Genomic DNA, 144179 nt, shown 5'->3' on the forward strand with positions numbered 1-144179 from the left:
CCACAGATGTTCGTGCACCTACTGCAATGCTTTAATATTTTTCCTTGTGATTTTTATGCAGCTTGATATATTGATTAAAATGATAACACAGGAGTGGAGAATGAAATGGCCTTTAAAATGTTCACGTTTCTGGACACCAGAATATTATCAACACATCTGAATTTCAAAATGATAGCAAACAATATTAAATTTCTCCTAAAAATTTGCCAACTAAATTATGTTCTCAAGCATCAATTTATCCTTAGTGTATTTTTCTTAGCCGGCAAATTATAAGTATATATATATATATATACTTTAGCAGATAAATTTCTTTCTAGAAAAGAGGCCTGCACCTATAAAGAATTTTTGTTTTTGTATTTTCCTTATTATATATAGCAACAATCTGGCATAATACAGCAGTTTAAAAATCTGATGGCCCAAATATCAGTCATTTGGGGTAAATGTTTATGTAACAACATTTATGAAGCTATATTGATAAAAGGTAATTTATATTGCATTTTCTTATTTTTGTAAAAATTGGAATGAAAAGAGGCATAAAAAAAGAAAAGAGGCATAAAGTCTTAAATGTTTTCTAGTAAGATTTCAATGACTAGAAAGTTAATGGACATTATTTAAATAAGCATAATGCTGAGTAAATGTGTAGATTGCTATATATATATGGATATAATGTATGTAACTACAAACATTGTCAACTACTGTCTTTTTAAAAAAATTGTACATTAGTTTCATTTGGAGAAATGCTAAAAAACAGCAACCCTTGCCATCCACTGCCCCAAGGATTTTAAGTATTATTTGGAGGACCTTTAATATTATACCTATGAGGATGTCCATTTTAACATGCTAAAATATAAAGAAGTAACTTTAAAATGCATATAATTTCTTTTTCTTTTTTTTTTGTAATTAACACTAGGCTGTACTGGATTCATAGTTAACTCTATTGTTTTATGTTAACCATCGTGCAAGACCAGTAGTTATAAAGTGCTCATGATGCAGAATGTGCCTTTAGTAGGTCATTTATTATTTTAAAATGAAAAATGTTCTCTTCTTTATATTACAGTATCACTATGTTAAGGTTCTTATTCAAGAAGAAATAACTTGCGTGTATACCTAGAGAGAAACATGCTGTTTTCTCAAATACCGGTGAGTTTCAGTTCACTGTTCAAACCAGTTCATGTTTTGAAATCCATTTATGACTTACAAATAAAATGGATACAGATTGAAAAATGGTTATAATTAAGTGAAACAGCAACTTTGTGAGAAAATGAAGGAAATTTTGGCATTGGACGTGAATATGGGTCTGTCTTTTTCACACTGGGTTTCTGACAATCTTATTTAAGTAGAGACATAGACCCGAAAATTGAGAAGCCAAAATGAGATACCACACAGTGGACAAATGAACCTCTTTCTGACTTTATAAATATATGATATGCTCAAAAGCAGACTGGAAGCTGCTGCTGTGGCCACTAGGTGAGTCAGCCAAAGAGCCGGAAGCTGTAGCAGGGGAACATTTTCATCGTCCTCCCTGCAGGTTGTGGTGAAGACCACCTCAAGGAAGAGAAGTGGAGTGTTTTCTTCTGAATAACAGGAGGTATTGCTCAATGAATCAAAGTGTCTATACATTTCTGGTTTTCTCTGAAAACACACACACACGCACACACACACACACGCGCACATACTGGCATTCTTTAAAGAATAATACCGTTATGCCACTCTGGTGGGAGTAAAGGAAGAAAACAAGTCATATAAAGATCTGGAGCTTAAAAATTGATTTTGATTGGCTTGAATAATGTAGTTCCATTTTTTCTTTCAGTGTCTGCTTGCCTGTGGGATGCAGAACGTGGTTATCAGGTTCAGTTCCCCTGCAGCACCTTTTCGTTGCAAGCTGGGACAATGCCTTTAAAAATAAATCTTGAAGCTAGTTGAGTAAGCTAAGGAAACCGTACCACAACCGAGCTCTCTGTTGCAAAGCCACAGTTCTTGCTTTTCTACATACCTTTTACTCCCAGGTGATCTTTTTTTTTTTCTCCCAGGTGATCTTAATGCGGCTACTTTTTGTTTCGTATCTTAGAGCTCCTGGTTCTTCACTATGCGGTACTGTGCGCATAGCGTGCTCATGTAAATTTATGAAGACTGGCAAAAGGATGTGTTAGTACTTGTGTTAACATACCTAGGAATATTTCTCAAGTGCAATATAATTAGTAATATAGAGAATACAAAACAGATAGGGCTCAAGTGCCTGTCTGAGAAAAAGACAAATACTAACATGTAACCAGGTCAGGGTATAGGTGTCCATTCCGCTCAATGCATAAACTCAGAGTGTTAGTCCTACTATTTTCTTTCCAGCTAAAGAGTAATTCAGAAAAATCACCAGAGCTGCAATTCTAAATTGTGTAGAGAAATGGAATAAAGTGAAAGGCACCTAGGTGGGAATGTGATTTTTCAGTTGTATCATTGTATCATCTACTTGCCTTAGATGGCAGAAAAATTGAAAACATGTAAACTTGCAACTGTTCTGAGGGCATCCTGGCACAGTGGGATTCAGCACGGTGCTACACAAAGTGTGAGTCTGCAGTACGAGCATCACCTCACGTCCCACCAGCTGGAGCCCCCAAACCAGATTCTTCAACGGGGAGCACAGGTATCTCTATTTTAACAAGCGCACCGATAACTCACATGTACAATGAAGTTTGAGAACCCTACCTCCAAGTGTCACAAGCTGTTTCGGTCTTTCTCAGAAATGTATCCCCCCCCAATATTTATACTTTAAACTTCTATATCAGAAGGTATTTCTTTTTTTTTTTTTTTCAGAAGGTATTTCTTATATAAGAAGTGAGACTGGGGCACCTGAGTGGCTCAGCCGGTTAAGCGTCTGCCTTTGGCTCAGGTCATGATCCCAGGGTCCTGAAATCGAGCCCCGCATCGGGCTCCTTGTTCAGTGGGGAGCTTGCTTCTCCTTCTCCTCTCTGCTCATGTTCTCTCTTGTTCTCTCTGTCTCGCTCTCTCCAATAAAATTAAAAAAAAAAAAAAGAAGTGAGACTGATTAGAAAGGCTTAGAAATTGGGAACCCCTGTCTAAATTAGGTTCATGGACTATTATAATGTGCTCAAGTTGAAGTCTTTAGAAGCGAGTTAATGTACGAACTTTCTTATATGCATAATGTATAAACTTTCCTATATTTTACTAGCATGAAGCACAAATGTGTAGAGTAGTCCTATCTAAATGCAGTAGTTGTTCGGGTGTTCTCTTTTTGATGACTGTCTGTGTAGCCCTAAAGTCTCTGACTGGCCAGCCATAGTTTGTGAAGGTCTTTTACCAGCCTGTTTCTCTTGTGTAGATCACCTCTCACCCTGGATCACAAAGGAGGTAGGAGAGAGGCGGGAACAGTGGAGAAATAAAATAGTCTGAGTGGTGATAGTTGCTTGGCAAAAAGAACAAGTGGCATTTTGGGGAAATACTTTAGCTATTGAGTCAAGATTGAAATGCCCATAAGAGAGTAGGCAACGTAACTTAGCTTTGGTCAATATGTGTATGTTGACCAGAAGTATGGTGAGAATCTGCTTGGAGAGCCCTTAATCACTTTTTTTTTTTTTTTTTTTTGCCTATAAATCTCCTTCTTGATACTGGAGATGACAGTAACTTCTGTACTGCAGTCCAGTGGAGCTGGCAAGCTGTAAAGCATGAGGTACCACCACCTGAAGAGATGATGAGTTTGTCGTTCAGGAATTAAACCGTGAGTGTGTGTTAAGCGTCTGTTCTACACCAGCACAGTGCAAGGTGTCGGGAAGAGACAAGAAGGCCCAAAGGGGTCTGTGGTACCCTCGAGAATCTTTCGCTTTGTTGAAGAGAGGATAGTTGCTTATTCAAAGAACAGGAAAGCCAAAACAAGCAGGGTTCTGTTGATCCTAAATGCAAACTGAGTTCAAGGAAGATGGTGTTCGGTTGCAAGTAACAGAATCCTTGAGAAACTGATGGAAGCCCACAGGAGAATGCTCAGCTGCATAGCCTTTGGGCTGGCCTCAGAAAGGCCTGAGGATCTCAGTGATCACCAAATGTCCTGCTTCTCTACCTTACCTCCAGCAATGTCAGCTTTATCCTAAGCCTAACTTGCTCGCAGCCCCAGGGTGTTTTCCAGAAGCCCTTCTTCCTACATGTCTGTGTGTGGGAAAAGAGTACATCTTTGTCCCAGCACTTTAGCAAAACCTTAGTTTCTGTCTGCCTGCCCCTGCCTGACTAAATAATGTTAATTATTTATTCACGAGAGACACAGAAAGAGACAGAGACACAGGCAGAGGGAGAAGCAGGCTCCATGCGGGGAGCCTGATGTGGGACTCAATCCCAGGACCCTGGGATCACACCCCGAGCCAGATGCTCAACCGCTGAGCCACCCGGGCGTCCCCAGATCCCACTTTTAGAGCTGAGGACGGAGCCCTGCCAGACAAGCCTTGCCAAACAGCATGTGGGACTTAGGATGGAGGGAAAGAAAGATGAGGATGCAGACAACAGATGTCTACTATAACAGGTGACTAAGGCTGGAGTCATCGAGGAATAAATACTTCTTATAAGAGCTGGCCCCGGGCCGGCTCTGGAAAGGCTGGTAAGTGGAGAGAAAGGAGAAAATAGTCCAAGCAGGGGGAAAGGCAAGGCAAGCAGGAGGTTAAGAACAAGCATGGACAATGGGAACAACGAAGCATCCCTGACTGCACCAAGCCTTCGTGTTGGAGAGTGCAGGAATGAAGTTTGGTGTTTGGGGTTAGCTGGTGCAGGAGAGAGCAGTTTAGATTTAATGAGATCAGCAACAGGGAGCTCCAGATTGACTGAGTTGAGCGAGTCACAGGGTAAAAATATTCACTGATGGTATTTTGTTCTTTCTGAAACAAATTTCACATACCACATACCCATTTTTTGGAGCAGTTATGTGTGAGCTGCTGGATATGCAAAGATGAAAAGCACAGATCCCGAGCTCAGAGGAGTTCCCAGCATGATGCTCCGGGTCCGTGTGACACCCTCGCAAAGGACCTCAGCATCATTTTACCCCACCGCCGCATTTAGTAGCCATAGAAAAATACGATCCAATAGGATTTTATCTTTTCTCTTTGAAGATTCCTATTTCCCGAAGCTTCGGAGCTTTAGGAAATCCACATGCAGATTTAAAGGCCTTGCTTGATCTTCTGTTTGGCCACAGGTAAAATGCACCCTCATGAGCTTTGGGTGTGAGGAAGGAAATGAGAGGCCTAAGGGGTGTGTGTGTGTGTGTGTGTGTGTGTGTGATGGGGGGGCGCAGGTTATTTGGGGGAAAAAATCATCAACCCAAAGTGGAAAGAAATGCCCTACCAGGGAAGGTGCAGGGCCGAGAGAGCGGCCCTGGCGTGTCCCAGTGGGCAGGGCGGCCAGGCCGCACGTCCAGCAGGGACAGGTGTCAGGCGGTGCGGTGGCAGTGACGGCCGGTGAGTGATTGCACCATCAGCTTCCTGCCGCGATCCATCATGCGGCCCCAGCCGATGAGGAATCACAGCCTCAGCCAGGTGCTGAGCCCAGCAACATATCATTAAACAAGGTTACCACCGGCAGATTTGTTCCCATGATCAATCTGGTCAATAACCGTTCCACCTCACTGTACCCCCCACCCCTACCCCCCACCTTAAAACATAAACAAGTATTATGAAAGCACTTGCAGAACAATGTATAGCTTTCTGAAGTCTTCATTTCTCCGGTGGCATTCCGCAAGCTTCTTTAAAAACCCTTATAAATCATGAAAAATAACCTTTACTACAGGATATATCCTCAGGCAAGTGCTCTACCCTAATTCCATATTTTATTACCTGATACTGACTGATTTTTTTTTTCTCCAATTGATTACTGAATAGCATTGGGACAATTTCTTTTTTTATTTCCCCTTAAGTCTGCATAGCTCACTAGTTTCTTCCCTTAGGAGGTCCCAAATGAGATAGAAGTAAAACACTTACTGCTTTTAGTGTTCGGCTTTAATTCTCCTGTTTTGCATTTAACCCTTCGCACACCCAGGCAGACAGAGTACTCGGTGGTCCTGCACACTCACCTTCCAGAAAAAGATCTTGACTTTGCTACTGTGTGATTGAGGCTGGTAAATGTTAGAAGTGTTAGAATTTAGGAAATTGAACAGCAATCTCAGGGGAAGAACTTGTTCCATTTTCTGAGCTGCTGAGTTTGAAACAGAAGATCCTAGTACATATGGGAACTTTGAAAAAATGAGAAAAAAATGTCCACAAATATGAGTGGTTATTCCAAAAAAGAAAATTTATGTTCCAAATTTATGTTCCTTTCTGGCTTGTGTCCCTGGGATTCTCTCAGACATTATGGTTGTAAGTTTATACCCATCAAATTAAAAAATATATATATTTTTAAAATATATATATAATATATATGTTTGTGTGATTAGACACATTGGTGATCTCTGCCTTGCTAAAAACTGTGAGAGTCTCATTGTTTAACATACAATTAATTGATAAACTGTGGAGAAAATTACAAATCCGAACTCCATCTAAATTCCAAAATTTTCATTACTGTGAAAATAAAGTGTGTTCTCACTTCCACCTTTGGGCAGGGCCCCCTTGTGTCCGTCCAGGAAAATAGGACAGATTTCCTTCTTAAATCCTTCCAGAAATCTTGAGTAATCACATTAAGTAGAATAACCCATATAGAAACTTCAGTTGCCTAATCTCTTTTTCTTTATGCTTTTATTCAAATCCATTTCCTTCTTTATCTTCTTAGTGGAGATGGATTGCAGGTGGGAGTTTATCTCTTCATAGAACACCATGTAAGTTAAATGGTTTGGTTTATCTGAGGTTAAGCATTCGTGGAGAGAAGATAATTCCTCTAGAAGTTCATGGTACAAAACATCCTGCTGGCTTGAGAAATCTGAGAATTCTTGCCAAGTAAAAATTTCGACATTTACTGAAAGTTGAACTCATTGCTTAGGCTTCAAAAATACATTAATTATTTCTGCTTTTAAAGTATGATACACTTCCTGAATACCAATGGAATTCACTCTTGCCATTATTGTTTAAAAATGTTTATTCTTTTAACCATTTGTGAATATTCTTCAGTGGTTCTTGCCAGTGAAGTCAGTTTTAAGAACACTTAACGTGTACTGATTACCAGTAAGAAACTGATTGCCTACTGGGGTAGATTAAAAGCATGCATTGTTCATTCAGAAGAGGTGTGTTAGTCTATTCTATTCTGTCTAATAGGAGTTCCAAATTCTCCTCAGGAACATCATTTCATATATCAAGGCTGATGGCATGATAAAAGTGTTATAGATTAGTGGTTCTTAATTCATTTATAGGAGAAAAATAGAAGAGATTTGTAGTAGGCCCAGGGCATATCTGCAATTCAACAAATATTTATTGAATGCCCATTGTGTATAAGGCACTGTGTTTCAGTTTTTTCTTATAATAATTCCATGGTTACAGATTACATTGCTATGTTCTGAAGATACTAAATCTGAGTCATGCAGTGGAGACTTAATTTGGTTAAAACCTGGATGACTTATAGTCTAGACACAATATTCATGGCAGCTTGGTAATGGGCTTAGGTGGCTCTTATAGCACAATAATGCAAAAAATTGAAGGAAGCTATTGCTTCCATAATACACTATAATTTGACTTAGGCTCTGTATAGATACAGTCATCAATAACTCAGTAAAAACAATTTCACATCTAAGCATCAGCTCTAACGACAAAAATGCCTAGACTCTTGAAGGGAAGGTGATGGAAACACAAAGCCTTCTTTCCAGTATCCATTTTCTTCCTTTTGCTATTGATTTAACTAATGACTTAAACCCTAATTTAGAGGGGCATAAATGAAAAAATATATATATATATATGAAAATATATTATAGGTGGCTTTAAAGAGTAATTTCACAGCATTTCTTATATTGTTCATAAAATTATTTGCAAGCATTAGTAAATATCCCAATACTGTTTCAATAATAGCATTTCATTTTTAATTTAATAAAATTTTTCTTTTAATCGTACTACGCCGGAGACATCTTTATTTCAGGAGGTTGTAAACATTTCTGCATGTGCATATGCACATATGTGTGCACATGTGTGTGTCATTTTTTGTTTTTTTTTTTAGGTCCTCATTGTAAGCTTCAGTTGTGTGCCTCTTGGAAGTTCGATAATCTTCAAAAACCCTTCAACTCCATCTTACATAAATTTAATTCTCAGTGGAAAAACTGTAGAAGAGTCAATTAAATGCTTTAGAAATTGTCACGGCCTTTGCCACTCATTCCACATTGAATTCTTAATTCTGAAGTTTTTCCGAAGAAATACTACTTAGGGAAGGCAAGATTTTTGTTTTGGTTTGTGTGGTTTTCAGTTTCCTTCAGGGCTAGAAATGAGCCTACTGAGGCATTTCAGGTGAGTAACTCAGTGTTACAAAGGACAGTATTTTCTGTTTTTTTGGTTGATGCTAATAAAGAGGTAAACCTAGTTATTTCTGAAGGACTTTGTCTTGGCTTTTCCATTTTGTCTCTTTCACTTCTGGCCACCATAGCTTGGATTCTCCTTTCTAGTTTCTACCTAGTAAAGCACAATTACAAGTAATCAGCACACAGAGGCCTCGGCCCCTCCCATAGTACTTACTGGAGGCTTCCTAATATGTGTTATGCCAGGAGTAGAGTCCTTCAAATGGTAACAATGTTAAAATTGTTAAAATTATGGGGTCAGATATGATACCTCTACTTCTGCAATATCAGGCAGCTGTGTGGAGTTTTGTTATCATTTCTGGATAGAGCTGTGTGCACCATGACAAAACAAGACTAATTGAGAGTTTCTGTGTGTCCAATCAGCCATGATGCATTAAGAAGGCTAAACAGGAACAGCAGGAACCTGTAAGTTCAGGCTCTTGCAATTCATCTCACTAGAGTAGACAAGTTGCAGGAAATCAGATCTACTAAAACACCAAATAAATACACTTGGTTTTGCCATGTTCTTGATGTTTTACTTTCTTGCTTGCTTCATTCAACAAACACAAGGAGGGTTGTCTGCAGGCTCTGTGATGACAAGGGATTTAAAAACACAGCCCCAGAAGCTCAGGGTCTCAAGTCATAACGTGAGAAGTAGCAAGATCATGCCAAGATTACATGATAAATGCAGCCTCATGGGTACACACAGGGTGCTCTGAGGGTCAGAGGCAGGGAGCTATACTTTTAACACCATATCAGGAAGAAGTTAATACTTTAGGAGACTCCCATCCAGAGAAGGAGGTGAAAGAAGCAGCATGAGAAGAGGCATAGATGTGGAAAAATTCAGCCTCTGTCCACAACCTCAGAGGTGTACATTAAGGCAGGTATAGATTGCCTGCAAAGTGCAGGTTGAGAGATGAGTCTGCATCAATGGGCAGGCCCCACCTCCTAAAGAGATGTGCTGAGAAATCTAGACATACTGCTGAAACAGAGAAGAGTAACTCAGCAGCAGCCTTGAAGAGGATTCCTCTTTTTTCTGTGGAAGACTTCAACTTACGGGATCCCTGGGTGGCGCAGCGGTTTGGCGCCTGCCTTTGGCCCAGGGCGCGATCCTGGAGATCCGGGATCGAATCCCACGTCAGGCTCCCGGTGCATGGAGCCTGCTTCTCCCTCTGCCTGTGTCTCTGCCTCTCTCTCTCTCACTGTGTGCCTATCATGAATAAATAAAAATTAAAAAAAAATTAAAAAAAATAAAGACTTCAACTTAGGATACCAACAATTTTTTTAAAAATGTATTTCTCATAAAATCATAATTGTAAAAGCAATTAGCTCTACTGTCAGTAGAAGACATACAAATCTCTGCTTTAATAAAGGTTTATAATCATTGTGCTCATTAAAGAAGACATCAACCCATTATGTCTGAAAGTCATCAACAGAAATAAAAGCAAAATCGTTATAGAAACAGACAATTATCTAAAGAAGCAAGAAGGTGAGTATCATGTGAAATGAAAAGGGGACCACACATCTAGTGAAATTATACTAAAAGGGAAAATTGAATAAGTCTGCACATATGTCTTCTTCTTTAATGAATATGGCTGTCAAAAGGATTTGAAAGGACATGCCAGAAAATAGGGAGGAGGCCCTAAGTTCTTAAAGAAGGTATTGTAAAGCACTATTCTAGATGGATTGCTTGTGATAGAGAACTAGTATGATCCTCTCAGTTTCTCAGCTTTTCCTTTAATAATCCCAATGAGGGATGGGACTCCTCAAGTTCCCGCTAGAAAAGCAGAAGTAATGTTACTTAGAAACCTACCGTAAGTGGGCTGGGTTGGGCATAGGTACTGTATTCAGTGGTTGCATGATAGACACACACTTGGTGGAAGGCAGCCTCCAAGTCAACAACAGCAAAAGTTACTCTCGTTTTATTACTACAATTAATTGGGGATTTCTTCTAAAGAGGAGATACAAGAATCATAAATGAAAAATCAAAAATTTCTCTAAGGAAAATATTAGGATAAATAAAAATTTAAAGCGATTTGGCCTTATACCTAAAACCCAAAGTAGAAGCACAAACATCATGCAAAAAGTTAAAGCGGAAATTCAAGACCTGACTTCCTGTTTACATTTCAATCTCATAGATTATATATATATACATATATATGTCATAAATTATATATACTCACATATAAACATATAAATATATAAACACACACATATGTATAAAATGATTGAAGTTAACAGTGGATTACTATAAAGAGATTGAATCAGTAATCAAAAACCTCCCAACAAACAAAAGTCCAGGACCATATGGCTTCACTGATGAATTCTATCATTTAATTCTAATTTAATTTAATTCTAACATTTAAAGAATGAATACCAATTTTTTCTCAAACTCTTCCAGATGAGGACATCACAAGAAAAGAGAATGACACGTCAATATCCTTGAAAATTCTTAAAAAAATATTAGCACACTGAATTCAACAATACAGTAAAAGGATCGTACACCATGATTAATTGGGATTTATTCCCGGGATGCAAGGATGGTTCAACATCCACAAATCCGGCAATGTGATGTACCACACTAACAAAGTGAAGGATAAAAATCATATGATTATCTCAGTAGATGCAGAAAAAGCATCTGATAAAATTCAATATCCATATATGATAAAACTTCTCAACAAAATGAGTATAAGGACACATACCTCCCAAATAATATTATTTTAGGTCAATTTCTATGCCTCCATGCATGAACATTTGGAGATATCAGAATGGAATCATTCAAAATATATATGCTTATGTAGTTTGCTAAATTGGGAAAATACAAGTACATTATCACTTGTTCACAGACACTAATGACTCTAGGAAAGATTGATAAGCTCAAAAAACCCAAATGATTAGAATTGATGACAGAACATGAAAAGAACCTTAACATTTTCTCTGCTGAAGTTATAAATTCACTGTTAGGGGTAGGCCACCTTCAAAGCACAACACAAGCACATGTACACATGTATTTAGTTTATCCACTAATTCATTTCAAACCTCTTGAGATACTAGTATATTCCAAGTGTGCCATGTTTATAGAAATTGAATATAGTCATTCCTGTCCTCATAGAGTTTGCATTGGGAAGATGGATACAAATAAACATGGGGGAAAACAGTAATTTCAAGTTGTAGTGAGTGCTATGAAGGAAATGTTATGAGATAAAATAATCTGTGTAGATGGCCTATTTTAGGTTGGAGGATTGGGGAACAAGGGTATATTATCTCCCTCATGTTTACTGAAGATTGTTTTTGAACATAGAATGTATTAAAGTATATCATATAAATAGATTCAAAAATACACATGTGAAATAGGTTTTATTTAATCTATGAGACACAAATCATAATTTGAACTGAAGAAGGATGTCCAAAGAATAGGAACATTAGAATGAGATTTCTTAAGAATGAGGTATGTGTTTTGTGTTTCAGTTCCTAATTTTAACGAAAAAAATTTAACAGAAATTCAATTGTCAGCAATTGAAAACAAAAGGTAAAAACTGTACAAAGCTTCTACTTGATCATGATTTTAATCTCATTTAAGTATTTCTAGTGACATGGAAAATAGTTACATTTTATAATTAAGTTAATAAAATTTAAAGTACAGATGTAGAATAATAGGTTTTTTTCCCATCAGAAAATTAATTTATATTTTTAAATGAACATTTTTGTTTTTTACATTGAGTTAAAGTAGAGAATCTCTCTCTCTCTCTCTCTCTCTCTCACACACACACACACACACACACTCATAATACACATCCCCATGCAAAATAAAATGCAAAGTTGAGTGCTTTGCATTTTATTGCAAAATAAATGAGTGCAGGGTTGAATAAATGTAATGATTTTATCAACGTTGACTTTAGGTCAACAGTTGTGATTTTTTTTTAAGTCCACGTTACTGGATAATTTGCATTAATTATTTCTTTATGTTGAGGCACACTTGAAAAAAAAGGAGATCAAATAATAGCAACAATCGGATGAAATGTCTTCAAAGCTCTTTGAATGTAGTCTATGTGCCTATAGACACTGTGGTAAATGGAATAATGGCTCCCAAAAGCTTCCATGTAATTCCTAATCCCTGAAATTTGTGAATATGTGATCTTACATGGCAAAAGGAACATTGCAGATGCAATTAAAGATTGTGAAATGGGGAGAAGATCCTGGATTATCAGTGCAGGCCCGATGTAACAAGTATACTACTAAGGGAAAGAGAGACAGGAGAGTCCGAGGACAAAACATACAGTTGGAAGGAGAGGTTGGAGTGATGGCATTATGGGATTCAAAGATGAAAGGGGACCACAAGCCAAGGGATATGGGTTTCTAGAAGCTAGAATATGTAAGGTAAGGAAACGTGTTGTTCCTTGCATTCCTTCATTCCCCTGCGCTCCGTCTCTCTAAAGGGAATGCAGACTTATCAATACTTTGATTTTAACCCAGTGAGACTTCAAAGCTCCATATTCATGAGATAAAAAATTTGAGTTGCTTTAGGAAACTGGTGCAGAGATAGAACCTCATAGATCATATGAAATAAAGATAGATAATAGTTAACTAAAATTCTTCTCAAGTCTCAGGGAGCAGATGACTTCATGAAGTTTGTAGACAGCAAAAACATAACTAGATTCCTTCTTTGGTTGTGACAATGGTTTACCACATGTCCTTTTTGAATCAAAAGATAAAGAAAAAATATCTACAATGCTTTAGATTTCAAATCTATGAATTTAACTTGGATAATTTTAACTTGGGACTGCTTCTTGGCAGTGCTGATTTTTCTCAACAATGACATAAGAATTACATTGAGCTAGGGCGGGAGGGGGGGCAGCTGAGCGGTTAACGCTGCCTTCAGCCCAGGGTGTGGTCCTGGAGACTCGGGTTCGGGATCGAGTCCCACCTCAGGCTCCCTGCATGGAATGAAGCCTGCTTCTCCCTCTGCCTGTGTCTGTGCCTCAATCTCTCTCTCTCTCTCTCTCTGTCTGTCTGTCTGTGTGTGTGTGTCTCATGAATAAATACATTAAATCTTAAAAAAAATTACATTGAGCTAAAAGTTCAAAAATTTCTCTTAGATATTTTCTCTTTCTTAAGTCCCATTCCCTTTGTTTAATGTATTTGTAATGAACTTTTAAATAATTTCATAACAAAAGCTCAAAAAGTTAATTAAAATATAAAGTCCTACAGAAAAACGAACTTTCCTTATGTGACAGTTTAATGAATGTTTTGGAAAGTAAATTCACTTGTCTGATCACTACTTAAATTAAAAAATGGAATAACTAGCACCACAGAAGCCCCCCTCAAACTTCTCCCAATCGTTATGCTCTTCAAAGTAAACCACCATCATAAACCTCTTTTATCCTATTTTGCCTTGTATGCACTTCATATAATCATACAATATATATTTTTTCATCTTGTTTCTTCTGCTTAATTTTATGTTTATGAGATTTGCCTTGTTTTACGTATAGCAATCTTTCATTTTTGCTAGTATATATTCTACTCTATAAGTATAATGTAATTAATTTATTTGTACTTTTATTTATTTTATTTATTTATTCATGATAGACACAGAGAGAGAGAGGCAGAGACACAGGCAGAGGGAGAAACAGGCTCCATACAGGGAGCCCGACATGGAACTCAATCCCCAGACCAAGGATCACACCCTGAGCCAAATGCAGACGCTCAACCACTGAGCCACCCAGGCATCCCTCTTTGTACTTTTATTGGTAGACATTTGGGTAGTTTCTTGTTTGGAGCGATTATGGATAGTACTGCTTTGAACTCATTTCTGGTAGGTATACAGCTAAAAGTGGAATCTTCCTTTAGGGATACATGTGTTTAGCTATAGGGGATGATGCTTAACAGTTTTGCTAAGTGATCACACTAATTTAAATTCTCACCAGTATGTTTGAAAGCTTGTTGCTCACATTCTTCTTAATACCTGGTACTGTTTTTTTGTTTGTTTTTAAAATTACTCACTCTGGAATATATAAAGAAGTATCTCATTGGCATTTAATTTGCATTTCTCTGATGATTAATAATGTTAAATATCTTTTTTTACGCTTTTATTGGCCATTGGATATACTAAGAAATGCCTAGTTTAAATCTTTTGTTATTGGAATGTCTATATTTATCTTGATGTGTAAGGATTGATTTGTATTCTGGATTTAAGTTCTTCCATTGTTTGTTTTTTCATTCATTTGTTTAGTGGTATCTTGATGAATATCAGTTCTTAAAATCAAAAAGCCTAATTTTTCAATGTTTTTCCTTTTCAGCTATTGCTTTTGTCTCCTGCTTGAGAAATTTTTGCCTATCCACAGGTCCTGCAAAAGTTTTTCTTTTTTTTTTTTTTCCCCTGCAAAAGTTTTTCTGTATTAAATTCTAGAAGCTTTGTGGGTTTGCTTTTTACATTTAAGGAATTCGTCCGGAGTTGATTTTCATATTTTTTACAAGGTGAAGGGTCAAGATTTTTTCTGTACGGACATCCATCTGACTGTCCTTTCTCTGCTGCACTGAATGTTGCCAGTCCTTCCATATGTAAATGTGTTTTTATATTCGGCTTTATTCTATCTGTCATTTTTCCTGTTCTTATACCAATACCACAGTGTCCCAATTATTGTAGATTTTATAAACCTAAAGGTTGTGTAAGTTCTCCAATTTTGTTTTTGTTTTTTGAGATTATTATGGCTGATATTGATCCTTCGTATTTTTTTTAGAAGTTTTAGAATCTATCTTTCATTTACACAAAAAAATCCGCATTTTTCAAATTTTAGTTGCATTTTCCATACACTAACTTGGGGGAGAACCAGCATTTTTATAATATTGAATCTTTCAAACCATGATCATGGTATATTTCTCCATGTATTTAGATCTTACTTAATTTCTCGCAGAAGTGTTCTGTGGTTTTCTCTGAGATACTGCACATTTTCATTAGATTTATTAGTAGGTGTTTTGTTTTTGTGGTATCATTGTAAATTACATATTTTTAAAATTTCATTTTTCTAAATACTTGCTACACCATGATATGCAATTGATTTTTGATTATAGACGTTTAATCTAATTACCTGCCTAAGTTTATTTAATAATTCTGGTATTTGTATGTTGAATTTTTGAAGTTTTTCTCTATACATGGTCAGTTCATCTACACATTATGACAACTTTATTTGTTCATCATCCTTTTATCATTTATTTTTCTTGACATTACCACCCAGTATAATTTTCTTTCAGCATGAAGAACTTCCTTCAGTATTCTTTGTAAGACAAGTCTGCTAACAGTGAATTCTCTCATTCTTTATTAAGATGAGAATTTCTCTTCTTTACTATTTGAGGGATATCTTTGCTGGATATAGAGTTCTTGGTTGGCAGTGATTTTTCTTACAGCACTGTGTATATATCATTTCACTTACTTCTGGGGCTTCTTCTGAAAAGCAGTTGAGTGTTAATCAAAATGTTTCCCTTTACCTGGAGCATTAGTCTTCCCTTTCTGCTCTAATTTTCTATTTGTATTTGAATCATTATTGGCTATTATTTAATATTTTCATCAAATTTGGGAAGATCTTAGCCCTTTTATTTGTTTATTTGTTTGTTTATTTATTTATTTAGATATGTCATCTCCTTCCTTTTTTGTCTCTCTTTCCACTACTTCTTAGACTTCTACTATATGTATTTTGGTATGCTTGATATTGCTCCAATTTGTCTCTCTTGCTCTGTTCAATTTTCTTCAATCTTTTTTTCTCTGTTCTTTAGATGATATAATTTCTCTGGCTTTGCTTTCAAGTTTACTGTTTATTCTATCATCTCAAGTTGGTGAGGATTTCTTTTCAGTCATTGTAATTTTCAGTGGTATAATTTCCATTTCATTCTTTTTTTAGATTCTATTTCTTTACTGAGATTTCTTTAATGAGATGAATCACTGTCATAATATTCTGCATAAATTTTGTTAAAGTTTGGACATTTTAGATAATATACTGTAGCACTTTTTGATTCTGATATTTTTCCAGGAAGATTTCTGTTGTTGCTGTTTTCTGTTTAGTTTTGGTTAGTTTTTTTTTTTTTTTAAGATTTATTTATTTTAGAGAGAGAGGGGTGGGGCAGAGGGAGAGAGAGAAAGAAAGACAATCTCCAGCAGACCCTGTGCTGAGCACAAAGCCTGAATCAGGACTTGATCTCATGATGCTGGGATCATGACTTGAGCCAAAACCAAGAGTTGAACACTTAACTAACTGTGCTACCCAGGTACCCCAATTTTGATTAGCTTTTTTATAACTTGCCTATACTTGTCTCCTCTGTGGAATCTTTCTCTATATAGTGTGTGGCAGCTTATTTCTCTACTAATTTCTTTTTAAAAATATTTGCTCTTAAGCCTGACATCCTAAAGGTTGGCCTGTGTTTCCATAATATAATGACCAGAAAATCATTCATCAGAGGTTGTATTCAAGTACAACTCTCTGGAAAGTCTTCCCCTTTTGCTGATACATTTATGTGTGGGTTGGGAAGTAAATGCAAAGCTTAAGAAGTTTTTAAGTCTTCTCTAGCTTTTACTTTCTGCCAGGCCCTTGTGGAGCTGCCTGCATGTAGACACAAGCTCACAGTCACCCAGAGAGTTATGGAGGGATTAAGACCTCTCGGATCTTCTCTGCACAAGTATACAGACTCTTATTTAGCCAGAGATGTATGGATAGCATATTAAGCCACACTATGGTTCTCTCATTGCAAGATTTACTGTCAAGTTTATGGCTCATCCACCAGTCTTTTGCTTACCCCAGATCAGAGTTCAACTTCAGTCTAACAAATCTGCAGTGCTTTGTTTTCAATTCAGTTTCACACTTTTACTGACAATACTATGGGATGTGGACTCCCCTCCTTCTGCTCTAGAAAAAGTTACTCTCCGCACTCATTGGCAAAGCAGCTGACTTCACAGACAATATTGTCCTGCTACCATGACAGCACCAATGGAGCTGGGAGCAGCCCCAGGCAAGAATTTCTTATATTCTCACTAATCTTACCTTAAGTTCAGCCTTTTTCATGAATACATGCTTCTAAATTCATTGTTTGCTATTGGTCAATTTCCAGAACCCCAAAATGGTAGTTTGGGGCAAATTTTGTTTGGTTTTATAATTGCATTTGGGGGGAGAGATTTTATTGATTTTTTCACTTTGTCATCACTAGAATTACTGTCCTGAGGGGTGCCTGGGTGGCTCAGTTAGTTAAGTGTCCAACTCTTGTTTTTGGCTCAGGTCTTGATCTCAGGGTCCTAAGTTCAGGTCCCACCTTGGGTTCCATGCTGGGTGTGGAGCCTACTTTAAAAAAAAAAAAAAAGAATTACTGTCCTGTTGTTCCCACTGAGGGAAATTTTAATAAAATTTCTCGATGCAGTAATGTCAATGAATTTTAGAAAAATAATAGTGTGGAAAAAATGATTTCATAGGAGATTCATACAGTTTGATGATATTTCCATGTTTCCAGGAAACATGAAGACAACTGAAGCTTTAGCAATGAATTTGTCTAGAGATAAACATAACTGATGGAAATACAAGCATAAAATTGTAAAGAAATAATTCCCAAGTACTGAAAAACAAAATTAGAAGAATTATATGTGCCAAATTTACATCAGATAATGATAGCCATGGTAGGTGAGGGTGGCATGTAAATATAATGTACAGTTTTTAAATTGGGTAGTAGATTTATGGGTGTTCATGATTTTTTGTTTCATTTCTTAGCTATATTCTGATATATGTTCTTTTATATGTATCAAATATTAGATTAAAAATTTTGGCACAAAACAAAATCTAAACATCATTGCCACCACAACAAAAACGTATTGAATCATTCTTATATATTTCTCTCTAAAATTGTACTCTAGTAAATACTTCACGTTTAGAGCTTTTTATATTTCCATTCTGTAGCAATATCTTATCCTAGTGTTATTTTATTTCTTTCCTGGACTGTCCTTCTCCTTTTCAAATTCTACATCTAGACCTGGAAATTTGGCCTTTTAACAGTCTCCTCTGGCATTTATGCCATAAACATAATAGACAATGATGAACTAGAGATTTCTTTTTCTATCTAAAAACATCATGTTTACTTTACATTCAAATTCACAAGTTATTTGTGGTTCATGGAAAAAAATATTATTTTAAATTACTTACTTCCCAGTAAAATTAATGCCTCTATAGTATGTGCCAAGCTTGTCCAGGTACACCTATAGCCCAGTTAGGGAAACTGTACAACACAGGTTGATTGAGACAACCAGATCTAGCAATAGCATTTTATCAATATTCTAGATTTTAAGATGTATTTACAATCCAGAATGCATCATTCTCTATCAGAAATGTTAGACTGAGGTATTGAGGCTTTTGGCGAGATGGTGGACATTTGTACTAGTGTAATGGCAGAAGAAAACATTTCGAGCAAGCACTTTAATGTCTTACTCCTCAAATGCAAATAATAATTATTAAAAATCAACTTTATTGAGGTATAGTGTGTAGTTTGATTCATTATGACAAAAAGCATCCACACCTATAACTACTACTGTAGTTGAGATACTGAATAACCCCAAGATCATCCTGCTTTTCCTTTGTAATCAGCCTCCTCTTCCAACCCTGGCCCCAGGCAACCATAGTTCTATCTTCTGCCATTATATACTGCATTTTTATTTTCCAGAACCTTATGTAAATAAAGGTATACAGTATGTAGTCTCATTTCAGGCTTCCTTTTTTGAGTATAATATTTTTATATTCATCCATGAGGTTTTATGTATCATTCATGTCCATTATTGCTGAGTAATATTTCTTTGTATGGATGTTCCATAATTCCGTATAGTTTCACCTGTTGATGGACATTTCAGTCATTTCTAGTTTGGGGCTATTAAAGCTTAAGTTCCTTTGAACATGTTTAATGACTACTGATGGCTAATAATACTAATTATCTTTACATGGGATTGTGGGCATTTCACATATCTTCTTCTGTGAAGATTCTTAATTCTTAATCTTCTGTTAATTTTTATAGTATTTAGCTATTATTATTTTTAATAGACTTTATTTTTAAAAACACTTTAGGTTCACAGCAAAGTTGAGAGGAAAGTGCAGAGATTTCCATACACCCCCCCACACACACACATATACACACATTCACAGCCTTCCCATCATTGAGTTAATTTTTTCAGAACTAGGTTTTTGTCTTCCTAGTATTGAGTTAGGAGTTCTACGTAAATTCCAGATACCAGTGACTACTCAGACACAGGTTAATACAAAATCTGGATTTTAGTCTTTTATCAGAATATTTTCTTGCAGTTAGAGGTTTTCTATTTTTTTTAATGGGATGTTTGAACATCAAAATTTCAACTTTGATGAAATCCATTTTATAATTTTTTTCTTTTATAGTTTCTGACTTTTGTGTAGCCTATCCAAAATTTTGGCCTACTTCAAGGTTAAAAAAATGTTTCTGGTACGTGTTCTTTTAGACATTTTATGTTTATGTATATGACACATTTTGAGTTAATTTCAGTGTGTGGTATAAAGAAAAGATTGATGTTGATTTTTTGCAAGTGGATAGGCAGCACCATTTGTTGAAAAGACAAATCATCTTGGTACCTTTGTCATACATCAATTTCCCATATATATGTGGATCTATTTCTGGATTCTACTCTTTTCATTCATTCATACACAAATATCTCATATTTTGATTAATGCAACTTTATAATAAGACTTGAAATCAGGGTGGTGTAAGTCCTCCAACCTTGTTCCTTTATTTTTAAAATTACGTGACTATTCTAGGTTCTCTGCCTCTTTGTCATACATGTTAGATTACTGTGTCAATTTTCCAAAAATCCTATGGAGAATTTGTCTGAGATTGCCTTAGTCTGTAGATTAATTTAGGAAGAATTAATATGCTCACAATGTTGAATCTTCCAATCATAGGAAGCCTTTGAAAAATGAATGATGAACACGGTCTTTGTCAATGAACATAGGAAGTCTTTCCATTTACTTAGGTCTTTTTTTTTTTTTTTTTACTTACCTCAGCAATATTTTGAGAGAATTTTCAATGTGTAAGTGTTGCATATAATTTATTAAATTAATCACTATTTGTTTCAAGGTTTGATGCTATTCCACAATTGATTTTTGTTTATTGATCTTACATTCTGTAACCTTGCTAAATTTACTTATTAGTTCTAGAATCTGTTTTGAGTATTCCTTATGATTTTCTATTTACATGGTCATGTCATCAATGAATAAAAACTATTCTTACTTCTTTTTTCATATTATATGCTTTTTTATCTTTCTCTTGCTTGATTGCACTGGCGAGGACTTCCAGTGCAATGTTAAATAAAAGTGATGGAATTGGACATTGTTGCTTTCCTTCTAATAGAGAAAAGGAATTCAGCTTTTCATCATTTAAATATGATGTTAGCTATAAATTTTTTATAAATGCTGTTTATCAGGTTGAGGAACTTCCTTTTAAATAGCCAGTTTCCTTTTATATTTTTTTATTATAAAAGACTTAAATGTTATCAAATTTGTTTCTGTTTATTGACATAATCATACAGTTTCACACTTATCCATTAACATGGTAAATTACACTGTAGATTTTTAAATCTTAAACAAACCTTACATTCCTGGGATAAATTCAAATTATTCAGGATATATTATTGTATCATTCAGGGTGTGATCAGAGGAAAAGAACTACGGTAAATCACAGATTATGAAATTTATTATAAGAATTTAACTTTATGTAATTTTGAGGGACTAGTTAAACATTTTGTGTATAGTTATTACTTCTATCTTTGGTGCTGGGACTGGCCCAAGTGTTGGAGAACCTGAAGGAAGAGATTCAGTGTGAGCTGGAAGAGTCCTGGGTTTGGCAACTGCCCTAGAAATTGCACGTGTTGGCCAAAGATTCAAACAACCTGAAGGAGGAGATTTGGAGGGACTGGAAAAGCTTTGGGCTCAGCTGCTTCTTCTGGAGCTGCATATTCTGGCCTTGGATTCAAAAAAGTTCAGAGGTGATCCCATGGGAGTTGAAGGGGCTGAGAGAACAGCAACTGCCCCAAGCCAACAAAGTGAGCTAGCAGATCACCAGCAGTGCGTGTACCCTGCAGCAGTGCCCAGTAAGCCCATGTCTGCCCTCCATGAGTCACAGCAGAATTGTGGCAGCTCCACTTTGCTTCCAAATCTCATGCAAAATGTTTCTTTGAGCCAATGCTAATTTAAAGTTATGGAAGGACAAGAATTCTGGAAAAAGTTGTTCCAACTTAGTTAAGTTGAAGCAATGCAATACAAACCAACTACAACTACCTTTTCCATATTGCTTGATTTGATTGAATACTATCTAGTTATGAATTTTTGCATCTGTACTCATGAGGGATTTGGTCTGTAATTTCCTTTTCTTGTGATATCTCTGTCTGCTTTTGGTTTTGGAATAATACTATCTGACAAAATAATTTAGGAAGAATTCCTCCTCTATTTTTCAAAGAGCTTATTTGTTGATGGCTATGTTGCTGCACAAATCCTTCTCCTCCATGACATATCCCCATCATTGTGAGTATTGTTTTTTTGTCCCAAACACCTTCTTTCTGATACTACAAGATGCCTCAGGCTCATTCTGTGATATCTCCAACTCTAATCCATCACCACATGGATCACTGTAGCCTCCTCTTCTTTCTGTTTTATAAAGTTTCACTCCAGTCATGAGAAACCTGACTCCCTCTATTCTCCATTTACTGGCATTCAGTGTCATCATACACATATAGAAGGACCAGAATTGTTAAGATTAATATCTTGTGTACAACTTTATCAACCAGAGTACAGTGCTTACATGCAATTTCTTTTTAGTCTTTCTTTTTTAAGCTTTTATTTATTCATGAGAGATGCAGAGAGAGATGCAGAGAGAGAGGCAGAGACATAGGCAGAGGGAGAAACAGGCTCCCTGTGGGGAGCCCGATGCAGGACTCGATCCCAGGATCCCGGGATCACAACCTGAGCTGAAGACAGACGCTCAACCACTAAGCTACCCAGGCATCCCCTTTTTTAATCTTAAAGACTTTTTTTCTACATTTACTAAGGTCAGCCTTTTTCCTCCCACCCCTTCATTGAGGTTATTTTATACATTTGTAACACAGCTAGATTGTCCTGTCACATTGTGCATTTCATCTTGCTCTTTTCTAAACCTCCTAAGTGATTTTTTAGCAAGTGTATGTGTTATGTTAATATTTCCTCCCTGGGCTAGAAAGTTCAGTGGCTTTTGACAAATGCACAACATCTTGTATCTACAATTGTTACAATATGTCTTAGTGTGGTTTCTTTGTGTTTATCTTGCTTGGGGCCTGTTAAGGTTCTTGAATCATCAAGTTTACAGTTTTTATCACATTTAGAACATTCTAACCATTATTTTCCTACCTAATTTTTCACTTCATCCTTCTTTTCTGGGATTCTAATTACACATATGTTCATCTGTTTTATATGTTTTATAAGTCCCAGAAGTTCTGTTCATTTTTTTTAAACTTCTTTTCTTCTATGCTCCAGTTTGGGTAATTTCTATTGATATGTATAAACATTCATTAATCCTTTTTTCTATAAAATATAATTAACTATTAATCCCACACAAGAAACAGCTCATATAGTATACTTTATGTTTCATTTTTGGAAATTCTATTTGGTTCATTTATATATCCCTTATTTCTCTCCTCATTGCCACAATGTTCTCTTTTAAGTCATTGAGCAGATTCACAGTAGTTGCTTAAAGTTCTTGTCTGTTTGTCCTATCATTTTTGTCATTTTTGAGTCAATTTTCATTGAGCAATTTTTCCTCTGGTTATGGGCAGAATTTTATGGCTTCCTTGTATATAACTTGTAATAACGTCCCTATTGGATGCTGGAGATTTGTGAACTGTATGCGTTAAGTGCTAGATTTTATTGTATCTATTAGTGTAAGTTGGGTTCTGTTCTGTTCTGATTGGAAGTTAAATTAACTGAGGATCAACTAACTATTTCTTGTGGGACCTACCTGGCTCAGTTGGTAGAGCATAGAGCTCTTGATCTCAGGGTTGTAAATTCAAGCCTCACATGGAATGTAGAGATTACTTAACAATAAAATCTTAAAAAAAATAAATTAACTAAAGGTCAGTTTGACTATTACAAAGGCTATGTTTTAGACTTCTTATGGTAGATCAAGAGCAAGATCAGTACACTTCTCCTATGAAGAGCTAGATAGTAAATATTTTAAGCTTTGCATATCTCATCCAATATCTATATATGCTATAACCTCCTTCTCCTCCTCTCTTTTCTTCTTTTTGCAACTTTTTAAACAAACTATGCTTTAGCTGGGGGTCCCTGTGAGAAAAGGTTGTGGACTGGATTTGGCCCTTAGACCATTCTTGTCAATCCCTGATATAGAATGTCCTTTATTCTAGGACTAGTTTAACACCGCTAATGAAATGCAACATCTTTGTGGTCTCCAACGAAGGTGTCCCTCAGCCCTGCATGAGCTGCAGGAACAGCTTATTATACAGCTCTTGAGCTGCTGTTTGCCTGGCCTCATGGACTTTCACCTTACGCATGTGTACTTGGTATTCAGCAACAGATTCACGGGACCCCTAGGAATATTTCTGGAGCTTGTTCTCCACGCAGCTGTCTTCCTCCTCCAGTCATCTCAGTCTTCCAAAACTCAGATAAGTAAACTGAGTTTACTGCCATACTCTCTTTGGGACCTCCTCACTGCCTTGCAAGAATATCCAGACAGGAACTTGGGCAGTGGGGTGGCTTACTTTATTCATTTCCTTTCTCTAATGGAGCTCTGCACTCTCCCAAAACTATTGCTTTACACATTCCTCCTATTCCAGGCCCACACACTTTTCTAATTGTTTTCAGTGAGAGGGTATGTTTGGTTCTAGGTAGTCCAACATGTTATGAAATGGAGCTTCTCCCCACCAAGTGTTCTTATGACATGTCTATTGTTCTTAGAAACTAAGTTTAGAAAGAAACCTAATCATGCTCATTGCTGTTTGAACATCTTTCACATTTTTCCTTTCTTTTACCTGCCTTCTGCATTATACAAGTATAGGATGGTACAACCTCCTCCTTAGGTTACTGCAGCAGCTAGATTGTAAAATCTTTGCATACGATGATTATATTTGTGATCTTGAGTATGCCCTTCTATCTCCTCTCTCAGGTAAGTCTAGACTTTTATTTTTAATATGTATTTTTTGCATATATTAGGATACCAAAATACTAAACACCTGAACTTTGAAAAGAAGAAACCAGGTAAGATACAAAAAAGAAAAAAAATAATGAGCAAGCGAGGGACTGTGAAAACAATATTTCTAATAAAAATGAGATGAAGCATTTGTTGAAACAGACACTATGCTAAGCATGTTATGTACCCCATATCATGTAATCCTCACAGCATTCTTATGGAATAACATATTTTAATCTGGACTTTATAGATGTGGAAATTATGACACTATCACATTCAGTCTTCCCTAAACACCATAAGATTGATAGATCTCAACTTTACAACCTCTGATTTCATCAAACAAGGCACCAGGAGTCCAACCATGATTTTGTGGACAGCGTAGCTGGGTGAGTGACAGCATTAGCTAAATCCTACCTCCATGTGTACTATATACATGACCCCAGTAGCTTATCTTTTCGGTCCTCTAGCTTCCCAAGCCAATGATGAGTCATAATGGAAGTGTTCTCCACTTCTATGTCCATGTCATCAAATTCTTTTTCTCACATAGAAGGGCCGGTTTCAATGACAGGCGTGGCAGCTCTGAGAGGATGTAGGATTATGTAAAACTCTGGCAAAATGTCATGAAAACATTTTGGGAAACCAGCCTAGCTTGCCTAATGACTGATCCTCTTGGGCCTCTTGACCTCCTGGTCTCAATCCTTTTCCAATTGAAAATAAAACAAATTTAGCAAACTCCACCTCACTCCCTGTGGATTATTTATCATGAAATAACTTCCAATTCAGCCTGATTGCCTTTCTTGGAGGGGAGCTGTGTTCTGAAATTAGGAGGCAATGTCAGGACTGAGGTCCTGCACTGTGAATCAAGGAAAAGAAAAGACATTTACATGATGCTTATCTACCCTTCAGCTCACTTAAAGTCACTGCCTTAAATGCACAGCATCTGGGAATATAATAATTCCGTCTACTTTAGCTTTAAAGGTGAATTTTGCAATTTTTGAAAAGGTCCTTAGAATCACATTGCAGAATTAAAGGGTGTATTATAATTATCAATATCAATAGTCATAAAAGTTTATTAAAGGTCATTAAAATGAAAGGGGATGGCTCTAGATCCCATCAATCTGAATTGACTCCCTCCTCTTGTGTTAATTAGAAAACTCAGATAATGGTTCTATGGGGGAGTACAGGGAAAATTTAATTACGAAAGTTTAATGGGCCACTATCTACTTCCTGCCAGATTAAAAACTGATGATTTACACAATTTTAGATACTACCACAGGCTTTTCTAACAAAACATGTTGCAGAGTAATGTAAAAGTTTACTGAAAGCTTTCTATTCATTTTAAAACAATGGCAGCAAAAGCCACATTTGCATGTTCCTTTTCAAAGGCATATAACCTTAGCTATATGGAAGGCATATATTCAGTGTTTACTAACGCTTAAAACCCTAAAATAAGTACCAATCAGAAACTGTAGGGTTTTCCATAAATATTGGTTAAAAATAAAATTGTATCTATTATGCTTTGGGAATTGAAAAAAGGGGTACATATGGGGGGGGGATAGGTTTTAAGCCACCAAGGAAGGAAAGTATTGTTTTGTCCCATGTTTTTCACTGAGGGTTCTCTTCCTTGAGTCTCAGTGACTAACTTACTGTCCCCGGCCCAGGACTGCCTGTTACCAACACAAAGCAATAGTATTATGGAAACATGAAATTTAAAGGATTTGGATGGAGAGAAAGGAAATGATTGCACAGGAGAGGAGATGAGAAAAAAAAAGAAAGAGCAACATCCTGTTCTTACTGTTACTTACTTTTTAAATGGTGTAGCATGTGGTCACTGAGGAGATAGTTTTTCAATCTGGGTTGGAATCCAGGATAACCAGAGTACTCACATGAAAATATAGCTGCACATGAGTCTCATGATGAATTTAGGATTTTTAGTAAGCCCTCTAGATCTGCGTCATTTAGTACAGTAGCCATTAGCCATATGTAGCTTTTGAACACTTGAAATGCTGATAATCCAAATTGAGACTATCAAATTGTCAAGTACACATCAGATTTTAAGACTTAGTGTTCTAAAAAGGTTGTAAAATACGTCAATAATTTTGATGTTGAGTACATGTTGACATGATCCATTTATTGGATTAAACAAGATGTATTATTAAAATTAATCTAACCTGTTTCTTTTTACTTTTAAAAGATGCCTAGTAGGAAATTTAACATTGAATATATGGCTTGTATGATACTTCAATTGGCCAGTGACTCTCTAGATAATTGAAAATGACACTCAGAGGAAGTAATGGTTTCTAGGATGGAGTTCTATGGCTTGGAATATAATGGTAGAGACCATCAAGGTTTACCTTTAAGAAAGGGGAGAGTGAGGGACCCTGGGTGGCTCAGTGGTTGAGTGCCTGCCTTGGCTCAGGTGGTGATCCTGAAGTCCCAGGATTGAGTCCCACATCGAGCTCCCCACAGGGAGCCTGCTTCTCCCTCTGCTTGTGTCTCTGCCTCTCTCTGTGTGTCTCTCATGAATAAATAAATAAAATCTTTAAAAAAAAAGAGAGAGAGAGAGAAAGGGGAGAGTGAGATGAAATTCAGGAATAGAAAAAAAAGGCAGAGAAATATGATATGAAGGGTTAGCCTGGCTTGGAACTAGAGAGGTCTGAACAGTTTTCTGAGAAGATATAGTAGCACACCTTTCACATCTTTAGCTTGTATTAAAGGAGGGGAGAAACAGAAAGACACAGCTTTACCATGTTAAAGGAATGGAAATAAAAGTGAAACAACCAAAATGGAAGGGATTAATATCTTTAATCTCTAAAAAACTATTACAGGATTTCCTGGGTGGCTCAATTGGTTTAGTGTTTCCCTTTGGCTCAGGTCATGATCCCAGATTTTGGGATTAAGCCCCACATCAGGCTCCCTACTCAGTGGAATGTCTGCTTGTCCCTCTCCCTCTGTCCACCCCCCACACTCATGCTCTCTCTCACAAATAAATAAATAAAATCTTTTTAAAAAAGCTGTTACAAATAAATCAAACATTAATTCCAGTTATAAAATGAACAAAAGGATGTAAGCTAGCTAATGACCCACAGAAGCAAAAGTACAACAGCCAGTAAGCATTTTGGAATTTAACTTTATTTGTAATCAAACAAATGCTAAATAAATACAAAAATACCATTATTTGTAATAAAAATCCTAACTAGATGCTTAACAAAAGTTAATGCTTAAATAAACTCTTGTATACTCAATGGACAGAAAGTTATATACTATTTAAAGTTATATTTTCAGGGGCACCTGGGTGGCTCAGTCAGCATTAAGCATCTGCCTTTAGGTCAGGTCAGGATCTCGGTCCTGGGATCGAGTTCTGCTCAGTCTCAACAGGGAATCTGCTTCTCCCTCTCCCTCTGCCCTTCCCCCACTCATGTTCTCCCTCTTGCTCTTTCTCTCTCTAAAGTGAATAAATAAAACTTTTTCAAGTTATATTTTCAAATTATTTTTAACAGAAAAAATGTTGAAAATAAAAAACAGGTTCCTAAATTATATATACTCTGTGATCCAGTTATGTAAATACATATAAATTCTCATTGAAATAAGATGTTATTTATTTATTTATTTATTTATTCATTTATTTATTTATGATTTTGTCTATTCATTCATGAGAGACACAGAGAGAGAGGCAGAGACATAGGTAGAGGGAGAAGCAGGGTCCATCCATGGAGCCAGATGTGGGACCCGATCCCTGGACTCACCCTGAGCCAAAGGCAGACACCCAACCACTGAGTCACCCAGGTGTCCCTAATACCATGGGGAGAGAGACCATGATCTCTCTCAGTTGTGCAATTTACAATGATTTTTATTTATACTTTTCTTTTTAACAAATATCCTACAGTGAATTTCTGTTTATTATACAATTATAATTCTGCTTATTATACAATAATTATTTAAGAAAAATATACAAAAGCTTTTTAATCTAGCTAGTGATTAAAGAAATACAAATTATAGCATCATCAACTTGCCATTTTCCCCTATTAAATTAGCAGTGACTATGCTGTGAATCAATGTGGTGTGCTGGGACAGACCTCTTAGTGGGAATGTGGAGAGTGAGTGTGGCCCAAGAGATATCCATAGAGTATGGTTACTTTCAGGAATTCTTCTGAAGGACAGAACCCAAAATTTGAATTTAGGATTGTTAGCCAAGACTCATTATATGAGTTCACTATATTCAATTAGAGTGCAAGACCAAAAACCACCCAAACTTCCAACAATGGTGGGTTAGTTAAATGGGATTTTGAAAGTGCTTTTAATGGCATGGGAATTTTCATGGCATTCCACTAACAGCAAAAAATTAGAATGCAAAACTATGTATGCTATAGTATCCCCGTATACAAAATACTATGTTTTATATGGAGAAAAGACTGGAAGGAGTCATGGTAAAATGTTAATAGCAGTTATCTCTGAATTGTAATATTATACTTAATTTAAAAATTTTTATTATGGTTAATTTACGTTTTTTAAATCATTTTCTTTGTTTTCCAAATTTAAAAAAGTCAGGAAAAAATCTTCTAAAATAGCTGTAACCCCAAAGAGTTGCCTTTAGCAGTCAATTCTCCGAGCTGCTCCTCAGAGGTTGTACTTAGGAGTCCAGAAACTGAGGAAGTCCATGAGCTGTTCAAGGAGAAGAAAGACTAGTTCCTGGTAGGAGCTGTAATCGGGAACTGCTGCCAAGAGGGGTAATATTTGCTGCTGGGGAAGGAAGCCCCGGCTAGAGCCAGACTCCAGGAGCAGCTGTTGGAAGACTTTCTTATCTTTTCAGAGAAATGCCTGTGGTGGGAGTAATGCAGGAAGGCTTTCAGCAGAGAGATCACCAATCCCTTCTAGAGTGTATCATGCAGATGAAGAGGGTCAGCCTTCTTTTCTCTACTTGTTATTTTAGGGAAAAGTGAAGAATGTAGATTTTTCATTCTAATCCTCTTTGAGAAGAGAAAAAATATTTTTCTTCTGGCAATCTGGTGATACATGAAAGTCACTCTGGGTAGAGTCTTACAGATCATAGGCAATAGACTAGTACCCAGATTCCCAGACTGAATTGTGTTGCCCGTGGAAAGAGGTTAAACAGAGGAAAAAGTTACATATTTCAAATACTTGTTAATTTTAAACATCCTTTATTTTATGAGCACCAGGTAGTTTAGATGATATAGACCAGTGGTCTTCAAAATGTTTTCATCCTGGACTCCATAGCAAAAATGTATACCTAAAAATTTTTACTCAAAAATTATAAAACACTCTAATATACTAACAGTATGTTTATCATAAGACATGTATATGGTGTGTGTGCATATAAAACCTAAAAAAACAGAGTTTTACAAGGGTTAAGATAAAGATGAAATCAATAATATTTAAATATAATTTTATTTATTGATGCTATAAAAGCACAGTATAACATAAACTGTGATTGACTATGCTTCATTAGTTTTAAAATTTGTTGTTCAATACTTTGTAATATAGTATTTGAAGGTGTGGTTTTAAGGTCTTTATTTTAGCACAGAGTTTTAAGGAATGTCATTGCTGGAAAACAGTTACCTTACAAAGAAAGATAGATCCAAATGGAAGAAGTTCATTCTTGGCTCATCTTACTAAATCATGATACTCATTTTTCAATCCCAAACTCCAATTATGCAAAGATATTTATTGTTGGCAGGACTATGGGGAACAGACATGCTCATATATTGCTGGTGGGAGTGTAAATTGGTACAACATTTATGAAGTTAATTTGGCAGTATCTTTCAAAATTGCAAATGCACACACTTTTTGGTCCAGATATTCAACCTCTTAAGAATTTATCTAACAGTTACACTCACACGGTGTTTAAAATGACATACAAAGGAGTTATGCAATGCAGCTTTATTTGCAATAGCAATAGATAGACACAACATAAATATCTATTATTTGGAGACTGATAAATTGATCATGGCATAGCTATAAAAAGAAATACTGGGCAGCCATAAAAAAAAAAAACACTAAAAATTCTATGTGCTTATAGGAACTGTCTCCATGACATAGCCAGTGGAAAAAAAAAATTAAGGTTCAAAATATACATGGGCTGCCACTACTTCTACTGTAGAAGGGGTGGTGGTGGTGCAGTTATGCCAGCTTAATGCGTACACATAGTAGATCTCTGGAAGGGTCCATAACAAGTTGGTACCTCGAATCAGCTCTAAGACAAATACTAGAGGTGAGAATCATGACTGACAGGGTGACTTTTCATACTTGATGTTCTTAAGTGTTTTTGATTTTGTACAATATAAAATGTGCAAGTAAAGTGTTTAATTTTATTTTTTGTTATTAAGTGGACTGATTTTTATAAAAGTAACCACATTGGTAATATCCTGTAGTGTGTAAACTATAGCATATTGTAGCTGGTAAGTGGAGATGGTGGGGCTCCGCTGTCAACTCTTCCGTGTTATAGCTCTTCCCCTCTGTGTCAGGCTACTTCAGGTTTTATATGTCACCTAAGGACCAAAGGTGTAGGCAGTGTCAATCCCTATATTAAAGATCAGTAAAGCTTCATTGCCTTTCTAAAATTTATATATAAGTATAAATAAAACTTGTATTATTATTATTTGCTGCATCTGAGGGATTCTCACAAACACTTTGAAGGCAGGGTTTGGAAACTAATTATAGGTCTACCAGTAGTCATAATACATGGCTAATACCAAAGTCATATCTTATCTCTAAGATAGCCAACCTTTAGCATCAACTAAGAGATAATAATTTTAAAATGTGTCCTATAGATTGGTAATAGCCAACTTTTCCCACAACATAAATTCTCTGGACCAAAAAGCTATACACAGCTTCGGTGGGAGGGAAACATACTTCAGAGTCTTTGTATCCTCCTATTTCTTCAGCACAAACACTAACCATGGGCTACATTCAGGTCACTTTGGACTTTACATTGGAATAACTGCTTTTGATTAATCATTTGAACATCAGAAATATTTTCCTTTAAAATAAAGAGACATTTTTCTAAAGGAGGGTGCCCCAAAGCAAAACAAAGAAACAGAAAAACTCAGTCCGTGTGGTTGTTTTTTCCAGTTAGGTTTGGATGTTCCAAACTGAAGAGTCTTACATTATAAATCCAGGGCTAGTTGTCACTTCTCATTTAGGTAGATGTGGACAATTTTCCACAGCAGCTCTCTGGCCTGAAGCCGTCTATCTGGCTTCTAGACACCGCTGTGTCAACAGCATGTCCTTGAACACTTCAGGTGCAGATCGAGTTAGTGGTTCATACCAGAGACAAGATTCTAGAAACTGAGATACAAGCAAGAGGAGCCATGCGATGACAGTAGCTATTAGAGCATCTTGGCAGAGTCTTACTTTATAAGAAGGTCAATGAGTCCAAGGACCCAGATGGAGTTATAGTCTGAGCACTTAGTAGAAAAGCAAGGAGATTTTCTGAAGCACTTGAACATCTTCTAGGAAGAGGAAAGAATACAAATAATAGCAAGGGAATAAAAAGTAAAGAAAAATTGTAAGGTATGCATTACAAGACAGATGCTCTACTTTCCATCTTTTTATCTGCAGACTTTAAACTGAAAACCAGACCATTTGATCAATGCTTAGTCATCTTCCAAGAGGCATCTAGAATATAGCCTCCTGACTGTAGCTTTTCTCAAACTTACCAATCTTCACTCCAGTTCCTAGGAATACAGAATTAATGGTTCCCTTTCTGCTTCAATTACACCTTGGGGGCAAAGTCTACTCTTACTCCTCCCTCTTATGTTCTGAGAACTTGTGTTCTAGAACCTGTGTTCTTTGTCCACATGTCTGGCTCACCTAACTGAATGAGCTTCCCAGACAATGACTGAGATTTAACTACATTTGATTGTTTACTACCTAGTGTTGTTCCTCTTTTGAGTTTTTCATAAAAGTTGATTTTAGATTGAATGAATAAATACAATTCCATTTTTCTGATGTATACATACAAATTTTCCTCTAAAATACTTTTTTACATTACTTTGATTTCTCTCTCATTTAAGCAATATTTTCATGTTAGTCTATAGCCAGCATTTTGTAATGATTGCTGCTGTAAACATTCCTTTATGCATCCATAAAACTGTGGATATATTTTTGGACTATAGTTAAGAAAATGGATGACATGTAATCTTCAACAACAAGAAAAGAAGGGATTCTGCTTTTAGAGCAAATTTCTCTAGTCTATTGAATAATTTTTATCAAGAAAATTTTCCCCAAGAGGCACATACTGAAATATTTACAGATGAAATAATGTCTGAGATTTGCTTCAGAAGAACAAAAGGGTAGGGCAGGGGTGTAAGTGAATCATGAGTTGATAATCATTGTAGAGTAATGGGTACATAGGAGTTCATTATATTATTATTTTCATTTTTGTATGTTTGAAATTTTCCACAATAAAAACTAAAAGAAAAAAAAAACAAAAAAAGAAGAAAAATTTCCCATAGCTCTAGAATTTGTAATAAGCAAAAGTTATGGTAACCAAGGGCAACCAGGAGAAAAATTAAGTTGGCAGATAATTTTCTTTATAGTTTCCCAATTTCCCTTTACCTGATGTTATCAACTCTCTTCAGACTGTATCCTTCTGATTCCTTTTGTTTTTATAAATGCCTATCTTGTCTTCTACATCCATAAAATTTTTGCATTTGTTTTTGTTCTTTTTGGTCTGCAAATCATTTGAAAAAAATATGTCTAGATATGATCTCATCAAGGGTTTAAAGTTAAGCTTATTTTCATTTGAATAGAAAAATCTTTACAGGAATGCCTAAGGGAATGATTTTTGAATATCTCTATTGAATGAATGAGATAGTGTTGTGTTGTTCAAAAAAAAGACTGGGAATCAGGAGACCTGGGTTTCTGTCTATCACTGATCTACCCTTTATTTCATAGATTCTAAAAGATACATTTGGTCAAATTTTAATATCTGTGAAATCAGGATGCCTCTGAGACTCTGTGCCATATATAGTTTAGTTGATAGTGTTTCTTCTTTATCAGAGATGCATAAGATAATGATGTGTCTTACAATGCATGGCATTTTAGGGCCGCTTGAACATGGTAAATATGATCCATGGCCATTCATACATGCACACATTCATTCATTCTGCTATTTAATAAATGCTTATTCAGAACATACTATGATCCACTGTATTTGGCCTTGGGAACTCAGAAATATTCCTGTGTTAAGGTTTCTAGTCACTTAAAGAGTGAATTTGTGCATTTGTTTTCTCACCAGTGAAATGTAAAAGTTGAAATAGATGAATTCTAACCTTGGGGTTAACATTCTTTGCTACATGAAATTACATGAAAATTTCTTGAATTACATGAAAGTTTTTGCAGCTTCTTTTTCTGAGGAGTTTGTGGTGGTGGTGGTGGTGGTGGTGGTAGTTACTGGTCACTATACTGGATAGTAGGGAAGGGCACTAACACCATGTATTATATAACTGTAATAGTGGCTTTGCATACATTTATTAATTTAATTTGTATACTTCTATTGGATAAGTATTATCTTCATTTTTCAGGTTAGGATATAGATGCTATGAAATATGAACTTATTCAAATTTGCACAGCTAGTGAATTTTAGGGTTACGGTTTCAATCTAGGTCTATATCACTTCAAAATTCACTCACTTTGACCAAATTCAGCCAATCAAGAGGCTGCCATGACCTATTCCTGGTTTACAAGTTTTAGTTGAGTCCCTTTCAAGGCTATGTTCAATATGAAGTATCCTTTCTAGGTCATTTTAATAATGTCATAAGACTTGATCCTGTTTCCACATATAAAACTGTATAATGTTTTACAATTTTAATGTTTAAAATACATTTTAAGACAACTATGAAAGTCTCAGGTTCATATAATGGTGAAGTAGCTTTAACAATAATAATCCCATCACTGAAAGTTAACACACAACAGTTCTAAATAATCAATAAAACAAAGAAGAAGTCACAAGAGAAATTAAATATCTTACTGAGCAAAAATAAAACCACAACATATCAAACTTTAGGTAACATCTTAAGAAATGCTTAGCAGAAATTTATTACTTTAAAAAGCTTATATTAGATCTTGGAAAAGTTACAAAATGAGTTATCTAAGCTGCCACCTGAAGAAGCTAAGAAAAGTTCAATTTAAGCCCAAAGTAAGTAGAAGAAATAAAATAATAAAGATAAGAATGAAGATCAATAAAATTGAAGACAAGGAGAAAATCAACAGTAAGAAGTTGTTTTTTTAAAAAGATTAATAAACCTCTAGCCAGAGTTTTTAAGGAAACAGAAAAGATAGAGAATATGAATTACCATTACTGGGAATGAAAGAAGGGATACCACTTTCTTTCTTTCTTTTTTTTTTCTTTTTTGTATATTCTTTTTAAATATGTTGCATATGTATGTAATATATATGGTATAATATATTAACATATATGATATGTTATACAATTGTATACATGTACTATACATATTTACATATATAATATATATGTTACAAACTCAACAATATATTGTTATCATTATTTTCCCATATAATTTCTCTCTTTTATATACTAGGAGAATAAAGGTGATTGCAAGGATACGTGTATAAGTTAAGTGAAGAAAAAAGTAAATATGTAATTATCCTGTTCTGTGTCATTACGTACATAATTATCCTTATCAGCATTCTTTATTGTTGTTTGTTTTTCATGTGGATTTGAATTACTGCTTAATGTCACTTCTTTTCAGCCTGAAGAACTTCCTTCAATATTTCTTTTATGGCACCCATCCTATCAATGGATTCTTTCAGTTTTTATTTTCTGGGAATGTCTTTATTTTACCCTTTGAAAGGTAGTTTTGCTAGACATAGTATTCTAGGTTGACAGGTTATTCGTTCCTTTCAACACTTTTAGTATGTTTTCTCACTCTCTTTTGGCTTTCTGGTGAGAAGTCAGCTGTTAATCTTAGTGCAGTTTCTTTGTATATGATAAGTCACTTTTCCCTTGCTGCTTTTAAGATTGTCTCTTTGTCTTTGTCTTTCAACATGTTGGCTACGAGGTAGCCACATATGGATTGTTTTTTTGTTTTGTTTTTGTTCTTTAGTTTATCTTACTTAGAGCTTGATTAGTTTCTTGAACATATAGATTAGTTTTTTCATCAAATTTGGGAAGTTCTCAACCATTTTTTAGATGTTAAGTGCCATTTTTGTCTCTCTTCTGGTACTTTTATTATGTACATGTTTCTACAGTTAATGATATACCACAATTCCTATTGAGTATTCATTTCTCTCTACTCTTTTTTGTTTCTGTTTCAGGTTATATAATCCATCACTATTGATCTATAAGCTTCTTGATCCTTTTTTTTATACCAACTCTAATCTACTGTTGAGGCCCCCCCCCCCCAGTGATTTTTTTATGTAGGTTATGGTATTTTTTAGCTCCATAGTCCACTTGATTTTCAGTAAACTTTATTTTTGAACAGTTTAAGATTTACAGAAAAATTTCAGACAGCATGAGTTTCCTCTATTAGTAACATATAACATTTGTAAGGTACATTTGTTACAATCATTAAACCAATGTTGTTATGAATCATACTTTCCTGTTTCTTTGCATTTTCTTTTTTTTTTTTTTTTTTTTTTTTGGTTGAAACTGAACATTTTATGTAATATATTGTAGCAATTCTAGATACTGATTTTATCCTCTGGGAGCTGATTATTCTTTGTTTGACTCGGTTTTTTTTTTTTTTTTTTTTTTTTTGATGATTGGACTACTGTCATTACGTCTATTTTCCCTACAGTGTCCAGTTCTTATAATGTCCTTATTCAGATTTTTTCCCTTTGTTTTATTTTTTAGTATTGTAGGGATCACCTCAGGTCAGCATAAGTCATTATTAGTCAAAGTTTATTCTTATATCTCCTTAACCAGTAATATTTTTGCCTTTGACCATTGGATGTCTAGCAGACTGCTTTCACAATTCAGGAAGTTCATGACTGTGCTCTGCATTCATCCAGAAACTAATAGCTCTGAGGTGCTGTCTCTAGTCACTCCTGAGAGAGTATAGCCTTGGGCATGCATACAATCTTCCAGGCTGCCAGGGATGGGTGTGATTTATTTTTAAGCCTAACTTTCTAATGTTCCTGGGTTGGAGTAACTTATTGTTCAGCCAGTGGTTGGTCAGAGATTGTACAGAAGTCTCTTGAGCCTGTAAGGCTTCTGCCCTTTGCTAATGAGTTTGTATGTGGCTTGGGGAATGCTTTCAGGCCTGTCCCATGTCCTTCTCTCATTGGTCCTATATGAATGCAGCCTAGAACATGCACGTAGGCTTCCAGAGCACAGAGTTGACTGTGATCCCAGGAGGGCTATATTTTTGCTATTTCTCTTCTAAATTTCTAGCTGCACTGTGATTTGCTTGTTTCACTGAGCTACCAGAATCCTCTTAATTGGTCTCCACCAAGATCTCCATTGACTTTCCCTTAAGGCATGGAATTCTCTACATTCTATTTTAAATAAAATCAGTCTCCTTAGGAGGAGCTCTGGAGCTTCCCAGTCTACCTCTCCTGGGATAAGGAACATGGGGTAGGGAACAATCTGGCCCCAATTGCTGACTGGCATACTGAAGCTAGCATGGAGAATCTGTTCTAAAAGGTAGGTGAAGAAAGGGAGCCCAGGGCTCTGGACTATGTCCATTGAAAATAGAGCTTTTGCAATACATAGTTACAGGGTGGGTGCGGAGATTGAGAAACATTGTACTCAGCTCCTCTCAGGGCTAAACCAAAGCCATATAGACTAAAATCTAAGGAAAGCTTCCAAAATAGAGCTGGGTGACAGCTCATAACTCAAATGCACTAGACCCTTATTTTTACTGAGCTATAGCAGATTTTTTTGAATAATGTTTCTCTGTTTACTGTATGCTTTTAGGTCAATTTCCAGAACTTTGAATATTTAAAAAATATAATTTTTACAGACTAAATTGTTTTACTAAAGAAAAGATTGACAAAGCTCCTCACAGAGTCATTCTAGAAGTACTATCTCTACATCTGTTAATTTTTTTATTGGAGTATTATAAATAACTTTATGCCAATAATTTAGTCAACTTGGATAAAATGGATAAATTCCCTGAAAATCACAAACTATGAAAAAAATACAAGAAGAAACAATAGCAGTCCTTTAGGTATATTTATATCTATAAATATGTATCTATATAGATATATTTCCTTTAGATAGTATGGTTATTATAATATCTAAAATATTATTTAAATATTATAATTGACTTAATATGTTACAGCTTACAACAGATATTTGAGTCCCTTTTGATAAATATTGGGGTGGGGGGAAAGAACAATAGTATTGTTCATTTAGTTGAATGTTTCATTCAGTTCTTAGGAGAGCAATTTTGCTATAGGTTAATTAGTTGAGAAGATTTTTAAAAATACAGAATACTACTTATAAAATCATTTAAAGAGTTAGTCAATCTTTTATATTTAGAAATACAACAATAACTTGCATTAAAAAGATATCAGAGACATGTTTTATAAATAATAAATAATTTCACAGCCAAAGCAAAAATTTATTATTTTATCATATTTTTTTCAAATAAATTTGAAGAATGGTTCCAAAAGGGTTATTATATTTTCCCTGTTTCACCACTTACCCTTGAGACCTCTACCTCTACCTTGAGACCTCTATGCTTGAGACCTCTACCTCAAGGCCACTACTTTAAGACATGCCTAATCCATAAATTAGTTGTGGGTTATAAGTTTACTGCTTTTTTTTTTGTTATTATAAGGCTTTTGGAGGACTCAGTAGATCATGTAGAGGGATAAGTGAGAAGGATCATATTTTAAAAATAATTGGTTATACATGTACAGTTTATTCTAAATTGCTTATTTTATAGACTATTTCTACTCATAAGAAATGAAGTAGAGAATTGCTACAATTTTCCATACAAAATGTGCCTAAAAGTTCCAAATACTCCTGTCTAAATGATCTCAATGATGATACTAAAGTGGTATTGAACCTGGGTATCTGTAAATTGCCTCAGTTCCCTAAGACACTTTGAGTGAGGAGACACCACCTGAGAAGAATTAACTGAGGAGGGTATCCTATAGGTACCTAGCAGCTGCTCTTTCCAAGACTGGGAAACTGCATCATTAAGGATGATAAATGACAAAGTTGAAGGACAAGAGGTGAAATTGGCAGGTTATCCTGGAATATGGTAATGAAATGTTGTAATAATACTTGGATTGGCTTCAGTAATTCTGTGTGCAGAAATTTCTGATGCATCTGGTGTCAAATTATTGAGTTCCATCTCCAAGAAGGAGTGATATTGAAAATTTACCTGGCTTTTATTGGCAGTGACAGAGACTTAAGAAGAGTCAGTAAATAAGCTTATGAAAATGTCCCTATTGTTGTACCGCACCATTATTTGGGATCTTTTGTAAGCCTTTAATAAAGCTTTCGTTTCTTCTTTCTTTCTTTCTTTTTTTTTTTACAAGCAAACTTCTGTCAAAGACTCCTCATACTGTAGTAATTGCATTTTTCATCCATTATTCCAGTCTACTGAGCTCTGTTGAAAGCCTGCTTTTATGATCCAATAGATAACTCCTTATTTCATCTTTATGTAATCTCAAAATAAAATCAGTATGTCATTAGGCACATTGCAACCCAGTTCCTCATCTATAAAATGGGGATAATAATAATATCTAACCCAAAGTTTCTTCTAAGTATTGAATGAGTTAATGCACAAAAAGTTTATAGTAAACTCTCAATATTTAAAATATTATTATTGCTATTGTTATTCAATAAATTGATTTAAGATAATGAGGAACTCAAAACCAAGACCAAGCTCCATATGCCACTCCACATGCTACTACAAACTCCTTTCCAGGGATCAATGATCTAATAATCAAAAGTATTTGAATTTGCTTGTTTTGCCAGTGACAAATCATTTGGTGGGACTAGAACTTGGTCCAACTTATTCTCACAAGAATAAAATAATGAGTTCTAGTCACATATGTTGCTCAAATACAGGTGCACCATCATTCTCTCCTAATATACATAAATAATCCCAGTTGAAACTTGAAATAACTTTTCATCATATATGACTTTTCCTCTGTGAATATGTCATATTAGAGATAATCACTGTCTTTCATAGATGTTTCAAAATTTTTCATGAAGTCTTTCTTTCTTTTCTTTCTCTTTTTTCTTTCTTTCTTTCATTTTTTAAGAGTACTTTTATGAGCCTGCGAATGTCCTATATATTAGAGATAAAGAAATGAGTATAAATTATTACTTTGGATTTCTTATAGTCTAAAGAAATATAGATAATCATCATAATTTTATCAGAAAATTATGACAGGGACCACGAAAATTCAGAGCTATGTTCATGTGAGGTTTCCTTAAGGATCTGACACTTGAGCTAGTTTTGAAGACATGTGAATCACGGTGAAAGGGGAGGATCTGTTAAGAAGAGGTAGGGGTGTGTGTAAAAGGGCAGAAGTGTGTGAGAGAGGCAACTGTTTTGACAGGGGAAATAGCCAGTGTGACTTACAGCATGGTAGGAAATGATGCTGGAGAGGTGGGCAAGATCAATTGATTCATTAGAAAACAATATCATATTATACCTGATTTAGTGCTAGATTACTTGTTAAAAATGGCTTTTAAAATTTAATTAAATTAATTTATTTTGCGGCTCCCCAGGTGGCTAAGCAGTTTAGCACTGCCTTTGGCCCAGGGCCTGATCCTGGAGACCCGGGATCAAGTCCCACATCAGGCTCCCTGCATGGAGCCTGCTTCTTCCTCTGCCTGTGTCTCTGCCTCTCTCTGTGTGTGTGTGTGTGTTTCTCATGAATGCATAAATGAAATCTAAAAAAAAATAATAATAATTTATTTTTTTTATATATATAGAGAGTGTGTGAGTGGGTGAAGGGCAGGGAGGAGCAGAGGGGTAGGGAGAGGGAGGAGGAATGAATCTCAAGCAGACTCTGCATTGAGTGGGAACCCAATGGGGGCTCAATCCCACAACCCTGAGATAATGACCTGAGCTGAAATCAGGAATTGGGTGCTTAACTGACTCAGCCACCAGGGCATCCTCTGATGTCAAAAAAGATAAAGGCAAGAGATGGCTCAGAGCCGGGGACATTTAAACCTCTGACTGGGATTTGACTGGACTTCAAGACCTATGACTCAACCCGCTGAGTATGCCTTCCCTCTGGAAAAAGGTCATGAGGAGATCACGATGCTCCAACATCAGTTGCAGGCTGTGAAGCTCGTGGCAGCCCCAAGGACTGGAAAGCTCTCATCCAACCCGTCTGTGGGCAATGGGCCAATAGTTTTTCCTGTCTGTTTGGGAAGCCCTTAAAGAAGGCAGTCTTGTGTCTAGGCAGTCTTGAAAGTCTAGTTCAATCTTTTCTCTGCAAAGGCAAAAACTAGATGTGGGTTTCATTTCAACTAATGCCTTCCTGGCATGTGTGAGTTCTTTTGTTCTTCACACAATGGAAAAAAGGAAAAATTTATGAGAAGAATAACTGACCTAAGAATGGTTATCCAATTTCAACCCATTCTTGGTTCATGCCTCACTTCTGGCTCATAAAATTTTCTGTTTGAAACTCATGGTTTTTTTTTTTTTTTTTTTTTCAAGCTATCAGAATTACAAATATACTATTCCAATGATGTACACAGAAATTTTAATTCAATAAATTTCCTAGGGCCTAGCCATTATAGGATGTGAGGTTTCTTTTTTTAGAGCCTAAGACTTCAATGAGTGCTAATATATAAAGGGTCAAATAGTGTCACCAACCACTCTGACCAATTTTTGCTGACTTAATCCCAAACTGATTCGTCTAAAGAACCCCAGGAAGTGTCTTCCTTCTTAACATTGTTGTTGTCACGAAATCTTAATGGTCCTTTCAAATGAAAATGTACCTTGCAGGCCTAGTAACTGACCTATTTGATTCCAACATAGATCATAATAATTTGACAGTGTCACTTATTTTAGAGTCTGATTGCCTCCTTTGCCTCCGGGTGCTAGAGCAAAAGGGATTTGTGACTGAAAGGGTTAAGTGGATTTTATTATAATGTGCTCCTATTTCATTTCCCTCCTTTCAGCTCCTTCACAAAATGTTAATCTAATTGTGATACTATCACTTTGATGACAATATGACAAGACAGACAAATTTGATTTTATTCTCCACAGAGCAAAGCATATGCTGCTTGGGAGGCTTTGACAGAGAGAAGGACATAAAACAAATGGAGTTCATGAATATACAATTTTTATTGCACACAGTAGTGACATCCAAACTTCAGAGACTAGGTGGGTGAGACTGAGGCTTTACTATTGAGATTAATGGGTACGTAAAAAGGTGCCAACAGAGAGTACTACAGTTTATGTTAAAAATGTCGATGTGGATAAGAATAATTTTCTTCTCAAGATGAATGATACACTTAATGGCTGTGAGACATTTGTGCCCAGTAGCAGTCCCTCCAAAGTAATTTTTTGTTGTTATTGTAAATTATATAATCTTAACTGCAATTATAGTCCTGTTTAGGTAAAGGTCAAGTTAGTGCTGTGGATGGTTATAAAGCAAAAAGGAAATTGGCATATGGATTCCCTTGTTGATAGCTTATGAATGATTTCAAGTAAGATGATTTTTTTTTTTTTTTGGTAACTCTATTTCTCGTTTAATGTAATATAGCAAGTAGAGACAGCACACATTAACAAAACACAAATTAGATTTCTCTAAGTCAACATGTATCTTCTAAAGGAGTAGGGCTGTTGGAGAAAGGACAGTTTGAAGGTTAAAGACACCCTCCAAACAGGGGAGACTCAGTTTCAAGAAAATCAGAAGAACGAGAAGTATTGAAAAATTCTCACTGTGGGATTTAAATCTCAATTTTTTTTCAACTTGGCTTGCTGAAACACAAAATCCAACATGGTTTCTGGTCTTATCTTATAAAACCTTACTCTGATAATAAGTGAGATTCAACCTACCTTATCTTAAACCCAGATAAAAATGATTGTCTGAATACCCTGGTTGCTCAGCAGTACTTTGTATATCTTCATATACATAAGTTCAAGTGATTCAGTACAGGTCATATTTGAATCTCAAAGTTTAGCCTCTATTGTATAAAGAATAATAAATATCTAGATCATAATGTGAAATGCAAAAGCAATTTTTCAAATTTTAAAGACTTTGATTTTTTAATTTAATTTTATTTTTTGCAATTTATCTTTTTATTTAAATTCAATTAAGTAACATATAGTGTATTATTAGTTTCAGAGGTAGAGGTCAGTGATTCATCAGTCTTATATAACACCCAGTGCTCCTTACATAACGTGACCTCCTAACGTCCATCACCCAGTTACCTCATCCTCCCACCCCCTTCCCCTCCAGCAACCCTATTTATTTCCTATGATTAAGGATTTTAAAAAAATAGAATACATTTTCTAAAACTAAAGAGCAGAAAAATATACTTGGAATTAGCTGAAGTAATATGACTCGAGATGTACAGAACTTTTATTGAGTTATAATCTCTTTCCATTTGAGCTTCCATATGCTTCTGGTCAACAGGAAATTTTTTTGCAGAATGTAATGTTAATGGAAAGGGCTAGACTAACCTTGATGTTTAAGGTCTTTTAAGATCATCTAATATAACCATAGTTTCTTCCTTTTAATAGACATATCCTTCTGGCCAGCCTTGCATCTTTTTGGGAAAATGCCTCTCCTTGAATCAAGTAGGGCTGACTCTGCTACCAGGCTCTGAAACCAGGTTTATGACTTGGGAATGCCGTATCCATACTCTCTTGGAATCTGTTACTGCAGAACGCAGGAATGAAATGCTCTTTTTTCCCCTAACGGTTGGCTTTAGTGTGGTTAGTGAAGCTCTTGGCCACCACATGAGGAAACCTGCCTGAGAGTGACTCCAACACAGAAGACAGCAAATCTGAGAAGAATGTGTGAGGTTGCATATATCCCAGACTCAGCCACAGTTGCACAGTTGCATGACCCTGAACTTCACAGCAACACGAGCAATCACATTTCTTTCTTGGTTAAGCAAGATGGAGCTCTGTTTTCTGTCCTTTATAATGAAAACATCCTCAGAAATTCCTTAAAGACTATTTTTGCCAACTCTCCTATAATGTAACTAATGTCTAAATGGAAGAAAAAGAAACTATAATAACTAGCTGGAAATAAGAACAAAGTTTGTGAATAGCTTTGTCACTAATGTGCTTTCTCTTTAGTAAAAAATTAATTTATCACTGCTGTCTATCCTTTTCAAAGAAGATTCTCTTGTATTATTTCCTCTGTGTACCCACGTTGTATAAGATTGTGTCTCCAGAACCAGCCAGTAATAACGAAATCATTTTCCCATTTTTAAGTAATTGTGCTTACACTTGATAACCAGAGTTTTGATTAGTAGAGATAACAGTTTTGGTATTCTAAATTCTAAACTCCAGGCAAAAGCAAATATAATGTCATAATTGGCCTCTGTTGTCTCAAAATGAGCCAGGTACATATACAATTTCCATTAGAGTTTTAAAAATACGAAAAATATCTCATGGACCCCTTTCCCTGTCTTCAAGGACACCTTTAGAAAACATAATCTTGAAAATCTTTTAAAAAATAAAAAAAAAGGGACGCCTGGGTGGCTCAGTGGTTGAGCATCTGCCTTCGGCTCAGGGCATGATCCTGGAGTCCTGGGATTTAGTCCTGTGTTGGGCTCCCTGCATGGACCTGCTTCTCCCTCACCTGTGTCCCTGCTTCCCTGCCTCTCTCTGTGTGTCTCTCAAGAATAAATAAATAAAATATTTTTTTAAAAAAGGAAAACATAATCTTGGATCATAATAAAGGTTGTTTCTGGGTTTGATGACATTTTCAGAATCCTCTTTAGGTTAAACATGGAGGTCAGCTGTGATATTGGATTGTCTTAGATACAAACCATACACAGAAAGGTAATTGTAAATGTACTTTTGTTCCCATTTTAATTTAATACAAGTCAATTTCAATGAAATAATATTTTTAGTGTTATACTAAAAATTTAAAAATAATATTTTTAGTGTTATACTAAAAATTCTTCCTGAATTATTTATTTGGCAAAACATCCTTGGAGCTATTCCAGGCCACTTATAGGCAAAGTAGTCTAGACTACTGATGGGGAAGGTGGATTCTGGAGCCAGGTTGGATTTGAATATTGACTCTTACACTTAATTTAGATATTTGTGATCTCCAGCAAAATACTTGATATATATGTTCTTAGACTTGTCTATAAATTAGAGAACTGAATAGCATTATTGTGGGGAATAAATGAGTGAATATATACAAGGTCCTTAGAAAAGCACCTCATACTTACTGCATGCTTCCCATTTCACTATCCTTATTATTATTATTATTTTCCCCATCTATATTTCATGTCTTTCTTCTACTCCTCCCCTCTACCAAATCCTTTACTTCTTTTTCTTCATATTCTTTCAGGTCCCAGTTGGCTTCAACTATAACAATTCCACGCAAACCAGTTGCTCTAATTTTGGCTGCACAGTAGAATCACCATGGGAACATTAAAACATCTCAATGCCCAGTCTGGAATCCAGAACTAAAAAAATCAGATTTCTGGGGGACAGGGTTCAGGGACTGGGATTTTATAAAGTTCCTCAAAGATTATAAGCAAATTCGCATCACCTGGAATAGTTTCTAAGCAGCACATTGGTAGCGGCACTCTACTTCTGGACATTCTGACTTAATTAATTAATTAACCTGGATGGAACCAGAGATTGATGTTCTTAAACAACTTTTAAATGAATAAAATCTGTAGTCAAGACTGAGAACCATCAGGGCACATGTTAATTACCAGACAGATAAAACCCAGAAGAATGGTTCTCAGAACTGGAAGGAACTAGAGTTTCAAATCGATTTTCAAAGTACATAATCAGAGCAGGATTCCAAATAGAAAAAAATGCTAATGGAAGATTAAACTTAAAAATTGTCAAAGACACACCTGAGCAGGAGAGGAAGAATAGATATATTTAAGGCAGAATAGGATGGATAGTATGACTAGAGCAGAAGTGGAGAATGATTTTGAAATGAGGCTGAAAAAAGTAGGCAGCAGTCAGGGCAGGGGAAGGCTTGCTGGTCATGTCATGGGTTTGACCTGGATCATCAGAATACAGAGGCCGTTAACCACAGAATCCTGTGCCCACCTTTTTTCCCAGGTCCTCCTACCCCCGTTATCCAGTGTAAGTGCTCTCTGCAGCACTTAGCACCATCTTATCAAACATCCATTTAATAGGTCAAGCCATATGCAGTAGCTGGTATTAAAGCATTTTTTGACCTACAAAAAAAAAATGTTAATTTCATAATAGCACAATCTAGGACTTGTTTATTAGTTTCACTTCTCTCCCACTAGAATGTGAGTTCCATGAAGGCAGAATTTTTTGTCTTTTCTTTATTATGCCCTTAGAATTTAGAACACTGATTGACTTATAACATTTCTCAGGAAATATTTGTTGAGGGAATCCCCGTGTGGCTCAGTGGTTTAGCGCTGCCTTCAGCCCAGGGCATGATTCTAGAGACCCGGGATCGAGTCCCATGTCGGGCTCCCTGCATGGAGCCTGCTTCTCCCTCTGCCTGTGTCTCTGCCTCTCTCTCTCTCTCTCTCTGTGTCTCTCATGAATAAATGAATAAAATCTTTAAAAAAGAGAGAAATATTTGTTGAATAAATAAATGTTCTTGAAAGTTTTAAGGGTTAGAGGAAAGCAGCAAAAAAATAACTACATTTTTGTCAGCTGGTGAGATGTTTATATATAAAGGACAAAGAACAAACACATCTAATGGGTATTCAGGTGGTAAAAAAAAATACAAAAATAATTAAAATAGATTTCATACAAAGAAAAAAATATACATCCCAGAACTTTGATGGTAAAAGCCACCATCACTCAAGAATTCTATATACTGCCCATTTTTCATTTACATGAAAAAACACTAGAAAGATTTTCAGACATGGAAGAACCAAATAAAAGTATACCATTCTCAGACTTTCCTGGAAAAACTATATCTCAAAGGAAAACTGTAGAAGTTTGAGAAATGAATCATAATAAGGAACTTAAGAATGGAAAAGACTTAGCTTAAAAAACAAACAAACGGGATCCCTGGGTGGCGCAGTGGTTTAGCGCCTGCCTTCAGCCCAGGGCGCGATCCTGGAGACCCGGGATCGAATCCCACATCGGGCTCCCGGGGCATGGAGCCTGCTTCTCCCTCTGCCTGTGTCTCTGCCTCTCTCTCTCTCTCTTTCTCTCTGTGACTATCATAAATAAATAAAAATTAAAAAAAATAAAATAAAATCATTAAGATCCCATAGTGGATCTTAAATTTAAAAACAAAAACAAAACAAAAAAACAAACAAACACTAGTGTTGAGCAGTGAAACCATAAAATGTGTAATGAACCCAGCACCTATACAGGGCATATTTGCATGGGGTTACATTCACATTGGTTGTCACCAGACATGGTGAAATGTAAATGTAAAAATAATTCCTGAACGATATATAGGTCATAAAACTAATTATTAAAATCTACATCAAAAATTCAAATTAACTCAACAAAAACTTGGAGAGATAAAGAGCATTATTTTATAATGATGGAGAAATTTATACAAATGTACATATGTATATATATTACTTATATATATAAACTTATACATATGTATTTATATATGTATCTTATTTTCTGCTTCTGGGTCTACTGTTTTAAAAAAAATCAACTTAAAAGGAACAATATTTGGGGATATCAAAATAAATTCATTGACTTAATTTATGTTCTTAAAAATTAATATTGTATTTACCTTAATTTTATATACAAAAATAATGGCCAATAAATGATATCATCCTCTCATGTCTCTACCTATATTGATGGGATACTAGATATAGCTTCCTTGAAATACATCCTTTTTTTTTTTTTAAGAAAACTATAAGCTATCATGAATGCAAATGTGTTTAAGCCAATTCTACTCTTCAATAGATTTTTATAGAATAAAATTGTTAATTTTCTTTAAACCAGAGTCTACGTGTTCTCCAATTAACCAAAGGGGCAATATGTGGATAACTATCCCACACTAAGTCAGACACTGGCAGAGTTCCTGGAAGCCATCATAACCTCCAAAGCCCAGTAGGATGCCATGGCTTTACTCTGAATGAGTGCAAGACTGACCTTTCCCTTTTTTTTCTCCCTGGACCTCAAGTCCTTCTCATTACCCAAAACTTTGTGAAAAATGATCTCTCTTGCTATTTGCATGTTTGAAAGTATTCATCAATATCCTGTGCAGTGACGGCTTTATAATGCAGTTGTGACAGGGTTTGAAAAATGCCAGTTCTATCAATCAGTATGTAGTAGAATTATAAAGCAATGCTTCCCCGTGCTATTTTCATCCCTTTGTTCTTTTAGTGTCCCCTTCTTTGGCAGTGATCATTTTTCCATGTACGTGTCTTTATTTGGCAAAAAACCCCTTCCTGTATTTGCCATTGAAAAGCAAGAGCAATCCATTGTGGATGGACTTCAGCAAGCTTCCAGAATAATAGATTTGGAAGCACAGGATATCAACAACCTACGCCATTTCCTGTGGAACTTGATTGTATGTCAATTACAGGATGAATGGATTACAGTTGCCTACATCAGAACTCTATGTTTCTGGCTCCCTTAGAAGTTTTAAATTCCTTTAAGACCATATCTTATTTGGTCCTGTATCCCTTCCATTGTCGACACAATGCCAGGTAGAGAAATTTAAAGTTTCAAAGCAAGAAAAAGCTTCAAATGCCATTATTCTTCCTGAATATCTCTACTCAATCATAACTGCATTTCTCTTCAAACATGCCATATGCAATTGACCACCAGACTCTGATCATTTTGCCTATATAAATGTTTGAAACTGAGGCCAAATACACATAAACGGAAATGCACAGATGCTAAGTATATGATTTGATGAATTTTTATTATCTATCTATCATGATGTATCTCTATACCTATACATCTGTATAATCATCACCTTAGTCAAGATAGAGAACATACCCAGCATCGCAGAAAGTTCTCTCATACCTCTTCCTGAGCAATCTCCATTTCTTTTTCCCACCCCATAAGAAACCACAGTTCTAATTTCTCTCACTTTAGATTTTGCTTTGCCTTTACTTAGGTTTATTACAAAAAAGAATTAAAGAAAATGAATATCTTGCCTGAAATCTTTCATTCAACATGATGTTTTGAATTTTATAGTTTTGCATATATCAGCAGTTTATTCTTTTTTGCATTTATATTCATGGGAGACATATTTATGTTATTATATTCATGTAATTTTATTTTCTTAAGATATCTTTATTAGGGTTTTAGTATTAGGGTTATACTGGCCTCATAATGAGCTGAGGCATGTTCACTTTTTGACTTCTAATTTCTGAAAGAATTTGTGTAGAATTATTATTAATTCCTTCCAAAACATTTGAAAGAATTCACTAATGAAACCGGACCATGAATTTTCTTTGTGAAGAGTTTTTTTGAAATAAATTTGACATGTAACATTGTGTAAGTTTAAGGCATACAGTATGTTACTTTATATAATTATACATTGTCATATGATGATCAATGTAGTGGTGTTTATCACATTACATAGGCATAGTACAATATTATTATCTATATTCACTATACTATGCCTTTGACAATCTCTATGGCTTATTTACAACTAGTTATGATTTTCAAACACCTTAAAAAATATCACTGTTACCACCTCTCCCCATCCCCCCATAACCATCCTTGCACTCTGTTTTCTTACAGGTTTAACATTTTTAGATTCCACGTATAGGTGATTTCATACAGTACTTGTGTTGCCATGATCTTGTCCAGCATGATGTGCTCAAAGTCTATCCATGTTGTCCCTAATGGAAGGATATTCATCTTTCTTCTTTTTTTTCCTTCTGCTAGCTTTAGGCTTAATTTGTTTTCTTCTTCTAGTTCCTTGAGGCATAAAATTAGGTTACTTATTTGAGATTTTTTTTTTTTAAAGATTTCTGTATCTATTCATGAGAGGCACAGACTGAATGAGAGAGGCAGAGACACAGGCAGAGGAAGAAACAGGCTGCTCGCAGGGAGCCCAATGCAGGACTCGATCCTGGATCCCGGGATCACAACCTGAGCCAAAGGCAAGTGCTCAACTGCTGAGCCACCCAGGCGCTCCTATTTGATCTTTCTAACTTCTTAATATATGTGTTCATTACTATAAACTTTCAATTTTTACCTGCATCCCACAATATTTGTTATGTTGTATTTTAATTTTCATTAATTTTAAGATAATTTTTATTTCCCTCTTGATTTCTTCTTTGACCCAATTGTTTAGAAATGTGCTGTTTAGTATGCACATATTTGTGGATCTTTTTACTTTCCTCTTATTAATTTCTAATTTCATATCATTTGGTCAAAGATCATTGATTTCTTAAATTTGCTAAAATTTGTTTTATGGTTTATCAAACAATCCATTCTAGAGAATGTTCCATGTGCACTTGTGTGTTTTTCCTCTGCTGGGTGGAATGTTCTCTCTCTCTCTCTCTATATATATATCTTAGGTCCATTTGTCGTGAAGTGCTTTTCAATCCTAATATTTCCTTGTTGATTTTCTGTTTGGACAATCTATCCATTGCTGATAGTGGGATATTGAAGTCCCCTACAATTATTTTATTGTTGTCTATTTCTCCTTTAAGATCTGTTAATATTTGCTTAATACATTTCAGTGCTTGGGTTGAGGGACCATATATATTTATGATTGTTATATCTTTTTGTTATGCTGATCCCTTTGTCATTGTATAATGACCATCTTTGACTCTTTTTACTATTTTTGGCTTAAAGTATATCTTGTCAGATATAAGTATGGCCATCCCCACCTTCTTTTGGATTCTGTTTGCTTGGAATATCATCTTCCGTCCTTTTACTTTGATCCTATGTGTGTCTTTAGAGCTAAGATGAATCTCCTGTGGGCATCATATAGTTGGATCTTTGTTTTTGTTTTATCCGTACAGCTACTCTGTAACTTTTGAATGATGAGTGCAATCCATTCACATTTAGGGTAGTTATTGATTTATAGGAGTGTACTACTGCCATTTTATCTTTTCCTTTCTAGTTATTTTCTATTGTTTCTCCGTTTTCTTTTCTGTTTCTGTCCACCTTTTTAACCTGTGCTTTTTCCATGGTGATTTGATCAGTCTCCCCCTTTATTAGGTTTTGTGTCTCTGCTCTAGAAAGAAGGAATGATCAACTGCCATGATGTGATGTCACCCCTCTATGAAAAGATTTTTGAGGATGAATTAAATAGTTTAATAGATATAGGGTATTTTGAATTTTTAATTTCTTTTGGTGTCAATCATGGGTAGTTTTGTTTTCTTTTTTTAAAAAATATTTTATTTATTTATTCATGAGAGACACAGAAAGAGAGAGGCAGAGACATAGGCAGAGGGAGAAGCAGGCTTCACGTAGGGAGCCCCATGTGGGACTTGGTCTGAGGACTCCAGGATCATGCCCTGGGTTGAAGGCAAACACACTCAATCGCTGAGCCACCTACGTGTCCCTTTTTTTTTTTTTTTTTTTTGAATAGTTGTGTTTTCAAAGGAACTGGTGCAATTTAGCCATGTTGTTAAATGTATTGATTATTCATAACTTTTAGATTATTCTTTAAAATTGTGTAGTATACCTTTTGTTCCTGATATTGGTAATGTCAATTTGTTACTCTTTATAAAGAACAAGTTTTTGTTTTTTTTTTTCTTGGTAAATTTTCTTTATTTCTTAATTCATTGACTTCTGCTATATTTATTTCCTTACTTCTACGTATTTTTTTTAAATTTTTTATTTATTCATGATAGGCACACAGTGAGAGAGAGAGAGGCAGAGACACAGGCAGAGGGAGAAGCAGGCTCCATGCACCGGGAGCCCGATGTGGGATTCGATCCCGGGTCTCCAGGATCGTGCCCTGGGCCAAAGGCAGGCGCCAAACCGCTGCGCCACCCAGGGATCCCTGCTTCTACGTATTTTGAGTTTAAATTACTCTTCTTTTTCTAGCTTCTTGAGGTGTAGGCTCATATCATTTTTGTTATATCTTTGGTTTTTAGCAATTTGATTAATTGTGCCTATGTGATTCTCTTTGTATTATCCTAAACATTTTGAAAAATTTCAGCCACTTTTCTTTGAAGTTACTTTCCTGCCCTATTTCCCCCTCCTTCTGAGACTCAAAAATGCATAAATGTTAGACTTTTGTATATTGTCACATAGGTAACTGAGGCTCTGTTCTTCTGAGGGTTTTCTAGACTTTTTTCCTCTATGTTCTTCAGATCAGATAATATTTATCTATCTTTTTTTCAAATATACTGGCTGTTTTGCTTCAATTGATGCTAAACCCTTTAGGTATTTTGTTTTTTATTCAACTTCAGATATTATATTTTCTATTTCTAGATTTTTCTTTTGATTTTCCTTTCATCATTTCCATGTCTACACTGAAGATTCCTAGTTCTTCTTTAAAAAATATTTTATTTATTTTGAAAGAGAGCACATATGCATGTGTACAAGAGAGGTGAGGGAGGGGGCAAGAGGGGCAGAGGTAAGCAGAGTCCCTGCTGAGCAGGGAGCCCAATATGGGGCTCAATTTTAGGACCCTGAGATCATGACCCAAGCCAAAATCAAATATTTAACCAACTGAACCACCAAGGCACCCCAAGATTCCTAGTTCTTCATTCACTATCTTTTCCTTTAAGCCTTAGAACATATTTATAACTGTTTTAAAGTTCATGACTACTAATTCCAATACTTGAGACATTTCAGATTTTGCTTCTGTTCATTCCTTTTGTTCTTGATTGTGAGTCATATTTTCCTGTTTATCTAGAATTTTTAAAATTATTTGCTAGACATTTTGGATGATATGTTATAGAGATTATTATTATTACATATCTATGTCAGCTCATTTACCTGGTATTCAATTTTGTTCCAGAAGAAAAATTACTGGCAGCTCTGTTTCAACCTGTCAAAATTGGTTTTACATTTTTATTGGGGTGAATTTCTTTTGGTTTTGACTTTAGTCCTCGGGTGTAGCAATATTCCTATTTCTAAATTGTGATTCTTGAGAGTTCTTAATTAAATGCATGAGAAGCTTGTTAGGTCTCTCTTCTCTGGTTGAACTGGACCTCAGATGCCTCTCAGCACTGACTCTGAGATCACCATTTGGCTCTCCATGCTGCAGGATTCTCTGCTAGGTCACTCCCTGCTGGGTCTTGTGAGTTTTTCCTTATTCATGCACAGCTTAGCTTTGACTAAGGGCTCATGGTGAACTCCCAATGCAGACTTCTAAGGACTTTTCCACAACCCTTGTATGACTCCTTTCCACTTCCCTCCTCTCTCCCCTTTTTAAAAAAGAAATAGTATTTATTTTTATTGTGGTAAAACATACATCACTATTCAGGGGTACAATTATGTTTATATTGTCAGAACTCCTTTTCCTCAGATACCCTGTCCTATGGATTCCAGTCACTTCCACAGCCTCAAATTTTGATCTTTGTCTCCTCAGTTCAGTGTAACTGCTGCCCTGGTTAATCTCTGCCTCCTGCACTAGCAGTAGCGACCATGCTCCCCATCAGAGACCTATGTCATTTATGAGGCTTGGCTCATGAGTTCCCCTTCCCTCAAGTTCTCTTTGTTGTTTAATACCTGAAAAGAATTGCATCATGGATTTTGCCCAGTTTTATATTAGCTTACTGCAAAAGGGTGATAGCAGCTACATTATGTTAGCCAAAATAGAATCTCCTGGTTATATTTTTAATATAACCACTTTTCTGCATCTATAATCACCATTATTTTAACTTTTTTAAAATAATGTAGACTACTAAGTAGCCTACTAAATGCTTACTCTAGTCCCTATCCGTGTTATCTCCCATGCAGAAGTCAAAGGGAGGTTTATCAAATGTGAATCTAATTATGCCATCCCATTGCTTAAAACCTTCAATGCTTCAATGTTCTTTTAGATTATAGGTAAAATTCCTCAAATAAGTTGCATGGTCTTGTCTGCATGCATCTCTTCAACATCCTCTTAAACAAAGATCACCTCTGATCTCTCTTTTCCCCAGTCTTACAAGATCTGCATATCCAGGGCTTTTGCACATTCTTTTTCTTCTCAAGATTCTTTAGTTTCTGAATCAACTTCTTCAGAACTCAATTTAAGCATCACTTTCTAGAAAAGACCTCCTTGATCTCCTGGACAAGGTGAGATTCTGCTAATGTCAGTTTCCTTAGCACAACAAACCTCTTTTCCATATTACTTATCTTTTCTGCAATTTTACATGTATTTCTATGATTCTTTGATTAGTGGTTCTCTCCTCCATTAGACTACAAGCTCTATTAGGAAAAAGATCATGATGGTTTGTACTCACTGTTATATCCTAGTGCTTGGCCATAGCATGCACAGAATAAATATTTGCTGAATGATGGAATGCCTACAGCTAGCTCCCTGGACTCTTTGGAAATATATATATATTTGTACTTAATATGACTTCTGCACATTTATAAGAATAGAATAAGCCAAAATTGATTCACTTTAAGTAATTTAGTAAACACCAAATAAAAAGCTTGTGCATGAAGAAAAAAACTCCTTGGGTATGTCCGTACAAAGTCACAATATAAAATGAAAAAAAAAAAATTCAACACATATATTTGAAATAACCACATGGCATCTTGTTTTATTTTTCATTCTCTGAATATCTATAGATTTATTTATTTATTTATTTATTTATTTATTTATTTATAAAATATTTTATTTATTTATTCATGAGAGACACAGATAGAGAGAGAGAGAGAGAGGCAGAGACACAGACAGAGGAGAAGCAGGCTCCATGCAGGAAGCCTGATGTGGGACTCAATCCCGAGACTCTAGGATCATGCCCTGGACTGAAGGCAGGCGCCAAACTGCGGAGCCATCCAGGGATCCCCCAATATCTATAGATTTAAATCAGAAAATTTCCAATATTATTTCTGGATTTAGAAATTTAAATAGTTGAAATTTATTAGATTATTTTATTTGATGAAATATTTTTATGTTTTCTTAAAACAATTTAAATTGCCCATTTTTAAAGGCTCAAACTCTGGAATGAATGTATCTGACCCAATTACACACACACATTTCATTTGCTTGGTATAAATAAGCAAATTGTATTGATATTATATCAGGATTTAAATAAGGTTTAATATGAAAAATATATTAAGATGACACAGACTAAAATGCCACATTGTTATATTACAAATCATTTTGCATTATAGGAAACCATAAACTTCCTAAGACTGTACAGATTCTCTTTTCTGATCATCATTATTTTTATTTGCCTCCAATATTACTAGAAATGCAGTCCATCATAGCATAAAAATTTATGCCAATATTTTAACTGTAATATTATTTACATCACAAGATTTTCCTAACAGTCTTCACTTTTAGACAATTCTAGCATGCCAAAAGTCACTTGAATAAAGGGCACTATTATTCATATATTCACATATATATGGATATGAATATGTGCGTGTGTGTGTCCTTTATGAACTAGCATGGGCATCGAGTGACCTATCAAGTAAAATTTACTGATTGAGTATTGAAGAAAAGCACAGACTCTATTAAGTGTGAACTGCACATAAAGCAACCAAGACTTGCAACTAAAATAAGATTGTCAGTTATGTCAAGATCTCTGCTGTGGTTTTTGACATGAATATCCATTTCAGATTTCTTTTTAGCTGAACTGGTTAATAAACAAACAGTTGGATTTTGATATAGTTGCGAAAGCAATGAATAAATTGGGCAGCTTTTGGATATTTTGACTATCGACTTTTCAGTTTTGTTTAGAATCACACATTAAGGGACGCCTGGGTGGCTCAGTGATTGAGCATCTATCTGCCTTTGGCTCAGGTTATGATCCCTGGGTCCTGGGATCGAGTCCTGCATCAGGCTCTTGCATTGGAAGGAGCCTGTTGTCCCTCTGCCTATGTCTCTCTGCCTCTTTCCCTGTGTCTCTCATGAATAAATAAATAAAATCTTTTAAAAAAACAATGAGGGATCATCTGTTAAATAGGAAGCAAAAAATGAGCATTTGCACCCTGAAATATGCATTTTGGGGTAAATGAGAATCGGAACATCTTGCATAATATATGTAGTTTTACTTTTCCTATACCATGAACTAGAAGAGATAGGAGCAGGGATGATGTTAGGAAAGGAAACTGAGGGTGAAGATTGAGAGGACATATGAGAGAAATATTTTTTTTTCATTGTGTTCTGTTCCATTTTAGTAGGAATTAGCTGCTGGGCCCTCTGTATACATTACCTAACTTAATTTCAGAAACAACTCTAACAAGTGACTATTGTTCCCTGTTTGTTTCAAAGAGAGAAAACTGAGGTGCAGAGAGATGAAAATACCAGGTCAATTATGAAGAGCTGATAAAGCCAACTTGGAAGTCAAGATAAACTTTAATGAAGTCCTGACACCTTTTCTAGCATAACTTTTAGAGAGATCAGTTTGATCTTTATTTCTAAAATGTCCACAGCTTAACATTTTACCTGTGGCATTAGCTATCAGAAGGACACTTGTGATCTCCTAGGTGAGTAGGATTACAGTATCCTAAATCTAATGAGATGTGATGGAAGATACAGGAAAAGATGACTCTCTGCTAACTAGGCTGGTAAGACACTTTCTGTGACACTCAAAAGAGAATATTCTTGCTTTGTCTCTTAACGTTGTCTGAAGGGATGCACTGCCACTTGGAGGGCATGTTGGAGCTGAGGGGAACTGGGGCACGGGTGATGAGCTGTCTCCTCTGCTCTTGTGGATGCGTCTAGAAGGCTCCGAGCTGCCATGGGGCGTCCTCCCAGCCCTCCTCTTTTCTTGTGATGTGTGCGTGATTCAAGGTTAGTTTTCTCACATTTGTGAAAGTGCTGCTATAGTTTCCAATCAAATAGATTGTTGTTTCCCTTGCGAAGTAAATTGAAAGGCATATATATTTTTAAATTTCAATCCATACAAGTAGGATTTCCATCAGTTCATCTTTAAAGATGAAGCGAGCTTTTTCCAAATATATCTTAGTTATGCATATGAATATTATGTGTTTTTAAGGAAATTTTAGTACCAGGCGGTGTTTGTGCAGATGGCAGGATTAGAGTAGGTGAAAAAGTTCTGGTTCTTCTGATAACCAGGTAAACGATCTCACAAATGGCTCTCCAGCTCTTAGTAGCTCAATAGTTTCATCTGGAAAATCTGTGATTGGGCACATGTGCAGGTAGCTACCAAGACTCCCTCTTCTTCTTCTTCTTCTTTTTTTTTAAAGATTTTATTTATTTATTCATGAGAGACACAGAGAGAGAGAGGCAGAGACATAGGCAGAGGGAGAAGCAGGCTCCATGCAGGTAGCCCAATTTGGGACTTGATTCCAGCATCCCGGGATCACGCCCTGGGTCAAAGGCAGATGCTCTACCTCTGAGCCACCCAGGTGTCCCAAGACTCCCTCTTCTCTCTAGTCATTTCTATTGTGTTTCAGTGCTCTCATAATTGCATAGAAATCAGTTTTATTATAAGCCTGGGTAAATCACAAGTGGGAAGATAAAAGTTCCAGTAAAGTCATATACCACAATCTCAAGTCGTATATCTGTGTACATTGGTATACATGTGTATATGTGTATATACATGCACATATGAACACTCATATTTTTGGAAATTATATATCCATGTATAGTGACTTGCTGTTTTAGCTGATCAACATCACCATTCCTCCTCCTTTTGTTGCACTCAGAAGATTTCTTCATCTTCATAGTGTTTACATTTTGTGCGGACTACTCCGGACTCAGCCCCCACATAACCCAGGAATTGCCTGCTTCTGTCTGCAGGAGTTATCCTTTTCATCTGTAATTTTACAATGTAAGACAATCCCATGGCTTCATATGTTTGGTCCAGAGGCGGGCATTTGACATGGTTGGGTTAATGAGTCAATTTGATTTGGAGAATGGGCCCAGGATAGGCAGCTTGGGGAGGTGGTTGGCGGAGGTGTGCTCCAGCGCTTAACTAGGGGCCCAATGGAAACAGGCCTGCAGACAGAGGAGAAAGGGACAGATGCACAGAGAGGAGCAGGGTGTGCACGAAGAAAGAGGGACTACAGGGGTCCCAGATATGGACTACAGGGATCCATATCTAGTTCTAGCCTGTTCCGAAAGCCAAGTCCATCTATGCCCTCGGATTCCACAAGACACTCTTCTGTTCCCATAACCAACTTTTTCTGGCTTATGTTGGCTCCAGGAGGGTTCTGTTATTTGTGACCAAAGGAGTCCCAACCCATGCGACTTCCAGCCAGTCATATTTCTCTCCAGTCAGTCCACATATGTCTGATGTTGAGGAAGTACTGCAATCTGTATAATTTAGATGTAATCCGTACTATTTAGATTATAACATGCATTCACTTCGAGCAATACATACAGCTGCCCACCAGTCCTTCAAGTACTTCAGTCAGAGAGGTGACTGGTCTGAAAAAAGACTATGCCATTTGCCCACAAGCTACTGAGCCATCCTTACATAGCAAAATTGCTAGAAAGAGTTGTCTATATCTGCTCTTTCCCTTAGTGTCCTCCCATTCTGTACCTACTCGAATCCACTTCTCTTCCACCTTTCTATCCAAAGTGCCTTTGTCTAGGTCACTAATATGGTCCTTTGGAAAGCCCGTGGTGGATAGTCTTCGTCTCACTTGGAGTATCAGCATTTGACATCATTGAACAATCCTTCTTTGATAGACTTTCTTGACTTGGCTTTCAGGGCAGCACGACTCCTCGCTCTTCCTACCTCACCGATCATTTCTCATTCTTGGCTAGTTTTTCCTCTTTGTCTAGCCTTCTTAATGTTAGTGCACTTTCGGTGTACACTTCAGGTGAAATGTACACATAAAGTGTAACGTAAAACATAGTTTATAGTACCTAAATCATACCACGGTGAAGCTGATAAAGAGTTGCCATCAGTTCAAAATAAACCTAAACTATAGACAATTCCACAAAAACGAAGCAATTCGCTTGGGAAGTGTCCCTTCCTCTCTGAAGTGAAGAACTTGTAACCACTTTGTTTACCAATTTTGGCCAAAGTGAAAGATCATAGGCGTGTCGGTTGGCATCAAGCATCTTGCCAGCACCTTTAGCTGCTATGACGTCATACTGCATTGCAGCCTTTCTCTGATCTTTGCCAAGCCGATGGATGGATACGCAAGAATGTGAGGGCTCAGAAGACGCTAGGCCACTAATGTGCTCAGGAGATGTGGAAATAAAACTGTTGCAGTACTTTCCGTTATGATTGCAAAAAATAGCTATTCATTTATAAACTTTGAAACATTTTTCGCAAACACAGGCACTCTGCCAGAAGGAATTCCAGGGCTCTCCAGAAAATTGTTAATGAAGCCTCGGCCTCAAAGAGCAATCAACGGCCCTGCTATTTTCCTCAGTTTCCTGTGTGCCACATCTGCCCGTTTCTAAAAACCAGACTGTAATTTCAAGAAACATGTGTGAACTACATTTTACAGTAGGATACATTGTCCAGAAGGTCCCTGGCCAGCATCATCCGGACGGCAGAGGTCCATCAGACCGCTGCAGTGGCAGATGGCAGCTTTTTTGAAATCCAGTGACATATGGTCTGTATTCTCAGTGGTGAGGTGTGCGAGTCACTCTGTGGCCGGACTGCTGCCCCAGCCACAGCTCTCCCCGCCTTGAGTTCATCTTGCACAGATCACTCTTCCTGGAGCATCGTGCTCATGATGCCTCACCCCTATTCAGAGATAACACCACAGACTAACATTTATTGTGCATTATCCGCCGGGTATCGGGGTCATGCCGGTTGCTTTCCCGTATATGAGCCCTTTGAGTTTTTACAACACACCGATGGGGTAGTAGGGATCTATGCTGGCATCTTGGGACTCTTCAGAACACACTCAATTCTCTAGAGGTTCCTTTGAGGAATCCCTGCAATATGCACCTTGGCCAGCAGCCTAACTAGTCCTTAGGATGCTGAGTCAATTAGGGCAGTTCCTTCACATTTTTGCTCCCTGCTTTTTCCTTCCCAGAACACCTTCCCTATTCTTCTCTACCGATCCAGGGTTTTAACTTCAAGGCCCTCTCCCAGATTACCTGCTCCGGAAAACCATTTGTAACCAAGTACCTCTCCCTTGCAAATTGGTCTTTTCCAGTTTCCAGACTCTCTAGATGGATCAGTATGATATGATCAATATGGATCATATTGATCCATCTAGAGAGTCTGTGCCTCGTTCATATAGACATGTCCAGGTATTACTTTGAAATAGGTAGCTGTCTACATTTTTTTTAAATAATTGACTAATTGTCCCTTTAAGTAAGTACCTGAAAGACCTTATTTTCTACATATATATTTTTACTTTTCCTAGGGTGACTTTTATCATCTTGGATGCTGAAATTGAGCATTGACTTAAATTGTATGCCTATGGAAGTAGGTTTTGGTGAATTTGCTTTTAAGATTAAGTCCCTGTTGGGATCCCTAGGTGGCTCAGCGGTTTGGTGCCTGTGTTCGGGCCAGGGTGTGCTCCTGGAATCCCCAGGATCGAGTCCCACATCAGGCTCCCTGCATGGAGCCTGCTTCTCCCTCTGCCTGTGTCTCTGCCTCTCTCTCTGTGTCTCTCATGAATAAATAAATAAAATCTTAAAAAAAAAAAAAAAGATTAAGTCCCTGTGACTCTAACTCTGACACTGACCACCTGAACTTGGGTTGGAAGGATGGTTCGGTTAGGTCCCCTGTATGTTGTTGTCTGGTGCACGAGGGGCCTCAGGAGGCTGACTGCAATTGTCCCAAAACTTGTTCTCCACTCACAGAAAGAGCAGTCATTGTCTATGAAGGATGCCATGGTGGCAAAAAGTCCCTCAGACACTCAAGTCAGCCAGAGCAGAACGCTACAAGGAATGTCAAGCCAATAATTTGAGTATTTATATACTTTGTATAAAATGAATTGAAGTATCACATCCTTTCGGTCACAATATCAGAAAAGATTTTCATGGTCAACGGGACATTTACTCCCTTGAAACAAAATGTCCCATATCCATGAGAGAGAGTGTCTTGGCACAGAAGTAGGGTGCTCAGCCTGAAAGATTATCTCAGACTTACGACCCCAAACTCCCAATTGCTTTGAACCAATGTCCATCAGTTATTTTCACCTTCTTTTTTATGGCCATTTAAATTATCGTTTCCCTATTTCAGTTCTACTAAATATGAATGAAGCAGGTGAAGTGTGGCCCCGTTGGAGCATTACAGTGTTTGGGGCTGGTTACTATCTTTAGCAGAGATGCTGGAATTCATTCTCATCTCATTTGCTGAGCGCTCTATCATTAAAGTGTCATTGAGAACTGACACCACTTAATTTTAGCAGCTTTCAATTCTCGTTTGCAGCAAGAATAGCTTTAAATGGAGAGGAGTGCAAATTACAGAGAGAGGGATATTTTTACACCACACTCAGCATTTTATCAAACAAAGCAGCCTCCCGGGGAATAGAGGACAATACATTATAAAACCAAACTCTCTTCTGATCCTGGTAAATGGGTATTTAATCTTCCGATTGCAGGCATCCACTCTGATGAGCCTGTAATGAATATACTGGCAGGGACATTATCTGAGCTGTTGTGCTTTCCTACTCCTTAAAATATCCTTGGTTTTTATTTCGGGTGTGGTCAAAATTAAGAAAGAAGGAAAGAAAGAAAGAAAAAGAAGGAAAGAGAGAAAGAAAAAGAAAGAAAGAAAGAAAGAAAGAAAGAAAGAAAGAAAGAAAGAAAGAAAGAAAGAAAGAAAGAAAGAAAGAGGCTCCAGAGCTCAGCTGTCCCCTGCAGGCCACAGCAGAACCTTTACCTCTTTGCAAATTACAGAGCTCTGGAGATTTTTCCCCTATTAATTGCATAATTGCTTTTCCTGCCAAAGTAATTTGAACCCTTGGGGGTTAAGAAAATCACTTACTGTGAAATAGTGGCAATTTTTAACCCATTCAGCTGGAGTTTCTTTGCCTAATTAAATGTAAAACGGCTGTTTGCTGCCCACGGTGGCTGTGTTTCAGATGCTGCTCAAACAGCTTTGCACTGGAAGCTTCCGAGTATTTAAACCTTGATAGAATTATTACCCTTAGCTTCCATGTATTCTGATTACTTGCATTATTATTTGATGCAAGAGAAAACTTCACTTAATCATTGGCTGGTCTCTAATATCTGTGTCTATCTTTCTGTATATGAAAAACATAAAGCCAGCATCCGTTATACAGAATATTGTGGCTGCCTGGAGGATACCTTGTCGCATGCTGGCTTTGAGAGCTGCTCATTGGGTTTTCATAGAAATCCAAGTTATTATTCCATGTTATAAAAACTTAGGACCAGAGGCTTAATGACTTTTCCAAGGTCACACCTGAAGTCAACTCTTGTATTCTCAAATTATCCCTGCATTTTTGCTTCCTTGTTTCTTGCTTTAGCATAAGTCACGTTCTTATGTCATGATCCATTCATAAGAAGCAATTTAACTGAAAGGTTTATGGGTCTAACCACTAGATGTAACTTGATAATTTGAAAGATCTAAATTTTGTCCATAGCAAAGAGGTCTCATACACTCCTTCTTTACTTGGGAGAAAGTGTTTTGTTGCCTTGCAATGCCTGGGCATAAACAGTGCAGAAAAAAGGATGGTCTGATTGAGCTGTGAACATCAAAGAGATATTCAATTGACATCGAAGATGGCATTCAATTGGCAAATTTAAAAAGTCCTTAGTAAAGTAAAACCTTTTGAAAGAGAGCTGGTTGTGGGACTCCTGGGTGGCTCAGTGGTTGAGCGTCTGCCTTTGGCTCAGGTCGTGATCCAGGGATCATGGGATCCAGTCCCACATCGGGCTCCCCATGGGGAGCCTGCTTCTCCCTCTGCCTATGTCTCTGCCTCTCTATCTCTGTTTCTCATGAATAAATAAATAAAATCTTTAAAAAAATGAAAGAGACCTGGCTGAGATTGCAGCTGAACTATAACATCACTGTATAATCATAATACATATTCCCTCAAAAGAAACACGTTATTTGAAATAAATTTTCAGTAGGTATAGACTGTGGTAGAAGGTAAGATTACACAGGAGGAGAGGTAGGGCGTTGTGTTTTTGGGGACAGCCTCTTCTTTGAGTCTCCAAAAGGAAATATGGTGTGCCTGGGGATCCAGGAAAGCTGAGGCAAATCTGGAATGAGATAACACTCAGATATTCCATTCCTAGAATATTGTTCACCCCAATAATACAATGCCATGCATTTGAAGTCCAAATATTTTTATATGTCTTTTATGTGATTTTAAATGATTAAATCACAGCATTAGCAATTATAATCTATTTTACGTTGGTGAGTGCATATAAGTATGTGTAAACTTCTCAACCATTCACATATTATTACTGTTACTAGTTAAACGTTTCTGTTACAGATCAATTCTCATCATCTATAGTAATTATTCACCCTTGCAATTTCTTGACCTTCTTTGGGGCACAGACCAAATCATTAATCCAGGCTGAGTAGCCCTCTAGACCACTGTATTCTTGTCATCATGGAAATCTAAAGAAAACAAGTCTACCTTTCCATCTACAGTTGCTAACTATCTCCATCTGTGGAGGACAAGCCTCTCACCTTGTTTCTAAATTCCATTCAAGGCACTTACAATGAAAAACAGGTAGGATTTGAGCATAGTTGGGCAAATTGAGTTTTGGTAGTGGTCAGAGGGATGAAAGCACAGAGGTAGGACACGTTAGTACCCGGACAGGGCATATCGAGAAATTGGACTTAACTCCAGCTTGGGCGTACAGGAGAGAAAGTTGAGACTAGATCATAGAAGGCTTTTTAGATACTGGTCTAAGGAATTAGTACTTTACTTTTTAGGCAAACCTTTGGAGGTTTTTGGAATTGGACCAGAGCTCTGTGGTAGCACTGTCCAAGATAAATTCAAGATGGGAAGACCAGAGGCAGAGTCCAGAACACTGGAGGAGCTCTGCTGAGGGGTAATGGAAGCCTCGAAATAGAGTTTTGGCCGTGGGCTGGAGCTAAGAAAGGAGGTGTCAGAGACATGGTAGAGATAGAATTGATGGACTTCATTCTGGGCTCTGGGGTGAGCAAACTGGGGAAGGAGAAGTCATGCTAGCTAGCATTGAAGTTTCAGGTCTGTTTTACTAGCAGGAAAGTGATGCATTTAATAAAATCAGGAAACACAGGAGGCTCAGAAAGGGAAAGTAGTTATATGAGTTTTATCCATAATGAATCTGAGATGGCTTTGTGATGGCAAGAGAGTGATACCAATTGGTGGTTGAAAATAGAGACTGGAGTGCAGAAAGAGAGAATTTCATTTCATCCACACAAAGAAATCAAGAAGTTGAATAAGATTATCATGGTAGAGAGAATAAAGGAAGGAAATCAGAGCCCAACTCAGATGATTAAGGAACGCTCACGCTGGAGTATGGGCCATGGAGAATGTGTAGTCAGCAAATCAAAGAAGGATGAGAGAGGACAATGAGAGCAGGGGTGTGGAACATCATGGAAGTCAAGAAAGGCAGGACTTTTCAATAAGAGGAGATGGTCAAAGTGTCGAATACTGCAAAGAAGAAGCATAAGAACTGAGGGGAATAAAACCCCTAGGCAGCTTCTTGAGCAGAAGTGATTAACTTATGGAGACAAACTGATCTTTAAAAGGCTGGTGAGCTCAGAGGCACCTGACTGGCTCAGTTGGTTGAGTGTCTGACTCTTGGTTTTGACTCAGGTCATGATCTCGTGGGATCGAGTCCCACGTTGGGCTCTGCACTCAGTGTGGAGTCTGCTTCAGATTCTCTCTCGCTCTCGTGCTCTCTCTCTCAAATAAATAAAATATTTTTTAAAAAGTTTAATGAACTTAGAAAAGTTGCTCAGGAAAAACTTTCAACAAGGATACAAAAAGAAGCTTAGTGGAGAAAGGAAGGAGAAATGACCAAGAATAAAGCAGGAGAAAATGGAAAAAAACAAGACTTTGAGAGATAAGAACACCTCACATGCTTTCCCACTGAGACTAATGACCCAATCAGAATGATTAGAGAGGGACACAAGTGCCACAAAGCCCAGGGGCGGCAGCAGGGGTGGAAACAAAGGCATGAGTGAGCGTTGTTCATTAAGAAGAGAACCACGGATAAAGAGAAAGAAAGAAAGAAAGAAAGAAAGAAAGAAAGAAAGAAAGAAAGAAAGAAAGAAAGAAAGAAAGAAAGAAAGAAGAGAGAGAAAGGAGGAAAGGAAAGGAAAGGAAAGGAAAGGAAAGGAAAGGAAAGGAAAGGAAAGGAAAGGAAAGGAAAGGAAAGGAAAGAAAGGAAAGGAAAGGGAAAGGGAAAGGGAAAGGGAAAGGGAAAGGGAAAGGGAAAAGGAAAGGGAAAGGGAAAGGGAAAGGGAAAAGGAAAGGGAAAGGGTAAAAGAAAAAAAGAAAGGAAACAAGGATCTTTCTTAGGGACTGACAGGAAGATGGGAGCAAAAGAGGTGAAGTTGAAGAGAAATGTCTAAATAAAAAGGAGAGAAGCCAAGCAGTTCATGTCAAATGCTGTCAAAATATGAGACTAAGTTAGATGAAGAGAGGAAGGACATAGAATAGGGGTTTCAAAGTGTACTGGAGTAGGTACTCTACAAACTCTGATTATTAATATTTTAGCATGGATTTATATGGCACCTACTGTACCAGTCACTGTTATAAAGATGCTTTACCAGTATTAGCTTATTTAACCCCTTTAACAATCCCAAGTGTGTCATCACCTTCATTTTACAGATGGAGAAACTGAGGTACGTGGACTCTAAAAAATTTATCCAAGTCACACAGCCAGTAAGCAGCAGAGTCAACATCACGTAGGCACTTTGGTTTCAGAATTGATGTCCTTACCCTGTGCAATCTGCAGACTTTCATCTGCTACCTGCCTGTTGACAACAAGCCAGGGAGATGGCAGGCAACGCCAATGACAAAAAAGAGTCATATTGCTTTGTTAAGAGTGGAATTAACTGGTCATTGTGGGAGTCTTTTGTATTGTTCCACAGCCCAAAGGTAGCACAGAGGAAATGACCCCTGAATTTTCCAAGGCTTGAGTTCAGCCTGGCCATCGAAATCTCCAGAAGAGTTTTTAAAAATATTATATTCCAGGACCTTTCCCAGAAGTATAATATGAAAAGACTAAGTGTGAGGTCCAGGAAATTTTTTTAAAGGCACCCCCCAGTGCTTTTAATAGGTAGCCAGGTTGGAAAACCACCAAACTTGGCAAAACCAGGTAGAGGATGAAGGTGAATGGCAATCAAAGGTCTGTGTGTGTGTTTCCTGCACACAAGTGAGGACAGATGAAGATGGATGGGCAGACGGGGAGCACAGGAAAGAATGAGGGTTCTCTAGAGCCAGATTTGCAGAAAGGGGACATATTGAGAAGGAAAAGATAGCAGGAGAGGAAGCTGTGATCCACTGGGGACATTCTTGATTACTATGGAACATTCCATCCAGAAGGAACTATGCAATGTGAACCCCTTGTCAGTGTTTTTGGAAAGAATTAAACATCTGTCCCAGAAATGACTGCATCTCTGCAAAGACAGAGTAGTAGGTCTAAAAAGCAAAAGCAGTTTGTGGACAAAATGTGCACAACCTGTAGCGGAGGAAGGATCCTTTCATCAAGACTTCTCCAACGATTCATGGAGCAACAGCAGTTTTGTTGGTTGGTTTGTTTTAATTTCCCAACTCTCGGGATCTGATATATTTGTAAAATAGTCTAAAAATGAATTGCTAGAAAATGGATTGAAAAACTCAAATGCACACAAATAAAAGCTCAGATATCTATATTACCAGATGCAACAGACTTAAAATCATTCCAACAAATTGCTATTAATCTGTCTACATACTGCAACTCCTGTATCTTAATATCTCATTTTTTAATGAACACGGTAGAGATCAGATCTAGTCCCTGGACTACACATCCAGCACTCACAGTTCCTCTTTCTCTACTTGGAAACATTCACGTGTAATTTTTTTTTTTTTACCATTTCTGTAAATCTTTGCACACCTAGAGCCAGGACCAGCTATATAATTTGTAGGACCCAGTACAAGGTGAAAATACAGGATCCTTTGTTCAAAAAAAAAAAAAAAAAAGGAAAAAAGTGACAGGAAAGGTACTAAATATAAAACTTTTCCTTTTCTTCCATGGTCTTTTGGCTTGCAACAATGTTATTTGTTTACTATTTAATGTTCCAAGCAAAGAAAAACTAAGATTTGATTCAGTTTTACCCTTCATCCTTTTATTGTGCAATGCCAGTTTTAAGTTCAAATATAAGAGCATTTAATCACATGCAGAATCAGCAAAGTTATATATTTCATATTTTAGAGCTCGAATATGCTTGTCTTCTGTTCTTACCAAAACAGTGGAGATGTTGCACAAAACAAATTCACCTGGCTTTATTGCACTTCTTGACGTGCATGGATTCTATGACCACTCACTACCTTTGGCTTAACAATGGTAAGAAAAGAAGGATTGAACTAAAAAGAAAAGGAACAATGGGTCGCCCTCTCCCTTTCCATCTGTTGTCATCTTCAGCATCAGTGGATACAAGGAAGGAACTCATGGAAGGACATGATAGACTTCCCTCGTTACTCCTACTTCTTAGAATGGCATCACTTGCTTTCTGTGTTTGAGGCATTTCCGGTTCAAATGGAAAGTTGCCTCTTGCGGCAATCCTTGCCCCTGCTTAATTAATCATAAACATAACATACTAATCTTGTATTTGCTTTGAACATTGCTGAACTCCTACACCTTATGAGCCCACTGAAATCCTGTGTTCATGGGGCGTTGGAAACACCCTATACAAGTGAGGTGGCAAGGAATAGCAGACCCACATATTGTGTGTATCTCCTCCGCTTACGTTCATGTGCCATTGTCACAACAGATTTTGCCTACAAAATACAAGAGGTCAACAGCAGAGCATGAACCCAAGTTCAGGCCCCTTCTGTGCATGGGACCCTGTCTGACTATATAGGTTACACTTCTATAGCATTTTGTCAGCTGCTTTCTTACAGCACGCATCATCCTCTGTGTTCTGTATGGTCAACTCTGCACACCTCTCGTGAGGCTTCCAATGATGTCTCCTGGATTCTTATGTCCATGGTCCAGTACCTTACCTTATTCTAGCAGGTTCTTCACACCACTGCGAAGGTCAACTTTCTGCATAAAAATCTCACCATATTACTTTCCATCTTAAAATTCGTTCATAGCTTCTGTTGCCCTTAAGGACAAAGTCAAATCTCTTTATTAAGCTTCTACAGACTTCCACGATCTGGTCTGCTTCCGCCTGCCCAGCCTCATCCTTCATCCATGCTCTTCCTACACAAAAGCTATGATCCAAACAGAGTCCCTTTAATAGAGTTTCCTGCCATCTTGAACATGTGGTTTCTTCAGCTTGAGAAACCTTCTGACATTCCTCTGTTGTTCCCCACTGCACCAAAACCACGTCCTTGTACCAATTCTGCAGGACTCAGCTTTCGCAGTATATTTTCTTGAGAGTCTTTCGTAACTTCTAGGTTGGCTTAGAAACTCCTCCTCCATACTATTCTGTATCCCCTACGATGTGTCAAAATTGGCTTATTATGGTTAAGGGAAGAGTTTATCTATCCGCTGTGCCCCTCATCAAGCCTAACACTTAGCAAACTTAATTGGATTAGCAATGTTTGCTGACTTGGGTTATATTTAAATCTCCTGAAGGATGAGATTTCCATGTTACAGGGAAAATCTTCTTTCCCAATATTCTATTTTTAAAAGGCTTACACAGCTATGGGTGCAAGATGTGGGGGTATGTGTGTGTGTGCATAATCCCTTGTGCTAAATTTTCACCTTTATTGCTCAGAATATGTTTTTATTTTCAACTCTTCCATCCCTGAAAAAGCACCTCTGTGGTTCTTCAAAAGAGATGTCTTATTTGAGATCCTGGAGGAGAAGGCACATTGGAAGGATGTTGGAATTTTAAAAACCTGGGTTTCAATCCCAGCTCAGCCTCTTAACAGCTATGTGGCTTTGGAAAAGTTCCTTAATATCGTTCACGGTCAGTTTTCTCAACTAAAAGGGAGATTGAGGATCGTCAGATAGAGTAGAAAATATATACATAAAACATCTCACCCAGAGCCCATACATAATAATAATAAGCCCTCAATGAACAGTTGTTGTAATTATGCTGTGAAATTTCTCATTCATAAGTGTGCAGCTCTGAGTCCGTGATAAGAACTGAAATCAATTCAAAATAATGAACAGAATCCCAGAACATTAGCTATGGAAGGAAGTTAGGATTACAAACTTGATGCTTTATAGATGAGGAGACTTGCTCTCAATAAGATCAAAGTGAATTTTTTACCCTGGGGTTCAGTTAATAAAGACCAGTGCTGGGACTCAAGTCTTGATCTTCTGATTCCAAGTGCATTGCTCATTTACTAATGGTTGTTGTTAAAACTCCCAGCAACAGCCAACTCTGTGTGGAGGGATAATTACTGAAAAGTCTGGTCAGTCTGTGAATCTGGCTTTCACCCATTACATTCTAGTGGCCAATGCTCTCTTCCCTTACTGCTCATGTTGGCACATTACTTACACAAATCTAGCCAAAGACATGTAGCAAAAAGAGTAGAAATATGAAGAAGAGGAAAAGAGTGCTGGTAGCCCAGAAAATAATGATCAAAATTGCACCATCCTTCCATATCTTGAACCATTGGCATACATGGTGTCCTTTGAGACAGAGATACCATAAAGAGGAATAGAGAGGTAAGTCTAGTGTGTTTCCAATCTATTTTTTTTCTTTATTCCTGAGCACTGAGCTTCCATGCTCTTCAAACTTGATTTGTTTATGTTCTCTTGGATGCCTTCTGCTGCCTTGCTACTCACCAGTGTCACAGTGGAACTCTTGCACTTGGCATCACAGCATGAAATGGTTTGGAGCAGGCTGGTACTCATCAGGTCTGGGCTGCTCTCATAGGCAAAAGTGACCATCTGACTCATTAATATCATATGCTGTTGAAAGAATATACAGCAATGAGTTGAAAATTTGAGGCACTTGAAATATTAAATACAAATTACACAATTTTCTAATTTAATTCTTTTCTAGATGTTGAAACCCAGCAGTATTTTCCAAGAATTTGCATAGACCTTTTGTTTCATTCCAACAACTTAACTAGAATTTCACTTGGATAACATTTGATATTTCTTAAATTTAGTATTTTATTTTGCATGATAAGGGAGCATGCATTATGCAGATTTTATTTGTCTTTTGGGTTTTTTCCCCAAAAGAAATACCTACAATCCCACAGCATGTTATTTATATTTATATGTGTATTGTAATACATATCACAAATTTATCTTCTGATTTTAAAAAGGTTTTATAACACCTATCTATCCCTCAGTTGGACTTAGTATCATTTGAATTACTCTTAGGGATTACTTTTATTGTAATGGGCTTGGAAGTATACGAATCTGTATACCTGACTATACGACCTCCTTCTTAAGGAGGTATCTAAAAATGTATTTGTTTCTCAGGAGGCCATGTGGAGTTACAGGTGGAGTCTAGAGTCAATGGAGAGAACTGAAAATAAAGTTCTAACTATAGCCTACAGCCCACTCTTTTAAATAACTAAATAATCTAACCCCCAAAAGCTACTAAATTCCCACTAAAATATGATTAAGCTGTCAAAGCTTGATGTTGTTGATGTCTTTTCATTTAGTAATAGAACACCATGGTGTATTCTCTCCTTTTGCCTACATCTGATATCTGTGGCCCCTTCTTTACAAACCTATGGAAGAAAAAAAAAATCCACTGCCATGATCTCCTTTTCTTCCACCTTCCTTTTTCTTCTCCTTCTCCTTCTCCTTCTCCTTCTCCTTCTCCTTCTCCTTCTCCTTCTCCTTCTCCTTCTCCTTCTCCTTCTCCTTCTCCTTCTCCTTCTCCTCCTCTTCCTCCTCCTCCTCCTCCTCCTCCTCTTCCCCCTCCTCCTCCTTCTTCTTCTTCTTCTTCTTCTTCTTCTTCTTCTTCTTCTTCTTCTTCTTCCATTTTGTTCAATTAGTTATCCTTAAGAGGTCTTGACATTTATTGGACTGACTTTTGGCCTCTAATATTCTTCAATTTTTTATTCCATTTTATACAGTCATCTTTTTATTTCTGTGTGTACTTCTCCACTTTACTTGTCAGTTGCTTCAAGACTTTATTTTTTTCATAATAAGTTAGGTACCAAATACCTACTGCATCATATGTTTGTAACAGTGAATTAAAATAATACACTTTTATTCCAGGCATTCAAAGGGTGGATCCGTACCATTAAAACTTTGGCAACTGCTGTTTTGTACTTTCAGATGCAGAAGTAGATGCTGAAGGGATCTGGGACATTGTTACATTCATGCTTCCACTTTCACTCCATCAGTATGACAAAAATAAGAGAATAGAAATATCTATATACCAGTTTCTTTACTCTCTAGAGTTCTGTATAACTATAACATGACACTTTAGCTAATAAGCTAGAGCTAATTCATCCAAATGAGTGGTGCCCCCTTCAAAGTAGTCATCTTGAGAATGTATACATAAATGCAACACCTTATAGCTCCTTTTTAAGAAATAATCTAGAGAACCTGAGAATGTCCTGATTAATAGCTAATTGTCATTTTTGGGAAGATGCACTTTTTTTTTTTTTTTTGAAATAGCCAAATATCATTTAGGCATAAAATCAGGCAGATAATTTTATCATCAGTGGTATAATATCATTCAATGTCTATAAAGAAATCTGACTCTAAAAAAAGACACTAATGGCCCAAGGCATTTCCTACTCACAGGCATTACAGGGTTTTTGAGCAGTGACAGTGTCATTAGAACAAGTGGGTGGTCACCTAAGATGACTACTTTGATAGATGGCAACCTATTTGACAGAAAGACTCTCGTATGTTCGTTAAATTAAAAATATGATTTAGATGCATAATTTATAACTTCCTTCACCTTTGTGTGAAGTCCAATGTTATCCAGCATTAGGCCAAAAATATCATTCATTTGGCTAGGACAAAGGCGTCAGACTCTGAGAGACTAAGGACTATATTCCTTCTTTGGACTTCATAACACTCTCCTGTTTTTTGTTTGTTTTTTTGCTCTTTGATTTGCATGGGCCTCTTTTGTGTCTGTCACTGCATTATTATGACTTATGGGTTTGTTTCTTGTAGTTTTATTTCTTGGAACAAGTAGAAAGGATTGAAATGGAAGACAGGGAGCCAAATTGAGATAACTGAAAGGAGAACCATTTGGATTGATGAGAAGAATGTTCCAGTAGAAATGTTGCTGCTACTTGTCATGGATCTTGTTATGTAAACTATGTTTTTGGTTTTGTTTGCAACTGGAAACTTTGTAGATCTACTTAAAGTTTTGGTAAAAACAAGTTGTACCATTGATGCAATTTATGAGATCGAGTCAATCTTCTTATCAATATGTTAGATAGCATAGATGATTTTCCAAAATATGTTAACATTACCCTTCTCCCTCAGCGACATCCCATTTGTGTGACAAACAGTGTTTAACATAGTAAGCAAGTTCAGTGCTTACTGTCCCTGAATAATCATAAATCTTTAGTTAAAGGAATCTACATTTCGAGGACATTATTGAGGTGTATTTATTAAAGGTTGTTAATCTGAGGCTTTTTGATGTTCATTTAAAAACTTACCTATGTCTGGAAACCTCAATTCAACTTAATTTTAGGCAGCTAATTATCAGAATTTGGTCCTTAAAATAACAAAAATAAATTCACATTTTGCTTAACGTTTGCCACCACTTTTTATTCATTTTCTTGTTTTCTCATAAGCCCCATAATTAGAAGTTTGCTTAAAGCAATGGGCAGAGCCACTTATCACCACGTGGCAGATCTTTACTCACACTCCCTATTTCAGAAATATATATTTGGATTCAAGTGGTAAGAGTATACTATTTGCCCTAGTCCTTAACACAGACATTTTTGGTATGGTATTTGTCAAGAATTTCCTTTTCCAGTGGCCAAGACTCAAGATATGACACCTAAAAACCAAAGACCCTTAATGTTTGACACCCTTCATAGAAGAATAACTGCAGGAGCAAAGGATCACGACACACAATTGCATGGGAAAAGGAGATTTGAGTCACTGGGACCAGACAGGGATTATGAATCAGACTCACATATCGAACTATCTTTATATAACTCAGAATCGAACTCAACTTCCCATAGAAGCAAACTTTGTTGTAGAGGTGCTTGTATTTTTCATATTTTCAACACATGTTCTATTTCTGAAGAAAACCATGAGTTCTGTCCTTCTTCTGAAAGCCTTTATCTTCTTTGCTCTTTAGTTGCTTATGATTTGGTAAAAGCCATGTATGGTTTGAAATTCTTAGATTTTTGCTTCACTGTGGATAATGCTTTTGGATATTGGGATCAGGATATCAAAATTTCCTCTGCTCCGGCCTCAGTCCTAATTGTCATTCCTTTATCTTGCCGCAGTTCATGGTTATTAGATTTCCCTGGGACCTTTTTTCAAAAGGTAATACATCAAGTATACAACGCGCCAAGCATCTCTGCATACTGAAAAAAAAAAAAAATAGGTGCTTTAGTGTTTGGAGCAAGACATGATACCCACATACATAAATATATTTGAAATCCGAGTGTCTCCTTCAGACTTGCCTTTAAAAGAAGCCACAAAGTAGATTGTGGTGAGAGGGGGGTGCGGGGCGGGGGGTGCGTGGAGGGGGTGGATGGGTGCAGGGAGAAAATTGAACTTTCCAAGATCAGTACTTAACATAAAAATTTCATCACAATCTTTATCATCTTGCAGTGGTTGCAGAAAAGGCCTAGGCTCCCTCCACCTTTAACTTCCTAAAGTCGCCTATTTTACCTTCAAATCTGATGAAGTGTCAAAGTCATTTACCAGTAATGAGTTCTGCTGCAAATTTTATTTTGCTTGGAATTTAATTAATGGGCCAAAGACTTTCCATTGTGATTTGAGCAAATGAATAATAAATCAAGAAAGGAGATTTGTCAGGGAAGGAACATCTGTTTCTTACAAGCGTTACAACATGACTACAGCTTGGCTGTGCATTACCAGCACAAAGACAGTAGGAGTCCTCTCCGGTGAAGCTCTCTTCATTTATTGCTCCACTGAAGGTGAACAGAGAGAACTCTAATGGGCCTCTGGTGTTAATAAAAGCTTTGCGCTTCTCCAGTTTGCCTGGAGCCCCTTCCTGTAGGGTGCTACTGTCCTTAGTACATGGTTTGTTGAGCTACGTCAGGATTCTGCAGTGTCAGTACTTTATTGGATGATTAATAAGGGAAAGACAAATTCATAAGCAGAAACAATATGAAATTACCATCATATTAGTGTTCGCTGTCATGCTTTTTATTTTGGGGGGGGGTTTGTAAATGAGATCGTGATTGAAGTTAAGTACTTTGACTTGCACTGTCAAAAAGCAAAAATAGGTCACCCGACCTGTTGGGCTTTGTCTAGTTAACCAATAACAGACTATCTAGAGTAGTGTGACTTTTGTAATAGTGCCAAAGCGTCCTGTCAATGGTTCAAAAGAGGAGAAGAATTAGTCTCATCCACCAAGGTCTGCACTTGTGGGGGAGAAAAGAGACGCGATAGTGCTTTCTCTGCTATTTATTGCTGGAACACACTTTGCTCCTATACACAACGGAGGCTTAAGTGCCCACTAGGTAGGAATAAATCGCTTACGAAAATTTGCACTGCAGGGCTCCTGATGACCCTTGTGTAATGTTTATAATGTATGTGGAACAGTAATGGGCGCTAATGTCATGCAGAAATAACACCGGGATCCTATGCCTTACCCTTTATAAAAAACCTCTTCTGAAGGCTGGGAAGATGATAAGAATTTCAAATTTTATTATTTTTTTATACGTCTCTGGAATACACCTCTGAGGAATGTTTTCCTGATGGACTGAGCATTTCCCATCAATGGAATAATGTGCGGCCCCCTAAACAATTCTTTCCAGCATCCTGCACAACGTTGCTTTGTTTGATATGGCATCTTTCATGCAGTTTGTGTCTGAAATAGCTCTGTAGAGTGGAAGTAAGATACATGTATATATATCAGCTGTGGGAGAGAAGACAACATGAAGACAGACAGAGAAAGGGATTATTTTGGACTGGATATAGTATATACAGAGTCACTAAGACATGCTGGAAAAAAAAAAAAAAAGACATGCTGGGCTCCCATTTTTCAATGTTTGGGAATCAAGAAAATAAATCTACCCTTAAAGTTAGCATGCTGAAAATCCTACTAATAGTTTCCTTCACTCATTCCTTTTAAACATAACAAAAGTAAATTCTCGATTCACTCTAGGAAAAGGTTGTCAGAGAAAAATACAGGATACTCAGTTAAATATGAATTTCAGATAAACCAGCTGATTTTTTTTTTTTTTTGGATTTTAGTAGAAGTATGCCCCGTGAAATGCACAAAATGCATGGGGCATACTTATACTAAAAAATTATTCATGGTTTATTATTATTCATTATTTATTATTTATCTGAGATTGAGATTTAACCAGACATCCTGTAATTTATTTGCTAAAGCCAGCCTCGTTACTCCAGGGAGAATTTCGTATTACAAACACTAAAATTTCAAGTGGCCAACACATTATCTTTTGACGGCAATGACTTTAAATATACTTGCAAAGGTAAGAAAAGAAATAGATATAGCCTGCTTTTACAATTAACATGAAATAGTTATTAAATTATGAAAAGTAATGCTTGGTATTTAAAGTGAACAAATAAGTTGGGCAGTTTAATGTGCTAAACTCTGAAATTTAAGGGTATAAACATAATATCACATATGCCCACATATAATGTGAACTGAAATATAAGGCAAGATTCATTTATCCCATAATTAAGATTTGAAAAGTAATTATCGAACTATAATGAATAATTTTAAGATATATTTGAAATAGTCAAATGTCTATTTGTATCATTTACTTTAGAGATTTATATATACACAGCATAAACATATGCTATTTATTTTTAATGTGCTTTTGTAAAATTTGTCTGTTCTCACACATCTCAGCAATCTTATTCAAATTCTTCCCTCATATCTTTGACATCAGTACCTTGATCAATCAGCACTTAGCAGCATTGGTCATGAAAGAGTTTGCCAGTGGCTTTTTTTTTTTTTTTTGCATTTTCTTCTAAGCTGTTTGAGATATAATGCCTTTATATTTATATACATTAGTGCTACTAAAAATATTATCCCAAGCCATGGTGACCATTCATATTACATTTGGATAGTTTATGGTTTTCCACTGATTCTGCAAGTGTACATTTGTGCTCTTCACAGCATGGTACTGTTTCAAACTGACCTTTAAAAGATTGAATATAATGGCGGACAGTACTGGTAATTGTGGTATGGACTCTGAATAATTACTAACCTGTGTTATAGATTCGTCTTACACTGTTTTCATCAAAGACACTAATTGAAATCGTTTAGAGTTGTTTATTTCCTTTCTTAAACAATATGTTGCTGTTTGAAAGGATGCAGTTGAGAGTAAACCCCTTGGATATGAGAAAGTATTTATGGCTTTGAATATAAGGTGACTCTTCCTGAGGAAAAATTTTTGTAAAATGTTTTGTAATTGAGCATGTAACAGAACTATGCCTATCACAAAAGCTTGCAGGTAGATTTTTGCAATTGGAAGGTGTCAAGGTCATTTCTGGAGCTAAGTGACAGTCCTTTTAAGCCCCATAGATATGTCTATGCCCATTTTTCTTCTGAGTCACAGGAAACAAGAAAGACCTTCACATTTGGATATATATGCAGTGGGACCTCAGAAATTGGGAATCCACCCAGGCATGGTCAGGAACAAAACAATTAATCAAGGTAAAGGGAACAGAGTTATTAGCATATTATACTTCTATGATTCCATCGTTCTTAATTGTCTAGGTAAATTATATGTTAAAGTGAGGGTAAGAGTTCTTTTATTTTATGTTTGAACATTTGATATTAATTAAATGACCAAGCTCATGTGGTATATTAGTCACCTAATTCTAGACATTAATCCTTGGTTTAATATAGTTAAATTGTGTGTGTCTGCGTACCATGAGCATGTAGACACATGTATATAATATGTAGTTATACAAATATACAAAACACAGAACTGGGAAACTACTTCAGGTATGGCTTTTTTTAAAAAAGCATAAAGAAAATTCACTTCTCAAAGTTAAAACTGGGTTTTATTTAGTTTTTACATTCCTAAGGCCAAAAATGCATCTATTGGACTAGTTTTTGAAGGCAATTCAAGACTTCCTTTTTACTGGCCAAGAAATCGACAACTAACAGGGCTGTACAATATGGAATTGTAGAACCCAGTGGAATGCTCTACAGAAAGTAGATTCACCAAAATGTCCGTTCATTCATGTTGAATGAATTAACAGATAAGTAATATACAGACTGAAATGATTTCTTGCTTAAGTGAGTGCTCTCCCCCACCCCACCCCCAAAAAGATTATGCAGAAAGAAGGTAGGGCAGCACCTTTGTCTCAATATTTTCACACGGGCCTCAACATTGATCAGTTCCCCTCAGTCATTCTTACCTGGTTTTCTATCTTGGCTCCTGTAAGCCTAGCCAGAGCTTTTTACCTTTGAAAATGGAGGACTTAAATACCATAATTGATGATGTCATTTTCAGTGTGATGCCACTGAAACAGTTCACTCATAAAACGCCTCATTTCTACTTAGTCTTTGACACATGATGGTCCCCCAGGGGCACATATCAGAATACCCCGAGGGACTTTCCCCAGCCCCCTCCCTCCATCCGGAGCCGAACAGGCCCCCTCTCCCCTCGAGAATTACTCTAACTGATGGGGTGTGTTGTAACCCTCAGGTGTGCTGGGGTAGAAAATAATTTGAAAACAACCCATCACATGAAAAGCCAAACATCTGGCCAATTATTAGCTATTTTCCATTATGCTGATGTAGATGTCTTATGATTAAACCTTCAGATAACAGAATTTTCTTCTTAATTTAGTAGTTGCCATCATATAAATGCTGCTTTCGACTCAATGGATTTTGCATAAAAACATATTTTTTCCCCTACAGATATGCAGTAATGTTCACAGCCTAGCAATCTTTTTTTTTTTTTTTTTTCTGGAGGCATTCAAAACATGGTGCTCATTGAAATTACTTCTTATGTTCTGATAACTTTTTTTATGAACCTCTAACAATTATGAAGAAATTTCTATTCATAAAACTGAGAGCCTTAACATAAGAAGAAGTAATTTGCACTGTAATTTGCCAATCAAAATTCCATTGCCTCACTCTTTCTAGTTATCTGGGCAGAATTATAGCCACCTCTCAGACTTAACGTTGGTAAGATCTGCCAATTTTCTGGGCTTTGACCATAAGCATTCGAAGATTTCATTCTAATTAGTAGATTCCAAAAGCACCTACTACTCTCATCCTTGTCCAAACAGGAATTGCCATGCATTGGCCCTGTTCTCAACAGAGTAAATACTGCCCCTGGCTAAGAGATGCTTTCCACAGTGCAATGCAGTGGTATTCAGCACCTCTCTGTAAAACCAAAGTGGTTAACTTAAGCTTGTTAGATAACTAGTTTTGATCTCATTATAGTTTCAGATCAATTTGTCTGAATTCAATATAAAGCATATATTACATTGTTCTGTTTTAATTCAACAAAATACCTTTATTTTTTGAAGAGGGGGCTGGGAATGAGGCCTTATGAAAGCGGTTTTCTAGGTATGATGCCAAAATTTGGTCTGATGGAATATTTTAGCTGTTGATTAAGCCATTTTTGTTAAGAGCCACCTTTAGTGAGACACATACTATTTGGGCAGAGAAACAACACCCTTTTGTCTGACAGGAGACTCTAAGCAGAGTGCCATGTTTAGAGGCTACTAAGATTTGTCCAACCAGTCAGGTATATCTCTTATTCCAGAACATACCTTCTGTGGGAGGGAGAAGTTCTCACATAATGGCTAGGACACTCTTGTTGCAGGAGTGGCGAGGCGGGGGTAAAGGAAGTAGGTGGACTTAACATTTGTGGGTGGATATAGAAATCCTTTCCTACTACCTTCCCTGATTAGCAAGAGTTACTACATTCCAGCCACAAAATCTACCTCATAGATGTTTTTCTTGCTGTCCCTTTGCCTATGAGAAGCTTTCTCATAGGCACTGTCTCTTCCTAAAACTTCTTTGGTTGGTTTCCTATTTTTCAGCTCTTAGTTTGTACGTTCTGAGAGGGCTTTGCTCCCAAATGGATTCAGTTTGTCCCTAATCAACTGTCCCTCACTCATTTTTACTATCACTGCAATCTGATAGCTTCCTTCATAATACCTGTCACTTAAATATCTTCTATTCCAGATATTTCCTTCTATTCTCTGTACTTGAAATACTGATGCCAGGCCTATTTCAGAATTTCAATAATTTTTTTCTCTTACAGAGATGATATGGTACATAAACTGTATTTTAAAGAGTGTGGGACAGCACCTTATAATCAAGAACATTAATATTTCTGTAGTGAAAGACATGCATATTCTTACCAAGTGGGATGAATAAATAAATAGATGAAAAAATGAAACAGCTTTACGTCAGTAGAGATCAGGTCTCACTGCTAACAAGCTTACGAAAATACTTTCTGTTTTCAGAGAAAATGCTTTCTGTTTTGATATTCCTAGACACCAAAATATTTAGTAAAGAATTATAGACTTCTATATATTTATGTTTCCTCATGGTCTGTCATCACACTAACCTTCAACTTCCACCAGGGCAGGAACAGGTCTGTACCCTAGGATCTAACACTTAACAGAGTTTTGAATGGTATTTATTGAATGAATGAATGAATGAATGAATGAATGAATGAATAAACCTACATGATATTTTTCCTGAAGGAGTCTCTACTTGTCTTTTGTTCTCCCATAAAATACTGCAGTAGTAACTAAAAGACACCCATTGGAGTGCTATGGAAGGCTTCCCATTTATTTGTTGTTGTTTGTTCCGAGGACAGGAATTTGTGACAGTAGAAACCAACGAATTTATCTGCATTTTGGCAGTTGGAGGTGTTATTAACCATCCTTGTCTTTCATATCCAATTATGAACAGCATTCAAAATTATAACATGGAGGGGAAATATCATCAAAGAAAAGCCAAGTAGCATTTTCTCTAATGTTATTCTTTTAAAATTAGTGGTCCTCGAACAATGTAAAAGATATTTTTCTTTTCTTTTTTTAAGGATTTTTTTTTATTTATTCATGAGAGACACAGAGAGTGAGAGAAAGAGAGAGAGAGAGAGAGAGAGAGAGGCAGAGGGAGAAGCAGGCTCCACACAGGGAGCCCAATGTGGGACTTAATTTTGGGACTCCAGGATCATGCCCTGGGCTGAAGGCAGGTGCTAACCACTGAACCACATCCCCTCTTTTCTTTTTTTTAAAGATCTTATTTATTCATGAGAGACACAGAGAGAGGCAGAGACACAGGCAGAGGGAGATGCAGGCTCCCTGAGAGAAGCCTGATGTGGGACTCGATCCCCAGACTCTGGGATCACGCCCTGAGCTTAAGGCAGACATTCAACCACTGAGCCACCCAGGAGTCCCAAGGATATTTTTCAAAATGTTCATTTGTAAGTCACTTTTCTGAAATATAGAAATATTTTTCCAAGGAAGAAAAATAGAGTGGTTCAGAGGGAAGGAAGAGAGAACATATGAAAAAGTAAATATGTCAAAATGTTAACATCGGTGAATCTAGGTCAAAGTTAGGGTACATGGAACTATACTGTGTTACTTATTCTTTTCAATTTCCTGCAAGTTTGAAAGTTGTCAAAATAAAAAGTCAAAGATCATTCATAATAGAAGCAAAAAAAATCATAAAATAATTAGGAATAAATTTAACCAAAGCAGTATAAGAATTATAAACTGCAAAATACTGTTGGAGAAAATTAAAGATCTAGGTAAATAGAATAGTATCCTGTGTCATAGATTAGAAGACAATATTGTTAAGATTATAGTACTACCCAATTGATCTGCTGATTCAATATAATGCCTATGAAAATTTCGCCTATATTACAGAAATAGACAAACTGATTCTGAAATAATATAATGCAAAGGTCCAGAACAGGCAAACAATGTTTAAAAAGAAGAACATAGTTAGAGACGTACCACTTCTCTATTTCAAAAGTTACTACGATGTTATGGTTATCAAGAGAGCGTGATACCGACACAACAATAGGCATATATATCTACAGAAGAGAACTGAAGACCAGAAAGAAACTACACATCTATAGTCAATTGATTTTTGACAAGAGGCCGAGACCTTTTAATGGAAAGACATTTGTTTTTTCACCAAATGGGACAACTGGATATCCACTTGCAATAGAATGAATTAGAATCCCTCCTTTATATAATATGGAAAAATTAATGCAAAATGAATCAAAGACCTAAATGAAAGAGGAAAATTATAAAACTCAGAAGAAATTATAAGCATAAATCTTTGTGACTTTGGGTTAGACAACAGTTTCTTAGCCTATGACACTGAAAGCACAAGCAACCAAAGAAGTATGTAAATGTGACTTCTGTAAAATTAAAAAAGAAAAGTCTGTCCATAAAAATACAATGTCAATATAGTGAAAAGGCAATCCACATAATAAGAGAAAATGTTTGTAAATCATATATTGATAAAATTCTGGTATCCAGAATATATAAAGAATTCTTACGACTCAACAACAAAAAAGAGAAATACCCAATTTAAAAAATGAATGATAAACTTGAATATATTTCTTCAAAAAAGATATGCAAATGGTCAATAGGCACATAAAAGGATGCTCACATCATTACTTATTAGAGAAATGCAAATCAAAACCACAGTAAGATTGCACTTCTCATTCACCAGGCGGCTATACTAAAAACAATGGTAACAGCAACCAAACAAAATCAAAAGGAAACTTTTATCAAATGCTACAGTGCAGTTGTTGTGGAAAATAGGTTGGCAGTTCCTTGAAAACTCAAACATAGATTTACTGTAGGATAGCAATTCTACCGCTAGATATATGGACAAGAGAGCTGAAAACATACGTGCACGCGAAAACATGTAAAAATGTTGATCACAGTATTATTCAAAACTGGCTGCAAGGGGAAACATCCAGTTGTTCTTTAATTTTTTTTTAATTTTTATTTATTTATGATAGTCACAGAGAGAGAGAGTGAGGCAGAGACACAGGCAGAGGGAGAAGCAGGCTCCATGCACCGGGAGCCCGATGTGGGATTCAATCCCGGGTCTCCAGGATCGTGCCCTGGGCCAAAGGCAGGTGCCAAACCGCTGCGCCACCCGGGGATCCCCATCCAGTTGTTCTTTAACTGATGAATGGAAAAACCCAACTGGTATAGGATGGAATAATATTCAGCAAAAAAAAAAAAAAAAAAAAAAGACTAAAGTACACATATTACAATAGGATGGATCTTGAAAACATTATCTAAGTGGAAGAAGCTAGACCCGAAAAGTGACTTATTGTATGATTTCATTTATATGAAGTGTCCTAAATAGGCAAACCCATATAGATAAGAAGCAGATTAGTGGTTTCCAGAAGGTGAGATTGAGATAGAAAGTGACTGCTAGCAACTACAGGGTTTTTGTGGGGTCATGAAAATGTTCTGGAATTAGATTTAGACAGTGATGGTTGCACAACCTTAAAAAGATACTAAGAAACACTAAACTGTCTAACGTAGTGATTTCCATGGTATATGAATTATATCCTAATTGTTTAAAAAGTTGGGGGTGGAAAAGATTTCTGAGTTCATAGTCTCTTCAGTCAAGGAACAAGTAGCTTTATTGTAAGCAGATTGAAAGGTAGGATGTGATAAGAGGGGAGATACGTATAAGAAAAGCATCAATGGGGCAGCTGGGTGGCTCAGTTGTTAAGAGTCCAGCCCTTAGTTTGGGCTCAGGTCTTGATCTCAGGTCATGGGAACAAGCCTGCTGTGGGGCTCTGCACTCAGCACGGAGTTTGCTTAAGTTTCTCTCCCTCTTCCCTTCCTCCCCCAAATAAATAAATACACTTTTTAAAAAATTAAGGAAATAAAAGCATCTATGAAGCACAAAATATGGGTAGAATGAAAGTTTTCCTCAAGAGCAGTTAAAAGCAAAAATAAAACCAGAAAATTTAGGAGTGAAGGTCTAAATCTTAAAAAATAATATAAAATGCAGAGGATAATGACCAATAGAAAAGAAATGAGAATACAGCAATCACAGAGAATAAAAAATGAATACTCATCTTAAGAACTATAAATATGCATCTTCTTAGGACTTAGGGTCCTGTACTTTTCCTTAATTGTTATAACTCTTTCTGGCTCACTGCCATATCCACCCTACCTACCGATTTCCAACAGTGTCTGGCACATAGTAGGTAATCAATAAGTATTTGTAAAATGAGCTGAATGAATTAATTATATTCCAGAGGAACAACCCAGAACAAAAGGACAGCATCAATCATGGTTTTAACCGAAAACAATCCCAAGCTCAATAAATACCAATCTAGAATTTGAAGAGATTTCTAAAATCTAGACCAATTTGATTAAAAGAGACCCTAAAATCAGAAAGAGTTGTGTTTTAAAAATAAATAAAAATAATGACAATGATTTTACAGTTATTTACAGCATTCAGACTTCTCTTTCACTACGCTAGATGCCAAAAGATGATGGAAAAATGTTTGCAGACTTTTAAGGGAAACAGATTGTGACCTAGGAATTAAATACCAATGCAAGTTATCACTCATGTGCTAAGTCAGAATAAGGAGGCTTTCAGGTAAAAAAGCCTCAAAAATATATCACTTTTGTACCCTGCCTGGAAAGAAATACCATAAAGATAAACTCTGGTAAAATGAAAAATGAATTAAAACATAGGAATCGTATAAAGGGATGGTAATAAACATGGAAATAAGTTTTAAAACTAATGGATTATTACAATAAATGATAAGTATAAGTCCATTTAATAAGTTTAATACAATTAATTCTCCACAAATAGTTATTGGAAAAGAAGATAAGAGTCTACAGTATTTCTGAATCCTTTTCATGTCACGGGTGATGTAGAAATTTAGGATATTTTTACAAGACACTGGCATAAGGGGCTGAGGTTACTGGCAACTTATGTTCCACCGGATAGCCCTGTTAGCAGAGGGAGCCAATATCTGGGCACACCTAGTGTGCCCCATTGTACCTAGACTTAGATTTTGCTATTTTTGAGATGGAAAACCAATGGGAGATCTTAATAAGAAGTAAATGGTAAGAAAAAAAACAAAACAAAACAAAACAAATCTCAGTGTAAACTATAATTTCAATTGGGATAAAATATAGTTTGCAAAATTGGTATATAATTCATTCACACAAATATTACTATATTATCTGAGAGATACTAGTAGGGGAGTTTGATTTTTTCCTTTCTACTTTTTCTTACTTTCCAAATATTCTACAATATAGTTTGTTTTTCATAATCTCCAAAATCTAAAGATAGTATAAAAACCCCAATGAGTTTTTTTTTTTTTTAAATGTGTTCTCGGGCAGCCCGGGTGGCTCAGTGGTTTAGTGCTGCCTTCAGCCCAGGGCCTGATCCTGGAGACCCAGGATCAAGTCCCACGTCAGGCTCCCTGCATGGAGCCTGCTTCTCCCTCTGCCTGCGTCTCTGCCTCTCTCTGTGTGTGTCTCTCATTAATAAATAAATAAAATCTTTAAAATAAAATAAAATGTTTTCTCTTAGTGTAGGAATCAGCAGATTAATGAAACAAAGTAGTTCTGCCTCAGATTCATATATACATACATAAGCTATGCATGTATATAATATGCATATTATATATAATAAATTATTTTTGTTTATATATTCATTATATATGTAAATTAAAAAACAGAATTTAAATATGTAACTATGTTGGTGAACCTGATTTGCTCTGTAGTGTATCCATTTATTTACCGAGGGATGGTATAATGGTACTTTATTCAAAATATTGCTACTCATAAAATTTCTAAAGATAACTTATTTTTACTTTAAGCATATCAATAATTATTTTTTAGATTTTATTTATTTATTTAAGAGAGAGATAGGAAAGAGAGAGAGTGCACAGAGAGAGAGGGAGAAGCAGACTCCCCGCTGAGCAGAGAGCCTGATGTAGGGCTAGATCCCAGGACCCTGAGATCATGACCTGAGCTGAAGGCAGGTGCTTAACTAACTAAGCCACCCAGGTGCCCCTCAATAATTTTTGCCATTCATTTTTCTTAATTCCATCTGAAAGTTCTCCATTGCCCATTTCCCCTACTTCCTGTGCAATTTGCCCTGGGACTAGACAATTTAATGTTAACTCCTTAGCTGCTCATTTAATTCTTTACCTTAGAAGAGGCATTGTCTGTTTCCTATTGATCCCAGTGCACGTACCTCTGCCCCGTTCTGCCCTAATTTACTATTTACTTTGCTCAACATTGATTTGCATTATTCTCTAAGCTAATGAGAAAAAGCATTTCTGTAGCTCTGAGCCATTTATAAATTGAATCTCTGGCTGTCCTAATCAAAGCTTTTTTTTTTTTTTTTTTTTTTTTTTTTTTAATCATCCTACTTGTTTCCTACCCATTCTTCAGTACTTGGGGTAAGCAAACAGCTGCCATTACAGGCAAGCCCTGAAGTCTTGGTGGTCGCATGTACTCAAAGTGGATTTTCCATTCCTCTTATGGTCTAAGACTGCTCTTCTTCATCTCTGAGTTACTGCACTTGAAACCGCTAGGCCCAGGTTTACTGAGGAAAGGAAAGAAAGAAGGGATATATTTTAGGGCGAGGCCTGGAAGTGATTTTCATCGTTTCTGTCCATATTTCATTCACCAGAATTTAGCCAGCCACAGTCTCATTGCACAGGAAACTGGAAGCTGATGTGGCAACACGTGGTATTGTTTTGGCCACATTCTCTGAGATGCATACAGAGTGTCTCTTCACCAGGCCCGGGTTTCTTGAGAAACTGTCTCAACACGGTTTTCCTTTCAGTTTAACAAAATATTGAACATGTGTCAAATGTTCTCCATCATCAGTGTTACAGACCAACCGGAGTGTGCTGAAATGTGTGCTGTGGTTGCAAACAGTATCTGGATTTTTAGACTCCAATACGATGGACAGTAGGGAGACCGAGAGCAGTTTCTGTGCTTTTGCAAACCAATATAATTATTAGTGCTTTGAAATTTATTGATCCAGGGGCACCGGGTTGGTGGTGGAGCATGCTACTCTTGATCTCTGTGTTGTGAGTTCAAGTCCCAAGTTGGGTGCAGAGATTACTTAAAAGTAAAAATTAAAAAAAATATATCTTTTGAAAAAAACAAATTTATTGACCCATACCCTGGTGAATATCTTCACTTCTTATGTTAAATTTTCTAACCCCCAAAATGAGAAGGCCACAGACCTTCCATTCACTGGCTTCACCAGAGTTTGGCCGACATCAGGCCCCAACAGTTGTAGATTAAATAAATTGATGATCGTCTACTTTGGGAAGATAGCAGTTGAGAGAATTGAGAAGGAGAGGGTCTCTGGTTCTTGGTGCCTTTAATTTTGCTCATTCCCTTGTAGATTGGGGTAAAACATAAGCACCTCTTTCTTCTTTTCTCCTGTTTTTTCCCTAGGGTCCAAGAATAGGTATGACAGGATAAGAGGCAGTGCATAGCTCGATGGGAGATAGACAGTGTAGGGAATAAAGGAGGTTATGCACATCCACATGACTCAAATGATAAACTGTAAACTCAAAACTGGGACTTATGCAATTTTTGATGTCTTGTGAGAAATCGAAGCAACGTCATCTAACATTTGGCTAGTTCCAGAGATGGTGGAAGCATTGCCCTTATGTTTTTAGTTGACGCCAGGTTGACTATGTTCAAATTCTGTAGAAGTGAGACAATTTTTTTTTCCTTTTTAAGCATCCTGTAGAAATAAGAAAATAATTTATCAATAATAGCAGTAGGGAACGACCGATTCAAATTTTCAGTGTCTTCTCACGGCAACCTATGTAATTGCAAATAAACATTTCACGTATACGCAAACCGGATGCAGTTAACATTTCATTGGTAAACCCAAATCTTTCCAGTGAAAGCTTTCATAAAAAACATCAAAACCACTCTGTTCCATTCTGGGTTTCCAGCCAAAATTAATTAGGGCCTAATCAAGAGAAGCACTCACCTTGACTTTCAATGAGCCATAGATAAATAATGAACTAAGTTTTGGTTGACAATGAAAGGGAAAAAGGTGCCAGGCTTAATACTTGGTTTGGAGATAGTCACCGAGGGCCATTCTCTATATTTTTCCTCTTAATATCTTTCTATCAAGCCTCATCATAGCCCTCTGGTATGTCAAGAGAGAACATGAACCAAGAATCCAACTAGGTTTAGACAAAGGTTTAGACAAATATCTGGGGATATTTTCTGTCTTTGAGAACCATGCTGTATAAGACAAAGGATCTCTTCTGAAAAACCATCTCCAGGGACCACTGTGAGAAAGGAGCAAGGACAGGATGAGCCCTGGGCCTGAACCCTTTTGCATTGAGATTTTGATCACAGTTTTTCCTCTGAACTCAGGAAGGCACCTGAATACCTGAAGAAGCCAATTCTCATCTCCCTATTATATACATCTTATACATTTTGTGCAGTGGACTTTGATTTGAGCTCAAAACAACTCTTGTTGATCAACTTTTAGTAATAATGCAGAGCATGTATTTATTTTTAATGAAATTACTATCCTTTACAAACCCGAGTTAAAACTTCCTTGTTTGGTCGAGAACTTACACAGTCGGCAAGAAACATTGATTCTACAGGTCAAGACCACAGGAGACAGACACCCTGGATCCGAGTGAGGAGTTTGTGGGTTTGGAGTTATTATTTCTCTTTCAACCATGTCCTATTCGAGAGAGGATAATAGCGCCCGACAGATCTTTTGTTTAGTGCTTCTTATATATAGTAAAATACTGTAATTTAACAGCTTGCTGGGGGAACAAGAATTTGTTCCAGTTCCTGATTTAAATGTTTATGCTAATTGCTATTTATTGGCCCAGATGCAAATGATAGGTTGGCCAAAGTGAAATTTTATGACGAGCAAACTCCCCCCTTTTGTGCAAATTGAAAAAGTGAAACAAGAGGAGGATGAAATGAGCCGAAGATGGTCTTAATGGCTGCTTTTTAATGGGGAAGATAAAATTAAGACTGATTTACGTGGCCAACTCCCCTGTTTTCTCTTATCAGCTCATTTGGCAGGAAAAATGGAAAAGTAATTGTTCCTCTTTCAATGTGGGCCTCAAACCATTATTTATTGGCTGAAATTAATCGCTGTTTATCCTTCATTCACGTGGAAACCGCTCTATCAGCATTATGAACCCCAGCAACTCAACTAGTCCCTTGCAATTTAGTCGACAGCAAGCTCGGATCCTGATGAGGCGTGCCTTAATTTTCTGGGCTGTGGGAGTTAATGAAGACTCCTTTCTGAGGTGGACATATTTGTATTTCTACAACATTAATAACAAAGACCCACACTTTCTCTTTGGCAGCAAATAAACTTTTTCAAAAAAAAAAAAAGAGGAGGAGGAAAAATTATTGAAAGGATGGTGCTTGGGAGAAAAACCTGAAATAGAATCATGAAGCCTATTTGTTTTTACTTTAATCATAACTAGAACATGAAGCGATGTATAGACGTTTGGGGGACAGTACCTGGACCCAAGCACTCCCGGGAAGATCCTGCAAATTGGTAAAGATGAGATGAAAATAGTGCAAAAACCGTACATTCAAGAAGAATAACTTCTTGGTTCTTTTTCGCTTCCACTTTGCCTCTTCTCCACATTGCTTGATGCATGTAATTGACAGCCTGTGGTTTTTCTGGGGCAGAGATTCCTGGATCGCCTCCTGTTCTTCCTCAGGGAACCATCTGGAACTGACAGTCTGTCCTCCAGACTCATATCTTCCTCTTTCCAATCAAGCAGTCAATCATCAAGCGTTTGTGTGCACCTTATGTGCCCAACAGGCCTCCTCTGCCATGAGAGAGACACACAGAGCCAGAGTGCCCTCCACGTCAACGAGAAGCACAGTTAAGTGTCAAGAATCAGATTCAATCTATAGAAACCATTTGATAGGGGGTAGGGGGAGAGGTTGTAATTGCAGTTTTTTCAGAGACACGTGGGGTCTATCTGTGCATTCTTTTGGATTCCATCTCTGGCATTTTCCTGCCAAGATCAATCTTCCCACCCTTGCCTGACTGATTATAATTCTAAGGTTTTTGATCTAGGAGAATCTGTGAGTAAATATTTTCATGAATTTCCACAGTCAAGATTTGAATTACCTTGCCATGTAATAGTTTAACAGATGCCGTGGATACAGATTCTCACTTAAAATTTTTATTTGGCTTTTAGTTTTGTTTTTTTTTTCCATGAAAACCAAATAGCACATTCCCTTTAAATTTTTAATGATTTCTTTAGGTAATTCTTTATATATATACATACATATACATATATATAAATATATATATCTTTATATATATATAAAGAATTACCTAAAGAAATCATTAATACATATATGTATATATATAAATAATTTTATATATATATGCAATTTTGTATTCTATTTTTCAGAATAGAAAAATATTCTATTTTTCAGGTTGTTTATTCATTCTTTCATTCAACGAGTATTTAATGAGCACATACAATGTGTCAGACACTATTTAAGCACTCAGGGATAAGACAGTGAACCACAGGGAAACAAGACCTGTGGAGCCTCCATTTCTAGTGGACTCTTCATATTAGAAAAATATATTGTGTCTTTAAATTCTCCATATTCATAATTATAAATAGCCCCTGCTGGTCCATTTATACAGCATAGTTTACTCAATTTACTTAGTAGCAAATCACTAATTTACTATGATAAATAATTCAGTGATGAACATCTTTATGCATTTTTCTTTTTTTCATTTCTGATTATTTCCTTAGGTAGGATGTTGAGATTTACTGTGGTCTGATTTCAGGTTCTCAGCCTAACCACACACCAGAAGCCCTCCATTCCAGACTTATTGAATCAGCATGTCCAGAATAGTTTCCAGGTATGTATATTTCTGAATGTTGGCTGAAGTCGAGAATAATATCTTATCATGATCATGCAATGTCACTTCAATTTGTTTTTAATTGCATACCAACTATATTTATGTTTTATATTACATATAATACTTATTATATGTATAATCTCAAATGCCTCTAGTTTTTAATTTTATTGTACTATAATAAAACCATGGTTGAACAGCTGTCCTGTTGGAATGGTTCCCATTGGTATGGTTCTTATTCTGCTAGAATTCACATTTTAAATCAAATGCTACCAGAAGAATAACATACACCTTGCAAGTAAAAAGATAAAACAGAAAATAAAAGCCCATGTTTATCACAATAGTTCCTAAACTTCCCTAAAAAGAATTTTCTCAGGTTATATTGCAATATTGATTTCAGAATCTATATTATGAATTTTTATATACTGGTGCTGTCTTTCAACTATTTCTATAGACTGTTCATTAACACTAAGATGTGTTAAAAATAAAAACATCAATCTTACTAATACACAGGATGTTAAAAAAAAACAAAATCCTATTTCTAAAGAAGATTCCCTCTAATTGGTGAAAAAGATAATCCATTAGATTATTTGGACTTAGGTTGGGGTGATAATACATTTCTGAGTGTGGAAAAGTAGAGAAGTAATCGGCTAGTGAGAGATTTGGAATGTGGTATCTCAGAATTCTTTCTTTAAAAAAAATTGTACTCTGGTCTGATTTTTTAAAAAATGAGGTATCTTATAGTAAAAGAAAAAGAGATAAAATAATCATTTAGATTGGACATTTTAAAGTACGAAAATAATAATAATAATAATTAATAATAATAATAATAATAATAATAAAACCAACTTGGAGATCGATGCAGCAACCTGACACTAAATTCAGTTTTAAGCTTTCTGGAAGCCAAGATGAAAAAGGGAAAATTATAGTTCTTTGTTGGTCCAATGATATACATAAGGTCATTCAGAAAAGCAATATTCCCTCTGGCCAGTTTTATGAGATACAGCCAAAAATCCTTTGAAATTAAAATAAATAGTGTTTTCTGAGGATCAAAATGATTTTCAAAACCTTGAAGAATTTCTATCCCATTCTGCTTAATCACTTGTTTCCACTTCATAATTTGACATTTCTTGGATTGACTTTTAAGTACTGCCATCAATGATAAGCAGAATGAGTGTTGATGGTGGCCCAACACTGCCTTCTGGGCACTGGAGCTTTTTCGTACAATCTGAAAAAACTCTCCAGAAGGCAGGTAGGCATGTTTAACTCACTTCAACTTTAATAGCTTTTTTTCTAATGATATCATTACATTCCACTAGACAAGGGTCAAGAATGAACTTTCTCAGTATTAAAACTTTTTAAAAATATTTTTATGGTTTAAATTATCAAAATTATGCAAGATGGTTCTTAGCCTTTTGAAATTATTCTCATTTGTTTTCATTGTCAGAAGACCACTTCAGTAATTTTTCATTCTTCTAGTTGATCCCTTCTAGTTATCTAGTTACAACCCCTTCTAGTTGATGTAACTGTACAAATTATTGAATATTATTTGATCTTGCTGATCAGAGTATCTTCTAGTAAAATTTTTGATAGAGAGCATATTTTGTGTTGAAAGAAATTCTTAAGCCCAAGATGGAGCTTGCTTCTGCCCAGGATCCCATGTCAGCAAACCAAAGACTTAAATAACTTTCATGTTCCTGTAAATGCTCCCTTTGATCAGAAAGGCAGTATATCCCATCAGCCAATCCCCAAAGACCAAGTCAACTCTCCGCTCCATACTTGTTCCTTCTCATCCCAAACAAGGTTGTCTGCAGGCCTCGCCAGATATGTTCTGTTTTTCTCTCCCTTTTTCTTTAATTCTTTATCCTACAAAAACTTCCTAGCTTCTGACTCATTTTTCAGTTTTCTGGACCTGGGAGAATGGAGACTGCCTGCCTCATGAAATGTTAAATAGTATGTTTGGATCACCTAGGTTGTTTCTTTAATCACGTTTTAGCACTTGGTATTATAGTTCTCAGAAGATAGGAATATTTGCCTTCTTAAAGGGAGGATTCATCTTTTGGAAATGACAGCAGTATTTACTTACCAGATATTATTATTATCAGATTATTAACCAGGTTATTATTAACAAATACATATGTATCACTTACTGTGTTCTGTGTTCTGGGCACTTACATTGTTCTAATTGCTTTAAAAATAATCTCTTCAGGGGCGCCTGGGTGGCTCAGTCAGTTAAGCATTCGATTCTTGATTTCAGCCCAGGTCATCATCTCAGGGTTGTGAGATTGAGCCCCATGACTCACCTGTCCCTCTGGGTGGGGAGCCTGCTTAATATTCTCTCTCCCTCTCCCTCTGCCCCTCCTCCACTGGTACACATACTATCTCTCTTAAGTAAGTAAGTAAGTAAATAAATAAATAAATAAATAAATAAATAAATAAATAAAAACAACCTCTCTAGCATTTTCCTTCCATGTACTAGAAACAAGCACATAATCACATAATCCCAAATTGTGACATGGGATCATAAAAATAAACATAAGGAAATATAACTATTCAAAGTCTTTTCTGATAGAGCAACCAGAAACCCAATAAAAAATTGTACTTTTCTTTGATTATCTAAAGTAGATTGCACCAATCCTTTACCAAACTTTTGACCCTACCTAATGATGAAGATTCATTGCTTATTTTCTTATTTTTTCATCACTTATTTTCAATCTCACTGCACAGCACAATGCCTGCTGTATTTTGAGGCTCAAAAATATTTGAATGAATTAATATGCAAATATTGAAGTGTGGAACAACCAAGAACACAATCTTTCATATAGATCTGCGGAATGGAACTGAGAATACACAAATAAACTCTTAAATTTATGGTCAGTTGATTTTCAACAAAGTAAAAACAACCCGATAGCCATCAACTGGTGACTGGATAAACAAAATGTGGTCTCTCCAGGCAATGGAATATTATTTAGCGATGAAAAGGAATGAACTACTGATACATGTTACAACATGGATGAACCCAAAAAACATGCTAAGCAAAAAAAGCCCAAGACAAAGACCACTAAATGTATGATTCCATCTATATGAAATGTCCCCTCCAAAAGGCAACTCTAGCAGAAAGTAAATTAGCGGTTGCTTGGGACTCAGGGTAGGAATGGAGAATGTATGAAAATGGACATAGACAGTCTCTTGGAAATGATAGACATGTTCTAAATTGTACTGTGAAGACGGCTGCACAATTCTGTAAACTTACTAAAAATCATTTAATTGTCCATTGAGATGGGTAATTTATATTTAATAAACCTATTCAAACAAGTAAGAGACTATCTTCATAATGCTCACTCAAGTTTCACACATTCTCTGTAATTCAGATTCTGTCCTCATTCCATTAATGCAGCCACTATTGTTGTTGATGCTTATCCATCATGATTTGAATTTCTGTCTACCCATTTGTTTCAGAAATAACTAGTGAGCATCTAATATCTATCTACTAGGCCATGGTGAGCTGGATACGGGGGTTGCACCAATGAACCATACTCTTTAGGGAGCTTATATTCCAGCATGGAAAACAGGTCCCAAGTGAGCAGACACCGTGTCCCTGCTTATCTTGAAAGACAGGGTTCTGCTACGACCTTGCAATACGTCCTCTGAATGTTCCCATCCCCTTTCTGGCTCATTTTCTTTATCTGTGAAATGGGAGTTGTAATCTCTGATTTGCTTACCACATAGAGTTTTTGTTAGAGTCCAGTGAGAGGGGATGCCTGGGTGGCTCAGCGGTTGGGCATCTGCCTTCAGCTGGGGGCATAGTCCCTGGATCCCGGGATTGAGTCCAACATCGGGCTCCCCACAGGGAGCCTACTTCTCCCCCTGCCTATGTCTCTGCCTCTCTCTCTGTCTCTCATGATTAAATAAAATCTTTTTTAAAAATTGAAATTAAAAATAAATAAATAAATAAATAAATAAATAAATAAATAAATAGTCCAGTGAGAGGGATTTTGTGAAAATCCTAAAGTTGTAAGATATATTACAAATTTCAGGTCAAAATAAGGTCTGCATGTGTTCAAACGTAATGTTTCAACAAATCTAACTCCACTGACTGGGAAGAGTGATTTCCACCCAGCCCCCCAGGATGTGCTAATATTTCGTAATGGCACGAAAGATTGTATAACGGAATGTTTTATCGAAGCAGTCAAGGTTACCCTTCAAAGCAGTTATAGAATTATCTTCTCCTAACTAAATATAGTTAACCTTAACAAACAAAAGGACTTCCCGATGAGCCAAATGAAATGGCCTTTATATTTGAAGTAGTCACTTAGAAAATAATAAAGGAAGCAATTTGCTAAATTTGCAGTTTTTCCTTCGTAGAACTTGGAGTTTAAATTGCTTGCAGGGAAAGATCTTTTTACATGATACATATTTAGGTAAAGAAAAACATCTTTAAAAAATAAAAGATAAATGTTTTATTGGTGAGGGGAGATTTGTATAGCTTCTGGTCTATCTCTGGGGTCTGCTTAATCTTCTGGAGTTTAAAAATGATTGTCCTGGACACACCTTTTCTCTCTCTTGATTCCTTTATTTAACCTTTGAATTTAGTAAAAAGTTGTCTCATTTTTATTACAGTTATAAAGATTAAAGCTGACCTTTACATTTCCCTTTTTTAAATTCAAAACTGTGGTCACTTTTCCTTTTTAATATGAGACGGGTATATAAAATTGATCCACTTACAAATGATGTAGGAATTCGAGAGTCTCATGGAGGTTAGTCTCTATTAATTAGTTATAAGGTGCATTAATTACACTCTAAATGATAATTAGCCTTTTCTCTGATCTATTGCTGGTTTTCTCATTGGTTTCACACTTTCTGTAAATGGAAATTGAAGCTTGAAACCTTGCTTTAAAAACTAACTGTATTAGTACAATTCCTTACCTTGCTCAGGAGTTTTGAAAATGCTTGATGAGTTATGCAAATGTTTTATATAACTATAAGTTAATAACAGTATTATTATATATTCAGTTCTGTTGTTTGATGATTTCTCTCCAAACAGCTCCCTCACTGTGAAGCCCTTACCTTTGAGTCTGTGGTCATTATTCCTCCTTTGTCTCCTAACTTCTTTTCTTTTTTTTTTTTTTTTTTTCCTAACTTCTTTTCCTTGAAATTATCTCCACCTTCTCTCTTGCCTTTCTAATAACCGTCTTTGTCTAGACTCGTTTCTGGTTTGAAAATGTGAGTGTCCTCCATATTCCGTCCTTGGCTTTTCTCTGGGTTTTGTTGTTTCTTTTTCCCACCTATCTTTTCTCCTCCAGGGATATCTTTTATTTCCAGATAACATCTCTTAAATTATTTTATTTTATATGTAATCCATTCTCTTTATTTATCAGTTCACAAGGCTTTCTGGCATCACTGGTGTGTAGGTGGATCCCAAACCTATAGCCTACAATTCTGACTTCTCTTCAAACACTAATCTCATGCTTCCACCTGCTGCCCAGGAACACATTTGGGTATGTTCTGAGATGTTTGATCTAATATCACTTCCTCCCCAATCAAGGGCTTTCTTTTCATATTCTCACTTCTATTCTGCATCTTAATGTTGGTGCCCAAGAGTGAACTGGGCCCCCCCTCCTTTCCTTTACACTATTTCCAGTCCATCTCCCACTTCTGTGGGTTCAGCTGATAAATGCCACTTGCTGTATAGGCTAGAAAGACCTCATGTATCTTGAAAACCGTTATTAACATTTGCCTGGACTTCTCACCATCAGCTAATTGTCATCCCCTTTTATAAAATCCAAATTTCATAAACTGATATTTTAATCTCATTCATGAACGTGCTTCAATGAGCTTTCCATGCTTCTTTCCTATTATTTTTCTATGGTCCAGCCAAATGTCACTATGCACTTTAAAAGTCAGATGTGGGAGACAGAACGTAAAGACTGCTAACTCTGGGAAACGAACTAGGGGTGGTGGAAGGGGAGGAGGGCGGGGGGTGGGAGTGAATGGGTGACGGGCACTGGGGGTTATTCTGTATGTTAGTAAATTGAACACCAATAAAAAATAAATTAAAAAAAATAAATAAAAGTCAGATGTATCCCAAGGTCCACTTTTCTTTGTTTACCCACTTTACCTGTATCTTTAGTGTGCTCACCGCTCCTTTAATCTGTTGAAATACCATTCTTCAAGTTTCAACTCAAACTCCACCATCTCCATGAAGCGAATATTAGCTCCTCACATTCTGGATTCCTGCAGAAATTTATATATTTCCAATGGCTTTCATTACACATAGTCTGAAAGGATGGCTATGTATGTACATCGTCTCCCTCATTGCCTTTGGGCTGAGTCTCTCACCAGCTGGCTCAGTGCTTTGCACACAATAGGCACACAGTACACTACCGTTGAGTGACCAAGACTCTTACCATGTAATTGGGTCTCGATGTTGTGATTACCTTAAGGTTCAGTCACCAGGCCAACTTCAGGGCACCAGCCCACTGGATTTCCTGATCATCCCCTCCTAAAGATGAAACACCAAGTACTCAAGAATAGTGCTTAACATTTTCCTACACCATGTACATTGCAGAGAAGAAAAAAAAACAGCCCTCTAGGGAATTTTGAAATGTCCTTCAAGGATGTGAAATGAATATAGGTATCTCCCGGGTTTTTAAAATTGTCTTCTGATATATGAAAAATGCCCATGTGAATTAAAAATCCATCATTCAATGGGGACTAATGGGAGCAAGACCTGTGAAGGTAAAGCACCTCACAGAGCGCCATGTAAGGCTACAGGATCCTTCATGGCAAAATGCTACTCCACCTTAAGACCTGAAGCAAATAAACTTCAGCGAGAACACTTACAGAAAGACGTTCACCCATTATCTCTCCTCTGAACAGGGACAGGAAATATTTCAGGGTCTCTCTTTGGGTCCAGTGGTTTCATTTATCCTGAAGTGCTCATACATTTACTTGTTAAATATTGCTCCATTTTGGAATATTAAAAATAATATCATTTTTGACACTTGTACCTATTATGGAGGAGATCAGGTGTTATTTAAAAACTGCAGCAAGAAGGTAGACATGATACAACTCTGAGTAATGGAAAATACCACATGGAAACAATAATTATGCTACAATCTGATTTATTAAGGAAAAACTAGCAATTACTTAGGCAAGACTAAGGCAGTCGTTGGCTTCCAACTAAGAAAATATGGAATATGTTCAAATAATTGGACTTGAAATATTTTGAGTGCTTAGGATTGAATTTTCAAGTTCCTAGTCTTGCTTGTATAAATCTAGATATGAGGGCATAGGACATACCAACCTAAACTTTTGCACATGAAACTTCAAGTTGGCTATCACCTCCAAGACTTCTTGCTAACTGCTTTAACTCCTACCCCAACCTGATTCCTGAGGTATAACACTGATAATAGTAAATTCTTTATCTTGCATGTTTATTGATAGAAAATGATTTCCCATATACGTAAGGCAATTTGGTAGTTCTAGAGTACATGACTTAAATATGTTTATTACAGAATTTTCTCTTTTTTTTTAACAGTTTGTGATATGATTCATTCAATTAAAGGGTGCAATATAATACATTTTAGTGTATTCATGGATATACGCAACCATCACCACAGTCTATTGTAAAGTATTTTCATCACTTCAAATAGAATCCTACACCCTTTGGCCATCATTCCTCCACTCACTTCTCTTATGTCTTCCACCGCCCTAAGCAACCACTGATTTACTGTCTGTCTCTATAAATTTACCGATTCTGGACTTTTATATGAATGAAATCATAGTAAATATGATCTTTTGTGACTAGCTTGTTTCATTTAGCATAGTGTTTTCAAGGTTCCTCCATGTTGTAGCATGTGTCAGTACATTCACTCCTTTCTGTGGCTTAATAATATTCAGTTGTATGAATGGAATAGATTATTGATTTGTGTGAATGGACATTTGGATTATTTCCACCTTTTGGCTATTATGAATAGTATCCACCTAAACAGTCATGTACAAGTTTTCGTGTGGCTGTTTTCCTTTCTCTTGAGTATATACCCGGGGTAGAATTATCAGCTCATCTGGTGACCCTGTGTTTAATCATTTGAGGAATTACCAGACTGTTTTCCAAAGCAGCTGCACCATTTTACATTTGCTCAGTGATGTGTGAGGGTTATGGTTTCTGATCATTCTTTCTTTTCTTTTTAAGATTTTATTTATTTATTCATGAGATACAGAGGTAGAGGCAGAGAAGGAAGGAGGCTCTCCGAGCGGGGGGGCCCTGGGATCATGACCTGAGCTGAAGGCAGATGCCCAACCAACTCAGGTGCCCCTGCTCATTCTTACCAACACTTTTCATTGACTTTTTTTATTCTAGCCATCTCAGTGGGTGTGAAGTGATATTTCATTGTGATTTTGTTTTGTAGTTTTCTGATGCATAATGATGTTGAACTGTTTTTATTCATAACACTTGTGAAACCAAACATGTGAGGGTTTTTTCCTATACCAACCAATTTTCCAACTCTCCAGACACCAACTGCATTGACTACAAGTCAATTCAGCTCTGACACTATCTACCTAGAGTTATCACAGACCCCACATGATTAAAGTCTCAGTCCCATGAGACTGCTCCCACTTCAGACACCCAGTTGCAAGTCTCAGATTGTCACCCGTACCTCTGGTATACTGGCTATAAATCAGGGATTTCTAAAACTTCCTCTTCCATTTCAATAATTTTCGAGAAAGCACTCTACCTACTATTACCAGTTTATTATAAAGGATGTCATAAAGGATACAGCCAGATGAGGAGGTGCACAGGATGAGGTCTAGAATGGTCCCAATCACAAGAGCTTCTATCCTGTGGATTGGGGATAGGATGGATGTGTTTATCAACTATAAAGCTCCTTGATACCTGTTGTTTAGGCTTTTTAGAGATTTCATCAGTTGGTATGAATAATTATTAACTCTGTCTCCAGATTCTCACCCCTCCCTAGAGATTAGGGATGAGGCTGAAAGTTCTAAGCTTCTAGTCAAGGTCTGGTCTTTTTGATGACCAGCCTTCATCCTAAAGCTTCCTAAAAACCCAGTAAGATGTAAAACATTAGACACTCCAAAATTCCAAAGATTTCAGAAGTTCTTGTGCTGGGAATGGGGGACTAAGACCAAAAATATATATTTTATTATATCACAATATCTCTGATGTTGAGCATCTTTTCATGTGCTTATTGTCTGTTGGTATATATTCCTTGGAGAAATGTCCATCCAGATCCTTTGCCCATTTTTAAATTGGGTTCTATTTATTATTAGTTACAACTGCCCTTCTATATTCTATTTATCAGTCCATTAATGCATTTATGATTTGAAAACATTTTCTCCTTAGGGCACCTGGGGGGCTCAGTTGGTTAAGCATCTGCTTTTGGCTTAGGCCATGATCCCAGGGTCTTGGAATCGAATCCCACATTGGGCTCCTTGCTCACTGGGGAGCCTGCCTCTCCCTCTCCTTCTACCTGCCACTCCCCTTGCTTGTGCTCTCTCTGTGTCCAATAAATAAAATATTTTTTTTAAAAAAAGAAAATATTTTCTCCTATTCAGTCTTTTCAGTTTCTTGATGGTGCCCTTTGAAGATCAAAGCTTTTAACTTTGATGAAATCCAATATACCCATTTTTTCCTTTATTTTTCTTTTTTGCCCATAGTTTTGGGGTCATTTCTCAGAATCTTTTGACAAATCTAAAATAATTAAGATTTACCCCTATGTTTTCTTCTAAGAGTTTTATAAGTTTTGTTCTTATATTTAGGTCTTTGATCCATTTTGAGTTAGTTTATTATATAACATAAGGTAAGGGTCCAATTTCATTCTTTTGCATATGGCTATCCTGTTCTTAGCACTATTTGTTTTTTTAAATTTGAAGATCTCATTGACTTTGTTAAGAGATTCATGAATCAGGAAGCCTCCCATTTAGCAAGTAGAGGGGAATTCCTCATCACTATTTGTTGAAAAAACTATTTTCCCCCCTGCCACTGAATGGTCTTGGTACCCTTATTTAAAATCAGCTAATCGCAGATGTATGGGTTTATTTCTAGACTCTTGGCTTTATTTTATTTTATTTTATTTATTTTTATTTTTTTTATTTATTTATGATAGTCACAGAGAAAGAGAGAGAGAGAGAGGCAGAGGGAGAAGCAGGCTCCATGCACCGGGAGCCTGATGTGGGATTCGATCCCAGGTCTCCAGGATCGCGCCCTGGGCCAAAGACAGGCGCCAAACCGCTGCGCCACCCAGGGATCCCGACTCTTGGCTTTATTTTGTTAATCTCTACATCTATTCTTGTACCAGTACCACAGTCATGATTACTGTCGCTTTGGATTAAGTTTTGAAATCAAGGATTCTAAATCCTCCCACTTCGTTCTTTTTATTCAGAATAATTTGGGCTATTTTGAGGTCCTTAAACTTTCATATGAATTTTAGAATCAAGTTGTTAATTTCTTCAAAGAAGTCAGCTAAGATTTGAATAGGGATTGTGTTGAATCCCATAGATCAGTTTGTGTAATATGGCCATCTTAACAATGTTAAGACTTCTAACCCATGACACGGAATGTTTTTCCATTTACTTGATAACCTTTGTTTATTTTTAACAATGTTTCATAGTTCTCAGAGTACAAGTTAAGTTTTGCATTTCTTTTATTAAATTTATTCAAAAAATTTTAATATTTTTTCATGTATTTTTATTCATAAATTTTATTAAATTCTTTTTAAAGTTATTGTGAATTAAATTATTTTCTTAATTGTATTTTCAAATTGTTCATTGCAAGTGAACTAAAATAGAATTGACTTTTGTGTATTTCATTGTATTGTATCCTGAAACCTTTGTATCCTGAACTCATTTATTAGTTTTAATAGTTTTGTTTGTGTGTGTAGTTTACTTAGGATTTCCTATACTTAAGTGTACATTACCTGTGATAGAAATAGCTTTACTTCTTCTTTTCTAATCTGTATTTCTTTTGTTCTTTCTCTTGCCTAATTACCCTAGCTAAAGTATAATGTTAGCTATGGGTTTTTTTTGTTGTTGTTGATGTCTCTAGATTGTTGAATGTTTTTAACATGGAAAAGTGTAGGATTGTGCTAAATGCTTTTCTCCATCTATTGAGATGACTATGAGGTTTTGATTTTTATTCTATTGATAGGATGTTCTACATTAATTTATTTTCAGGTGTTAAACTGACCTTTTATCCCTGGAATAAATCTCACTTGGTTATGATGTATAATTCTTTTGATACATTGCTGGATACACTATATACTTTTAAATTGGTTTTATCCACCAAGTGAGTAAAAAAGTCCATTTGGCCATTTGCTGTATCAAAGGATAGATTCTTTATACATATTTGTAGCCAAACTAATTGATTGCTCTGTGTTTTGTAATTGGGTCTTGAGTCAAGCAAGTAACTCAAGTGTCATGTCTGATATCTTGAACACATTCATTAGAATTCCATATAGATAACATCAGACTCCAGTAGGCTGGAAAAGCCAACTCAGAAAGTTAGAAGGGGAGCAAAGTACGCATTGCCATTATTGGAGAGAAAATTTTCCTTCTACCCTTCTAGGTTCTTTGATTAGCTCTTATGTTGATTACCAAATTAACATAAACAGATAACAGTAGAAAGACAAATTTAATTATGTTAATACAGGCATCCCATAAGAAGAATATAAGATCCAAGGATAAGCCAGACAATTGAGGCTTATATACTATCTTGAGCTAAGAAATGGGATAGGGGCCTGGGACTTCAAAGGGGAGGAGGGTGATTCACAGGACCATATGAAGAGCAGATGTTTGGTAATTAGATGTTTGTCCTGACATACAGATAGGTCATTTAGATTAAAAAAAAAAAAAAAAAAAAAGTCATCTCTTGGTAATAGCTCTCTTTCTGGGCCAGGCCCCCTATCTAGATTCTTTTAAGTAGTTTAAGAGAGAATTAGAAGTTTGTCTTGAGTCTGCTGGGTCTTGATTGCTTCTAGCTCAAAACAGTCCACAAGCCAAAGTGGCACATTTTGAGAAAACTTATTCTAAACCCCTTTGTCATGTTCAGAAAACACAGCCCATTTAATGTGAATTGGATTGAAAGGGAGACAGAAATATAAAACAAATGTTAAGGAAGTAGACGATAGACGCCCTTCCCCGAGTTCCCGTGTTTTCTCTACAGGCCTTAGGCATAACACTCATCATACCTCACTGCTAATTTACTTGCCAGTCTCTATCATCAGGATGTCTGATTATCAAAAATGCTTGGCATACAGAAAGGGTGCAATAATTGCTTGTTGAACAAATGAATAATAAGTTGGCTAATCCATTTGGTGGGCAAAAGTTAGAGGCAGCATAGCTCTGACCAAATAAAGCAAAGCAGCTCTCAGAGAAAGAGGCAAAGATTTTCACAAAATATATTTTTTCTGATAGTAGCTCCTGTGATCAAATAATAGATTTTGACGTGTTTGGCTTTTTTTTTTTTTTTTTTTTTTTTGACGTGTTTGGCTTTAGCAGAGTGTGACTTACCCCCTCTGTCAGATTTCATAGCACAAACAAACAATGCCAAAGTCCAAAGTGCTATGCTCACCTGCTTTCCCCCTTTCATTTCTAGAAAAAAAAAAAAAAAAAAAAAAAAAAAAAACATTAATGAACTCCCATCTCCCCCTCAAAAAGCAGTTTTTCCAAGATTAAAACATATACATGCAGATCAAGGTTAAAGAAAGGATGTTAATACCTTCAATTAGTTAACTAGATTTTCCTAATTCTGAGACAACTTCAATTATAGCAGATTTCCCAGAATTAAAAAAAAATCTAGGTAAATATAAAAATTGATTGCACATTGGATCCTAATTTTGAGAACTTTAAAATATGCATCTTAAAAACCAAGAAATATAGTCTGTTTTCACTTTTCAGTTCATGGCATCCCATTAGAAAATCAAAGCAATTAAAATGTGTTTAATATATATTTTTCGCTATGTCATATCAGAAGACAATGAGGTACTTTAATGATAATACTGATGACCATAGTACTCTTTAAATCTCACTTGGATACTTGCCCAACAGGACTTAACTTGTGGGTAAATAGATGTCTGATTATATCTATGCAAACTCAGGCCATTTATTCTTGTCCCTCAGATAATAAGAGCTTCTCAGCTTTGGGTGGTTTCAAAGGAAAGCCTTTGGTCTTTTAAACACAACAACCAGCAGACAGAAATTAGAACAACAGCATTGACATTCCTGGGGGAAAGTCTCAGGAAAAAAATAGCATATGGCTTCAATGTGGTTTTTTTCCTGGCTAGAGTTCTTGGTTCTCAGTTCCATGGTTTCACAGTTGATGATTTCTCTTATTTAGGAAAATCAGTAGATGGGGAAAATGTTTATCTTGTAAGTATATTGCTCAGCTTAGGGAACGGAGACTCCCTCCGGCCTGGCAATACTATGTAAGATATTTTCAATTCACCCAATGACTTAATAGCTTAAAACGTAAGGTAGGAGACCCTGTGGGTTTAAGGTATCTGAAAGTCCAGTGAAATTTTCAGAAGTCTCTACTCTTATCCCCACACATTGGATGCAAGTGATGTTCTAGTTAATCTTCTTTAAGATCTTATTCACTTAATGGAAATGCTTAGCTGCATAATTGCTTTGAGCCTATTGCTATTCGAAATGGAAAATATAATAATCTAATGGTATTGTCTCTATAAGCGAATGAGAATTTCAGGAGTGGCTGTTGGTGCCACCCATGTGATCCAGAGAGGTTAATGCAGTTAAAGTTATTTCACAGTCCATTAAGGAGCTTACGGTGACCTCACGACCTTTGCGCCAACAACACGGAATCCATTATCATCACAATGGAGGAGCTGTGGGTTCGGCTGACTTGACAATGGGCCCGGGAAATCCCAAGTTAGTACTTAGTTTAAAAAAATGCACTTTTCTTTCTGCTTCTTGGGTATGGCTATTAATATGCCCTCCTATAATTTGTAACATTAACATTGCTGAAGGTACAGAAAAGGACATTGAAATGAAGATGTCAAAACTGCTGACTTAGTTCAGTGCATGATAATATTGGCTATGCATTGAAGTAGTAGATATCTAACAGGAAAATCAAGATGAAGAAAGTCAAGGAACTCCGTTAAATTAATGATAAATTATCACAGGTTGTGAAATTCACTTAGGCAAATAATAGCGTTTCTCTACTTTCAATGTTACGTTATGCAATTTAATATATGATTTAAAGAGAAACAAATGCTTTAACTTATCAATGAGAATGTCATGAGTATAATTAATTAAAACTACATTAAAATGTTTTCTCCATCAAAGTCCACATTTCGGAGACATGAGACTCACTGCATATTCTCAGGAACATCTCACTATAACAAATAATGCCATGCGATGGACATCAAACGTTTATCTTCCTTCTATATGCAATTTGGAAAAGACATCCCTGTCACTCACATTTAAAAACAGATGTAAGGCATGGGGTTAAAAAATAAAGATTTTTATCAAAATACTGGTTAATATGAAAGTGTTAATTAACATTTGTGTCCTCTAAAATGAACTTGACTGCACAACAGTCTCCTTTGGAGAAATAATAAGCATGGAATTTAAAATTAGATTTTGCAGTACTTTGTATTAATACAAAAGAAATGCTAGATCAAATAATCCCCATGCCAAAAAAAATTAAACAAGATTGTTTATAGATATAAAGGTTAAATTGTAAACATAGGCTATAAAAGCATCATTTTTATTCCCAGAACTCAGAGGAAGCATTTTAAAATAATTTAAGGAAAGCATTGAAAGGTATTTAAAGAATCCTGCAGTACATTTCAAAGATAGTTATTGCAGATGGTAGTTAACATATCTTACCTCATTTAAACACAATAAGGTTTCAGCACTTATTACAGCTCCAAATGCCTGTAATATAATCACACTAAAACGAAAGCCGAACTCTCGAGTTAATTTTCAGGAACACATCATCATGATGTCTTTTTATGGTTTGCTATCTGAGAAAATAATTGAAAAAAAAAAAAAAAGTATCACCTACCTCTGATGATTCAAAAGAAAATAACATGATCAAACAGTATTTCCTAAACATAGCTCTACTTGAAACCTATCTTATTTAATTATTAAAAGAACATGTTAAATTTAGTGTTTGAAACTGGTGTTAAAAATCTGCTTCGGAATATTCAGAACTAGAAGAAAAGTATCTGACAGTAATAGGTTTATGTCAACTTTGAATAAATGTAACTCAAAAATAATGCCATAGTAAGTATTTAATCATTGATTATTAAAGAAGTTTTACAGAAGCTCCTGTCACTAGGCATTAAAGCTACAGGGATGCTATTCTTACAAAAGGATTTAACAGTATTCAGCTTTGAGTTTTTATGTTATTTTTTAAATTCGTGAATATCAAAACCAAATAGGACCTTGTTTTAAAAAGTCATTGAATTTAATTCTGTAACTCATTATATAATTTACAAAGCAAAAATGGCTAGATAATACACTTTAATCATCTGCTCTAATTTATTAACCGGAAATGTTTTGCAAGACATTTGCAGTCATTGGAAGATGCAGTTTTACTCATGAAGTTCTAAGAGCTATGTTTTTATGTATTTATTTTTTCCTCAGCAAATATTTGTTTCAATGATTAATTTCATTTTCATGGTAATACATCTCCTGGTAAGCATGTTATTCCTTAAATGAGCCAGGACTCCAGACAAGAAGAGCACAGGATGAAAAATGGGCAAATAGAAAAGCAATCGCAATAAATGGATTAAGAGGAGTATATATTTTAAAGCGAAGAGATAATACAAAGCAATCGCAGGTCAGAATTTTACATGAACAAACCACGTCGAATTTCGACACAGTCCTAAGATAGGATATGTGATTCCCCACAGTTTGCAAAGTACAGTATTAAACAATCATTTTAGATACCTTAAGACATACAATGTACCTGACCAAAAATTGATGTAGTCATCAGGGTTAACTTTCTCATAGTGTTATTGATTATTAATATTATTATTATTATTATTATTATTAAATGGTCTCAGCAGAAATTGAAGAAGCACTGCTGTTCTCTTGAACTTTTCTTAGAGTAATACAGGTTCTGATGCTTCTTTTCCCAGCTTTGTTTGAAAGGAGGCCCCTCCATCAGGAAATCTGTCCCCCTTGGAGGGAAGAATTAATCCTGGAAAAGAAGAAGGAAAAAAAAAATCTCAAAACTCTGTCAAAATAGAACACAAGGCTCTGGGGGCAGGGATGTGAGGCAGGAGCTTATTTGCTATGGAAAGATGCCTCTATTTGACTCGAGAGGAAGTTATCGCTCAGAGAGGCTGGCATAGAGCGTGAACGTGTAAATGCTGCTCCAAAGTGAGTCTCAGACTTCAAGAGCCAAAAATAAACCGGTTCTTGGCTGAAAGACATAAGTGCAATTGTGAAATTGATACTCCTCCTTGGCCGGGTCCCAGACAATATGTTGCCTTTCGGGGGCTGATCAGCGTGATTGATGTGACCTGTGAAATCCAGGGGGGCGCTCCCCCTTCATCAGACCCTCCAGAGAAGCAGCTGCGACTAACAAGTGCTTCAAGCATCCTCCGTCCAGGTCCCCCTAGAAACCTGACAGCCCAGAAGGAGAAAAAGGTGGCAAAACAGCCACCAAGCAAACTCCACCCTGGAAAAGGACAGAAAAGAGAGAAAAAGACGAGCTATGGATTGGGACATAAGATGGCAGCAACTGAACAGTGTATTGCCTTTCAAAGAGAAATTCAGACTTCACTTTGAATGTCAAAACAAACTTGCTGAAGGCGGGCTGCTAAGTTGGTTCTTTTTTCTTTCCCCCCTAAAAATAGGGACTTTTCTGTTTCTCTCTAATGGGGATGATCCATGGCTCAGAGACTGCATCCCTGTTTTTCCATCTCCCTCTCCAGTTTCCATGTTTGCATCCTCTATCAGAGAGTTGTGATCATCTGCCCCCTAAATAACATGTGAAGATAAAGTCAGAGGGAGAAAAATGACTTAAATTCTTCCAGGGAACCAACGTTAAGCTTGCACACTCCCTGTGGGTGTCGGGGTGGTGGATTCTAACACCAGCCCCCTGATTCCTAATCATTAGCTTAGCACTTGTCCTGACTCTTCTCCACTGCTACCAGGGAAGGAAGAGGGCTATCGCCTTGGAGGTTTTGCATTTCCTAAGGCAAATGTTTCTAAACCTGTGACAGATTGGCACTGCTCCTTTTTTTTTTTTTTCCTACAGCCATCATAATGACTCAGATTGATTTTAGCTTAAAAGATCAACACCGGGGTATAATTCACTTTTTCAGGGTTTCTTTTAATGTGGAAAGTCTTCCAAATTGGTTAACCTTACCACACACTTTCCTGCATTGTTGTCCTATTTGCACATAATATCCTGGTGCCAGATTGTCAGCTAATTATGTCACAAGCAATCAGCTAACAAAGCATAGCCATTCTCGCCTGGAGAATGAGCCTTGTTTCAAAGCTACTCCAAGGGAAAGAAAAAAAAAAAGATAAATCCCTTTCATTAAAGAAATCTGGAGTGAGGGTTTTATTTAACTCTACTCGTTTCAGCACTGCTGTTGTAGGGATGTTGTATGGCGAGTTATTTCTTAAGCAGCTGCAAGTGCCCTGGAGCCTCATGGAGCCTGTGGTGTATCTCTACATACCTGGGAAGACAAGTGAGTATTTGGGAAACCTCTGTGATGTCAATCCGCAAAATGAAAACTAGTAAGTTATTTTCCTCCGAAAGACCTGTTTTTGGCTTAGTCTCATTGAATGATACCTCAGTTTTCTTCTGTAAAGATTAAATCTGGAGCAAGACTACAGCGACTTTTTAATTCTCTATTTTATTGGAGATGAGACTTAGCAAAGACAAGCAAACCAAGAGAAACCCCATGACCACGGACGGTAGGAGCCTTTGGGATAGGAGAAGCATGGAGTTGTTTCCATCTGGAAACATCTGGATGTTGTCAGTGGTAGGTGCCTACCGGAGAGCCCTATGGGGTATTGGCACTCAGGAGAGACTAGTTTCCCCTTTCCTGTAGGCAAACTAAAATTAGCTCTCAGTTTTGGAGCACATGCACATTGGGTGGTAGAGAGAGATAGTTAAGTGCTATGGCAATAAAGAGCCTGCTTGGATAAAAAAAAAAAAAATGTGCTAAGAATAAATGAGTTACATTGGTTACACTTCCTTTCATTCATCTATTAAGGCTTTCATGTTATTTATCACCTACTTAATATAATAATCATGATTTAATGATGACTATATCTTAAAATCCTACTGAGGAGCAAGAGCTAATACACAAGAAAAAGCTGCATGGAACATTACAACACACGATTAAGTGATACATTTTATGGCATAAATAATAAATGTAACAGGAATGCAGAAAATAGAAAACTTTGCTAATAGTCTCAGAGTTTGGGTTGTTTCTCTGAGTTGTGAAGGCAGAAAAAGCTTCTGGCTTCTTGGTTACTAGCAAACAGGAAAACGGTCTTGTAATGCTGATTATACTGATATTAGCTCTAACAATGAACATTTAAAATTCCAAATCCTGAAAAATTAGGATTAGGATCAAAACTAAAGTCTTAAATGGCTTGATCCCAGGGACTGAAGGTATTTTTCCTGCTCCTCCAATGGGTGCCACTTATTAGAGGTTCTCCCCTTAAGCTATTCTCATGGATTTCTTTAATTATATGGACTTGGATAGAAATATTTGCAAGGTGAGTCCTTTAAAAATGGCAAACTGCTAAGAGTATTAGTGAGATCTTCATTGAAGAGAGAGAGAGAGAGATGTGTTTGGAACATGCACAATGCTTTTTCAGTAAGATATTCTGGATTTTCATCAAGTGTAACCACAACAAACACCTTTATCCAAAGAGTTGTTCATTTATAATAGATGCTTCTGGGAAAATAAAAATATAGCTTGAGAAATGAGTTTGATATGCAGGAATCTTGCAGAAAAGGATGTGATTTCCCTGTTTCACAAATTGGGTCTAATTTGGCTCTGTGGCATCTTTGAAAGATCATATCTTGAAGGCGCAAATAGAAGAAACCAAAAACTAATTCACTGGCCCACGTAATACACTGACAATGATCAGAACTCGGTGTCAAGGTCTCTAACTGAATGGGATAACTAAAATTATAGATAATTCTTAGGAGAGTCACAGAAGCATAAAGGGGGTATTAAAATTAGACACATGGCAAAAACTTTAGAAATTTGGGTTTTCCAGCTTGGTGACATGAAAGCCAAGAAATGATTTGAGATTCATATTCTAGTATGTAAAAAGTTCTAAGAGATTACAGAGAATATGATCAGGTTGTTCCAGTTTCCACCAAGATGGGAGAAAGAGGGGGCAAGTCAAAAGTGAATGGACACAATTAGAAGTTAGAAATCCTGAAGACAGCCGGGTCAGGGAAAGATTTTGTTATACTGAAATTTGTGCCTAGAAAAGGTCTGAAAGTATTTTCTCCTGGAGATCTTGGAAAATAAAGTCAAAGGAAGAAATGACTAAAATGTCCCTTTCTGGGGGCACCTGGGTGGCTCAGTGGTTGAGCGTCTCCTTTTGGCGTGATCTGGGAGTCCTGGGATCGAGTCCCACATCCGGCTCCCCACAGGGAGCCTGCTTCTCCCTCTGCCTGTGTCTCTGCCTCTCTCTGTGTCTCTCATGAATAAATAGGTTAATACTTAAAATAAAAATAAAAATGTCCCTTTCTGGCTTTGAAAATAAGAATATTATGAAGTCAGTCTACATCCTTCCAGTGAAAGAATATCAACTGGAAAACGACAATTTGATTTTGTTAATTGAATAGTGAGTTCAGTTTAACATTTTTGTTTATAAATTGCACCCTCTGTGATACATTTTCCTCAGAGCCCCCGACACCTGTCCCACCAATTAAAATACTTGACAGAGTCATAAGGACACTAGACAGGCTTCTTTGGCCTTTTAGGTCTGGGGTGGGGACAGAGGAGCCTTGGGCAGGTCATCGTCTTCATGAAGCTTTGATATCTGGTAGGAAATTTAGAATTCGGAAGACATTAAAGTGGTGTAATTATTCCTATGTCAGCATCACTTTGGGGATTTTCTAGGCATTATAAAATTTTGTTCTTGCATTTGTTCTCTTTTGATAACAGAAAGGAGAGAAGCAAAGATTATCTAAAGTAGTGGTTTGTAACTGTATCCAGTTGGAGGCTGGAAACCTTTAATTAAAAAAAATTATCAAAGTTGTACAGTTTGCATATGGCAGCCTTTATCTTAGTGTCTCTTCATTTGGAAGTACTTGGAGAACAACACATGATTGCACATATACAATGAATACACTTTGAAATCAATTTTTTAGACTTTTAGTAATCACTGTATTTATACACACATGTTGAACAAGCGTTTACGTCTTCACCTTGGAGGCAATGGTTGGTGCTAATGGACTGGTGGAAACTCCTTGGGGTCCCACAAGGACTCCCTGTCCTTGGGTTAGGAATCCCTTCTAAAGAAAGTAACAATTGTCCCGTTAGGCATCTTTCCTTCCAGAATGCAACATCATCGTGAATGAATAAGGAAATCTGTTTCTAGGGTGAGCTCAAATTTGAAATACCTGTGATCAGAGAGGACTCAGAGCACAGAGAAAATATGCTATAAACATTGACAAATGTCATCGTTGCTTAACTTCAACCCATGTTAACCATTTAGGGAACATGGATTTCTTTAGCCACTAAAGTTAGAGATGAAGGAAACCAGCCTCTGAAGTCACCTAATTTATGTTTTTTCATGATGTCTTTTTTAAAAAGAGCACCTTCTACATCAACATTTAAAACGTCTTCCTCCCCTGTCAGGCAGGTCTATTAGGATGTGAGTAAATTTAATAAACACACAACTGTACTAAGTATGCATCACCTGATTTGCATGTCTGTGCAGGTACAAGTGCAGTCACTGTGGGCAAACTGCCGTCTGCTCTGGGTTTGTGTGGATCTGTGAGTGAGGCCCTCGGAAAAGGCATCTCTAGCAAAACTGCAAACTTAGGGCTGGAAGGGAGTTTCGGGAGCCATCTGGGCCATCCTCAGCCACACTACCTTTAGACCATCCCAGAGGGAAGCATTAGTCTGCTGGCGAAAAATCACTAGACAAGATTAAACCTCTAAAGAGAGTTAGAAATGAATGACACATGGATAGAGGGGGGGGGTATTCTCTTTCTGATAGGAGGGACCTGCACCATGATTTCATTCTGGAATACTCATTATCTTAAAAACTAGTTTGAAAGCCCTTTTGCAGCAGAATAAAATATCCAAATCAGTTAGCTGCTGTTTTTTCCTTTCAACTGCAGTAAATATTTGCATTACATATATCACGCAAGCTAGGATACCAAACAGGACCTCAATATTGGGAAGAGTCAGCAGGCCTGGGGGTTGTACGTGATGTGGATCCTCTACATTATTTGCACTAGACCCACTGAGATCATATCAGCTTTGGAAAAAAAAGGGGGGGCGCAACATCCTCTCAAAGTCAAATGTATAATTGAATTCTAAACTTTCTCTATTTCCATAGCTTGTGATGAAAGGTGAAATCTAACCAGAGAACTTTGTTTTCTTCATGTAAATGAATCAATGAATCACAACGTGGGGAATTTTTGTGTCCTTCTGTTTTTTTTTTTTTTTTTTTTCAACCTATTTAGCCTCTTGTATAAGAAAAAGAAAATCCTAGCACTGGATCTGAGTCTGTGGGTGACGGCAGGAGCTGTCTTCAAGCCTACGAGCAGTTTTGCAACGTCACTATACCGTAAAAGATATAAGATAAACATTTCTAATGTGAATCAGTTCAGTAAACCACATATGTAAATACATTTGCAATGATTGTACATTAATAGGAATGTTCACAGTCCCGTTAATGTGCATTCATTGGAAATGCTTTCTCAGTGAATATCCCATTTAATAGAGTCTCAATAGAGCCACGCTCTGAAAGATTTTGCATTCTGATGTGAGGGGAGATCCTTCAGTGGGTGCTACACACGCTGTCTGAGGCACAGTAGCTGAACGTGGCATATGTTGCCAAATTTCTATTTGTCCTTCACATGAAGTCCATATTGACTGCTTCAAAAACTCTTTGTATGAGCTATTATTTTCAAATTGTTTCCCAACTTATACTGCAATTGAAATTTGGACAGCTTTTCAATTGCTCTCACATTCCAATTGATTACCAATAGAGTTTTTCAGAATTAAGAATATCAGTCTATTCTCTTCCCCGGCATCGTGTTGACTCTGTGTGGCTTTCATTTAAATATTGTAGGACAGGGTGTGCCTGACTCTGTGTTAAGATAACGTACAAGGCGATCAATTAGATTTATTATCTCTTCTGTTGACTCGATGGTATGTATCACTGTGGAAAAAAAAAAAAAAAAAAAAAGCCAACAACCCCCAGACAAAATGTTGCCCTGGCTTCAAGGTCTCCTAGGATTAGTAGTATCTGAGCTTAGTTTCTGCTGCATCAGACAGGTCTCAAGGTTTGCCATGTACACATTAGGATGAGGCAGTTGTAATGATCAAGTGACTAACATGTTTTCTGAATAAATGCATTCTAACACTGTTAGGTTATCAGATCAAATCAATAAATATTTATTGAGTGATTACTATGTATAAGGCACTATGCTAGGCCTTGGAGAATGGGACAGGGAGTGCATCTTGAGCCTCATCTTAAATTCTCAAACTCTCAAATGTGAAATCAATAGGAAAGAGGGAAAGAATCATTGGAGTCATCCAAGGTGCTTTAAAAATCATTCTGTACCATGGTCAGTGGTCCTAGGATGGTTAATAGCAGCCACCATTTTCAGATAGGACGCTTCAGGGAGGGAGAGGTTAAATTCTCTTCTCAAGGTCACACAGCAATAGGGATGCAAACTCCCAAATGCAACTGTAAACAGTCATCTCCTGACTTTGTGTTAAACTCCCCTGGAACAGTCCTTGGTGTTGGGGGCTGGGAGGAAGCTTTACTTTGGCTAGGCTGAGATTATTAATTGACATTTAGGACAAAATTAATTCACATAAATTTGCTGGCATTTACTTATTTTTTTAAGATTTATTTATTTATTTATTCATGACAGACACACACAGAGAGAGAGAGGCAGAGACACAGGCAGAGGGAGAAGCAGGCTCCATGCAGGGAGCCCGACGTGGGACTCGATCCTGGGTCTCCAGGATCACACCCTGGGCCGAAGGCGGCACTAAACTGCTGGGCCACTGGGGCTGCCCTTTGCTGGTATTTAAATGAGCATAATACAACTGGGCTTCTATCAATACAGGATGCAAATGAGTCTAACCTCTCTGCTTTTTTATGACCAAACAGAAACAACATATTTCTATTTTTGATGACAAATGTTCCTCAACATTTTCTTGTGAAGATTTTCAAATATACAGAAAAATTGAAAGAATTTTACAGTGAGCATTACCAAATGATAAAACTGAAGCAATCTAGTAGTGAGTTTGATGTTTTTTGTTCAAGGGGAAACAATCTCTAAATTGGGGAAGTGCAGTGGAACACTCTTCTCTGGGGACTTTGGGCAAGAGTGAGTTTTACAGAGTGTTAGATGAGGCAATGCAGAAACAGGGCATGGTTGGCTAGGAAATTGGAGATTTCCTTATAAGGCCAGTGGGTCCTATTTTGTAGGGTAAGGTAAGCTAGCTAAAGCTAAGTGGAGGATTGCGATTGGCATATGTTAGGTTTCTATGACAAGCATTTCCTTTAAGCTTGGGCTGATTTAGGATTAGATTTGCTACGGGAGCCAGGCCACGGGGGTGGTCTCTCCTGGGTCGGTGCCTGTATATGAATCAACTTTATCAGCACCCGTACACTGATGTGGGTACCACCTCCATACTATCATTTGTGTTTACTTTCCTTGCTTCGTGACATATCTGAATCTGTTCTCCTGTTCATCCGTCAATCCGTTTTATTTATGAAATGTAAAGTAAATTGCAAGTATAACCTTTTGGAAACTATTTTCACTATAGGGCGGAGAGGCTCATAATAATAGCATCAGAAGAAGTAACTATAATTGGTATTCAAACAAATTTGTTCAAGATTCTTCTAAGTATTGACTAGCTCTCTATTGGTGTGGTTCTGCATTTATTAGTTGATCTGGCCCGGCAATAAGCACATGGCATTGAAAGGCAGACACAGAAACTCCATTTTATAAATTAGAAAACTGGCTTAGAGATAAAATGTCAAGCTCAAAGTCACGCAGGAGAGGGTATATCCAAGAACAAAAGACTTCTAGCTCCTGGCCCAGTGCTCTTCCTACTAGACCATGCCATCCATCCTCTTGTCAAGAACTTCAGGATAACTAGTGCTTAAAATATAAATACTTAAATAGCTGGGTATATGCCACAGCCTCCTATAATTTACAATTAACACCCATAATCTTTTTCCATTTGGTCTTTTTGTTAAACATGTCTCCAGACCTTTTGCTTAGAAGGAGCTTTAGGGCTAGGAAGTGTGACATGAGCTTCCCTGGTACTGGTGTCTTAGCCCTCCATGGCCAAATGCTTCTAGATATCCAATAACATCCTACAAGCCCTATTTGTGGTTTTCCAATGAAAATTTTACACGGAAAAAAAACGTGTTTATAATCCCATACATTCATCTTCACTTAACTCCATTTTGCCAATCCTGTTTTTGAAACGGTTTTGTGTTTGTACCAGAAAAATAACAATTCTTCTCATGAAAAACTTGAACAAAACATAGATGTTCAAAGAGCTTACTTTGGAATCCCACCTGCAGAAGAAAACTTTTCCATTTTGCAGTTTGATTTGTAATCTCTCAGTCTGAGATGATACTGCTTTGCAACTTGCTTTTTTCACTTAATAGTGTATCTATTCTGTGGTTTGTAAAGGCTTCAGAGTTTCCCATTCATGACTGTGTAGGGGTGGAAATATTTTTCCCTCCTTCCTTTCTAGGTTCTCTGGCTGGTTTAATGATTAAATTGACATAAGATAGATAAATGGGGAAAAATTGCATACAGATGGGAGTCCCAGAGACCCGCGACCCAAAGACACGTCGATTGTGGCTTATATGCCGTCCTGAGCTAAAGACAAGGTGGTCAGGATCAGGGGCTTCAAAGAGAAGGAAGACAACCCATAGGAAGAGGTGAAGAGCAGATATCTGGGAAACAAATGTTTGTCATGCCATGCAGGTAAGTCTTTCTGATATGAAACTTATCTTTCGTTTTAGCTTGCTTGTCTTGAAATTATCCATGTCCCCCAAATGGTGTCCTTGGGGTAGCATATTTTGATTCTGCTCAATTATATCATGACCTACTTACTTTCTTATGATGGATATTTAGTCTGTTTTTTTCTATTATTATAAGCAATGCCACATAGATGTTCTTGTCCTTACATTTTGGCTCTTACCTGCTGTGTTTACAGAGGACAGATCCCTAAAAGTGTGTAGTGGAAGGAGTGAGGAAGACTAACAATAAGCTCAAAATGGAGTCACTTGTGGTTAGACCCATGTCATCAAACTGAGGCTCCATTTAAGTTCTGGCTCTCCCAGAAATGGAATCCTCAACTGATTAATCAGGAATGATTTGACTTGCATTAGGTAGGTAACCTGCCGAATAAACCTCTGCCATCACCTTTAAGGAAAGTAATCTTGCGATAACCTGTTTTTTTGTTTGTTTGTTTGTTTTTGTTTTTGTTTTTGTATTTTTGCCTACTACCACTTCCTTGTTCCCGCTTCTTTCTGCCTGTAAAATCTCTTGCTTTAAATAGCTCTTTGGAGCTCCTTTCTCTCTGCTGGTTTGGATGCTGCTCCATTCATAAATCGCTGAATAAAGCTAATACAATCTTTAAAATCTACCCAGTTGAATTTTGTTTTATAACAGGGAGATGGGGTGACTGAGGGAAGGGAGGAAACAAGGGAGACCAGGCAGGAACAGCCTTGCAAGTCAGTGTGCTTCAGACAGGGTAAGTCAAATACACATATTAAAACCTATTTGGTCTTATTTTTATTCAAATAATTGAAATTTAAGGGGCACCTGGGTGGCTCAGTCCATTAAGTGTCTGCTTCGGCTCAGGTCATGATCTCAGGGTCTGGGGATCCAGCTGTGTATTAGGCTTCCTGCTCAGCAAGGAGTCTCCTTCTCCCTCTTTGTCTGTGTGCTCTCTCTCTCTCTCTCTCTCTCAAATAAATAAATAAAATATTTTAAAAAATAATTGAAATTCAAAAGATAGATAATTTTTGTCTCTTACGAAAGATGAAAAAATAGGGCAGCCCGGGTGGCTCAGCGGTTTAGCGCTGCCTTCAGCCCAGGCGGGATCCTGGAGACCTGGGATTGAGTCCCATGTCAGGCTCCAGTCCCATGTCGGGCTCCCTGCATGGAGCCTGCTTCTCCCTCTGCCTGTGTCTCTGCCTCTCTCCCTCTGTGTGTGTGTGTGTGTGTCTCTCATGAATAAATAAATAAAATCTTAAAAAAAGAAAAAGAAAAAAAACAGTATCTACAATTAATAATGATGAGGGGGAAATAACCATTCTTATAAAGTTGTTTATCTTTCTAGAGGGCAATTGGGCAATATCTAGCAAAAAATTTCATGTATACAACTGTCATTTCAGACATTTCTCTTTTAGGAGTCAGTCCCATTACAGAAGTTAGAGGCCAACCTAACCCCTTTTTCTACCCAACCCTGGTGTTTTCCTAATCCACATCTCCTAACTGACCTCTCAGCTTTCACCCTTACTTCCCTGCAGTCCACACATTACATATTAGGTGGACTGATCTCTTAAAAACAAGTATCAGATCATATCATCCCCCTGCGTCTCACTTTCCAATGATTTTGCACAGCCTAACAAGCCCTGACTATAATTTTTAAAAATATTTTATTTTTATTTATTCACAAGAAACACAGAGACATAAGCAAAGGGAGAAGCAGGCTCTCTGCAAGGACCTAATGTGGGACTCAATCCTGGACCCGGGATCACATCCTGAGCTGAAGGTAGACACTCAACCTCTGAGCCACCCAGGCGCCCCACCCTGACTATAGCCGACAGCTCACCTTCTTCCTTCCATTCTCCCTCGCCATATTGGCTTTCTTTATCCACCTTCATGCTCTCTCGCAATCCAGAATCTTCCTTTTCTCTCCTCCTAGAATTTTTCTTCAGCATTTTCAGGCTGACTCCATCTTGTTATTCAAGTCTCAGCTTATTTATTCATTTATTTTCTGATGTACATATTGTCCATTTTATCCTTTGATATAAATGCTTCGTTCAGTGTAGTGAGAAGCCATTGGCTCAATAAATGTTAGCCACTTGAAACCATAAACGTTAACTTTGCTCTTTGCTATTGAATTAGTTATTGTGTATGTGTAGGCGGGTGTTCTCTATATAATCACCAGGGTATGTGTCCTTTTGTCACATGTGTTGAAAACATTTTTAATTTAAAAAATATATATTTTTATTTATTTATTTATTTAACCGAGAGAAAGAGAGCACAAGCAGGAGGAGCAGCAGGCAGAGGGAGAGGTAGACGCAGACTCCCCACTGAGCAGGGAGCACTACATGGGGCTTGATCCCAGAACCCTGAGATCGTGACCTGAGCTGAAGGCAGATGCTTAACCTACTGAGCCTGGAAAATGTTCTTTTAAATTGTGGCTTGTTTTTCCACTTCTTTTATGGCCATTTTTTTCCCACATGGAAGTTTTAAATTTCTACATAATCAATCTCTCAGTTATTTATATCGTAGTCCCTTTCATTGATATGATAAGAAAGGCTTTCCCTGGGGCGCCTGGGTGGCTCAGTTGGTTAAGTATCTAACTCTGGATCTCAGCTCAGGTCTTGACTTCAGGGTCATGAGTTCAAGCCCCACACATTAGGCTCCATACTGGGTCTGGAGGCTACATAAAAAAAGAAAGAAAGGAAAGAAAAGCTTTCTGTAACTGAGATTGTGAATTAGAAAAAAAAAAATCCTATTTTTTTTTTTTGTATTCCTATGGTTGAAGTGTTTACATCCCATTATGAATGTTTTTAATATAGTATGAAAAAGAAAATTAAATTTATTTTTTCCCTTATGTCTATTAATTGATTTGATATTATCTTCTGAATAATCCATCCTCTACTCACTGATTTATAATGATTCATTTCTCATATAGGACATTCCCATAGACTCTGAGGCTTTATCTAGTTTAATTAATCTATTCTTACATAGTACCAGAAACACTTATTCACTATAGCTTAAGCTATATTTTGATGTTTGATTGGGTGACTACTTTCTTCTTATTCTTTTTTTTAATTCAATTTTTTAAATTGGAGTTTAATTTGCCAAAATGCAGCATATCATCCAGCGATTATCCTGTCAAGTGCCTCCCTCAGTGCCCGTCACCCAGCCCCCAACCCCCTCCTCCCCCCACCCACCTCCCTTTCCACCACCCCTAGTTCGTTTCCCAGAGTTAGGAGTCTCTCATGTTCTGTCTCCCTCACTGATATTTCTCACTCATTTTCTCTCCTTTCCCCTTTATTCCCTTTCACTATTTTTTATATTCCCCAAATGAATGAGACCATATAATGTTTGTACTTCTCTGATTGGCTTACTTCACTCAGCATAATACCCTCCAGTTCCTTCCACGTCGAAGCAAATGGTGGGTATTTGTCGTTTCTAATGGTTGAGTAATATTCCATTGTATACATAGACCACAGCTTCTTTATCCATTCATCTTTCGATGGACACTGAGGCTCCTTCCACAGTTTGGCTATTGTGGACATTGCTGCTAGAAACATCGGGGTGCAGGTGTCCCGGCGTTTCATTGCATCTGTATCTTTGGGGTAAATCCCCAGCAGTGCAATTGCTGGGTCGTAGGGCAGGTCTATTTTTAACTCTTTGAGGAACCTGCACTCAGTTTTCCAGAGTGGCTGCACCAGTTCACATTCCCACCAACAGTGCAAGAGGGTTCTCCTTTCTCCACATCCTCTCCAACATTTGTTGTTTCCTGTCTTGTTAATTTTCCCCATTCTCACTGGTGTGATGTGGTATCTCATTGTGGTTTTGATTTGTATTTCCAAATCTTTCTAGGGTATTTCTCTATGTATATTTTTCTAGTTATACTTTTTTTAAATTCAATTTGTTAATTTCCAAAAAAAAAAAAATCCTCATTGGGATTTTGGGAGGGAAGTGTATAAAATCTATATATTAATATGAAGAGAAATGGCATCTTGAGAAAATTGAGCCTCTCAATCCTGGAAACAAAAGCTGTCTCTGCATTTATTCCTATCCAAAATTCTTCAATAAAATTGCATGATTTTCATTTCATTCAAGGTAAAATTCCTCAGCCTTTTATAAGTAGTGTTCCCCACCCAACCTCCCCCAGTGAACTCTGATTCCATTTCTTACAACCTTTCTCTCACCCATTCCATTTCAGCCCTCCTGGCCTTCTTGATGGTCTAGGGTCATGCCACACTCATCTTGGGGCCTCTTGCTTGTTACACCCTTTACACAGAAAGCTGTCACATTTCTAGGTAAGCCTCATGGCTCACTTCTCACCTTTTTTTGGTCTTTACTCAAATGTTTCTTGGTCTTTACTCAAATGTTACCAAAAAAATAGTGTCTTCCCACTTCTTTCCACATTTCCCATTCTCCTAATCTCATTAAAATTTCTCTGTAGTACTTATCTCTACCTCACAAATTATATATTAGTTTGCCCATTAGTTTATTGACTTTCATCCCCAAGTAGAATGAATGGTCCAGGATGGCAGCATTTTGTTCACTGTTCTGTTGCCAGAACCTATAATAATGCCTAGCACTTAGTACATTTGTATTGAATGTCAAATGAATTATATTCTTAATATAGCTGATAAATCTTGCTCATTTGTTGTTAATTTCTAGTATTTTAATTATTTTATTACTTTTATTTGTGAGCCCAACATGGGGCTCAAACCCACGACCCAGAGGTTAAGAATACCCTGTTTTACCCACTAAGCTAGCCAGGTGCCCCATTTTATTCCATTGTTCTGTTAATACTTTTCTTTTTAACTTTGAGAGAGAAAGAGTAAGCAGGGGGAGGGGCAGAGAGAGAATCTTAAGAAGGCTCCATGCCTAGCGTAAAGCCCCATGTAGGGCTCAATTTCACAACTCCAAGATCATGACCCAAGAAGAAATCTAGAGTTAGATGTTCAGCCCACTGAGCAATCCAGGAGCCTCACTGTTATGTTTTTTGACTGGTCATTTGTGATTATAAAGAAAGGCTTAGTTTTTATAACTGTTTCTTATATCCAAATTTTATTCATCTTAATAGATTTTCAGCTGATTCTCTTGAAGTCTTATTAGATAGTAATATATCACTATCAAATAATGGCATTGCTTGTTATCCTTGCCCATATTTGTATATTGTATATCTTTCTCTGGCCTTATCATATCCTGAACACACAGAAAAATGTGGAACACTAATGGAGATAGTATGTGGAATCAAGTCAACTTCAGCTAAGTTTAGAAACAAATGCTCCCCCACATTTCAGTGGCCTCCAAAAGCAAAGGCTTGTTTCTCCCTCATCTATCATTATCGGTCAACCCTACCTCTCTTCCATTTTGTCTTGTCTTTTCAGCCTAGGTTGTAGTTGTACTGCCTACCTGTGGTCTCAGGGGAGATGGAAAGAACAGTGTAGCAGAACCATGAGATGCTCTCAAAGCTTCTGTTTAGGGATGTCCCCATTACTTTTGCTCACAGTAAATTGTTCAAAGCAAGTTACATGGCAACTGCTACTATCAGTGAGATGGGAATATGTCATTCTTCTCTGAGAATGGCACTGCAAGTCACATGGCTAGTCTTGCCATTGAAAGAGTACGGGTCTATAGTCCACCTGTAAAGAGAAGAGAAGATTTAGAACATTAATACAATCTCCAACATAAAAATTATTTTTTGTCCCTTACTATAATAGGAATGGGTCTAGTGTATTCATCTTACTTAAAAAAGGTACATTCTATGACATAATTCTTTATCATGTTACGTCTTTATTTATATGTATCTATTCTCAAATGTACTAAGCCTTTGTATTAGGTCCAGCTGCAAGTTATCAGATGACTTTTGGCATATTTATGTACAATTATACCTTTAATAAATTAGTTATGCCTAAGAGGGCACTTATCTTGATGGGCACCAAGCAATGTATAGAATTGTTGAGTGATTATATTGTACACCTGAAAGGAATATAATGCTGTATGTTAATTACACTTCAATTTTAAAAATACACAATAAATTCGTTATGAACTAAATTAATGGACTGTTTGCTATTGACTCATCTTTGCATTCCTGAATTAAACCTGCCTATTTAGGTGACTAAGTTGCTGATAGGTGGTTTTACATTCATATATTTATATTCAACACATATTTGTTGAATGGCTGCTTTGTACGAGGCATTATACACTGGGAACTAAAAAGATAACTGAATGAAGATCCACAGTGCTTGCTTTCCTAGAGTTTGCAGTCTGGTGGGGAACTACATTTTAAAGCTAATTATTTAATTACAATTGAAATAGAGCATAAAGTGCTAAAAGAAAATATACTTGGGAGGCCTGACAGCCTAAAGCAATCTTCTCTGTAGAAGTAATATTTAAATCAAAGAGCAAATATGCATAGAAGTTAACTAGGCAGAAATGATAGGGCATAATTAAGGAACTAGAACATTCCAAAGAGGTAGAGCAGCCACTGTGGGAAATAGTACAGATCTTCCTCAAAAAATTAAAAATAGAATTACCACATGATCCACCAATTCCACTTCTGGGTTTATATCCAAAGGAAATAAAGTCACTACCTCGAAAGAGCATCTGCACTCCCTTGTTTATGACAGCATTTTATACAATAGCCAAGACATGAAAATTAACTTTGTCCATCAACAGATGAATGGATAAAAAAAGTGTAGCTTATATGTCCAGTGGAATATTATTCAGGCTTAATAAAGAAAATCTACCATTTGTAACAAGAATGAACCTTGCAGGCATTATGCTAAGTGAAATAAGTCAGAGAAAGAAAGACTAATACTGCATGATCTCACATGTAAAAATCTAAAAAGAACAAACTTGTAGATACAGAGAACACAGACTAATGGTTGTATGGGTGGGGGATGGTGGGATGCGTGAAATGGGTGAAGTTGGTCAAAAGGTACAGACTTCCAGTTGTAAGATTAAGGAATGTGTCATGGGGGTGTAAGGTACAGCATGGTGACATTAGTTAATCAATCTGTACTGTATATTTTTTTGAAAGTTGTTAAGAGAGTAAATCTTAAAAGGTCTTCTCACAAGAAAACAAATTGTTACTTTGCGAGCTCATGGATGATAACCAAACTTAGGTAATCATTTTGCAATAATGTATATATGTATATCAAATCATTATATCATACACCTAAAACTAATGCAATGTTACATTTCAATAAAACTAGAAAAAATTAAATTCATAAAATTTAAAAAATTTTAAAGGACTTTGGTTTTCATTTTCTCATTGGAAAGATCATACATGACAATGATGAAGGAAGATCAGATGGTTGATCAAGAAAGATGAAGAAGGCCTGGGACAAGCTTTGTAAACTGTAAGAGAGCAAGAAATATTTATGACTGAGACTAACTCATGGGCTTCGTTTTTGGTACAGTCTTGATCAGGTTTTGGTATCAGAATTATGTTGGGTACAAAAAATAAAATGAAAACTAGCTGCCTTTTTTCTGTGCTTGGGAATGAGGTAAGCAACACAGGGAATACTGTATTGTTGAAGATTTGATAACAATCAGTTGAAAAATGATCTGAGCTTTCTTTTTTGAAGTTAGCTACAAGTAGCATCATTTTCTTCTACAGTTATTTTTATCTCAAGTAATATTGGTTTTTGGACATTTTTTTGAAAATCATGCATTTCATTTCAGATTTATTATGTGAAACTGTATAGAGTAATTTCTCCATGTTTTACAACAATATTTTGAGAAATTTATTACATATTTCTCATACTTAATGTCATTTGTTATACTTGAGAATTTATTTGCTTTATACATATTAATAGGTGTATGCATACATATATGAATATATGTATATTCTCTTTTTTTCCTTGAAGGTGTTTGTTAGAGCTTTAACTTATTAGTTGTTTAAAAAATATTACTTATTTTTATATTAGTTCTTTTTATTACCGATCAATTTTACCGATTTTTTTTTTCATAACAATTTTGCCTTTTATTATTAATCGCTTATTCCCACTTAATTTTAGTATATTTCATTGTGGTTTTTTCCAGGTAAATGAATGCTACTTAAATCATTATAATCTTTGTATTGAAATATTTAAAGCTAAGGATTCTCCTTAAAGTATCTTGGTCTCATCAATATACAGTGTTCCTATTTTCACTGCTTTTTAGGTAAGCTATAAATTGAGTTGTAACTTCCTCCTATAAAAAATATCGTTATTATTGTGCAGACATAGATAATAGTAGAGCAAGAGGATGGAGGCAAATTGAACAGGTGAGATCATTGCCATAGTCCAAGCCAGACAGGTAGCATTCAGGAAGACGGGGGAGACAGGGAAAGAACAATTTGGAGAGAGGCTCAGAAGGGTCACCAACTGTATCAAGTATTAATGACAACAAATTTTCATCCCTTGAAAGCAATCACCTTTTAGAACCTTTATTTGCTATGCTATAAAATATGGGCTGGCAAATCTAGTTGCCCATACAATATCCATTTTCCTTTATTTACGCTAACAGAATCCTGACTTTGTTTGGTATGCAATGTACCCAGGAAACACATTCCCATTTTCTCTTGCTGCTAAAATGGCCATGTCAAGCAGCTCTGACCAAAGAGATGCAAAGGAAAGTCTACTGGGTATATATAGGGAAGGTTGTGCTTCCTTAATTTAAGAGGAACAACCTTTATGTCTTTTGGACATAAATGCCTTGGAAATAAATGTAATGTCTGGAGATGCAGCAGCCATCTTATCACCAGGAGGTCAGAAGTATAAAGGTGAATGGCTGTAACTTAAGGATGTCAGAGTAGAAAGACTGCCAAGTATCTGAACCTAAACAAATACCTACTAGCAGACTTCCTGTTATGTGAGATAATTAAGTTTCCATTTTTGCAACCCATGATTGGGGATTTATATTACATGCTGCTGAATACTTTTTCAACAGATGTCATTTTTCTGCCAGTTTTATTAGTTTTCAATGAGCCCCCTCTATTTTATGAGACCTGCTTTTGCCTGCTATGTTTTGCAACAACCCTCCATGTACCAGCACACCTCCGAGATACAGCAGGTTCAGTTCCAGAACACTGCAATAAGGCAAATATCGAAAAAAAGCAAGTCAAATGAATTTTTTGGTTTCCCAATGTATGTGTTATTTTTGCACTATGGTCTATTAAGTGTGCAATTTAACATCGTCTCAAAAAACAATGTAATTAATGTAATTAAACAATACTCTATTGATACAAAACGCTAATGGTCTTCTAGCCTTCACTGAGCTGCAGTCACTGATCAGATTGCCATAACAAATACAGTGATAATGAAAAAGTTTCAGGTATTATGGAAATTGCCAAAATGTGACACAGAGACATGAAGTGAACAAATGCTGCTGGAAAAATATTATTAAAAGATTTGCTTGATGCTGGGATTCCACAAACCTTAAATGTGTAAACAACACAAGATCTGCAAAGTGCAATAAAACAAAGTGCATCTATAAAGAATAAAACCCCTCCAAGTGTGTCAGATACTGCTCTATGTTCCACAGACGAGTGTGACATTCTCATAGCTTTTCTGAATGTCTTCTCTGCCTCCCAAGCCACATCTGTTTTACCAACTAAGTCCTGAGGTTCCTTTTCTTTTTCTTTATTTTTTTTTTTGAAGATTTTATTTATTTATTCATGAGAGACACAGAGAGAGGCAGAGACAGAGGCAGAGGGCTCCCTGCGGGCAGCCTGATGCGGGGCTTGATCCCAGGATCTTGGGATCATGACCTGAGCTGAAGGCAGACACCTAACTGACTGAGCCACCCGGGTCCCCCTGAAATTCCTTTTTCTTTTGCTTTATTAATCACTGCACGCTTGGACCTGGATAATTGTTTCCCCACCGGTTCCCCCATGTCTTTCTGGTCTCTAGGCTTCCCCATATTTCTGTCGCCCAAAGCTTTCCAACGCTATTGTGACTTGATGTTACTTGATTTCTCTGCATATGATGTAGCAAACATTACTCCAGACATGAGAAATAGGCAAATTCTTTAGCCTGGAAAACTCTGATCTCTCCAAAATCTTCCTAATCTCTTTCCATAGTCTTGATTTTCACATGAATGCTCATTCTAATCAAGCTGTTTTCCTCACCTAAATGTATCTATCAAATATACTTTTCTCTATATTAAACTCACTCTTATCCTCTTCTTTTCTTCTTTAAATCCTACTCATTTTCCAAGATTCAGCTCAAATCCCGCCTCCTCTGTTAAAGCTTTCTTGTGCACCATGACCTGATCTCTTTCCTTTCTCTCAAATCCTAGTTCTTAGTATCCGTATTATTTTCATCTCCCATTACATCTGAGCACCTATAATGTGCCCCAGCTCCCTTAGGCTAATCAACCATTCTCCAAACACACTTTATCTTTGCTCAGCCAGTTCTTTCTTGCAGCCTGACATGCCTTCTCCCCTCTTTCCCTACCAGCCATGCTACTTATCATTCAAGACTCAGCTCAAAGCTTTCTTCCTTGTAGTCTTACTTTAAGAATCCCAGCTCTTCCCATGCAATTTTTCCATTCAACTACCTGTTTTGCTCTGTCTTATGTAAGTGTTATTTGTTTACATGATTTTTTTCCTTACAAAGACCCACAACTACTAAGATTTAGTAGAGCAGATACCGTGTCCTCCGTTCATAATTCATCAAAGCACGGCTCTTTTTATAGAAGAAATTGTACTGACTGCCTCATCCAGACCTCCAGTTTATAAAGGAGGTAAGAGCCTTCAGACAGGTAGTAACTTGTTCAAAGTCACAGAGTTGAATTCCACATGAAACCCCAATTCTGCATCAGTGCCCCGGATAAAACAATGAATGAGAGACAGTTCTATCCCATAAGAAACTAAAAATGTGGTGACAATGTGGCACATATTTAATTAACAAGTCACAGGTTGATATTTTTTTTGGAAAAAAATCTGAACAGTGTACTATATATTTTCTAAAGCTTCCAAAATATAACAGATTAGTTCTACTTGGAGAGACAAGGGAGACTTTTTATTTTTATTTATTTATTTTTTTTTTTAAGGGAGGGGAAATGTAGAGCATTTTTTTTTTTTTTTTTTTTTTTTTAATGATAGTCACACACAGAGAGAGAGAGAGAGGCAAAGGGAGAAGCAGGCTCCATGCACTGGGAGCCCGATGTGGGATTCGATCCTGGGTCTCCAGGATCACGCCCTGGGCCAAAGGCAGGCGCCAAACCGCTGCACCACCCAGGGATCCCAAGGGAAACTTTTAAATGTTAGTAAATAAACTGATTTCCTACTAGTTAAACTTTAAAAGAGATGACCCATAAAAAGGAGCCACCAAGTTCATCTGAATCAGATTATATTTGATTACATTATTGTAACTGCAAATTTCTCCACTGTTACATAAGCAAGTGACACAAAATTAAACAGAGGAAGCAAATGCATTATATGTTTTAAATTAATGTGAATAGCATTTACCCATTGCTTGTTTGTTTTGAGAAATATGAAAATAATTCTCATCCTGCCTTGATACTCTTGTTTCAGTCCATCTACTCTTCATTTTACAAAGGAGACTATAATGGGAAATGAGAAACATTTGCCTACGACCCCTTAATTGTTTGGTTCTGCTGGGTGTTTTTTTTCTGGGATGGATTGGTGAGTTGTTAGTGTAGTGAAAATTATGATTAGGGAACATTTCTTTCTGGAGTCAGAATTTAGATAATGGGCTGTGTGTGTCACAATCACATTTTAGTTTAGTTTCCTGTCTTCACATTGCCTACTTAGAGACTCACTGTACCTACTTGCACAATCATTGATATAACTGCGGATAGAACTGTTTATCCTAAGTTTGTTATTGTCAGTAGAATAAAAAAAATATTCTGATTTTCTTCCATAACTGTCACTGTAATTTTATACATCTCTGTTTAAGTACAAAGTATGGTCATTTATTGAAGGAAAAAGAATCATTGATAGACAAATTGAGCATTTCATGTGTTACTAATGACCAAATTCTGTTAGAGCTTAAAGAAGAGAGTTTGATACAGTTAAATATGACCTTGCATTTTCTCAGTCTAAGTGTGTTAAGTTCTGTTTTTCTGCACCAGCTTAAATATGAAACTACCCACACGTCCTCTCCATTCACTGGGGTTCTAATTTTCATGGCTTCTGGGAGCCATTAAAATTGCTTATCACAATTTGGAAACAAGGCCATTATAAAAGATGAGAAGCCTGATTTCTTTTACTTTAAACTTGGAGAACAAACTTTAAAAATATACTGGATGCAGAAGAGGGGACAGATTTTATGTATTTATGTATTTAATTATCTGAGAGAGAGAGAGAGAGAGCACAAGAGCAGGAGAGAGGGGCCGAGGGAGAGAATCTCAAGTAGACTCTGCACTGAGCAGGGAGCTAATGCGGGGCTCAGTCTCATGACTGAGATCATGACCTGACCCAAACTCAAGAGTCAGTGGCTCACCTGACTGAGCCACCCAGACACCCTGAGGGGACAGATTCTTTAAGTGCTCAGTAACTAATTTATGAGTCGTCCTGGGTATTCATTCATTAAAACCTGAAATAAAACTGATTGATCAATAGTGACTGAAGTTGTTGATTTGAAAGCAAGAGTTCTCAGATCTGAAAACTCTGAATTGGGTTCAGATCAGTTCTGACCCTTGGTTAAAGGACTAGGGAATCACGCAAAGCAAATGCTAGAAATAGTTGTAAGAGGAAACCGACAGAGCTGCAACAGTACAGTAGCATAATTTTAGAATCAGTTTAAATGACAAATCAGAACAACTTGTCATGCTCTGAATTAAGCCACAAGTGAGCAAATGGAATCAGGGGATAATGGAACTAGGATTTTATTTAATCTTTTCAAATAAAGACTCCTTAGTTCCATTCTCTCTGTTCATTGTTTTGTTTTGACATTTGTTATCTCTGATTATCAGTGGATTGGTTGGTTTAAAATTTTACACAGATGATCCTTATTTGACCAACAGAGACCTGGCCAGCAAATGATCTATAGTTCCATTGCCTAGAGATCTCTGGCTGGACATTGTCCTTATACATGCAATTGACTGAAGAGCCAAAGGAACTGGAACCGCTTTCCACCTTACAGACCCAGGCACACACCAACCCAGAAGCTAGATTCTGGCCATATGTAAAGATTGAAACTTCAGCTTCCTATCCTTCTTGCATTTTTTTACTTTGATACACAAAATACCTGCAATAATTTCTTTTGATATCTACAACGAGTGCTTATTGACTGTAATAAAGAGCCCCCTAGAGTGCTGAAGCCTGGATTCTTTTATTTAAGGATAAAGCAAACTTCTTTCTCTTTCCTAGGCATGTAAAGTAGGGCTAAACTGGCAAACGGGTTTAACATGTTAACCTGTCCTTGAGTAAATCTCTGATAACAAAGTTGTTGTATTTTCCGTAGTTTTTTGTTTGTTTGTTTGTTTGACTCTCGGTGATCTCTCCTGCAATCTGTTTTGTCTGTAGCAGCTGACAGTGTCTCAGGGAACCTGACTTAGTTAGATTGATTGGAACCTCTAACTTAGCCATTTGCTTGCAGAAAGGCTACTTCCCCACCACCTCCTCCCTCCCTCTTTTTTCTTTCCACCCCCCCTAATGATGTTACATTTGTCCTGCAGATGATGTAGAGCACACTGCAGAGGATGAACGGCTGGGCCCGGATCGCTCCTTTCTTGGCAAGCGCTCACACTTCACACCAGCCCTCCTCGGCACCATTAATATTATATATAGATACCCTTGTCACAGATTTACATTCGGCGATCCGAAATCAGGACGGGAGGGTGAAGTGTGTGTGAGGAGGGGGTGGAGGAAAGCCAGCTGATTTATTGTGGGGAATGTTAGACAATAAAAAGGAGGTGATCAAATTTATATTAATGTCCTGACCTATATTCTTAAAACTGCTTTTTGCTCATTTCAGTGCTTAAGCATTTTGCTGCCCAAAGCCAGAGGGAAAAAAGAAAGAGAGAAGAAAAAAAGAAGGAAAGAAAGAAGAAAGAAAGGAAGAAAGAAAGAAAGAAAGAAAGAAAGAAAGAAAGAAAGAAAGAAAGAAAGAAAGAAAGAAAAAAAAGGGAGGGAGGAAAAAAGCTTTAGCACGATGTTGCCTTGTTATTTATTTATTCTCTATGTACTGGAAAATTGTTCAAGCTATCACCATGTGTGAGCTTCAGTAGAGAATATGGAGATAGATCATTTCTATAGATTGATAGGCTGCATGTATCTCCTTCCCCCGTGGAAGCAGACAGTAGATGTGGGTGTGTGGGACTTTGTATTTACCAGTCTGAACAGACTGGTAAATTTTGTCTGTCCTGGCCTGATCTGGTTTATCCTAACCCAGAAAGACTTTATAGTAGACTAAAAGTGTATTACGTGTGGCTCCTAGTCTCAAGGTCAAAAGGAAGATTTACTGTCTAAGGTACAGAGATAACATTTGCATGATCCTCCAATTTTCAGGAATATTTTCTGTGGATAGGTCACCATTTTTTTTTTCAAACAAAATTAGAAGTAATTTATCTTTAGCTTCTTTTTATTTGAAATTTAGGTCATTAGCAAAGTTCTAAAATTCTCCTTTGGGTTCTGTACATGTGTCTATAAATTTGTATTTTCATTCTGCCGAGTATTTGTCAATCCTTGAATCCAGAACTCTCATTTCCCGATTCAGTACCTACCACTCTGGGCTCTGACTGGAGGATGGCTTTAATTGCAGCTTCTGTGTTTTGTGAACAGCAAGGATTTCTGAATCCTTCAGGTTTTTATTTCTTATTATATTATTTTATTTTTTTAAGATGTTAATTTATTTGACAGAGAGAGTGCGTGAGAGACCACAAGTAAGGGGAGAGGTAGAGGGAGAAGGAGAAGTGGACTCCGTGGAGAGAAGGGAACCCAACGCAGGATTCGATCCCAGGGCCGTGGGATCATGACCTGAGCCAAGGCAGATGCTTAACCTACTGAGCCACCTGGGTGCCCCACCTCCAGTTTTTGTTGTTCAGGATTCAGTAGTAAAACCAGTTGCCTAGAGCAAAAAAAGTAGTGAGACTCCCTTTTTATTTTTCCAAGCTATTCTAAGAAATTTTATATGGCAACTTTTAAAAATAATTTTTGTATTTACCTCCTTTCTAAAGGGGCTACAGAATCAATATTGTCACAGCACAAGTATGCATAGCAGAAGCACGTATTTAACTGAGAATCATTGGTTGAGTGAAAAGGGGAGTATGAGGAGGTCAATACTAAGAGTTCTACCTATTTATAGCTCAAAATTATGTTTACTTTTGGAAAAGCTTGATGTTTGCTACATTGAAGTCTAAAAAAATTTTGTTTGTTGAAGTTTTAATCGTTTGCATGTACTGAGGATCAACTGTGCGCAGACCACTGTGGTGGGTATTGGACTAAATGTTACCTTTGGAAGTTGGTTCTCCTCTTGATCTTGGCTTTTTGTGCTGCATTATCTAAATGCTTCTGCATCTCTTCCCTCTTGCAAATCAAACAAAGCACAAATTGTAGGCATTCATGAAATCTATATTGAAAGTGCTATATCTGTGAGCCCTATTTTTGTACATGGGTATGATCAATTAAAATAGTAGATTACCACTAATCTTTCTAGAACTGGGATTATAATTTCACTATCCACAGCTGTCCAAAAATCTTGCTCATAGCCTGAGAGGTTCCTCTAAAGTTTGTGCCTCATCGTAATTATTTTACCCCTAAAACCTATGGGCCAGACCCATCTGTCCATAGTTTGATTTTTCCACAAAAAGATGACTCTGTCCCATTATTTGAAAATGTGCTCTAGTGCTCTCTAAACTTCGCTAATATGTTCTTCCTTTATAGAGGGGAGTGGTGCTCCACCAACACTCCCGAGACTCAAATTGGTTGGGGTATACCTGGGGCAGGTGGTGGCCACCATCAGGGAAATACCAGGTGGTTAAGGCAATTATATTCTTCTCAGTTTGCAATCAGCTTCTACAGACCTAAAAATGTTGAAGTCTTTTAGTCCGGCCCTTAGAGTCAACCACGAGAGTCCTGGTCCTCATGCTAGATGGAACCGTATATCATAAACATGGAAACACAAGACCATTTTTATTTTCCCAAGAAAGTTTTTGAAGGATCTGTAACTGATTGAGCAAACAGGCATTCCAGATGAGGTACCCTCCTGAGAGTCTGGTACTACATGCCCCAGGCCAAGAGAGCAGATGCAAGGGCATGCAAGTGTGCGTGAAGGAGGAGAAGATCCAGCTCCTGCCCTGGCCCACCAGCTGAGTCTGCTTAAAGTTGGCTGCTCCAGTCTCCAAGGTGGGTGTCTCGGCAGATCAAGTTCTTGATTCTGCATTTGTTCCCTGCTTTGTGCCCAAGGGCTTGGTTTGGGGGCATTTAGAACTGCCTGAGGATCTTGAGAAAATTATAGGAAAGGGAACATATCCTTCATGACTTCCTGAGGAGCTTGACTTGGTCACTGTCCACTCTGGGTTTGGGCTGGTCCCTGTCCTAGTGCTCAGGTCTAGGCCTTGCCCCAGCAGATCTGTGTTTGTACTCAAGCGAACAGCCAGCAGGATGGCTTCAAAGGAGCATCCTCTGGGAGTGCACCAAGGATCCCAGGGTGGGAAAATCCAGCTGGAGAAGGTGAACTGGGCCTCGAGGAGAGCTTGAGTTATAACTTTTAAATGTAAGACATATGGGATATGAGCCTCCCTCTGTACTACTGTTCTGGGACCCACAAATTTTAAAAGGTGGGGTTGGATACCTTCTCTGCTCAGTGCCGATGCTGACTTTTCTGCCTTTGATGATAACTTTGCAATTTGACTCTGATTGTGATCTTGATTTCACTTTGCATTTGCATCCCTTCTCTTCTCCTCATGTATGACCTTCGTTTTTCTGACCCAAGGTCCTTTGCTTAATGGTTTAATATTGCTTATATTCTTCTCTTTGCCCCGGCCTAGGAATCACACCTAATGTACTCACTCAAAAAAGTTTAGCTGGAGGGACCTACCATCCCCTAACTGCAACTATCTTCACATTGATATTCTTTGCACTAAATGAGACAGAAAGGTGTATTAGGTGAGCATTCAGAAAGAAAAAAAAATAAAGAAGGAAAAGAAGAAAAAAAGGCATCACAACCAGGATGGTTTCTTCAACTATATGCTTTTGTTGTAACGGTTGGTGAGGTTAATAGCAGTTCATGAATCACTATTCGGGTCCCACAGTAGAACTTGGCTCGTGCCACCCTGACACTTACTTAGGAGTTGAGTGCTAAATGGCAGTGTAATATTAGGGGCACTATTCAATTTACATTAAGCTGTCCTCGTTTGGTGGCTGTTCAATGGGAGTTCCCTGGGCGATTATAAATGCAGGCAGCTAATGGCGCTGGCATCTTAGCCAACATTTTTGCTGTGGGAACAAAAGTTGCATCTACAAACTGTTCGCATTGACAGTAATCCACTTACCGTACAAAATCATTGCAAATTAAGTCAATAGGTTTCCAGACAAAATGAGTTAAGAGTCAGCATGGGGAACCACCACCATTTCCCCGTTTATCACTTTTTTTTCAATATGACAATCAAATTTGTTGTCTCCTTCTTGAAGACTAGAGAGAAAATGTTAATCAAATTTCCTTAACTTTATATTTTAACAAACACTTGAACAAGTTTAACAACTCATAAAAGATGGTGGGAGCTTTGAATCACAGACCGAGCTTTCTTTGAAACATCAAATTTCAAAGCACATGTTCGAGCTCATTGGAAGTGCAGCTTGCTAAGGAAACACAGACTGTGTCTCTTGCTGTTGCCCACCAAAAACAGACTTTTTCTAGAGAAATTGCTTTAGAACTAAAGGGAGAAGCTACTAAGTTGGGTTTTCTTCTGAGGGCGGGTGAGAGCTTATCTACAACTATTTATCAATTTTAGATGCGTGTTACCCATTTTCCACGTACCTAATATTCATTTAGGACAAGAGAATATGATTTTAGGAGAATACAGTGTTATAGACAGGTCATGAGTCCCTATTAACTCTGCTCCTAGAATTTCTAGATGTGTGAATTTGGGCATTCTCCCTACCTTCTCTGGATTATTAGTTTCCTCATTTCTAAATTAGAGATGCTAGACCTTTCTTCATAAGGATGATGAGGGGGATAAATGAATGAAATAATCTATGCAAGGTGATGACAGAGAACACAGAATGACAGTGAACTGAAAGTAGACAGGTATGAAGAAAGGCATTGAGTTGCAGGAGAGTGCAGATGTTCCTCTCCTTTCGTCTCTGCTACGCGAGACAGATTATAATCTATATCCCATTGCTGTGGCCTTTATCTTATTCAATTCTGTTTATCAATAGGGCAACAGTTCAATATTATATGTAGCATCAAAACAGATCTTATGAACTTGCTGTCAGGAGTTTACCTTATGCTGAAGCGAGTTAGTCTGGAGGAGTATTGCACATAAACATTCTTTACAGACAAAAGGGAGGGCCTGGTCTGTGTTACTCATTCCTGAATGCTCAGCACACAGAACAGTGCCTGGCAAATGCTCAACAAATATTTGTTATGAGAATCAAAAAATGCATAGAGAACTTTGTGACTTGTAGTGAGGTTTAAAATGGCAGAACAAATTAGCAAAATTGGGATATTTCCATACTTGCATTATGTTCATCAGTTGGAACTGATGCTTTTTGGTATTTGTTAGAAAGTAACAGAAGGGTGGGTGCCTGAGTGGTGCAGTTGGTTAAACATCTGACTCTTGGTTTCAACTCAGGTCGTGATCTCAGGGTCTTGAGATTAAGCCTCGCATCGGGCTCTACACTCAGTGAGGAGTCTGCTTGAGATTCTCTCTCCCTCTCAGTCTGCCCCTCCTGTTCATTCTCTCTCTCTCCCTCTCAAATAAATAAATAAACAAATCTTTGAGGGGAAAAACCGAAAGTAACAGGAATACTTTATAACATATAAGTCATTCTAATGTGTAGATCTCACCTTTAAAATAGGAAAGAGGAAAAAAACCAACATTTCATAACAGGGTATGAATTCAGTTGTGCTTGGGATATGAAGTGATTATTGTTAATGCAATCAGAGATAAGTTAATTTCCTTCATGTTTTGTCCATAATTTTTATAAATGTCTTTTAATGTTTTATATTTTAATTTTGTTATGAAGTCAGTATATTCAGATTAGGGAATTAAACTGAATTAATTTCAATGCCCAAGATTCTTAATTGCCAATCACAGAAGTCTCCTCTTGCCCACTTTATAATTAGCCCTAATTATAGGTCTATAATATGTTTATTTAGTTATTCAAAGCGTCTTGTACTTTGAAGTGTAAAACAATACAAGGAGCATTTAAACTTGCAACCAATAGAAAAAAAAAACACAAATATCGTGGTCACAAAATTACTCTTTGAATTAACTAGAACATAGTCTACCTACCTAAAGAAATTAATTTCTCAGGCTTTGTGTACCTATTGATCTATCAATAAAGAAAGATAAGTGTTTAAGTTGCAATATTGTAATGTTGTATATACAAGAAAATTAGGAAATGATCCATCATCTTGCATTAGTGGCCATAACTACTTACTTACTGAGCTATCATGAAATTGGAGAGCAACTTTCTCATGGTCTCTTTTTGGCATCCCAGAAGTTCATGGCCATGGTCAGGAAAAGAGAAAAGAATAATGAGAGGGGTACCCATCAACTGACTGGCTCAGTTGATGGAGCGTGCAATTCTTAATCTTATTTTTTTTAAATATTTTATTTATTTATTCATGAGAGACACACAGAGAGAGGCAGAGACACAGGCAGAGGGATAAGCAGGCTTCATGCAGGGAGCCTGAGGTAGCACTCGATCCCGGGATCACACCCTGGGCCAAAGGTAGGTACTAAACTGCTGAGCTACCCAGGGATCCCTGCAACTCTTGATCTTAGAGTTGTGAATTCAAACCCCATGTCCCATGTAGAGCTGACTTAAAAAAAAAAAAAAAAAAGAATTCTGATAAATGGGCAATGTGGGAAGGAGATAGAATAATTGATGGGATTCATAGGAGAGGGAAGGAGTCATCACCGTATTACGAACATAGCTAAGTAGCTTATCTCAAACAACAAATAAAGGCATTTTATCCTCTAATATGGAAAAAAGAATGGAAGGAGATTTATAATGAGGGAGAGGGAAATTGGGATAATTATAAAGCAGCCTTATTCTCCTCACTCAGAAGTGTCAGTAAAGTTAATAATGTTTGTAGTAGTTTCTATGGAGCATGAGGGGGTAGGAAATGGCACAAGGTGTTTACGGATGAGTTGAAGAATTGTGAATTACTTTGTGGCTCCAGGTTCGGTGCATACAGTTGACTCCCCATGGACACAGCCCATGCAGCCATATACCTTACTTGTCTCTGTAATGGGTCAGAATGAAAAGAGAAGAAAATGATGAGTTGGATAAATCCATGTTTAGGGACAGGACATATGTCCTAGTGTCATAAGGCTGGACTAATCTAAAGGGCTAGTGATGAAAGATTGAAATGGTGTCTAGCAGCCAAATGAGGGAAGAAAATAAAGGTAGAATGGGCTTGCTGAATCTGTGACTAGGGGAGGATAAATGACTGGAGAACAAAGTTTATTCAATGGAAATATGGCAAGAAGCCTGGTAAAACAACCTGTTTTTGGCAAAAGAGATGAATTTCAGAATTTGTAATCTTGGAGGTTGGCAGCTCACATATGGTTGATCTAATTGTGGGAATGAAGATCTTACAGTTAATGCCCCTTCTCCACTGAAAGAAAAAGATGCCTGAGGATGAGGGCTTGATGGTGGATGAGGTGGTGGTAGTTATTTTAGGCATCGATTTTTTTTCGTTTTAGTTTCTATCTTGCCATAAGGTGTATTTCTACAGAATAAATAGAACTACACTTATATTCGCCATTTATGCTAATGAATCACATACTATCATGTTACATGTTTTATGCAGATCGTTTTTTCCTTCTCTCATCCCTGGGTAGTATGTTGGGATGTTGAGAATCATGTTACGCTGTGAGATGGGCCCCGGTCTACCAACATACTAACTATACCTCATCTAAGTAAAGTCATTGGGATGATTTTACTTTTAAAGAGTGGGATGATTCCACTCTTTTAAGTTCCTTGGGGGCATCAGCTCTGTCACATTTATCTCTGTATTCCTGACACTTAGCAGAGTCTCTGACACTTAGGAAATGTTTTATGAATATTTGATGAATAAAGGACCGAATGAATGAATGAACTGGCGAGAGCAAGAATAGAACAGAACAGAAAACTGTAAGTCAAATTTGGAAGAAGAGGGATGCCTGGGTGGCTCAGTGATTGAGCATCTGCCCTTGGCTCAGATTGTGATCCTGGGGTCCTGGGATCTAGTCCTGCATCGGGCTCTCCATGGGGAGCCTGCTTCAACCTCTGCCTACGTCTCTGCCTCTCTCTGTGTGTCTCTCATGAATAAATAAATAAATCTTAAAAAAAAAAAAGTTTGGAGGAAGAAATGAAGACAAAGTTCAGTGAACAACATGAGGATGGGAAATGGTGGTCTAATTAAATGGCATTAACTTCCCATGAGGGAGTGTTAGGGAATCACGGTTGTGGAGGGAGGGATAGGGAAAGAGAAGGGTTCAACCCCTTCCCATCAGCGCTGAGGAGGGGATGCAAACAGTAACTAGAAAAGGTGGTGAGGGAAGAGGTGTCATGAGGGAAAGCCGTAAACTGTATGGAGGTCCTTCAAGGAGAAATGATTCACAGTAACACTGTGCACCTATTAAAAGAATGTGACATTTTCCTTGGTGCTTGGCAAGGCATATATTTTAAAGTTTGCTTGAGTGTGGCTTTGATCTTTCAGGAAGTCTGAGGGAAGATTAACGCTTATTTACCAAATATTTCTTATAGAATTAATTTTTCAATCGTGTTCTTTATGTTGCTACAGTCTGCATAACATGATTTAAAATTCTGGTCTCATGTGGCTAGTTCCAAAGTACAGTTTTGATTAATCAGAGAATTGGTTTAATCATTTGTTGGAAGGAATAATAAATTACTGCAGCTGAAGACTCGACTCTGTCTCTCGAACTAGCTCTAGGTGGGCCTGCTTCTAAACATTTACCAGAGAGTACCGTGTTATCATGTTCAAACAGGACAATGATGTGTAAGCTCTGAAATGAAAAATCAAACAATGGCATGGAGACGAGAAGCAGGAAAACACGGGAATTACATTAGGTCGTTATTGTTTTGCCTGATGAAGGAAGAAGGAAATGCAAAGTTGTGGCAAAATGCCAGAGCCCTGGTTCATGTGTGGGCAAGACTCCATCTAGGTTATGAGACTAAGATTTCATAAAGTTCAAACATGAGTTGTAGCAAGTTCATAAATCACTGGCCTGTGATTCTTCACACTCTGAGCTTTTTTCTTGTAAATACCCACTCTGCAAGACAGAGGCTGTTCTCCCATTCCGACCGTATCCTCCCTGATGCGGTAGGTTATCAGGTGTTTATGGCAGTCTAATGCCAGCCACTATAAAAAAGAGTAGAGACGTGTCATATAGCATCAAACAAGTTAAATAGCAGAGCTGAAGTGTTACCTTATAAAATATTCATAAAGCCGGGTTCATTTGTTCCAACTAACGAAGCTGCCACATAAAACCCATCACAGTTGCTGACGTGCCTCTCAAATTCTGGGAATTCAGAAAGGAACTCAGAATTCCTGAGCAAGCGTGATAAGTAATTTTGATTTTTGAAGGGAGGTTTTGCCCAAATAAATTTCAACTGTCAGATCCTGGTGACTTGCAGCAAAAATGAATACCAAACTGATGTTATAGATCATAGACCTTTTTACAAAGAATTTTGTTTCCTGTGATGGGTCAAATTTGTAGAAAGGAAGGACAGGAAATCAATGCTTGGAGTACGAAATGCAATAAAAGTGGGCTTTGTCCTAAGCACGTTGTTTCCTTCCATTTTATCTGTGATCAATAGACTTTGTTTCTTTCTATTTCATCACTGAAACAATAGACCTTCCTCTCATTGCCCGTGTTCCCAGAAATGTCCTCCCCTGAAGTTGTCACCAACATTCCAGAAGAAGCTCTGGCTATGTCTTTCTAGTCTCACCGAGTATAGCCCAAGCCTGTGGTTCTGACCTAGGAAAGGGGGCAATCCCACCCCGGGGGTATTTTGGATGTCACATGATGGGGGTGCCATTGGTATTCAGTTAATCAGCTCCAAGAGTTTAGTTGTCGTGAAGTAACTGTCTGTTTGCGTGTTTGTTTTCTGCGTAAGTCCTGGAAGGTATGGACCTTTGCTCCTCTGCACCTAGCACAACAAATGTTTGTTGAATGAATGAGAAAGTGAGTAAGTGGGAAAAACGAGGGGTGTGTGTAATTATAGAAAGTGTTTGATGAAACAAATGGTGTTTTCTTCCTTAATTTACTCTATTTTGTTAAATAAAAGATTTAAGGGACAATTATGAATTTAAGATTTAGAGGAATCACAAACCTGTGAATGGATAAGGAATTTTTTTGTTTTGTTTTGGAAAAAAAAATCTTTTCAGATTTATTTGCTTAGAGAATCATTGCATTTTTGACAGTTTTTGTGACTGATGAAAATGGCCAAGGAAATAATTGCTTTACAAAAACCGAAGGACTCTCCCTCTCTCTCTCTCTCTCCACCCCCCCCCTTTTTTTTTTTAAAGAAAATCTATTTTCTTAAATGATGAATATCAGGATTTGCTTCCATGACTGGAGACAGAAACATGTCCAGAATCTTGAAAGCGACTTAAAAGAAAACCTTTCTGGAAGCCTCTTTCTCTCAGAGTGTTGTAATTTCCTTTAGAAACTCCAGCTGTTCCACAGCACGCAGTTAAATTAAGTGTAAGCGCTGTTAAATAGGAGGTAACCATTAGGATATTTAAAAAATATGACTAGCATCCAATGTTTTAATCAAATAATTTGCTAATCACTCAGTATGGTGTAGCCTCCTGACTAGTCCTTCCCTTAACTCAGTCCTCCCTGCTGCCTGAGACCTGGGCTCCTGCTCCTCCTCTTCCTCCTCCTTCCTTGGCAGCTGACTAGGCCCTTATTTCTCTTTGGAATGTTCCTCAGAGCCCATTAAGGAGCGCTTTAATCCAAGAGGATCTAGATGATCAAGAAAAATTAAGCTCCTAATAACAGCAAAATTGTAAGAAATTTGGACAAAATGACTCTCCGCATCACAGATTTTGTTTACTAGTGGGTAATTAATTCTCCACATATGTTGGGAACATCTGTCGCCGTGACCTGCCATCGGATCTGCGAAGCGACTGCTGTGCGGTGTCCCCACAGGTCATTAGCAGCGCTCTGAAAGGAAGTGCCTTCCCCCTGCCCTCAGCCCCGGCAACTTTCTCCTCAGCAGGGAGGCTCCCCGTGTAGGGTCCTGGGAGGGAGGTGTCCCTCTGTCACCAGTGGGCATCTCTGGCCCACCTCCTGTTGTCCCCCCCTCCACACACACACCCATACCAGGCCCAAAGCCAGAGGAAGGGCCACCACCTGGGGGTCGGGGGTGAGAAGCTGGAGGGCCCTGACTGGAAGAAGCTTCTGGGCTGTCTTGCTCTGCTCCACTCAGGGGACCAGGGACCTCTTCAGGCCTCACTGAATGGGATCCAACAGAAATCTGGAGGTTTCTGACCTGTGACTGCCCAGCACAATCGGTGAGCAACTGGCCTCAGGCTGTGGGATATCATTGCCAAGAGGCCTTGTCTTAACAGAAACCAAAAATGGCAAAGCAACTCTGGGAAGGGGCTTTGGCAGGTACCGTGAAATGCTGTTCCTTGGTTGGCACTTGGGCCCCTCAGAGCAAAGGGGAGGGAGAGTTGTGGAAAGGAAAGATCATTCTCCCGTTCACCCTGTGCTTCTGACAAGAGGCCGGTTCTCCTCCTGGCAGCGTTGGGGCCTCCAAGGAGCCTGGAGAACCAGAGATGAGAAACGACAGCTAGAGGGGAAGGCTTAGAGTGAGGCGGGCAGACGAGAAGGGACTCTGTTGACCAGTGGCTATGGGGGTAGGGAATTTGCACACCCGCGTGCTCCCTCAGCGTCCTGACACAATTGCTCGTTTTCTCCTTGTCTGTGGCCCCAGGTACACTTGTTAAATACTGGAGATTCACCTTCCTCATCTTAGTACTTCCAGCACCTTACTATGTCCCCTGCTCAAAACTGGGTGATAAACAAGTGGATGCAGGCCCTAGTGACTCCTCACTACAATCCCACCACATGGACATTATTTTCTTGAATCTTCTAATAAGGAGACTGAGGCTCAGAAGGTCCAAGCTGAGCCACTGTTTCAACCCAGTAGCGTCTGCTGTTGTTTCCATGCTTTTCTCCACCACAGCCTTGTCCCAGTAAGGCTGGCCGATGTTCTCCAAGAGACGAGAAACCTTTGCAACTTCTAGTTCAATTATTGAGTTACCCTGATTTGATTTATTTTATTTTATTTTATTTTATTTTATTTTATTTTATTTTAATTTTATTTTATTTTATTTTATTATTTTATTTTATATTTTATTTATTTTATTTTATTTTATTATTTTATTTAATTTATTTTATTTTATTTTATTTTTTTAAGAAAAGCACTTACTAAGCCTTTAAAGCACAGATCTTCACTCCTCGGTTTCATTCCTGATCCTGCAGAAGTACTTAACCTCTTTTGAGCCAGTTTCCTCACCTTGTAAAATGAGGACACTAAGTTTCTGGTTGCTAGGATTGTTTTGCAGATCATATAAACGGGGCATGAGGAGCACTGAATTCAACGGTTCAATTAGAGGTGCAAGAGAAAAGCTCATTGCTTTCTGTGTTGCTTTTTCAAATCACGCTAAACACACATCTTACGCAACCGGCATTTGTCACTTGTGTGTAATTCTGGTTCTTGTTCATAACTAAGACCCCCTCCCCTTTTAGATACTAGAATTGCACTTCGTGCCTTTATAATTATGCAAGTAGTTCTTTCTAAGTGCTTAATAGCTGCCTTCTTTTTTCACAGAATGCTCTCCAGGACGGCAGTGCTAATTTTATACACTCAAGTGCACGTGGAGTGTGGCTGAATTATGAAAGGTCTTATTAGGCTATTAAGTGAATCAGAAATAAGTAAATAACTACTCAGTAAATTCTTAAACTGAATCATCAAACTTCTTCCTCAAATAGTTTCTTAGCAGCCTATGAAAGATCTGGCCAGTACCTGAGCCAACTTAGTTTCCTAGCCAGCTTTCAAGCTAAGTATCTGTTTCCAAATGGATGCTTTCTGAGCAGGAACAGAATATGAACTTGGGGGGACAATTTTAGTCTACTTGTGTAGAAACTGGACAGGAGAAATTTTGCACAGTAGAAGAATGATGAGCTTTGGAAATATGGAAAGCAATGGGGTCCTCCACTCATATGGGGCCCCTCTGTTTTCTCTGCCTCATTTTTGATGGGCAAAGTCCAAAGATTCCATGGCTGTCCTTCGCTCCCCATGGTGAGTCTTGGATGAGGAGGGTAAGACAAATGGGTTATGATGGCCAGTACGACATGAGGGGTAAGAACCACGTTCAGAAGAGGTTGTGGACGCATTGAAGCAGTTCTGTTAGTTAAGGGAGCATAAACAATACTCACAGGCTGAGAGGAGAGTTCCAGTAGAAAGGAATGATTGAACAGGAAGCAAAAAAGAGTGCAACTGAAGGGCATCAACCCAAGACAAGGAAGGGCCAGCTTCACATGTGCTGTGATAAACACATCCAGAGCAAGACCATGTTTTTGTGACCAAAATATTAGGATAAGGGGCATTGTCGATTTATTCACCGAGGTTAGCATCTTGACTCTCCTCAAAATACATCTAGAATATAAGATTAAAGGGATTCTAACTTTTCATAATCCAGCCATTCTCCAGTGCTTATTTTATTCTAGTGTCTGTAATTAATATCCAAATGCCTTGATGGATGTATGAGGATTGTTTTAATTTAGTCTTTTGTAATCATTCAGCCCATTTTATTCTTCTAATTATGAAGAGCAGGATTAAGTGGAAAATCCTCTCCTTCTATCAGGATTAAACCGGAACTAAACAAAAACACAAGGACCACAGGATTCAGTAAGAGGAAGCTATTTTCAGCAAACTGGTGACTTTTGTAATGCGAGCCAAGCTCTGGCCTGAGACAAGCAGTACTGGTGAATGCATCTGGGTCAAACAGGGGGAGGGCAGAGGCTTCCGAATAAAAGAATATTCTCTTTTTAATAAAATAAAAATAGGAAAAATGGGTGTTTCGCTTATGGGTATTCACTGAAAAGGAAGGAAGCTCCTCTGTCCCCTCACTCCAGAGCAGTCACCTTGTCCTCCTCCACATCCTGCTGGGGCCAAGCGTCAGTCTCTAACCAGCAAACCTTGTGGAACTCCAGTTTGTAGATGAGGGCAGAGCTTCATCTGCTGTGTAGACATGGAGTTCAAGGATGCTTAATGGTGAGAGATGGAAGAGGGGAAGATGGGGAGGGATTGAGAAGAGGAGGCTGGAAACAGCTCCTGGGAACCCAAGCCCTGACTACCAGAGCCTTGCTGAGTTCGGTAGGAAGTCCCCAACCTCTGCTTCATCCAGACTGAGCCTTATCCTAGCCATCTTCCATCAAGGAACTTTGGAAGAAGTCTCTAGTAAAAAGATGTGTTAGAGTAAAAGAACATGATTTTTATTAAAGCAAACTTTTTTTTTCCCAAATTAACCAAAACATAGGATTACGTCTACCTTTGTAGAAATGGTCTGCAAGTAGTTGTCAGATATTATTTTCATGTGAATAAATATTGGAGGTATGTCTCCTTAAAAAGAAAAAAAAGAAAGACCCAAGAGGAAACAATATGATAGACTGTATAGCGGTAGTGGTTCATGGTGAACTTGTCATGTCCCAACCTAATTTTTTAAACTTTTACACAAAAATCTGCTCCACTAATATTCTTGCCCATTCTAATTCACATCGATTCTTTTCTTCTAATTGCTCATCCTCAACTCTTCTGTCTCTTAGTCTTCGTCCAATCAGAAATTCCTATTAGCTCTATTTCCAAACTATATCCAAACTCTTACCACCACCTCTACACTACTTCCTTGGCTCAAGCACCAGGTGATCTCTGGCCAGGTGTCTGCAATGGCCTTCCAACTGATCGAGCTGCCAGCGCGCTCCCATTACAACAGTCTTTTATCAGACCGACAGAGTTATCCTTTCAGTATGTGAATCAAAAGATGTCCTCTGTGAAAACTCCCCAGTGGCTCCCATTTCACCCATCATAAAGCTCGGGTCCTCCAATGGCCTCTAAGACCTGACCCCCGCAGGACACCTGCTGCCTCTCTAGACGCGTCTCTGTAGTTCTCTCGATTGCTCACCTCACTCTGGCCAAAGGGACCCCTCACTCTTCCTTTGGCTCCTTCACTCAAGTTCTGTCCATGTGTAGACTTTAGCAAGCCTACTCTGACTGCCCTGTTTCATGTAACACACCACCCTTAGCCTGAAACCTGGCATTAGCGGTTCCCTTTATCCTGCTCCAAACTTCTTCCCAAGTCACTTAGACATGGAACAGGAGAGACTGCTTCAGAGGGTTGTGTGAGAATTAGAGGAATTAATACATGTAACATACTTGGAATTTACCCTGCATAGTATGTGCATTAAAAAATATTTGTAAAATGTTGTAGAATAATGTATGTTTGGGTACACGATAGAATCAGTCTTTTTTTTTTTTTTTAAGATTTCTTTATTAGAAGAGAGAAAGAAAGAGAGACTTTGAGGAGGAGGGGCAGAGGGACAGGGAGAGAGAGAGAATTTCAAACAGACTCTCACTGACTGAAGGGCTCAGTCTCAAGACCCTGAGATCATGACCTGAGCCAAAACCAAGAGTCTGATGCAACCAACTGCACCTCCCAGGTGCCCTGAGAATCAGCCTTTTAAAAATTATTTTGTGGGTATTGTTTATGTTCCATGTGAAACACACTATTTAATCTTCACCTCAAGTGGTATGAGGTGGTCTCATTTAATGGATGAGGAAACCTAGACTCAGAGATACTGATGTAGCTGAGGTTACAGAGTTGGGATAAGTTGGGATAAGTTGGGATAAGCCACGGGACTCTAAAGCTGAGCCTCATGATAAGACGTGGACCCTTCTCCTCCTCCATACCCACAGACACATTCTACCCTCCCAAGGAAACTTTATTCACCAAGGACTGTTGCAGATGCTTCCATGTTCC

General features: G+C 37.2%; 2 long non-coding RNA genes across 2 annotated transcripts; one reads left to right on the plus strand and one right to left on the minus strand.

Moving 5' to 3' along the window:
- Nucleotides 1–876: 876 nt before the first annotated feature.
- LOC140626684 (uncharacterized) lies at nt 877–17358 on the minus strand. The gene is made up of 3 exons (XR_012025730.1): nt 17228–17358; nt 10260–10397; nt 877–9656 (listed from the first exon to the last, which is right to left on the minus strand). It is a non-coding gene; the product is annotated as an uncharacterized lncRNA (long non-coding RNA).
- A 6541-nt stretch (nt 17359–23899) lies between these two features.
- LOC140626683 (uncharacterized) lies at nt 23900–107353 on the plus strand. The gene is made up of 4 exons (XR_012025729.1): nt 23900–24631; nt 24906–25041; nt 89724–89798; nt 105920–107353. It is a non-coding gene; the product is annotated as an uncharacterized lncRNA (long non-coding RNA).
- The last annotated feature ends 36826 nt before the right edge of the window (nt 107354–144179 follow it).

The sequence above is a fragment of the Canis lupus genome, chromosome 38, assembly GCF_048164855.1.
Source record: "Canis lupus baileyi chromosome 38, mCanLup2.hap1, whole genome shotgun sequence".
Classification (NCBI taxonomy): domain Eukaryota; kingdom Metazoa; phylum Chordata; class Mammalia; order Carnivora; family Canidae; genus Canis; species Canis lupus.